The sequence below is a fragment of the Ictidomys tridecemlineatus genome, chromosome 12, assembly GCF_052094955.1.
Source record: "Ictidomys tridecemlineatus isolate mIctTri1 chromosome 12, mIctTri1.hap1, whole genome shotgun sequence".
Taxonomy (NCBI): domain Eukaryota; kingdom Metazoa; phylum Chordata; class Mammalia; order Rodentia; family Sciuridae; genus Ictidomys; species Ictidomys tridecemlineatus.
The window spans coordinates 48,452,190-48,596,368 of record NC_135488.1 but is presented as its reverse complement, the minus strand read 5'-3'; the positions used below and the strand labels follow the sequence as shown (position 1 = coordinate 48,596,368).

At 38.8% G+C, this 144,179-nt stretch overlaps 1 protein-coding gene and 1 long non-coding RNA gene across 3 annotated transcripts; one reads left to right on the top strand and one right to left on the bottom strand.

Annotated features, from left to right (window-relative positions):
• The first annotated feature begins 76,244 nt into the window (after window positions 1-76,244).
• Window positions 76,245-103,281, top strand: LOC144369320 (uncharacterized). The gene is made up of 2 exons (XR_013428839.1): window positions 76,245-76,414; window positions 102,088-103,281. It is a non-coding gene; the product is annotated as an uncharacterized LOC144369320 (long non-coding RNA).
• Window positions 103,282-105,178: 1,897 nt separating this feature from the next.
• On the bottom strand, window positions 105,179-130,339 carry Slc5a7 (solute carrier family 5 member 7). Of its 2 annotated transcripts, XM_078028907.1 has the most exons (10): window positions 129,848-130,339; window positions 129,240-129,284; window positions 128,383-128,608; window positions 125,211-125,324; window positions 124,282-124,437; window positions 118,499-118,647; window positions 114,789-114,932; window positions 113,478-113,631; window positions 110,919-111,136; window positions 105,179-109,242 (listed from the first exon to the last, which is right to left on the bottom strand). In XM_078028907.1, exons 3-10 carry the CDS (start codon window positions 128,558-128,560, stop codon window positions 108,613-108,615), a joined length of 1,743 nt encoding a protein of 580 aa, XP_077885033.1. In that variant the 5' UTR covers window positions 128,561-128,608; window positions 129,240-129,284; window positions 129,848-130,339; the 3' UTR covers window positions 105,179-108,612. The 2 variants fall into 2 exon arrangements, with proteins under 2 accessions (XP_077885033.1, XP_077885034.1); XM_078028908.1 differs by lacking the exon at window positions 129,240-129,284 and having other exon boundaries at window positions 129,848-130,338.
• Between the last annotated feature and the right edge of the window lie 13,840 nt (window positions 130,340-144,179).

Below are 144,179 nucleotides of genomic sequence, written 5' to 3'. Positions count from 1 at the left end.
ATATCATGGTATTTGAAATAAGCCAGATACAAAAGATGTCGTATTGAATCATGTTATTTATATAAAAATATACAAAGGCAGTCTATAAAAATAGAATATAGGTTGGTGGTGGTCAGTGGCCTGAGAAAGGAGGACAATGCCCCCAATTGCTTAACAAGCATGGAGTTTTATTTTAGGGTGATGAAAATATGTTGGCACCAGATAGAGATGATGATCGCACCACTCCGTGAGCACATCAGATGTCCGTGAATGATTCACTTTAACATGGGTAATTTATGTTACATGAATTTCACCTAGATTTTAAAAATAAACTGCTTTCTGAAAAGGAATATAGGCAGATCTTTGAGAAGTTATTTTTTTTTTAAATAGTAAGAACTTTCTTATTTTACATAGTGGACAATAGAAAATATCTATGAGGCTGGTATGTCCATGGTTTTCAGAGTTAGCTGGATATTGTCAGTTTACGGGTCAAGAAGTCTCATTTTCCTAAATAAAGGAAGTTTCTCATTGTAGTCAACTCATTAATCTTAGTATCCTTATCTGAAAAATCATGAGTAACAACCATACTTGCTCTACATACTTCACTGGTTGAGTTTAAAAACTGAATGAGATCCATGCAGTGGAGGAAACTGTTTTGCAAGGTGCTCTGTGAACACAGGGTGGTACCCAGTGCGACCTTGTTACCTGGTTTCAGTGTTTAGCCTACCATTAACGACGCTTGTTTTTGTGTCACCTGTGGATTATTGAGTTGTAAACTATGCCTCACTAGAACGCATGTACAATTTTAGTAGTAGATAAATTTTATTTACTCTATTTTCATTTAGAAAGTGAGGACTCATTTTGGAAAAAAAAATTGTTTTTGGCAAGATAAATGTGAAGATTTTTTCTGGCCAGATTCTTGTTTTCTTCGTAGGGTTTGCTCTAAAGGATTTACAGCTGTTTTAGGGCATATGAAGAGTCTTCTCTTCTGGCTTCTTTTATTTTTCTGGATTCTAATCCTTCTGCCAGTAACAGAATGAGGTAGTTTATGATAGATTTTCCCAGAGTTAGACATTTTGATCTCTTTAACATGCTTTCTTCCTTTCAAGAGTAAATCACAACAAGAGAAACAACAGACTGTCTGGCTCCAGTTGTAAATCTGATCTTGCCAGTGACAAGGTTAAGTATCCTGAGTAGGTTCAAGTTGTTATTTTACTGTGGCCATTTTGAAAAGCATTTTCCCTCTTCTTAACCTCTGGGAGCTATTCTTGTGGAGATGTAGAGTTAGCTGTATTCATTGTAAGACTTTCTTCTTAGATAATCAATAACTACCTGGTCCCACTTGGATATTGTGCCAATGTCCAAAAGTGGGTCATCCTAAGCCTACCAGACTGGAGTTATTTATTGACAGCCAAGCAGCAATGTCTTGGAGCTCAGAACAGCTTTCGGTGGGCAAGATTCATACCAATAAATCTCCAGTCTCAACTCGGGTGATTTGAGATACATTATTTCTTGATGACTGCACACACCGTCTGCTCTTAGGTTGCTTTAAAAATATATTTGCTCTTATTATAGAATTAACACGTTCACTGCAGAAAAAAATCAGAAAACAAACTATATATTTATATCTATCTATCAATATAAAATAATAGGATACCCCTCCAGTAAGAAATAATTAGCGGTTACTTTGGTATACACACCAACTGGAACATACACGCTGCAAGATGACACACCAAAGCTGAGTTGTTTGATAATATACTTATTAATGCAGAGGGTAATATATAAGTCAAAATACATAATTAACATCTTTCCTTTTAAAAGTGTTTCTAGAATATGACTTTTAGTGACCAAGCCACGTTCTATTATAGGTATGGGGTACGTTTACCGAATCAGTCTCTTGTTTTATGTATTTTGCTTATTTTCTCAGGCTTCTTCAGGAAATGCAAACATTTACTTCATTCCTGAAGTGGTTTTAGAATAGAAATGAGCCAGATACAAAAAAAAATGTCATATTTAATCATGTTATTTATATAAAAGTATACAAATATGTTTTTTTTTAAAGGATGGTCACCATTGATGACTTTTGTATACCTCTCCATTAAAAAAAATGATGGCACTTACTTCAAGAGTCTTGAACTTCCTCCTGGGCTTGGGCTGTTTTGAAAGCCTCCTTCTTCTGCAGTGGAAAGTGGGCCCTCCTCCGCTTCACTATCCCAAACACATTTCCACTCTTCATCCTCTCAGATCCATTTTATTTCTACACCCGCCCAAGGGATATGGTGATCACATCTTGTTCCTCACACCCTCTTGAGGAATGTCGCAATGAGTCCACTGGCGAGAAAGAACGTTTAGAAACCATTTAAAGATGTCTGCCAAGTGGGGGCAGTTGAGTATCACCACTCTATTTCCTCAGTTATTTCTGAAAATTCATATGGAAAGTTGCTTTCTTTATGGTTAACAAATGTTGATGAATTCTCCCAAGGCTTATGGAGGGAAAGGGTTTTTTTTTTTTCTTTTTCCTATAAACATGTTAAAACTAATGCCCAGGAAAGGGGATGTATGTTTTTCTATGAGAACTTTTTCTGGAATTAAAATCTTATCTATTCAGAAGTACCTAATCAGGTTTGTCTTTAAATATGGGTAAAGAGAGTTCATAAAAACAATTGGGAAACTATGACTTGGCTTTAGACAAAATAGTAAAATATCTATAACAGGTTGAGTGCTCATATAAGCACATACTTAGAAGGAAGCAAAGACTAGTAGAAGATTTTAGTGGTAGGATTTTATAGGTCACCTAGTGTAACCTATTTATTTTATAATGGGGGAAATCAAGCCCAAGAGATATGAAAAAAAAACCTGATTCAAAGTCACATAAAGTAATTATAACGAATTTTTGCCTAAGTCAGGATCAGGGTCTTATTTCTTTATTTTTCTGATTTTCATTTAATTGCCCACCCTTGCCCGATGAGATCCAATTGTACATGTAATTCATACCCCAGAAAAAGACAATTGCATTTTCTAATTTCCAAAAAGCCAAAGGAAGCTTCAGGAGGAGGTAAAGGATAATGGTCATGTCAGTAATGGACCAAATAGTGAAGAGTGTGGACTCTAGAGCCAGCAAAATGTTCACATCCCTGTTCTGCTGCCAGAGAACTACGTGATCCTGGTCACTGATCAGTCTTTCCATGTCTCCATTTCCTCTGCTTCATAAAATGCAAGTGACAATAATAACTAATAGAAGTGATGTCGACCTCAGGATTGTGAGAGGTGAGTGACTTGAGGCACTTGGAAGATGCTTGAATTGACAAGACAGCTCAGTGCCTGTCAGACTCACTGCTGCTGCTCATTCTTTGCCAAGGTGCAGGGAAACTGCACTCCAAACTGATACAGTCATGGGTTATTAACCCTGCTCCTCAACTGAAGAACTGTGTGACCTAGATTAAGTTACAAATGTCTTTAAGTGCCAAATTTCTTCCGCTGCGAAGTAAACACAATAATAAAGTTCATCATATGAGGGTTAAATGACATAGTCCATGTAAAGTGTTTACTAAAATACCTACCAGATAGCAAACACACACTAAATATAGTAATCAATGTTATCATCATTAATTGTAAACTAACTTTTTGCAAACCAGGATTCTAAACACCTGGGATTATTTTTAAGCCTTAAATTATACAATATGGTTGTTCACAAAATGACATTTGAAGGCCATGTGTCGTTGCCGTAAGAAAACAAGCAGAAAACACCGGCCATATGGTAGGTAAATCACATTGGATTTCTCTACAGATCGCCCTGCCCAGAGCTCTGCACGCACTCAGAGTGTCAAACTGCTTTTTATTGGGATGATGATGGCCTGTGATCCTTCAAGGCCTTGCCAATGGCATCTCTACATTTAAAGAAAACATCACATCGGGTGAGTGGGTACAAGGTTGTTCTAATTTTAACAAATACTGGTCTCAGGTACATTTGCAATGAAACAACTGCAATCTATTTATTGCTAACTAAATGGGACCAAAGCCATCGATCATTTTTAATTTGGCTTAGTTCCTAGGCTCATGGCTTTTAGAATCTAAGGGTCATTTATTTTTCTCAAAAATTGAAGGGTGAAAGATAAGTTGGCGTTTTCCCTGTGCTGCCCATCAGGAACCCACTGGGGAACGCGGAGCTGATTTACCCTTCCTCCAGCTTAATTTGAAACGTTCAAACATCAAAGGGTGGGGGTGACGCTTTAAGCATCTCTGTTCACAGAGACGGTGTCTGCTGGAAGCCCACTGTGGAGACAGTTCCAACCCTAGAATAATTAATGTCTTAGCTGGGAAACTCATTCCATGTTGCTTCTGGCTGTGAATTTTGATTAGATGCTAAGAGAAGAGGATTTCATTAGCAGCTCACCAGAGACGTTGTTATTCAGTTGCTACAAAAACAAATATGGTTCTTTGTGGCTGAACGTGATTGCCCCTGACTTGTTTTCTTTCCCCATTTTTGACCCAGATGGTTGGTTGCTACTGTAATAAAAATGGCAACATTTGAGCTTCTTTAGTAGCAGACTTGATTAGGCCATGAAGGTTATCCGCTTACGTCATCAGATTCTCTTCTGGACGCTGCCTTGACCCTGGAACTGCTGATTACATTACTGGAAGAGACTCTTCCCTTGATTTATCATTGCATAATGGCTCCATTACTCAGTTCCAAAAGAAATCACCCATCACTGCTTGTTTTGTTTTCCTTGAGCAGGTCAAAAGAGGGTCCTAATCAAAGGCTAAACAAGATTCAATTCTTGACCATTCTCCAAATTTTAGCTTATACCATTAAAACACTTTCACTTTTCTTTACTTTTCCATATTAAACGTTTATTCCAGTAATCACCTCAGCAGCACATGCAGAAAATCCATAGGAAGTAAAACGAGTTACTTTACGGGCAGACCACACACGGTTGTACTCTAAAAAAAGGCTGGGGTAAATATCTAACATGGATCTCTCTTCAGACAAAGTTATATAAAGATGAATTTGTAGGCTAGAGGTTCATATTCATGGCCATTTTATTTATACAACATGTTCTTTATTGCCTAATTTTACTTCTGCACATATTTCTTAGATTCTGCTCTTATAATGTAAAAGGGGTTTTAGTTAATTTTTGTTTCTTCAGCAATACAATGTTTCTGATTCACGAGAATCACCTTTTGAGCTTATTTTTCTTTGAAGGAGCTTAGTAGCTAAGAAATGTGACAGAGGATGATGGTTGACTTTTGTTAGGATACTCACCTCCACCTGTAAAGAAAGCAGAACAACTCACTTACTCAGTCATGCTAATCCATCAGCTGCTCTAGCATGGTAAGTTCCAAGTTGGCCCAGAAGTAGCTGAGAAGAGCCTATTTGCTCAAATTCAGGAAGAGCTTTGACTAATCCAGTGAGGAATTCACCAGTTTTAAGAGGGAAAGCTAAAACTGGAAGAAACAGATGGAATTTAACAGTAAAGAAAGCTGTAATTAACTGATGATAATAGGTGAAATTTGTTGCAAGCTTCCTGTGCGCCAGATATCATACTAAGAACTTCACCTGCATTTTATCATCCAACTTAGTAGTACATCCTGATAAAGCCATAATATAGTTATTTTTTACAAATTCTACTTATCACACTGTGGGAATGATTGGCTGACTCCATTCTAGTCAATGAACATGGTATATCTGTCCACTTACTTAGGACTCTAATTGAATCTGTCAGTGATATTCTCCATGTAGCATTCATCAGTACTTCATATAGAGAAGCCCTACATCTTTTGTTAAATTCATTCTTAAAAATTATTTTATGTTTTTTTTGTTATACTCTAAGTGAATTATTATTCTAACTTCAGCTGTCTTATTTCTTGTTTCTGATAGAATTGATTTTTCTATATTAACCTTGTACCTAGTGATCTCACTAAACTGACTAGTAATTTTCATATAAATTTTTGTATGAAGTCATTTTTGGGTAAACAAACATACTATCTGCTGAGTAGATAACAGTTCTACTTCTTACTTTCAGATTGCAATGCATTTTATTTATTTACTTATTATATTATTGCAGTGGTTAACAACTGGGGTGACTTTGTTCCCCCAAGGGAAAATGGGAATATATCATTTTCTTGGTTCACAGTGTAGTTCTTGCTGTTTTTATGTGGTGGGTAGAGATCACAATTGCTGCCTAATATGATACAATGTATCGTCCTCCACAACATGAAATCATGCAACCCCAAATGCAAATAGCACCATTGTTGAGAAACTTCCTTTTTTTTCAATGGCTTTATTGTTGAATAAAAGCAATATGAACATACATTCTTACCTTATTTCTCTTCTTTGGGGAGAAAGTGTTCAAGTACTTTATATTTTACCATTAGGTACAATATATGGTAGGCATTTTGTAGGTATCTTTCATTAAATTTAGGAAGTTTTTTAATTCTAGTTTGGAGAGTTTTAATCATGGTTGTATTTTTATTTTTGTCAAATAGTTTTTTCTATTGAGTTGATAATGATTTTTCTCTCATAATCTCAATTTAGTGAATTAGATAGATGGATTTCTAATTGTTAAGTCATCTTTCTGTATGTGCTACTTGGTCATTTTTAAAAATATTTTTTAGATATTGATGAACCTTTATTTCATTTATTTATTTATACATGGTGCTGAGAATTGAACCCAGGGCCTCACATATGCTAGGCAACTGAGCAACAACTCCAGCCCCAATACTTGGTCATTTTTAAAAGCATATTCTACATTTAATTTTCTTATATTTATTTCAATTCTCTTTGATTCTTCAAAAATAATTTCTTTAATGACTGTATTTGGTCAGAAACATTCTCACACTTTTCACACTTTAATTCTTTAGATATTGATTCCTTTTGCTCTTTGATCATATTTATAATAGTTGATTTAAAATCTTTTATTTTCTTTGTATGCTACTACTGTTTGGGCTTTCTCTAGGAAGGTTTTATTGACTGATTCTCCCCCACCACTCAAGTATGGGTAATGCTTCCTTTTTCTTTGCAAGTCTCATAATTTTCTGTTGAAAACTGACCATTTTGTGTAATATACCTCTGAGTTATATTTTAGTGACTATGAGGGTGATATTTACCCAGGGTTTTTGTTGTAGCTTTTGGTGTTATTTGGGTTATTTGTTGTTGCTGTTAGTTTAATGACCTTCCTTGACTAATTTTATGTCATCTGCATTATTATTTTTTTCCTTTTTTGGTGCTGCAGTCAATGAATTCTCTGCTCAGATATCTTACTAATCTGTTAATGATTAGATGAAGCATTCTGAAATGCCTTACACCAATGTCTCCCTTTGCCTAAGGGCACTGTTTCTTGGGAGCATTTTTCTGATCAGGACAGTTCTGAGGGGTGGGGCTTTCTGTGGAGCTCTGAATCTTTTCTGCCCCCTTTAAAGCATTTGCTAAAATACTGTTTTTTGCCAATTCTATGTTTTCAAAGCTGTTGGTTTTCAAGGATGCTATGGAGTTGGGGAGAGGGTACGTGAGTTGAACGAGTGAAAAATGCCACAAAGCTCAAAATTATTATATTGAAATTCGACCATTTTTTTCTGAATAAATGCTCTTCTGAGTGCTCTAGGCCTTTGGCTAATTTCCAGTTATGAAAAAGCCGATTTCAATAATTTTTCTAGCGTTCTCGTTGTTTTTGTGAAGTAGCAGATATTGGGAGATTTTTCCTTTCTCATTCCTAAAAAAAGGCTCATTGACTATTCTTGAAGGACACTTTTTGCTAATAGATTCTTATGTTGAATTTCCCCCTTTTAAAAAGGACTGTGAAGACAACTTCTTTGTGCTTTGGCCTCCATGATTTCTGATGAGCAATCTTGGGATCATTTTTTCCTGTTTGTGATTTTGTATGCTTTAAATATTTTTCTTTTAATTTCAGTTTCCTAGAAGTTGACTATGCTAGGTCAGGCATGATTCTCTTCAAAAATGACTGGATTATGTTTGGTTGATATTCTTAAGTTGGAAAATTCTGGTTGGTTACCAAATTTGGGGAAATTTTTAGTGCTATTTCTTTTTTTTTAAATATATTTTTTAGTTGTAAGTGGACACAATACCTTTATTTTATTGATTTATTTTTATGTGGTGCTGAGGATCAAACCCAGTGCCTCACACAGGCGAAGCAAGTGCTCTTCCACTGAGCTACAACCCCAGCCCGAGGGATATTTCTTTATATTTTTTTTAAATCTCATTATTTTTCTTTTCTCCCCTAAGACTCCAACTAGCACTTTATTAGGCCTTCTGAATTCACTTCACTGATCCTTAAGATTTTGTTAATTTCAAAGTTAATTTCAAAGTATACTCTCTCTCCTCTTAGGTGAATGGTTTCTATTTATTTGTCTGTTTATGATTATTTATCTGTTTAGTCCGAGCCACTAAATCTTTCTATGATTTTATTTTATTTGGATCACTTTTTTTTCTGATTTCACTTGCAGAGTTAGAATAGCTACTTTGTTCTTTTTTCCTTTCTTTTCCCCCTCTCGGTTATATCCAACATTAGGGACAAATCAGTCTCTGGGGCTCTCAGGATGTCATTTCTTATATTTTTTCCAGAGCTTATTGCTGTTATTTGTAAGGGCCTAGGTTTGTTATCTACTTTTTCTTCCATGGAAGACATGAAACACTGTGGCTCGATTTTTTAATTTCCCTTCTTCAAAGAGTTATGATTAGGCATGTACTTGTGTTTTGCTGTCTCCTTCCTACTTTTAGAATCAGCTGCACCTGTGGTTCAGCCAACCCACTGAAGGATGGGTCTGGAATAGGACTGGGCTCTGGGTGATGTGCATGGGTGCTGTCAGATCCCCATGAGGAGAACCCTTTTGTCTGGGAGTGAGGGAGCGCAGAGAATTTGGGCCAATCAAATACTTTGGGGGGACAGTAACACAAATGCACACACACACACACACACACTTTCCACGTCTATCACCTGTTCTTCAAGAGCAGAATAAAGGCTTTATTTAGTCGGTGTGAGCATTTTTGCCCTGGGTCTCCTCTGATCATTGGAAGTGCAGCAACCCTGGGTTTCTAAGTGAAAGAAACACCGTTGAAGATGGAATGTAAAAAAAAAAAAAAAATGAACAAACAAAAGAGCTCATGACGTTTATGAGAAGTGAAATTCTTCATTCCAAAGACTGAGGAAGTCAGACTGATGTAGAGAATTTCCTCCCTTCCCTTCCTCTAACCCCTTCCATTTGGCTTATTGCCAATACAAGAAGTCTTGCCTGGAATAATTATATAGGCCAGATCAATAATGAAAATGAATGTGCTACTGCTAATGTAATAAAGTTAATAACTGACTTAAATTATGCAGTATTGATTCTCAATTTCCTTTTGTTTGACTATTTCCATATGAATGCTTGTTTCAAGAAAGTTAACGTTTTTCAAAGCCAATTCTGAAGTACTGCTGGATATCCACACACATATTTACGTATGTGTTACTTACACGTACGTATTTGCACGTGTACGCATGTATACATATGTATATGGATATAGGGATATTATACACATGTACACATACATGTACACACAGGCACACATACACACACACACACACACACGTATTCCATACACATATATACTCGTGTATTTCAATTTTCTAGTGAGTCCTCAAAGAAGGATCTGATTATAGAAAAACAATAATCTGCCTCTTCTAATGGAAATTCAGTGAAAAAATGGGCAAAGTGAAAATGCTGCTTGTTCCCATGCTGATATGACTACACAAAGGAAGGTTTTCTCTGGAAAAGAATGCAAGAAGGATAGAATAAAATTTGATATTAGTAAAACAGAGAAATGGAAATAAGGATGAAACATAGTGACCAAAACTACTAGAAACATAATTGTAGTCAAAAGTTCAGTTTGTGAACTTGCAACAGCAAGATAGCACACAAACCATGGGCACTTCAGCAAGAGGAAAGAAGGACAGGTTTATGGTTGGGATTTTGCTGGTGTGAATAATTTGGGTAAATTAGTGGGAAAGCAAGGAATGGTTCTAGATTGGTTGCTGTAGGAAGCAGAAGCAATTTGATGATGACAGTATCTTTCTTTCTTTTTCTATCTTTTTTTTTTTGGTACCAGGGATTGGTACCACTAAGCCACATCCCAGCTTCATTTTATATTCTATTTAGAGACAGGGTCTTGTTGAGCTGCTTAGGGCCTTGCTATGTTTCTGAGGCTGGCTTTGAACTCATGATCCTCCTGCCTCAGACTTCTGCGCTGTTGGGATTAAAGACATGTGTCACTTTGCCTGGCTAAAATATCTTTTCCCTTGGATTTTTAAAGTCATATGGAGATATAATTCACATAATGTAGCATTGACCCATTTCAAGCATACAATTCAATGATATTTAGGATATTCACAGCCAAAGACTGGATACACATATGAATAATGGCCAGATCATAAATACTAATGGAATTCTGACACATTCTGCAACCACAAGTCCAGGAAGCCAAAATATTAAATATCATAACCAGCCCAGGGAGACAATCTGCTTTCTATGTCAGACTTGTAGGAAATCAGACTACCATCTGCAGTAAACAATCTAGGAAACCAAATCTAATCTCTAACCTCTATAAAAATCAGTCCCAGGGCTGGGGTTGTGGCTCAGTGGTAGAACACTTGCCTAGTACTTGTGAGGCACTGGGCTCGATTCTCAGCACCGTATATAAATAAATGAATAACATAAAGGTTCATCAAACATCTAAAAAGAAAAATTTAAAAAACAAAACAGTCCCAAATTTTCAGAATTTGATTAATAACTGCTAGTCTCCCCAATTTTTGCACCTACTTCCAACTCAGTACCAACCAGAAAAAGTCGTGTGTGCAGCCTTCAATAGTCACGTACAATGCTGCAGCTTCCCCACGCCGGGGGGCTCAAGTCTGGCATACCAGGAACCTTGTAATTTTAAATTATGAAGCTTTTCCACCCCTCAGCCTTTCAGTCTCTGCCAAACTAAGTGATGGCGGATGACTCTCTGGCTACTGTAAGCTATAAATAAGTAGAATTTGTTCTCATTTGATTGGTCTGCATTGACTTCCACCATAGATATGTGCAGCTATCGTCACAATCAATTTTAAAACATTTTTATCCATCTCCAGTGACACCCTGGACCCTTTAGTTATCACCCTCATTGCTCCCCAAGAAGAAAGCAATCACTAACCTGTTTTCCGTCTCCATAGATTTCCCCGTTTTGAACTTTCATATGAAGGGAATCATGTGATAAGCAGGTGGCCTCTTTGACCAGCTTGTTTTACTCAGCACAATGTTCTCAAGGTACATCTATGTTGTGGAATGTGTCCATAAACAATTCCAGTCACCCTGAAATGAACATGTGAATTGTTTTTGCTTTGGGGCTATATGGATTAATGCTGCTATAGAGATTAGGGAATTTAACAATTTTTTTTTTATTTAGAAGTCAGAATGAATGAAGTGAAATTAGAATTGTCATTGGTAAAACAGCAATAGTGATTCCTGTGAGCAGGTAAAGAATGGAGTTTGGTTATTGGTGATAGTATTTTACTTGTCTTTGTTTTATATCTGGACATGAATACCGAGCCACGTTGTCTTCGTCTTCATGCAATGACATTGTCTGTTTATTGTTGGGATAGTTGCCAGGTTCAGGACAGAAGCCTAGTGATATACTAGAAAAGATGTCAGTGAACTATGAACACAGAAGCTGCAGTGTGGCATAGGAATGGCTCTATATTGTTTCATATTGAAGGAGATATTTAGCAAGAGGAAGGTGAGACCCCTGGGTGGGCCAGTTTCTGCTCTGCACCTGGCAGTCCTGTTGAATGACTTCACTGTGTGCAGACGGAGTTGGCTGCCAGGAAGCAAGTAAACTTCTCATCTCCAGATGTGTTAAATTAAAGACAACAGTCCACTCTTGGTGATTTTGTTACGGGATTCAGACAAATAGTAGAATCTCACCTCAATATTTCTTCAAAGAGTCTATTACCTCCGCACACTCCAGAGCCACTCCTCCAGAGATGCCCCACACCTTCGCCTTCCGGGGTTTCTCACCTCTATCTCCTTCAAGGACAGGAGCTCTTGCTGCCTTCGGTGCTGTGGATTTATGATCAAAAGGAGTAGAATCATTTATCTTTTCTCTGCATGAATGAACAGTGTTCCTAACAATTTTATTAATATCCGTACATATTAGAAGAGAAACACAATGATAAAGCCCTGGAGAACAGCGCAGCCGATACCAAGCCCCACACGCTGCCTGGGTGATAGCTACTTTTTAAAGCAGATGTCCATTATAACTGCTCAGGATTGTCACTTTGGTTTCTATCAGATCCAATTACATGGTCATTCATGAATCTGGAGACAACGGTGAATCGTGTTTTTTTTTTTTTTTTCAAATGTGTGTGTAAGTGTGTGTGTGAGTGTGTCTGTATCCAGATTAAATAAAGTGAATTCTCTGTTGTCCTCTTTGTTCTTCTGATTGACTGCACCCACCCTTCATGAATGGTGTGTTCCAGATCTTGAAGTTGCTATAAAGATGTACATTCAAGACAAAAAGAAACCATAAGCCTTGACAATTGGACAATTACTTATTAATACAAATTACTGTGTTCTTCCAACCACCACATTTATATATTAAAAAACCCAATAATACTGTCTGGTGGAATTTTTGCCTTCTATATTTAAAAACTCTTTTGGCAATTTCTGTGAGGTAGTAATTTTTAAGGAGACTCACAAAGGGCACCCAGGAAAACTTAGAATGTCTTATTATCATCAGAATAAGATCAAACATTTATCTTTGTTCCAGCATTTTGGGGTTCCCTATAATCTGATCCCAACTTGTATTTTCACACAAATAATGCTGATGACAATGATGGTGTTGATGATGATGATAATAATAGCAACATTTATCAAGTACTTTATGTTCCAAGCACCATGTAAAATTCTTTCACTAGGATTCTTTTATCTGAATTCCACAAAATGATTAAGAATTAGGGAAGCAATAATACAGATGTTCCTTGACATTCCATGAAACCTATGTGTGTGGATATAAAGAGGAAAAGTTAACTTTGTTCACAGTTTTGGAGGTCTCAGTTCATGCCTGATTGGCCCTCATGCCCTTGGGCCTGTAGCAAGGCAGCCCATGAGACAGCAAGCTGCTCACCTGGCGGTGGGTGGGAATGAGAGGAAAGGCTTGCACACCACAGTCTTCTTCCAGAACACATCTTCAGTGGCCCAAAGCCTCCTACTTGGCCTCCATCTTACAGGTTCCACATCTCTCTATGGTGTCACTTCAGAGACCAAGAGCTTAACACATGGGCCTTTGGAGAATGTTCCAGTTCCAAACTATAGCACCATTGAAAGTTGAAATATCAGAAATTGAAGATGCATTGAATGTACTTGACCTATCACACCCCCATCATGGCAGAGCCACACAGCACAATGCAGAGTACTGGTTGCTCTCACGGCTGATTGGGAGCTAGGGTCTGCTGTCCCTGCCCAGCATCATGAGAGGGGATAATCCTGGGGAAAAATCCAAATTCAGAATTTGAAATATGAGCATGTTTCATTTTCATAGCATCAGAAAATAGTCAGACTTCCAGGCTCAGAGAAGTTAAATGATCATTTTCCCAAGTGAATTTATATAAAGATACAGATATGATTTTAAAGATGATTTCTTTAAGGTTCATATTCTATTTTACTTACAACCTCTACTTTCCAGGAAGATTCTCCTCCAGTGCATGCGTTCTGTTTCCCCACATATTATAAATTCTGTGTTCTTTCTGTCTCTGCACAGGTCCTGTTCACTATCTCTTTTTCAGTCCATTAAGGAGCTCACTTTCCAATTATTCCACTAGGAAAGCATTAGGGATAATCTTCTCTCTAGGAAAGGAGTTTCAGCAATTGACTGAACAATCTCTGAAGCATAATCCATGCAAAACCTATGGTCAAGACAATGTGTGCACAAAACTCCAGCCATAGTAATTGGCACAGTGACAACTGAGGAGGAGAGGTTGTCCCAACAACAGGAAAGAACTAATATTGACCAAGTAGGTTGATTTACTCTTTACAGCAGTCCCAGGAGGAAGGAAATTATCTAAGGAAACTCTAAGATGGTCCCCACTTACTGATCTCCACACCTTTGGGTACATCTGTCCCTTGAGATTGGATGGGATCCATGAACATGGCCAAGGTGATGGGCTGGCGCCTCTGTGTTGGGCATGGAGACTGTGGCTTCTGTTTTGTACTCGACTCTGATGCCTTCTTGGCTGACATGCTTCAATCAGTAGGCTGCCATGTTGGAGAGAGCACTGACCAGGAGCTGAGAGTGGACTCTGACCAGGACTCAGCTAGGAACGGGGCTCACAGTCTTCAGGTGAGGATCAAACCCTGGCTGACACCTGGGTTGTGGTTTCCTGGTTTCCTGGCTCAGGGGCAGGCGAGTCTGACTCCAGGCATTCTAGGTTCTCTCCCTCCCTTCCTTCCTTCCTCCCTTCCTCCCTTCCTCCCTCCTTCCTTCCTCCCTTCCTTCCTTCCTTCCTCCCTCCTTCCTTCCTCCCTCCCTTCCTTCCTCCCTCCCTCCTTCCTTTCTTCCTCCCTTCCTCCCTTCCTCCCTCCTTCCTTCCTCCCTTCCTTCCTTCCTCCTTCCTTCCTTCCTCCCTCCTCCCTTCCTCCCTCCTTCCTTCCTTCCTCCCTTCCTTCCTTCCTTCCTTCCTTCCTTCCTTCCTTCCTCCCTTCCTCCCTCCTTCCTTCCTCCCTTCCTTCCTTCCTTCCTCCCTTCCTCCCTCCTTCCTTCCTCCCTTCCTTCCTTCCTCCCTCCTCCCTTCCTCCCTCCTTCTTTCCTCCCTTCCTTCCTTCCTTCCTTCCTTCCTCCCTCCTCCCTTCCTCCCTCCTTCCTTCCTTCATTCCTCCCTTCCTCCCTCCTTCCTTCCTCCCTTCCTCCCTCCTTCCTCCCTCCTTCCTTCCTCCCTTCCTCCCTCCTTCCTTCCTCCCTTCCTCCCTTCCTCCCTCCTTCCTCCCTCCCTTTCTCCCTCCTTCCTTCCTTCCTCCCTTCCTTCCTTCCTCCCTCCTTCCTTCCTTCTTCCCTCCCTCCCTCCCTCCTTCCTTCTTTTTTGTAACTGTATTATAATAGAATCCTCCCAAATTCTTTAATATCTTTAAAGACCTCTTTAGATGTGAACACATGATAACCGCACACTTCTGTTGCTCTGAAGACGAGATGTGGTATAAGGGAAGAAGGGCAGTATTTGCTGCTTAATATTCCCCTCAACATGCTACAATGGACTAGAGGTAAGAAAGACCTGGTCAGGACTATTGTGGAGTTTTCTCTTTAAAATCATCGTCATGATCTCTGTATTCTCAGGTCAACCGATTTATTTCCTCAGGAAGGATTTTGCCAATCACATCAGTACAGATGATTTTTTTTTAAAAAAACTTATAGCTGAAGAAGCATATGAATATTTATGAGGCTGGGATGTTTGAGTGACATTGAGCTCAGCCTTTTGCCCTTTCTGTTTACTGGTGTTCCCTGCTCTTTTTCACTGAGGCTGGACTTGATGGAGCTAAATCAGAAACTATAAACAATTCATTTTAGCACAGAGCCGATTTCCTCTCCACTGCTTCCCACAGGTGTGTTTGTCTTGTTGCAACCTTGAGCACAAGGAAATATTTCCACTGATCAAGTCGAGATGGGATGAAACATGTGATGATTATTTCCTCAAGGGAAGATGTGCAGTCTCTATGTCTTGTAATTTGAAAATATAAGCTTCAAAAATATTTTACTAGCTTGCAATTTCCTGTTTCTGAAACATTGACGGGCTTGTCGCTTCATTACAAAAATGCACTTTTGTATGTGTGTTTAATTGTGATGAGTATAAAATATTTTGATCATAACACTTCATACTGAACTTAAATATCATTAATCTCAGAGGGCGATGAAAAGTGACACTTTCTCTGTAAGCATGACGCTTCCCACAAGTCTAGAATTCTCATTAAATTACTATTGTTTTTCCTTCTTCTAAGGGTTTGTGCATTTATTCTATCGCAGGAACCACTGCAATTGAGGATGACAGGTCTGGAGGCTGATTCACGAAAGAACCTTGGACTCTGCCCCTACAGTGAACATTTTCTTTGAATTAACTGTTGCCCTGGGCATTCCACTTGGGAAAACCTAATCAGGTTGCCTGTTAATGTCTTCTGGGGTATTTCATTAGGACTGGAGAGTGAACTTAGTCTAGTATAGTTGAACCTAAAAGGAAAAATTAAATGCAGGATATTCAGATTTCTATTCCTTTCCAGCTCTTAAAATCATCTTTCAGTTTTTTTTAAATTGAAATACAACAAATAAATTCTGAATACTAGCCAGAAAAATGAAGCTTTGTGCCTTGAAGTATTAAAGTAGATGACAAATGCAACATTTTGAAGATTCCGATTCATTCTTTGCCTGAGACCTTCCACATGTAACATTCCACAGGTCTGTGAATATTGCTTCAGCATAGATTCTGTAAATATAACTTAACCTGAAACATAAGCACATTATGACAGCCACCTACTTTCTACACTCCTCTTAATCTAAGTCCAAGTCCCAGCCTTGCACTGGGGAGGAAACTACAGACCAAACACTGTAATAACCAACTGCAGAATCAGAAGCCAAGTCTCCCAGCATTCGAAGGACAGTGATGGATCACCAGACACTCGTGCCTTTCACACTGGGAAGAACTCATGGCGTGTCTTGTTTTCTAAGGAAATATGAACGTGCCAACCGATTTAAGTGATCTTCCTTTGGAGAGGGAGAATTTATTTGTTTGGTTAATGTTTATAGATTTAAAGGAATTCATTTTTTTTAACAGTTTAGTTCATCCCTGAATATCTGAATTAAAACTTTACATTGTCAGGATAATCCTCAATGCTGCAGGGATCCCCCCTCGCCCGCCCTCTGTTTAACAGACGGCTGCAGCGATGCTGATGGAGAGCCTGTCTCATCTTATTGGTTCTGTTCTCCCTGGCTTCTTCCACGTTAGGACACAGCACAGATGGGAGTCTTCATGTCATTAGAGGCAGTCACTTTAAAACTGACCTCATCAATCTCATCTATACGTTAGAGGCACCTGAAGAATCTCTACCCCAGAGACTCCATCTTTACAGTTTTGTGACTGTGTGTGCACCCAGGTGAGAAGTTTCTGATCTAGAGAGGCAGAAGGAGGGACGGAGATGTGTCATTGTGGGACGGATAGGACAGCTGGGGGCACTTCACTGAGAACCTGAAAGTAGATTAGATTTATAACCTGCTTACGGTTATTTAGACCCACACACGGCTCATGCAGATCGATATTCTTACGAACGCAGCCAGCTTGGTGTTTCTCCTTCTAAAAAAAGGAGGCTGGATTGATGGAGAGCCCATTACTTCCAAATTTAATCACCTCAAGGCAATTAAAGCAATTTTGTGTTTTCTACTTTAGTGTTCCCCTGAAACGACAGCATCTGGAAAACTTTAATTACCGTTTCAATTCAGTGAGAAGCAAAAAAAAAAAAAAAAAAAAAAAAAAAATGGCAAGTTTGGCGAGCAGCAAAGGCTCTTTCCCCTCCTGATTTTCCGATTCCTTGGCCATGGTGCTCTGGTTTACTTTCTGTTAGTGGAGGTGAAGTGACAGTACTCTTGAGGCTTTGGGGGCCCTCAGGGAGTGTGCAGAGGACATCCTGAGGGACGGTCACCAGGAGGAGGCTAGACTGCTGAGCAGTTGGTCTTTGACGTAGACTGTGGTTCCACCAGGAATCTTGACAGCTCGCCTCAGCTGGCTTTTCCAGTGCCCTGCTCTTACTTCATCAGAACGAACGAGCTTGGTATCCAACTAGACCTTGATGGAGAGCCTGTCATTTACCCTTGAGACCCTAAGTCACTGGGTCTGCTCTGTATGGACAGGTACCACCATTCTCAAGTTGGGAGAGCACAGTAGCAATGCGTCACATATTGGAAATGCTATTTTGCAGATCACATCCACATAGGTCCTGGGGCCACAAATAAGTTCCACACACAGGTTGCTCAGACCCTCACATCACAGCTGATGCTACAGAGACCTTGCTCCCTCAGCCCACCCAAGACAGATTAGCTGGGCATGAGTGAATTAAAAAAAAAATTCCAGGCTGAGTTCATGAATAAATGTGTTTATGTGAAAAGAAATGGCTCTCATAGGACATCCTATTAGAGTAGTGCAATACTCGTCTCTTTGTCATTACTATAATGGAATACCTGAGGCAAAATAACTTTATTTTAAACATAGATCTATTTTGGACACAGTTCTGGAAATTCAAGGGCCTGAGACTGGCGTCCACTTGGTTCTGGTAGAGACAGGAGCATGTTTGACATGGAGAGATCACATGGTGAGACAGAAAGCCGGAAAGGAACTCAGAGGTCAGACTTGCTTTTGGGACCCTGAAAAGTCCCCACCTCTTAAAAGTCACACCCTCTTAACACCTCAAAATCGTATCAAGACTATTAAATTCCACCACCTGAACCCGTGGAGGCTATATTAAGCCGTATCCAAACTGTAAATCCGAGAGAACTTGAGCAGGGTATCTAGTAAGAACTGAAACTCTTGACAATAAATTTCTGCTACAAGTTGTGCAAAATATTTTATTTTCAGAAACTGTTACTGACCGCCATACTAATCACCATACAGAAGAAAATGATTCTAACACAGGATCTCAGCATTGCAAGACATGCACGGAAGTGGGTGTCCTGGGTGCTGGGCCCATATTCCCTCAGCATTGACCCTCCCCATTTAAGGTTTCTTGCTGCAAGCACATAGAAATTTCGTCGGGGATGTTTTCTTCAGTGAAGGGAATATGTTTGATTTGTTTTAAGAAAGTACAGAATTAGAAGGGGTTAACAGTCGTTATGTCCCCTTATCTTCTTTGTTTCCTGGGAAATTTCATGTGCATACATGGATGATTGAAAGCAACACTTTCTCTGCATGTATATTCATTGTCAGGTTTCTCCTTTATATGTTCAACTTATCAATTAACATTCTATTATTCAAACGAGCTGAATTTCCAGCATAGATTCTGTGTGTGTATGAATTATAGTTAGGTGAGCTTTTTTTTTTTTTTTTTAGCAGTACTGGGGATTGAACCTAGACCTCAGGCATGCAAGGCAGGCACTCTACCTGAGCTATGTCCCCAGCTCTACTATGTATCATTTTTACCCCATCAAGTACAGTTATAATAGCTGCTTTATAGTACTTATAATAATTACAGTGTCTGATTGATCTTGAGATTGGTATTAATATCTTTTCTTATAAAAGAAATAAATCTTTAATTTTGTAAATTTCATGCCTGACTGTATTGATATAGTAATAGTTCCAGATTGCATATTGATGGTGAGTATTGTGTCGCAGAAATTCTGGTTTTTCTCATTGCTCTGAAGAATGTTAATGCTTTGCTATAGAACTTAATAGTCAAATGAGCTGAGTTCTCATTTCTGCTTTATGACTTAGTTTCACATTATTTCAGTTTTCCCGACACATGCATGGTTTAGAAATCTTGGAGACGTGTGCCGAGCTCAAAACACACTTGGGTTTTATTTTCATTCACTCTCTTTCTCTCTTCTGAGGTTGCCACATAGCTTTCTGGTGGACCTGGTTGACCGGATGCCTTGTCTTTGGAGTCACCACAGTGACTATGTCTGCCCTAGGGAATATCTCCATCAGTCAGGGGGCTCACATTATAACAGTGACTTGCTCCAAATTTAGACTTCTGAAATTTGCCTTTTTCAGATAAATTGTGGGCTTGGGGAAGATAGCTCAGTGGTAGAATGCTTGCCTAGGAGGTATGAGGTCATGAGATTCTGTACAGTACCGAACAGTAATGATAACAAATAACTATGGTATTGGTTCATGTATTTATTACAAATGTTATTTAAATATGTGCTCTTTCTATTTATAAAAAAAAAAAAGTTTACTCTACAATGGTTCGCCAGTTTCACTCAGCTCATGTTTAACATAGTCTGGTTAATTTCCCTTTCCCTTCTTTCCTCCCCTCATCCCCATCCTCCGCTTTACTTGTCTCTCTTCTATTTTCATGAGATTCCCGCCTTTTTGTTTTCTTTCTTCTTTCTAACTTCCACATATATGAAAAAATATGCAATATCTTTAATAATTATAAAAATGTAAATGAATCACACTGAGACTTCATGTCATTCCAGTTATAGGGGCGATCATCAAGAATACAAATATTAATAAATGCAGGAGAGGGCGCAGGGGAAAAGGTACATTTACATGTGTTTGAGGGAATGTCAATTAGTACAGTCACTATGGAAATCGTGGGGGTTCCTCCAAATACTATGAATGGACCCCCCATAAGACTCAGCCGTACCATTTCCTGATATCCATCCAAAAGAACTGAAGTCCAAATCTCCTTTCTCAGAATATATCCTCACTGTTAAGTGGAACATGCCCTTTACATTTCTAGAAAGGATATGTTTAGGTCAAACTATCACTAGATAGTTAATTAAGAATTTCTAAGACTTTATAGGCAAAATCAGGAAAGTGTCAGTATAATAGAGTGGCTCATAAAATTGAACTGCTGCTCCTTTTACATTATCCCCCACAATTTCCCCCTTCCCACTCTGCCATTAGGTTTTCCCTTTCTGAGCTTTCCCCATTCAGGTCTTCTCCTGAGTGCCCTCTCCTCTTGTTTCTGAATCCTACTTTTACTTTTCAATTTACTAACCCATTTATTTTAAAAAAAATTGGGTAGAAAATTCAACATACCCTGAAGAAGAGAAAATATTCTAATTAACTCCATATAGACGAAGTTTCATCTTTCATGTTCCACTATTTCTATTCCTGGTGGGTCTTGGTTATTATATAGCCTCCTTCACTTTCTTCTTCAGACCAATTTATTTAGAGTAAATTCTAATATCATGTCATTAATAAAAAGTCCAGTATTTCTCTAATGATTTCATTTATTTTATTTTATTTTTTTTATTAGTTGCTCATGACAATACAATGATCTTGACATATTATACATTTCAATCAAATGGGGTATTATTTCTCATTTTTCCACGTGTACAGGTTGCAGGATCACATTGGTTATACGGCCACGTTTATACATACAGCCATACTAGTGTCTATTTTATTCTGCTGCCCTTCTTATCCCCCCTTTCCCTCCTCTCCCCTCCCATCACCTCTCTCTACCCAATATGATTTCATTTTTAAAAGTAACAGTATTGTCACATCATAAGAGGCAAATACCCCTTATTCAATATGCAAATTCCCTGTATCTCTCAGGGATATTTAACTGTCATCTTAATCAAGATCTAAATGTCTATGCATTGCAAATAATTTTTTTTTAATTTTTTATTTTTTTTATTGGTTGTTCAAAACATTACAAAGCTCTTGACATATCATATTTCATACATTGGATTCAAGTGGGTTATGAACTCCCATTTTTACCCCAAATACAGATTGCAAATAATTAATGTTTTGATACATTTTTTACTTTTCAAGGAAATTGGTATTTTTGTTTAAATTTTAACCTTTGTATTATCATGACTCTATACGATTGATAATATAATTTGTTGAAACTCATTATCTTGCTTTGTGACTACAGTTTCTGGATTTCATACTCCAATCAGTATTGGGACGACCTAACATCCTTTGCGTTTTCCTCCTTTTCTCCCCTCTCCACTTTCCACGGCCAGTCTCTTCCAGGTCCTTCTGTAGATGGTCTTCTTTCGTGGTCATGCCATTCTATTAAGAGCGTATTCAGGATTTTGTTCAAGTCCTATTAAAACTTACAACTTGTGTGTCCTTCTCTTTCTTGGTCTTGTATTATAATTTTGAAACTTATACCCAGTTAATGCAACAGAGGATGAAGTTCTAAAAACTGTACTTCAACACCTTCAGCAGGTGCTTCTTAAACGGGAGGGTAAACAGGTAGTGCCTGCTATTTGGAGTCATAAGAAAAATACTGTCTTCATAAAGTTTCAGTTTACTTGTGATGAACGGCTTTAGAAATGGCACGTACATATCATATACTTACCGTTACATATTTATGACTGTGTTATAGACTCTCATCTTTAATTCACATTGTTTTAAATTCAATCATGAAAATAAAAAGAAATTTTCTGTTGGCTGTAGACGTGGTTGCCTTCTTTTTTGATATAAATGGTGCTTTTATTGAAAAGTTTGTTCTAGATCCAAAGAGTGACTCTAAAGGTGAGCACTTCTTCCTGGGTAATATTCCAGTGTAAAGAATTGCGGACACACAGAGCTTTATGGTGACCTCGTAGCCGTCAGGGCCACGTGTTCTGCTTATTTTGTATATTGTTTTTTTAAAACAATAGTAAACTACATCCAACTGACACACATGTGTTTGTATGACTATAAATTAAAACCTTCCAATTTCTAACAGCATTTAGCCACAGAATGCAAACTCTCTGCTGATATGTCCTCTTGTAACCATTTTATAACTTTATGAGTACATAAAAATTATTTCCCTTCATTAAAAATCAGTGAGACGCTAGATGGATAGAAGGCACATTATTCTTGGCTCGTTGACATTTAAGGAACTTGGTTTAAATTCAGGAAGCACTTTCACTTCCTCTGAAGCCCAGTCATCTGTCATTCCTTCCACACTGTTCTCTAGTGATACATGACTATCTATCATTAGTTTTTATTTCTATATGACTCTTCTATTCTCTGTCTTGAATTCCGACACACTATTAAGCATATGAGAAAGTTTGATTTTGGAGTCCAAAGTGATATTTTCCATGTGAAATTCCTTAATTTCCTCCAAAAGGAACTAATGCCACTCAGTCTCATGAGGCTTAAATGGAAAAAATATATATACTAGTTAATCTTGTTTTGACTCATAATACATATTTATTCTTATTATTCTTATTACATTGGAATATCATTAATGTTTTATTCCTTCAACATCTTCCCTCAATCATGAATTCTTTGGGAAAAAAGACCATTTCTTATCCAACTTATGATAATTATCTAACACAGAGTTGGCTAATAGATATTCTGTAGATTTTGCCACATTATTTGCCAAATAACTCCATTACTATTAACCACTGTTCTTTTCAACTTGGGTCATCGTGTTATTAAAATAAATTTCTTAGGAGGACTTGTCTTTTGCTTACATGTGGTTGAACTTGGAGGACATTATATTAAGGTAACTAATACATTAAAAATTTGAATACATAAACCCAGTTTTATAAAGGGTGGTTAAAAGGAGTGGGATGGGTTGAGGTAGGATAGGGAAATGTAAATCAGAAGGGAACAAAGTTGCATTTAATAGGACTATAGTAATCTAATAATATGTACTGGAAGTTACTAAAAGAATTGCTTTTAGATGTTCTTCCTACTAAAAAGACAACTAAGTGATTTGATAGATTTGTTAATTTGGTTGATTGTAGTAATCATTTCACTATGTATACACATATCAAAATACATTGTACACTTTAAATGTATATGATGAAAAATTGTTAGAAATGATTTCTGATGTCACAGAATATTGTCTAGGTTTTAAAATTCAAATTTTGTATTTTATATATCCATATATACATATATACCCACATGTGTATAGCCATTAAGTCTTTGATTTTCCTTCCTTTACTTTATTAAGGACCTTTATTCTTGAAGATGATCTTATATTTTAGGATTGCTATGAATCTGGCAAATAATGACATAGATTGATTTTTTAAGTATTTAAATGTACTTTTAAATAAGAAAAAAAGCCTTCATAAGAAATTATAATTGCGATTGTGAAACCAGCAGTGAGACTAGGTTCATTCACCCTGCAGGAGAGGGAATCAGAGGTTGTACAACCATTAAAATGTTGGAGGGAGAAATGCCTTTTGTGTTTTTAAGTGAATAAAGGGAAAATAGACCATTATCCCCCTTCTCCAGCACAGTGGTGGGCAATTCTCAGGAAAAGTACTGGAAGCCAAGGATGCTACTATTGTCTTCCTTCTGGACATCAATGGCTTCTCCTTCACTTCCCCTTTCCCAATATTCTATGTGTAGCTTCTGCTGGTTAATTATCAGGGCCAAGGACATTCTGAAATTCTCTCTGGAAATGCAAGTGCTAACTTAACGGAGTGATCCGTGTTCAACACATTCTTTGGAGCAGGAAAAAATGCACTGACAATCCAAAATATTTGAGCAAAGTGGAAAGTGATAACCTATTTCTGAGGAAAGATTTGGGTTCACGACTGACATAGATATTACTGAAAATACTTGTCCAGTAAACCTCTGTTAGCTAGACATAAACACAGAAGAAAACTGGACATAAGTATCATTGAAGCTTTTGGTTTTCTAAGAACAAGCCTCTTGGCTTCTGTGTAACCTGTCCTTGTTGACCCAGGGTCCTGTGAGGTGTTCACTCCTGGGAGAATATCTGGTCAACACATTCATCACATGTGATGCCACTGGATAAAAATGTTGCCCATTTCCAGCAATTTCCCATATTTGTGTGGGGCAAGGGAGTGTGGTTATGCTTATCAAAGGTGCTTAGTAGTTTTAGAGTAGAGGCTAACTGATCATCACCAATTTCCCTGATTTTTTTATTGGTTCTTTTTAGTGAAATTTCTGTGAATTTTTTCTAAATTTTCTGGAATTTGTTCACTTCTCACTATCACCAACACCACATGCCTAGTGCAAGGAACATCAGGTTTTGCTGCTGTTGAATCCTTTTACACATGTGTCTCCTCTGCATATACACATCTGCTAACGTGAGTCTCCCAATATGAAAATCTTATAACCTCACTTTTATGCTTAAAGTAACCTTTTAAAACACTCTCATTTTCTAAAACACAAAATAAAATAGGTTTTATGAATTATAAAATTAACACAATTTATCAGTAAATCATACACAAAATTATAAAGAAAAAAGTAAAAATACTACTCCAAAATGTTTATTTCTAAAATTGTAGTGCATATATTTTAGATATTTTTCTATGTATATACAAACATACCCACGTATTTCCAAATTAGGTAATAGTTATGTTACGTTACTCTGTAATAAGTTTTAAATCAGTAATAAGTTTTAAATCATGACATTTGCTCAAGGCCCTGCTAATTTGATGAGGCTAACATCAAATTACTCACTGGGAAAGTCAATCTGCTCTTTTAAAGTTAGGAAATTACCATGAACGTGTTTCATCAACAAATTTTATGAATGATGTCATAATGTTTGATGACTGTGCACATGGTATTGTCAGAACTTAGGATCTTCTGCAGTTTTTTGTCACCTTAATACTATGAGTACTGTGTGTAATGCAGAGTGATGAGTGAGCCTAATATGGAGAATTGTTGGAATGTGTGTAACTGTGCTATATGTTTGATGGAAGGTAGGATAAAGTTTCTGTTAGAACTAGAAACATAAGTTGCAACTGAACAGTGAAGAATCTACTGGAAACATGGGCCAATATCAGAAAATCTAAATCTGACGTGTTAATCCTTGGAAGAATTTGTTCCTAATAATGTAAGTGTGCATTTTTTCATGAAATTTATTGTGGAGTCTGTTATACTTTTATTTATGTGAAAATTTTATGGAAATGAAATTCACATAAATAACTTTCACCATTTAAAACTCTCCTTTTTATTAATTTATTTGTTTTACAGTAGAATGTATTTTGACATAGAAGTACACAAATGGAGTACCACTTCTCATTCTTCTGGCTGTACATGGTTCAGAGTCACTCCACTGGTGTGATCATGTATGTAGGGTGATAATGTCTGTCTCTTTTTATCGTCTTCCCTCTCCCCAGAGCCTCAAAACTCTGACTCCCTCTACACAAACCAAAACTCTCTCTTTCTTTGGCATATAACACACTGACAGTGTTGTGTGACCACCACTTACATCAAGTTCTACAGTGTTTTCATGAACCCAAAAGAAAATCCAAACACATCAAGCAACTAGTTTCCATTTTCCCTTACCCTCAACTCCTGCCAACCACCGATTTACTATTTTCCCCCTACTAATGTACTTATTCCAGATGTTTCACATAAATGGAAAAAAATATTTTATGTGACCTTTTGTGTCTGCTTTGTTAGCATAATGTCATCAGGTTTTATTCATATTATAGCATGTGTTGGCTAAATAACATTTCATTGTATGTATATACTACATTTGTTTATTATCAGATAATGGACACTGACATGGTATCTACCACTTGGCTTTTGTGTATAGTGCTGCTATGAACATGCAAATGAAATTATTTGTTTGAGTATCTGTAGTTTTCAATTCTTTGGGGTATAAATCTCTTTTCTGAAATCATTTGTCAAGAAGTAATTAATTTCTGGACTCATTACTTTTCTTTTTGTCATACTAGGGATTGAACACAAGAGTGCTTAACCACTGAGCCACATCCCTAGCCAGTTTATTTATTTATTTGTTTGTTTATTTATGTAGTTAATTATTTGAGACAGGGTCTCACTAAGTTGCTCAGGGCCTTGCTAATTTGATGAGGCTAACATCAATGTTTATAGCAGCACAATTCACAATAGCTAAACTGTGCTACCTACATAGATTCCTTCAGTAGATGAATGGATAAAAAAAATGTGGTATCTATACACAATGGAATATTACTCAGCAATAAAAGAGAATAAAATCATGGCATTTGCAGGAAAATGGATGGTGTTGGAGAAGATAATGCTAAGTGAAGTTAGCCAATCCCCCCCAAAAAAACAAATGCCAAATGTTTTCTCTGATATAAGGTGACTGACTCATAGTGGAGTAGAGGGGGAAGCATGGGAGGAATAGACAAACTCTAGATAGGGCAGAGGGATGGGAAGGGAAGGGAGGCTAGCAAGGATGGTGGAATGTGATGAACATCATTATCCAGAGTACGTGTATGAAGACACGAATTGGCGTCAACATACTTTATAATACAACCAGAGACATGAAAACTTGTGCTGTATATGCATAATAAGAATTGTAATGCATTACACTGTCATTTATTTTTTAAAAATCAATTAAAAAGTGAAGAAAAAATTTGATGAGGCTAACTTTGAACTCACCACCTCCTGCCTAGCCTCCCAGCCACTGGGATTATAGGCATGCCTTATCACGGCTGGACAGACTCCTGATTCTATGCCACTGGTCTTCTTGCTTATCTTCTTTATGTTACTTTGTAATAAGTTTTTAAATCAGTAAGTATAAGGCCTTTTTTTCTTCTTTTTCAATATTATTTTGGTTCTTTTGATTCCTTTACAATTCCTTAGGAATTTGAAGATTGGCTTTCTATTTCTACAAAAAGGTCATTGGTGTTTTAACTGAATCTATATATAGATCACTCAGTGTAGTCTTGCGATTGTTAACAATTGTAAGTCATCTAAAACATGACCACCAGATGTCTTACCATTATTTAGGTCATGTTCAATGTATTTGAACAATATTTTGGAGGTTTCAGTGTACACATTATTCTCCCCTTTTCTTAAATTTATTCCTACGAATTTTATTCTTTCAGATGTTGGTTTAAATGCAATTGATTTTTAAATTTTCTTTTCAGATTATTCCTTCCAAGCACATAGAAGTATAACCAATATTGATCCTGTTTCTAGTAATTTTTCTGAATTCATTTATTATTTCTAAAATGTGTGTGTGTGTGTGTGTGTGTGTATTGTAAAGGTTTTTCTATATATAAGTTCATGATATCTACAGATAGAAATAATTTTACTTTTTTTCCAATTTGGATGTATTTAAGTTGTTTTTCTTTCTCAATGACTCTGGTAAAAGCAATCATCCTTGTCTTGTTCTGGTCTCAGGGGAAAGACTTTCAGGCTCAGATTAGCTACAGATTCTTCATAAATGTTCTTTACCAGGTAGAGAAAGTTCCTTTTTATTCTTAGTTTTTTAAAAATATTTTTTAGTTGTCAACGAACCCTTATGTTGTTTATTTATGTGGGTGCTGAGAATTGAACCCTGTGCTTTGCACATGCTAGGCAGGTGCTGTACCAGGAACCACTACCCCAGCCCCTATTTTGTTTATTTAAGTGCATCTAGTAGAAAAACTTTTGGACTTTATTGATTTTTCCCTTCAGTTGATATTAACATGCACTTTTCTATACTGGTTATTCTGTACTGGTTGCCTTTCATGTGTGCACCACTCTTTTATTCATGGGACAAATCTTGGTTAAGGTGTTAATACTAACAAACCACTGAATTTGCTTTGCTGGTACTCTATAGAGGACTTTCATATCCATACTTTTAACAACTATTCTTCAGTGACTGTCTTGTGCTTGGCAGTGTCTTTGTCTGTCTTTGGTATTAGGATAATGCAGAACTCACAAAAGTGGCCTAGAAAGTGTTCTTTCTTCTTCTGTTTTTTTGTTTTTGTTTTTGTTTTTGTTTTTTTTTTATAATTGGTAGAATCACCTAGCAAATCGTTTGGTCCTGGATCTTCCTTTTTGGGGAGGATTTTGATTTCTGATTCAATCTGTTCACTGGTTACAAGTCTCTTCAGTTGTACATTTTTCCTTCAATTCATTTTTGAAGTTTGAGTTTCCATTTAACCTATTACTTAATGTGTTAGTGTATAATTATTTATAAGACTTTCTTATAATTTTTTATGTATATTTCTACAATGTGGGTAAGGAATGTTTTTACTTTCTGATTTATTAATCTTCTCTTTTTGTTTCCTTAGTCAAATTAGTGAAAGAATCATTACTTTTATTTATCTTTGTGGGAAAACAACTTTTGATTTTCTCTATTTCTTTCCATTATCTAATTCATTTATCTCTGATCTAGCTAAAATTATTTTCTTTTGTATGTTAGCTTTGGGTTTAGGTTGCACCTCTTTTTCTAGGGTCTTAAGGTGTAAAGTTAGGTTTTTCAATTTGAGGATTTTTTCTCTTTTAAAATTTCTGAGCTGTACATTTCTGAATCTTGCTGCACTTCGTACTGGTGCACTGTGTGTTCATTTCCACTTATCTTAAATGGTTTTCCACTTTCCTTCTGTGATTTCTTTTGGGCCATAAGTTGTTGAAAGGAGAATTGTTTTACTAAGTTTCCGCATATTTGTAAAAATTTCAGTTTCACTTCTGCTCTTAATGTTACTTTTCAATGCATTGTGATAGAGGAGATGTTCTGGATAATTTTAGTTTTAAAAATTTGCTAAAATTTATTTAATGGCCTAACCTGTGATCTAACCTGGGGAATGTCCCATGTGTCTCATTATTTTAGCAAAAAAAAAAAAAAAACAAAAAAACATTTTATCATGGCTTACTGCAGTCAAATAACTTGACCCCAACCATATTTTGTCCCTGGCTTCCCTCACTCCCATGGCTTTGTCATACTTCTTCCTTTTAGACCCTTTGATTTGCCCAAATTCTTCCCACCATATGCTACGTGCATGCTGCTCCTTTTTCCTCATGTGATGTTTTGATCCACCCCAGCTATAATTATAACTCTTATTAAGCCACATTTGTCTCTTTCATAAATTATCTCAAAACTGAAGCTTCTCTCCTATTTCTCTGTTATTACTAACTTGCTCTTCCGCTAGATTCTAAACTAGGATACCAAGACCCAAGTCTATTTTGTTCATTCTTTTGTCCCCAGAAGCTAGCATAGTGCTTGGTCTACAATAGGTTCTCCATGTCATTTGTGGAATAAATAAATAAATGAGGAAGGGTGCGATTCTTCAGCCCTCAACCTATGCCAACAACTTCAATTTTATTTAAGTTTGACCACTAAACCAGAACAGTCTTCAAAGGGAAAAGAAGACTAAATGAGTGAATTGGCAGCTGTGATTCAACTCCTCCTTAGAATTAATGTAGAACACACAGTCTGCTCCACTTGGGAGGAATGATTTCTTGATGGTATTATTCATTGAGCTATTTAATACATTACATTTATTCTTGTGGGAAACTTAAATGCCTGGAATGTGTGAAGCATTCAGAACAGCATATCAAAGACAACTTGGTAGTACATTAAGTGCGCAGGGCTTTCCGTTTCCTCTATCAAAACATTTATACACTATTATCAGAAATAATAAAAGGACATTTTTTATTTCCTAAAATCTGAAAGATCAGGAATTTCATCTTGTGATACAGAAGTAAAATATTAAAACTAAGACATATTTTAAATATAACCTAGTATTCCCTCCTTAATTTAGAAATGAGGAAGTTGAGGCTTATATAGATTAAGTGATTAATTCAAATCACTGAGTTGGGAGCTAAATTCCAAACTTGTGAAACCCACATGAAGCTATTTTTAATTACAGAAATTTAAAAAGTTTTTGCCATCATTGCATCTCAACCTTCATTTGATCATCCTTGTAAATACTTGTTTCTATTACATTGAAAATAATGCTGGTCGGAGCCATGATGCACTAGTGGTTTGCGGTACTCCAATCACATGGATGTAGGACCACAAGCCACTAAAGCTTTGTGAGTGTTCATGATGCAGTAACGGGTAGCGGACTTGCCTTGCCTGTAGGAGAAACTATGAAGCAGGTTAAAATGTATGAAGCAACTGTTTATGTACTGGACAAAAGACACCACACAGTTGGGTCCTTGGGAGGAGAGACCCTCATGAAATAATCCATGCATTTCCTTTGGTTTTCTTGCTGGTGGTTCTTTCCACGCCATGCCATAAAGAAATGGAGCTGAGGGACCAGTGATGATGTTGAGGGGGAAAATAAAAGACAAAGTTCAGGGATACTGCGGCAGCTGAAATGTGAGGAGCAGGATATAAAGAACAAGGTGTATAAATAGAGAGGAGGTCAAGAAATCTGTAGAGAAGTACCCTTAAGACTTTGGCCAAAGACTAAACTCTGTCCATACAGGATGAGTCTCCCTGAACAGCCATTAGTTGCTGGGGACCTTTGTGCCATCATGGGAGATGGCAATTTTACCAGCTACAGTGAACACTTAGGGCTTCCAATTACGACCCTCACGGAGCCACAGAAAAAGCCTGCACCCACTCTAGAGTAAGGGATGCTCTAGACTTACCCCCAAAATGCCTGAAAGTGTCACTCATATAATGAAGCTGTTTGGCTACTAAACGAATAAAATAGAGCTCAATCTTCTTCCAAGAAATTAGTAGAAGTCATATTTTCTGCAACAGCATAGGCATAATTTTCAGAAAGTAATGAGAATGACTATAGGAAGAGATACTGGACTTATCAGATAAGGCTCTCAAAACTGGTATTATAAATATATTCAAGGATTTAAGGGAAAGAGAACAAAAAGGATATTGGGGACTCTGTGTAGAAATTAACATTCTAGAAAAAGACCCATTAACCTTCTTGAAAACTCTGCATCTGCAAACCACTACATCTGAATTGAAAATTTTGCCAAATGGGCTTAACAGCAGTTTAGATAAGACAAAAGAGGAAAACGGGCTTTGACGTAGAGTAGTGAAAACAAAGGATAGAGATGAACTAAACGCACCTTTTAAAAACAATGATTATCAGACTGGATGAAAAAGTGAGATCTAACTATGTGTTGTTTAAACATAAATACCTTAAATAAAAAAGCAAAATAAGTGACAAGTAACAGGACAGGAGTGGGCAGATTGTATCTCCCATCAGGTAAGTTAGAACTCAACATAAGAGAATTTCTAGAAGGAACCCAAGGATAAAAGGGCCCTTTAATAAACAGAAGAAACTCTAGATGCTTTTGTACCTGAGTTTATAAAGGCACATAAAGAGAAAACTACAGGGCAAAAATGAGATCTAGACAAACTGAAAATCAGTGAGAGGTTTTCATACTTGATTCTCTGTGATTAATAAAATAAATGGCAATAAATTCAGGGAAAACAGAGATTTGAGCCACACTGTCTACTACTCTGATCTAATTGAAAATTTTAGAACACTACATATTCTTTTCAAGTTCATGTGTCAGGATGCCAAACACCATCAGTTTATATCTGAATTTGAAAGGATTCTAATCATTTCAGAATTTTTTCTTTGATCACAAAAAATTCACATAGAACCAAGGAACAGAAAGACACCTGGAAAATCACCAAATATTTAATTATCATGAAACACATTTGCAAGGCACAGTAGCACACGCCTGTAATCCCAGTGTCTCTGGAGGCTGAGGCAGGCAGATGGCAAATTCAAAGCCAGCCTCAGCAAAAGCGAGGCACTAAGCAAGTCAGTGAGACCCTATCTCTAAATAAAATACAAAATAGGGCTGGGGATGCAGCACTATTTCAAGAACTCAGAGTGCCCCTGAGTTCAATCCTCAGTATCACCCCCCCACACACAAATAAACACATTTCAGTGTGATGCATGCATCAGAGAAGCCGTCAGGGGAGAAATAACAACATATTTTGAACCAAGAAAATTAACAGTCAACATATTAAAATTGTGTGATCTGCTGAAACCATGAACAAATACATGTTTATACTACAAATGCTGAAAAAGAAAAAAAAATATTTAAAATCAATAATCTTACGAATGTAGAACAAGGGGCTGGGGTTGTGGCTCAGTGGTAGAGCGCTTGCCTAACACATGTGAGGCCCTGGGTTCGGTCCTCAGCACCACATAAAAATAAAAAGTAAAATAAATGTTATCAAAAAAAAAAGAATGTAGAACAAGACCAAATTTGCACAAATAAGTAAAAGAGAGAAGAAATAAACACAAGAGGAGATATCCCGAGTGTGGGTCTCTCCTCTGGAGGTTCAGTGTGGCCTCTAGTTGTTCCTGTCCCTGAGGGTTGGCTTCCCTCTGGTCTAAGAGTTGTGCATTCCCAGTATTGGCACGCTGTATTTTCCAGTGCCTCTTATAGCCCCATGATCTCCATGTTCTCTCTGGGTCTTGGGCCGCTTTGCTGAGCTGATGCGATTCCGTAAGTGAAGACCACTACTGAGTATCTCTGGACACAGTTCATCAGCACGGCTCACCCCCTTGCTGAATGTCAATATGGTCGAACCCTCTGTCAACAATCACCTTCTTCATTCTCACCTCCTCCACCATGGACTGTTCTGCCAACAATCACCTCATGTAGCTCAGCGGAGTTTAACGCACCATCCATTCTTTCTACTTCTTCCCTGTCGAATCTTGCTGGGATTTAGCAGGTGAGAGAACTGGAAGGTGCTGGGCAACGTGAGAGCCCACTCAGCAGCTGCACTGTGTTGGAGGACATAATTCAGGATCCTCGGCTTCCATTTCTGTGAGCCCACGGTCATATCACTGGTTTCAATCGTTTCGTGCCCTGGTTGCCAACCACCAGGTTTTGTTGCATGGATTTGAATTTTCCTTCCTAGACCCAAAAGTGAAGTAAGTATCTTGATTTCTATTTGACAAGTGGATGTTTGCTGTTAACTCAGAGGAACCCAGGTGCCTTTTCGGGGGCCTTTAAGGAGTGACATTAAATGTAGAGACTTTAACCAGCAAAAGTAACTGCAGAAGATACTCAGGAGAAGGGCTCGAAGGGCTTCTGCATTCACATTGGTCTGGACATGTTTTATTGACTCACAAAAGCAGTCCCCACCTCCTTAGCCAAAGCGTGTGTGTGTGTTGGGGGGGGGGGTCTTCCGAGCTGAGCCTGATATGATATCATTCTTACTTTCTGCATGGACTCTGGGGGTTCTACAGACAAGGAGGGCAGCATGAATTCCTTAGTGCCCTTTTGTTCACACACGACGGCTCCGTTATGTTCCCCTTCCTCCTCCGGGCCCCGGACACATTTTGTGAGAAGCACAGGCTCTGGGGGCAGCCCCGATTTCTGTGACTACTCATGGAGATCCTATCTGCAGAAAATGTGTCTCGTTTGCCTGAACATTATAAATTAAATGATCCTTAAAATATTACACTGTCCCACAGGGAAATCATGATGGCAGCACTTCAGAAGGAAATGGGAAATACTGCTACATGAAACTAAATACCAAGAAGAGAAAATAGTTTCATTGGAATTACAGAAGCGAAAGCAATAGACGGAGTGTGGATTTTGGTGACTTAACAAATTGCTTTGTCTCTTTGATCCTCACTTAACCTCATTTGCAATACAAATTCATCTAGATAACCTTTAAGGACCCCTCTGGGTCTGTGGGGGTCACGATTCTGTACATTTATTTTTGCCTTGTAAATTAATAATAACTGACATCAAACAGTCCCATTAAGTGACTATGGAAAGTCTGCTGGGTCACAGAGATTTTAATGTCTTTGCTTATAAGTTGCACTTAGCAGTTTACTAGTGACAGTGGTGACGTACATTTTTAGTTACGTGTATGTCCAGACAATGTCTAGATTTTTCTTTTCGCTGCCATTAGCTAGAGATTTAAAAAATGCAGCCCTCCTCCCCTCAATACACACAATTTCAGAAAAAAAAAAAGTGTGTGCAGAGCATATTTTGAAAATCTTAAAACTCTGACTCTTGGCTCTGTGTGGCTCTCTACGGCTTGACATTTTAAATTATTTAATATAAGGGATGTCTCAGGGCATCCCAGTGTGCGCCAACGTGTCTCAATGATTGATTGTACCTTAGACTCGAGGCCAAGCATACCTCCTCAGCTTTGCACAGCCCAAATCCTCATTTTGGCCTCTTCCTGCCTCTGTAATTCCTCTAACACAGAGGCCAGGAATGGTTCCTGTGGGCTTTTGTGCATGTGCACCTGGAGGAGGGTCTAGTTTTGCCCATTTTGTCTACATTTGGCCTTTCTGATGGCCCCCCCTTCTCTTTCTGAATCCTCCCAAGTGGTTCTCCTCTGAAGTCACTTTGGATTCCAGGAACAAGACGTCTGATAGACAGACACTCTGTCATAGGCAAGAGCAACTTTCTTATCAGGACAAGGACCCACCCGACAAATTCTGACCAGGCCACATCTGACCGTGATGACCGCACGACAGCCATATAGTGGCTCTGACTCTGCAGACCCCCAGCCATTGTTCTTGTTACCATTTGGTGTCCAGCGGGGCTCCAGGTCCTTGTTGTCCTGAACAAAGAATCGAGCAGCCTACACATGAGTGACCACTTACACAGGAGAAAACTACTGATTTACTGAAGGTGAAGTAGCACGAAGTGAGGTAGAGCTGAGAGGACTCAGCAAGAGAAAGGCTCAGGGCCGCGGTGTCTGGAACTGGTGTCTTGCATGCTGACTGTGGGGTGTGCTCTTCCCTGTGAGGACCAGACTCAAGACCTGGCCCTGTTGGCTCCCACTGATACCTGACGACACCTGGTTAGAATATTCTCCAATTTTCCTCCCAGTGGTTACTTAAAAAAAAAAAACTTATTAGAATCCTACCCACTGAAGCCCAGTGGTCATTCTGTCACGCCGTGTCTTCCCAGTGTAGCTACACTGACTGAAGTTCCTTTCCTGCTTTTCAACATTATTTTTTTTTCCATTTGCTATGTAGGGACAAATAATTGGACCTGGTTTGCTGGGCTGCCAGAATAAGGCTTCTGGCCTAGGATTCTGGTAATATACCTACAAGGACATCACTGACTTGCTGAATAATGGAGGCCAGAATCTCCTTCCTGGAGAAGTTCACCTGAGACCACATTTCATACAGTCCTGCAGGATGGAGCAGCTCAGCAGGAGCCAGCCCCATGAATGCTCCTTTTGTAAACTTTACTCCTTTCCACTTTTTAGCCTCCTCATTTTATTTATGGTTCCCAAAACTCACTTTTCCAAATAACTTACATGTGTACAAAAGCCTTCCTTTTGGGCTCTCATTTTGTGGAAAACCAGAGCTAAGAAAATCCTCAGTGATATTAAATATCTAAGATACATCAGAAATGCATGCACATTTATCAAAGGATTCAAGCTTCCCACCTAAAATCTGGTGTTACCTTGGCCATAATTATAACAAAAGCAACAACAAAAAGAAGGAAGGAAGGAAGGAAGGAAGGAAGGAAGGAAGGAAGGAAGGAAGGAAGGAAGGAAGGAAGGAAGGAAGGAAGGAAGAGAAAAGAAAGAAAAGAAAAGAGAAACTGTAACTGGAGTTGGAATTCTGGGCTACAGGCTTGACTGAGTGTCTCCATGAATCAGATCCAGCCACTTGCCCAGAAACCAATCAGAGAAAATGATGGTGAGAAACAAGGAAGGAATTTATTTAATATATCTATGTGGGGAAGGCAAAGGGAATCCAAGGGGTGACTGATAAGAGTTTCAGGTTTAAATTGGAAAGTAACAGAAGTGGTATTGGAAGAATTGGGGGAAAGCATGCATAGGCAGTCAGTCTTGTTCAAACTGTGTTCTGGTTGATCATTATCTCTGGATTGGTCAGGAAGGGCCTTGTCTGACAAGAAAGTTGCTGTTAAACTCTCTTCAAATGATGTTTATCCATCAAAACTTTGTAATTGGAATCCAAGGTGAATTTCAGAAAGAATGACTGGAAGCAAAGAATACAGACACACAATGGCAAAAACTTTTATCTTGCTTTTAGTTACCCATGAGGCAAGTGCCCAAGTGAAGAAGAGTCAGTGCTTTTAGCAAAAGCAGCTTCTAAGTTCTTGTTACAAAACCCATATTTAGGATAAAGAAAAGTGGTATATAAGCCCAATGGAGTATGACACAGCCATAAATAAGAATGACTTTATGACATATTGTAGTAAATGGATGGATCTAGAGGTTAACATGCCAAGTGAAATAAGCCAGTCCCCAAAAGTCAAAGGCCAAATGTTTTCACTGTTATGTGGAAGCTAACCCATAGTAAGGGAGGGACCGGGAAGAATAGAAATTCAACAGATTCGATAAAGGGAAATGAAGGGAAGGGAGGAAGAAAAGCAAAAAGGAAAGAGCGCAATGAATCTGATATAATTTTCCTAAGTACGTATGCATACACCACAGGGAATCTCACCATTGTGTACATCCACAGGAATGGGGTCCTAACTGGAGTAAGATATACTCCATGCTTATGTAACTATATCAAAGTGAATTCTATTGTCATGTATAACTAACAGGAACCAATAAAAATCAATACATGTATATAATATGTAATCTATAGATTTCCTCTGGAATAGTAACCAGTCATTGTATTCCTACAGAAGTGAAAGGAATCCTTCCAACTCTTCAATTGAAAGGCTTTATACAGTTACAGAACTAGATTGGAAAAGAGTGGGAGACTCACCTCAAAACAGCAAGGAAAAGAAGTTCATGAGAAGCAGAAACACGTGTTGACCAAGAATATAACCAACCTAGTCAAGAACAACAACACACAATCACATTTGTTTAGGGCTAATTAGGATTTTGATGCAGATTCAAGCCTTTTTGAAAATGTGCTCGGAGGTTTTATAAATGGTGGCAGTATTTACATCTTTAAAATGCACGGTGGTCAGAAACTACGTCACTTTTAGGAATTGCGATGGGTGCTGATGAAGTTAAGATGTCCTGTAGGGAAGAGGTTGGGTGTGATCTCTGAGTAGTTTGAGGGAAGGGGTACACAAGGTCAGCTCCCACAGAGTGGGTGTTTCTGTAACTGTGGTGGAAGGGGAAAAGCTGCAGAAGTGCTTCTTTGGGATTTAATTGACAATGGTTTCCCAGCTCCGATTTAAGCGTCCTGAGCCAGTGCTGCTCCATTTCTATTGCCCCCCCTACCACCACCCTTTGACATAAGAATTGGTGCAGGGCAGAGTTATTCCACATTTACTTTCATAATTCTTTCCACCGGGGCAAACAGTGTGAGTGGTATCTGGAAGACCTTCAGAAAACAAAGTCTTCATGGTACAGAAAAGAACCTCCTCCTCCTCTCCTTTTTTTGTATTGTCTTTATTTCCATTTTTCTTGTACTTGCTAATTTAGCACTTTAACTTTTTCATTATCTTTAATAGACACAATGTTTTTCTTACAAATTCCTATTGCTGAATTTTCTCTCATCAGTTTAATATGATTAGGTAATAGCCACTGTCTGAGTCATAAAATTAAGATCGGAATTTGTTCTTTCTGAAGTCTTTCTATGCTTTTTTTTTTTAGAACATAAAGTTTCAATGTCTCTAAAGCAAACAAATTCTCTACCAAGATTCTCTACCAAAAATAAAGGCAAAATTCCTGTTACTCTAAAGCCAGATTTTAACAAGTATCTCTTTTCTGTCTTTTCCCTCTAGATTTTTAAGTCAAAGTTATAAAATGCTACAATTAAAAGGTTTAAATAATAATTTTCAAAATGGTACAAATACTAGTACATTACACATACGCTTTAAGGACAGAAGTTAAGGGCTTTTGTGGCTCGGGGGTGAAGCACTTGCCTAGCCTGTTTGAGGCCCTGGGTTTGACCCTCAGCACCACATAAAAATAAACAAAACAAAGAATAGAAGTTAAGTTATGGATTATATGGATCTATAAATGCATAGTAAAAGTGATGGTGTTTTGAAATTAGGTAGGTCAAATCTAAAAATGTATATTATTTTTCCAAACCATTCTCCTCAAAATAATGTTTGTAATTTTCTGAAATTATCTAAATTATATTTTATCATTTATGGGACACTGGAATATTTTTTTACTAAATCCTACATTTTTATTAAAGCCTTCATTTTGGTGAAGATTTTGCGATCCTGGATAAAAACTCTCCAGTTACCTAAATAAGACTAATATCAATGTTATAATGTGTATGTGTTGTGTGTGGGTGTGTGTGGGTGTGCATGGGTGTGAGAGAGAGGAGAGAGAAACAGAGGTTAATAAATCCTAGCCAATTTGATTGTTGCCTATTTTATATGGCCCACAAACAAAGAATGATTTTTATAGATATACATTTGCAATGAATGTGATAATAATTATAAGGAACACTAACTCTAAATCAAACATTATTTCCTTTTAAAAATTAGTACACCTGTTTGATATTCTACTCGTTTATTATTATTAGAGGTTTGTATAAATTTGTTTTCTCATTACATAATATTTCTCATATCAAATAATAATGCATGCCTTAATTTTGCTTCTTGGTTTTTGAAGTCTAAAATATTCGCTTCTGGCCTTTTCTTGAAAACGTTTGAAAAAATCCCTAGTATAATAAATCTTTAGGTGAAGCACATTTTCTCTATATTAAAGAAAAAAAATAACTTCATTCTTTGTGGTGTTTCTAGCTAATATGCTTTGCACAGTAAACACTCATTGAAGAGTAACTACATTTCCTTTGTTTTTAGTGTTATTCCAACGTAGAGCATGAGCATGCCGTATTTCTTACCTAAAATTCCAGGGACAAAGCAGTGTGGTACTGTCATTGGAGAAGAGGTATCTCTAGAAAAGGATCTGAGGAGCTCCCAGAGCTGAGAGGGATTTGGGCTCAGAACCTGCAGAGCTCTTGGCATACCTGATGGGAAAGAATTTCAGTTCCAGCCGGCCAACGGCCTAGGAAGAGGTTTAATAGGTACCTCTCCAAGAGAGAACGTGGTCCCTCTCAAACATGAGAAGCCCTCTGTGGGTTGGCCTTCCATATTAAAGAAGGGCAATAGTTAGGGGCTGGAGGTAGAGCCAGATGGAGGCTCACAATTCTGCACCACTTTTCCTTGTATCTGCCCATTTCCCTCATTTCTCCAGGGCACAGGCCAAGGGCATGCTCCTCGAGATTTACAACGTGTTGGCTGCCTTTCAATGGCTCATGGGCATTTCCTTTAAAATTAAATAATTAAATATATTCCTCTCTTTATCCTCAATTCCTATCTCAATGCCATAAAAATTTTAAAAAGAATCCTGAATTCTGTATGGTATTTATGGAAATGAGAAAGTATTTTATTTTTGTTCTTTTATATACTCAACCTAGTACTTTTGAGGATCTAAATGATTCAAACTTATGCACTAACTTATTAACTAATACTTAACATATAATTATCTTCCTTGTGAAACGACATAGTTTCAACAGTGATTTACATCTTGCAAATGCAGTGGTAGTTCTCTCTTCATATGGCCCCGTTTATCTTTATTGAAAGGCATTGAACCTTGGATTCCATGACACCGTGTCTCCTGTATTTCTTCAGCTTCGGTGGCAATACATTCTCAACTTTCTTTCTGGAATTATCTGCCTTCACCATATTTTCAAAAACTGGAGTTCCTCCAGGCTCAGTCCTAGACCCCTTTCTTAATATGCTCTCTCCCTACTTTATCTCAGTAACCGTCTAAACCTTCCATCACAATATGATAACCCCCATTTAGAGGTCTTCTTTCCAGATTCTCCCTCAGGTTCAGACCAGTTAGCAGTAACTGTTTGATAAGCTTCTGCTGCTTAGTAATGTCACCATTTGAAAGACACAGGCCCTTCAGCTTCATGTTCCAAACTAACCTCTATTTTTTTATTGGTGATTTTTTAAAAAATGGTTCTTTTGTTCTATGTGACAGCAGAATCCATTTTGATGTAAGTCTGCAAGCATGGAATACACCTTACTCTAGTTAGTGCCCCATTCTTACGGATGTGCGTGGTGGAGGGATTCACTGGGTTGTTTTCATATACCAACACGGGAAAATCATGTCAGATGCATTCCATGTCTTTTCCTTTGCTTCTCCCTCCTCCTTTACCCCCCTTCCCACTGTCTAATCTACTGCACTTCTCTTCTTCCCATCACCTCCCTTATTGTGGGTTAGCTTTTCATGCAGTATTGGGGATGGAACCCAGAATCTCCATACCATTGAGCTACATCCATAACCCTATTTTTTTTTTTTAATTTTGAGAGAGAGTCTCACTAAGTTGTGCAAGCTGACCTCCAAATTGCCTCAGTCTCCTGAAGCCCTGGGATTACAGGCATGCACCACTGCTCTTATATAACTCCTGTTTTTTCCCTCAAACCTACTTCACCTTCCCTGTTCAAATCCCCTTATTATTCACACACTTGCGTAAGCCTGGGCATCACCCCCCATCGCTAGACAGAGCCTATAGTCTGCCATTTTCCATCCACTGAAATGGTCAGTTTCTCAGAATCATTTTTCATCTAAATCTGTACTACTCTCTTAATTAGCTTCCCAGCCCACCACCCACGCTCAAACCTCAGCCTTATTTAATCTTTTCTGCACCAGCAGTCATGCATTTGGGAAAAAAATTAATAATGTAAAACAAATTTAGTCATGCCATTACTCTCTGCAGTACAGTGACCAACTACATGGTTTGTCCAGAGCTAAGGGGATTCTCAAGACATGAGCCATTTAGCATTAAAATCAGGGATGTTCTAGGAAAATCATCCCCATTTCCTTGAGATGAGAGATTTCTTAGGATTTAGTACCATCATCGATGAAACTTGGAAAAATGTCAAACTGGGGCATGGTGCTCACCTTATGTTTAGGATGCACTGGTTAAAGACCCTGACCATCCTGCCCCTTTTCCTTTGTTCTGAGTCCCAGCCAGACTCTATTATAGCTGTCCCTCTATTAATGCCGTTTCTCTAGCCCTTCCGCCCCTCCGGGGCCCCTGAGATGCCCCTGTGTTGTTCCAGGATGATTCACACCCTGTCCCCCATGGCTTACCATGGAGCAGAGCCCAGCAGGGACCAGCAAGCCACAATGCCCTGCTCCTCAGCAGGCTCTGGGAGCGTCTCTCATTCTTTACGGCCCACATTACTCTTAAGCACCTGACCGTTTCTTTTGGTAACACATAAACCCATTGGTGATCTTAAGGTAAGAATTTTGTTTTGAATTTTAAAAAAATATATTTTCAATTAACACATAGTCATAATCATGAAATACAATATGATAATTTGATACATGCATACCTTGTGAAATGTTCCAGTCAGAGTAGCTGTTAGCATTGGTCATTTCTTTGTGGTAAAAGCATTTTAAATCCTCAGTTCTAGCCCTTATGGAATAGATAGTACATTACTGGTAATGAGAGTCACCCTCCTGTGCAGTAGACCACTAGTGCTCATTCCTTCTACCTAATTTCTATCGGTGACATTGTACCTTTTAACCAATCTTTCCTTGAACCCCCATTCTCTGTTTTCAGGTAACCACTATTTTCCTCTCTCCTTCTAGGGGTTCAACTTTTTCTGATTCTATAGATTCTGCCTATGCAGTGGTAGTTCTCTCTTAATATGGGTGAGATTATATGAGTGAAAAGATATGACATTTTTTCACTGTGTGACTTATTTTACTTAACATAACGTCCTCCAGGTAATAATTAGAAAAATCAACAAGTATGTATTAAGTAAGATAAGTAGATAATTTGGATTCTTATTTTCACCAAAATTGAAAAATGCATGTATGCATGTATGTGTATATATATGTATACATACACACTCATCTATATACACAAATATATATGCATATAGATACATTTTATATATATGCATATGGATACATATTTTATACAAACACACACACACACACACACACACACACACACATATACATATTCAAGGGAAAATGTGCTAAAGCTTTGGGAAATAAGATGACAGTAGCAATTTCTCCCCTGAGGGTCCTTCTCATTTCATGTGCACAAAGTGATTCACCCCCTGCGGCTCAGCTGACCCTTGTCATATCCCTGTGCAATGGAGCAGGCCCAGGAATGTGGTCCTGGGGAATGGACCCAGACTTTCTATTTCCCTGTTTATTTGCAGCTGTGTATCAGAAGCCTCAGCTGGAGAGCACTGGCTGTAGGTTCTCAGGCCCCAGTACAACTAATGGGGCAGAGAGAAGCAGAGGAGCCACTGTGGAAGTAAAGAACTGCAAAAATGAGGGCAGAGCACAATTCAGCTTTAACATCTTCCCGAAATTCCCTGTGCGTAGGGAAACACCCTGAAAATGGTCGGTGGACATGGCAACACCACTGGTTCTTTGGCCACGTTTCTCTTCATTGCTCAAGTGCTGAAACCAGTCGTGGAAGCATCCGGAGACCAAGGCCGCTGGACGTAGAAGGAGGATGATAACTTACCTGGCTCCTCCTCTTTATCCTTCAATGAAGAAACTCGATGCAAAGGAGTTTATGCTCTTTGCAGAAGGTTACTTGATGATCTGTAGACAAGAAAAACAAACCATTCCTTTCCTTTCTGGTTAACTGAGATTCAATTTGCAGGCTACTTGATTGGCTATTCCCCCTAACGTATGTGTATTTGTTGTTTCAAAAAGCTGTAAAATCAATGGTGTCCATTATAAAAAAAGATCAGTGCTAAATGAATTTTAAAATAATGAGTTGGTTAAAAGTACATTGAGTGGAAATAGTTATGTTCTTCACTCTTCAATTAATTATTTTGAACTTTAAAGTGATTTTTTTTAAATCATTTATTTCTTTCCCAGGGGTTTTATGTCTACCCTTAAATAAACATCAGAATTTAATCAGTAGAGTTAGAAGGACAATTTCTCTCTTGAGAATTAGCACAGTATTAAAACTAATCAGGTTTCTCGGTTACAAAATGCAGCCTGTTCCAATGGTCCTCATATTCTTAGACAGTCCTCGAGGTAATTGTTGGTATCTACATGTGAGATCATAACTCAACATATTAAACTCAAATCTGAAATATGGTGACATCCCTCTAAAAGCACAAGGGAGCATATTGATCCCCGGAGACAGCGTATCCCAGACCTCTGATACTCCACACCGCTGCTCTGTGGAAACAATTTCATGCTGAAGAAGCCACAAAGGAGCCTCCTTAGAACCCTGCAAGATGATAAATCAGATTCATTTAGCCTGGGAAAATGGTTCATTACAAAGCATACATTTTTACAGAGCAACAACTCTCCCTTCTTTTAAGACCTCAAGGGCCTGTAACAGCTCTGATTCTTATTGCTATTTGACTTCTTCTGCTCGGGACAGGGCCAAAGGCGCACCATATAGACTATTTGATCAGAGGCATATAACTTAGCTCCTCTAGAATTTACAGAGCTTTTCTTATTCCATATCCATAATAATCCTGAAATGAAATAGAATATGTATTATATATATAGTCATCATTGTGTTATAAATGAAGGTGTAGATGAAGAGAGATTAGGTTTCTATGACAAAGTTTTGGACTCCAATGTAGAAATTCAGGCTTCTCTCAATCATCATCGTGATACCAATCAAAAACAGAAGCAGTAGGGGATTGACTTCACATTAACTGAGTGGGGAAGTAGCAGGGATTGTTCGGTGATTGGCAGAAACAGAGACAAACAGTCCATATTGGTTCAGATTTTCTTTCTCCAAGATCCTTCGAGACACTGATCTCACCAGCAGCAACTGTCTCCTAATGATACTGTCCTCACGATTCCAATAGGTGGGACCTGAAATCCTGTCCTACCTCAAGCTGAACTGCCTGGGTACTGGATTTTATGTTCTAGGGTATGGTGTCAGGGATTTAGGATGGTTTCTACAAACTAGCAATTGGACTTAATGTCTCCAAAGATTTTTTTCCTGCTTAAACATCTATGGTCCTCTCATAATATTTTCAGACCCCAATCCAGCTGCTTTCCACACGACAGGACAATTTAGTCAAGTGACAAGATGTTGAGGCAAGAAAGATGAGGGTATTTGAAAAGCCAGCTGAATAAGGACTCTTGTCTAAATTCCATCATCTTTCCAAGAAGCTGGTTTAGGGGATTATATAGGGAGGTGATGGATTTTCCAAAGCCAGTGGGTGCCTCACCATGCAGAGGTCCAGCTGAACTGGATGTGGTCAGGAGAGCCTGGGGCTGTGGGAATTTAAGCTGCGTGATGCCAGAAGCACCTACCCCTTTCCAGCTGTGACGGGGAGGTGCACGATGCAGGAGATTGTGGCAAAGCCTTTTCCATCGGCTTATTGTTTCTGGAGAAATGACCAGCTCTGGGGGTCTGAGCCCTGAGATCATCCAGGATTCATGGCCTGGAGAACTCAGCTGTATCCAGTTTCTCTGGAACTTTAAAGGAGGCCTGCTGCTGTTTTCTTAGTGATGGGCCTGCAGGAAATCAATCTTGGACAAGCTAACCCTTACCTTTCCCTTGTCCCTTTCTGCTTGAATTTGCATGAGAGATGCCAGCAGACAGGTAGGAAGAAGATGGTATTTCTTCCCACACCCTCTCCCCATTCTGACTCCTACCAGGCTGTCGCCCACACTGCTCCATGTAGCCCTATTCTGCAGCTCAGGCTCCCTCCCCTGACCCCGACTGAGCCTGGGTGTTGTGAGCTCTGCTGCGCTGTACCACCCTTCTCCTGTTGAACTCCCTTCAGCCCATCCCAGGGGGCCATCTGTTTCCTGCTGCATCTTATTGCTCATTTTCTATTTAGGGCCACAGGGGTTCCTCTAAAATGTTGCATTTTCCCAGTATTTTCAAATATGGCTTTTAGCCTAAAGAGAGCTGAGCCCTTAGGAAAATATAAGAAGTGATTAGAACTCACATTAGAAAGTCAAATGATTAAAAATGCTCTCCTTGATTCTTTTCTGTTTTTAATTCCTAAAAGTGATCTTTAAAGTAAAGGTTACAGGAATTCCATAGGTAGCTGTGCAGTCAAGGCAAATGTGGAAATCGGAAAGTTCCACCATTAGAGCGGGTTCTCTCAAATGGTTTCAGTGCAAAGTGGCTCATTTGGTCTTGTCACAGTTCTGTTTTGTGCAATGCTCTAAGCAAGCACGAATAAAAATGGGTGAGAAGGAAGCTTATGTATCAGCTCTGGTAGGAGGGTTTTTCCATGGGAAATTGATTTATTCTTCACAAGTCTATAAATTCAATTTACCTCCATGACTTCCTGTATTGATACAAATGCCATGGATCCAGGGAAGGCTCACACAGACATGCCTGGTAAACACTTGCCATTTTTCTTTCTCAATTAGATGAGCTAAAATTGCATTACAGCCTGCTCTGCTCTGAAAGCCCATCAATATATCTAATGCCCACTGTCTGGAGAAATGTAAAACTGTGCAGGCAGCTGCCCTGTTGACCTGGGCTTATAATTCTCTCACATCTTCCAGTGAAGTCACAGTTTTTCCCCGAAGTCATTGTTAGCTGAGATCTCAAGAGATAAAAACTCTCCAGTTACCTAAATAAGACTAATATCAATGTTATAATGTGTATGTGTTGTGTGTGGGTGTGTGTGGGTGTGCATGGGTGTGAGAGAGAGGAGAGAGAAACAGAGGTTAATAAATCCTAGCCAATTTGATTGTTGCCTATTTTATATGGCCCACAAACAAAGAATGATTTTTATAGATATACATTTGCAATGAATGTGATAATAATTATAAGGAACACTAACTCTAAATCAAATATTATTTCCTTTTAAAAATTAGTACACCTGTTTGATATTCTACTCGTTTATTATTATTAGAGGTTTGTATAAATTTGTTTTCTCACTACATAATATTTCTCATATCAAATAATAATGCATGCCTTAATTTTTCTTATGTTTACTCCTACTTTACTAGTTTGGAGGATGCACATTAATAAAGATTTAACTTGGTTTGGCAACTTGTGGTCACTGGTTCTCAAAGCTGATTTAGGAGCCATCACTCATTCATCATTTGTCATTCATTCATTCCTCCACTGTCAGGTAGTCCCTGTCAACACACTAGTTCCCATTAAGCTGGGCCGTGAAGGAGTTTCAAAAAGACAAAATAAAATACGTAATTCATTGTCAAATATGAAAGAATGTGCAAATACCGTACTTTGTGCTCTGTAAGGAAATATGTTTCTCTCTCTCTCTTACACACACACACACACACACACACACACACACACACACACACACACCCCTGGAGAGTTGTTTCTTCTGCATCCAGGAGTTTGGTGGCCAGCATCAGAGTGAAAGCTTAGAAAAATAATAAAATGTCACTAATTGAAATTTTGACTTGATTTTAGTATTATGAAAAAAAAATACGGAATTTGTTATTTTAAAATCTTATTATATCTTCACTGTTAATTGGGGTAGCTCCCAGACTTGCTAATCTTGCTAATAAACACCCCAGGCCAGCTTTACTCTGAATTTCTATGAATTGAAATTTATATTCATCTTCAAATAGTAATACAGCTTTACCTGGTGCAGCAAAACTCGTTCTCAGTGGAACTGCCAACGGGCCCTTGATGGGTATATTGGGACTCACGATGGTTTACTGGGTACCAGTCCAAGAAGGTCTTTGAAAAGAGACAAGAGAACTTGGTATCCAAAAGCACAGGTTCTAAAATCAAACACCAGATATGTGAAAGCTGCCTCCACCTCATGACAACTGTATGGTTTACAGCAAATTATTTAACTCTCAATTTATTTATATGGCAAATGTGAATGATAATAGGACCTATCCTATAACACGTAAATCTGTTAACCCATTTTGTCTCCTTGTCCCAGTTGTGGAACACCTGTAAAAACTTGAATATAATATGTAGTATAATTATAGGATACATAATGTAATTATATAATATTAAGAACATGAGTATGTTACACTAATTATAATTGAATAATAATATGTAATTTCTAAATTATGTTTTCCAACCTATTTTCATGCATGTGTGTTGAATTTGTTGAAATGTTCATAAATCAAAAACTTGAGTCTCAATGGGTAATATGGCCACAAAAAAATGGTCACTTAATATTATCATCTATCACTGTTATTTATTGCGGGGTAGCCAACACCTCACCAGGGAATTCTTGCCTGCTTGGAAAGATAAGCCTCCTGAGAAATTAGAGTCTAGAATAATTAGCAAAGGACAAAAGACAAAATCAGAATTAGGTTTACAGGATGGAACACCTCATAGATCCAGTCCCCACAGGAGCTGGAGCTAGACAATTAGAAAATGACACCTGTGGATGGTTTATTTACAGAGGTACATCAGAGGCAGGGATAAGGTTTCAGGGGTGGAGTCTTGCAGTCAGCAGTTGACTGGCATCTTGGCAGTTCACACCCATCTCGAGGGGCTGTGCAGATGGCTGTAGCAGGTCACCCCACCTTTGGTGCTGTGTGGGGCCAGGCAGAGCGCAATAGGGATCATAATATGTCTGGGCAGCTTTACACGGGGAAATGTCCGCTGGAAGTTCCCAGACACCAGATTATCCTATTCACTACTCTGTGACGTGTGATATCGTCCACACATAGCCCATGGATGGCTCTCCACAGTTACTATCAGAACTTCCTGAAGCTATAGGATCTCAAAACTAGTTAATGTTTAATCAGGCATCTGGTAAACCTAGTAAGCACTTGACAACGGTGATGCCAAATTCTTTATCAACATAGAAAAAGGTCAAAGCTTTATTAAGCTCAGTGTGTGAATTATCTATACAAAATATTATGATACTTAATTCTATTTAAGGCAAAAATGTATTTATATAAACAAAAAGGAAAATACAGTATAGTGAGTATAGTGAAACCATAGTGTTTGTTCTCCTAATAGTAAGAGGACAGGAAAAATAATTGGATAATGCCAACACAGTTATAAGGCCAACACATTACACCTGTAATCCCAGCAACTAGGAAGGTCAAGGCAGACGAATCACCAGTTGGAGACTATCCTGGGCCTCCAAATAATAAAGGACTGGGAGTGTAGCTCAGTGACAGAGTGTCCGCCGAGTTTAATCTCCAGTACTGAAAAAGGAAAAAGAAGGAAAAAAAGAAAAAGAAAAAAAAATAGATTAAATTGATTGGAGAATGCTGGGCCCTGTAGCACATGCCTGCAATCCCAGCAAGTAGGGAGTCTGAGGCAGGAGAATCACAAGTCAGAGGCCAGCCTCAGCAATTTAGGGAGACCCTGTCTCAAAATAAAATCATGAAGGTGTAGCTCAATGACAGTGTATACCTGAGTTCAACACCCAATACTGAATTGGAGGGATGGAGAGATAATACTGCAAAGGGAGCACCTATAAAGGAAGGCTCATGGGACCCAACACAAAGTATCTCAGGCAGGACACGAAAAAGGCTCATATCTGTACATGATTGGCCATGAAGAAATGACAAATAAAAATTCAGAAAAATTAATACCACTCCCACGCAGTTGCCCCTCAAATATATTACTTTAATAAGTTCTTATTTGATTAAAAATATGAGTACTTGTAACTAGCTAATTTTAATTTAACATAATGTCAGTTTTTATCATTCACTGTCCTAAAAAAGTTAGTCAAACTCTGCACTGGGCACAGTGGATGCAAAAATGTAAAAAGTGATGTCCTCAATGACCTTGAAAGAATTAAAGAGATGTTACCTAAATATGTAGTTAAAACATGGGTCTTCAAAAGGGGGGAAGTTTTAGGGAAGGGAGTATGTAATTCATTCATATAATTTTTTAAAATAAAGCCTACTTAAATAAATCACGTAAAATACTCAAAATACATCTTCATTCTGTCATTCTTATTTGGTGTATGTTGTGTGGTAATTCCCAAGGGAAAGTGGAAGTTCCAAAATGCAGAGGGATATCAGTGAGACACCACACATCCCAGGCAAGTACTATGTGTCCATGCATGGTAGTGTTTGTGCATTTTAACAGGTATATGCTTCATAAGGAACTTTTGTAGATCATACTACCTATTTTGACAGAATTAACCTTCATAAAATGATTAAGAGGCTTCCAAAAGTTTTCTGCAAGAAAAATGAGGATGAGGGTGATGGTAAGTAAACCCACCAGCGGAACATAAGGCAAGAATGAGAAGATGGCAGAGTCCCTTCTATTCCCAGTTGTGCCTTCGTCACCCTCACCGTGGATGACAACGGGACGATCTAGTAAGGTCTGGAAGCATCTGATCACAGAAGTCCTCAATGACTAGAAGACTCTTCGACGTGACGTGTATATTTATATCCAATATTGTGACTTATGAACCTCATCTCAAAAGTACTTAGGTCTAAACATTCTGTTTAATGATGATACAGAGTACAATTTCTAAACTCATAAATCAAAGAACATGTGCTCTAAATTTCTCAACGATTGTTTGTGATCCATAATTTGAAAACCAGGGGATTTGCATGGTAGAATTACAGAGAGCATGAAAGGGAAATGGGTTTAGTGAATGCGATTCAAAATAACGTGATCTCTCCTCTGCACCTCACCCCTCTGCACATTTTCATGGTGGGAGGTTTTCTTTGTAGGAGTCATGGCAGGACTCATGTCCTGTGTGCCTAAAATCCTGTCCGGATGTACAGATACATTTTTCTTTCCTGGAGCTTAGACATTCCTCTCAGATATGAGTATCACTCCTTGCACAGAAGCCATTACTCCTGTCAAGAAGACTAAACAGATGCTGCATTGTCCAGTAGAAGTCCTCATACTTTGTATCCTATTTTTAGAGATCTTAATGGTAACAATGTTTAAATGTTCCGAAGAGATTTGGAAAATGCATCTTGAAATTTCTGAAGCAAACTATCTCTTTAAATATAAATGGTCTAAGAAAACAAGCGTTTTTTTGTGAGCTTGTTTTTATTTTTTTATGTCTGTTGATAGCAAAGTGCCACTTTTGCACCTTGTTTTGATAACTTTTATAATTCTCAAAACACCTGACGCCCACCATTTTTCCTGCCCCTCCTAACGAGGGAGAAGAAGCCATTGGGTGGAGTCGTGGCCTGGATGAAGCTGCCAATCTCTTCTTAACTGGAGGAGTCTTGGTTGATAGGCAGGTCATTTGGTCTCATTTTCCTCCTGTGTCAACAAAGAGTTGTTAGTTCACAGGAGGGTTTTACGCACCAGATTTCCTAATGCCTACAAGTCCCACTGATGAGCAGTCCCTTAAACAGTGCTCTTTCCCCTCATCCATCCCAGCTCTGGGGGCTAGTGTGGTCCAGACAGGGCCTGAGGCCAAGCCAGAGAGGGGATCAAAGGGACCTAGGGTATGAACCAAGGAGAGTGGAGATATCTGTGTAACATATCCACTTTATCTCCCCTCACCCATTTTGAACAGAATATGTACTCATTGAATAAAATGTGAAAATACAGAAAACAGCAAGAAAGGCAAAAAACCAGCCACAACCCAAAGGCATTCACTTATTATTAACATGTTGTGTTTGCTCACATTTCAGGTAGATTATGGCCTACTGCTTTGTTTTAACATCATAACATAAAATATAGTCAATTTCAAAAATCAGCAAGGCATGGTGGTGCACACGCCTGTAATCCCAGGAGCTTGGGAGGCTGAGGCAGGAGGATCATGAGTTCAAAGCCAGCCTCAGCAAAAGTGAGGCACTAAGCAACTCAGGGAGACCCTGTCTCTAAAGAAAATACAAAGTAGGGCTGGGGATGTGGCTCAGTGGTTGAGTGCCCCTTCGTTCAATCTTTGGTACACCCCCACCAACAAAAAAAAATCTTTTTAAATATATTCACTGAATATTTATATTTATCATATGGACTTACCATATTATTTAAGCACTTAATATAATAAGTTTGGATTCAAATCTGTCACTATTTTAAATTCCTCAGGAATGCCGTTCTTGTGTGTGGTGTTTTTTCTTTTGTTTTTCCAAGTTACTGTCTTTCTGACTTTTTTGTTTTATTAGTGTGTTATAGCTATATGTAATAGCTGGGGTCATTTTGATGTCATCATATGTGAATGTAAAGTCATTGTATTTCAGTATTTCGGTCCCTAGTACTTCCTCTCTCCCTCTCCTCCTCACTGCCCCTCTTCCCCTTTGTCTTTGTCAGCATGCTTGCTGCTGTGACTAAAAGATCTGACCAGAACAATTTTAGGGGAGGAAAGGCTTATTTAGGGGCTCACGCTGTCAGGGGTCTTAGTCCATAGACAGCAGGCTCCATTTCTTGGGGCTCAAGGTGTGGCCCAGCCTGGGGGAAGAGTGGGGCAGAGGAAGCAGCTGACCTGGGAATCAGGAAGCAGGGAGTACCACAGCTCCATTTGCCACATAGAAATAGATACCCCAAAGCCAGCCCCCAACGCCCCACCTCCCCCAGCCACACCCCACCTGCCTTCAGTTTCTACATAGAAATGGATGGATGGGGGGAAAGAGCGCCCAGCTAATCCCATCAGGTGATTAATTCACTGATGGGGTTAAAGCGCTCATGACCCAGTCATTTCTCCTCTGGACCTTCCTGTATTTTCACCTGGGAACTTTAGAGGGACAACTCACATCCCAACCATAACACACTTCCTGTACAAAACTGGCCTTCCTTCTATTATTTATTGTTTTTTCTAATTCATGCTTTATAGATATGCATGAAGATATAATTCACTGTGATATATTCATCTAGACACATATCATAATTTGGTCAATTTCATTCCACAGATTCTCCCTTATCCTATTTCTTCTCCCTTCCCCCCCCCATCTATTTCTACGCCATTGGTTTTTCTTCTGTATTCAGGGAATCTCCCCCCCCCACCACCACCATCAACTTTTATTTATTTATTTTTTCCCATTTTTGCTCTAGTTTGTACTTATGACAGAAAACATTCCATCCTTGTCTTTCTGAGTCTGGCTTATTTCACTTACCATTGTGTGCTCCAATTATACACCGTTACCAGCAAATGACATAATTTAATTCTTCTTTATGGCTGAGTTATACTCTACTGTGCATATGTACCAACTTTTCTTTATCCATTACTCTGTCCATAGGCACCTGGACTGGTTCCATAGCTCAATTCTTGTGAATTTCACTGCTATAAACATTGATATGGCTGTTATCAGTATAGTCTGCTGGTTTTAGTTCTTTTGAATAAATACTGAGGAATGGGATAGCTGGGTCATATTGTTGGACTATTTCTAGTCTTTTGAGGAATCTCTATACTGATTTCCAAAGTGGTCGTACTTATTTTCAGTCCTACCAACAATGTATGAGTGTATCTTTTCCCCAACATCCTTCCCAGCATTTATTATTATTTGTGTTCTTTTTGATTGCCATTTTACCTGGACTGACATGAATCAAGTTATTTTTTAAACCAGAAATGGAATTACTGAGGCAAGGGAGGTAGGTATGGCTTGTAGAAAGTCAGATTTACTTACGGAAATTTGGAAATAGTGTCTTTAATTTCAAATACTTGTATTTTAAGGAAGAAATCACTGTATAATTTAGTACTTCAAGTGAATTTACCATGTTCACAGATGATATTAATCCCTTTTTAAAGACAAACATTTCCCTCTATTGTTTTAATCAACTCTTTAAAACAATTAAAACACAATACACAAATAATCAGCATCAGAAAATGAGACAGTCTTACTCTGATAGTCAATAGCTGAAGCATTCTCAGAAGGAGAATGTCAGCTGAAACTTCACGTAACAGTTAACCTTAAGACCTTTATTTCACTGTAGCAAATTTTCTTTACTTATAAGTTTCAGCAAATCATTTGTGAATTGAGTACAAAATAAAGAGGACATTTAAATAGTTTGGTGATCAGAAATAAAAATATTGACAAGTTAAAAAGAAAAGTAAGAGTTTCAATTAAATTAAAATCAGGAAGAAAGGTGGTACAGTTATGATTGTGAATCAGAGTCTGAAACCTAAGACTCCACAAGTACATGTTAATCACTGAGAGGGTACAAATGCTCCTTGATTTACCACAGGGACATGACCTGGTAAACCCACTGAGAACTGAAAATGCTATAAACAGAAAATGCTTTGAGCATGTCAATACTACTGCACAGCCTAGCTCAGCAGCACAGCACACTGTAGAGTGGGCGTGGTTTCCTTCCAGGATCACATCAGAAGGCTGAGGGGGCTGCATTTGCTGTCACTGGACATCATTGCAAGGGAGGACTGTGCTGGGCTAGCCCCAGAAAAGACCCAAATCCACAACTCCAGGTATGCTTTCTAATAAACGGGACCACCTTCACACCACAGTCAAGTTGGACAGCCTGAGTCATGCCATAGCAAATTGAAGATTGTCTGTAGACATTTTTGTTTTTAGATCTAGGTTCTCTCATCTGGTACATAATGAGAACCATGCTTCATGCTGAGAACTTTGATGTGGTAAGCACTACACTGAGGCTTCACATGACTCTTCAATGCTCAAAACAACTTCAAGAAGTAGAGACATTTTTTACTCACCTACAGCTAATAAACCAGAACATAAAATGCAAGATGGGACTGTCATGGGCTATTGCATGGCTGTGGTGAAGACAAGACAGGAAACTAAACAGGAAGCCTCCAAGCGGGGAGGCAAATCTGTTCCCCTTATGCTCTCCATCTCCTAGCAGAAGGGCTGGAATCTACAGTAGTTGAGTAACTCAGACATCAGGAATGACAGGAGAAATACAGACGTGTGCCTTACTGCGTGCAAACAGAACCCTCATTTCCTTCCCTCCAGCCTTTCTGGGGCAGGTGTTTGTTCTAGGCCTATCACATATTTCCATTTGGACCTGTATCCAGAACTGTGCCAGTTTTAGCATTCAAAGGTCCACATTCCAGGAAACCCTTTGGAAGCAGGCACACTGGGAGGGTTGGTCACAACAAAGACACAACAGAATGGTTTCAGTCTCCCTTCTGGGTGCCTCTGGTTAGCCTGGAATTTGTTAATAGGAGAAACCAGGGACTTGTACACGTCAGCACACAGTGTATAAAATTTCATAGGCTAGCTCTCAGTTTATAAGGTCTGGTTTAAGCTGCATCTTAGGAGCCTGCTCCCTATTCTAACAGAAATATCTTACTCTATTTTCACTTCTGAGCCAGGCATTATTTTACAGTCAAAATATACTGTCAAAATAAATTCTGTGTTCTCAACATAAAGAAATGATCAATGACATGATGGATATGCCAATTACCCTCATACCATCATTATACATTGTACAGACATATTGAAATATCACACTGTACACTGTACCCCATAAATATGACACATTTTATCTGTCAACAAAAAATTTAAAAATGGGATAGAATTTTAAGAATGCAACAAATTTTTCTAAAAAGTCATACAACCTGATTTGATCATAACTATGCATGAAAACATCACAGTGCACACCATAAATTTTTACAATTATTATGTCAAATAAAAATAAAATAAAACAAAATATTTTTGACTAGTTATGTAAAACAAAGTAAAGTAGAACTAGGTGCACACATGTTGTAAAATAGATACCAGTCCAATATTCAATTATTGGGCAGTGCAATTTTGTGTGTGTGTGTGTGTGTGTGTGTGTGTGTGTGTGTGTGCAGGTCTAAATACAGTATAGAAGAATTACAGATGGAATTTTGATAAAATACTGAAATATCTGAAGATGACTGCCCAATTAATAACAAGACGACAAGTTATTTCTGTTATCATTATGTAGCTATGTCCCCAAGTTATGTGTGAGTTGGATTCTCAAAGCACAATTGTGTAGAAAGACAACACACACCACATCAGGAGATATACCCTTTCTCCAGCGTGCTGGGAGCACAGCTTTCCACCCCTGATTCACACGGCTCCATAAAGAACTTTCTGCCTTCATCTTCAAGCTACAGCCGTAAATTCTGTGATGCCCTCGTGAGCGTTTGGACTGAGTAGCTCTGTGCTCCTGCACAGGGAAGGGTTGGGAAAACAAACAGAAGCCCCTGGGCAGTGTGCCCCCACTTACCCTCATGCCCCCCCCCAGTGCCATTACCCCAAACTCTGTCCATAGCACAGTGTCCTTCAGCAAGGGTGGGTGAGAGACGGGGGGCCTCAGGGGCCGAGTATGGCTCAGGCTTGGAGTCTCCCTCTTCAATGACCTTCTGTGAGTCTCACGGAGAGCCACACAAATTGTCATGATTTAGGATTCAGAAACTTCAGCCTGAACGTTTTTCTGGGATCTGCTCCAAGTCAGAGGTCCTTTCCAGGTATCAGGAGAATTACGGATGTGGTGCCCTCTCCAATAATAAGGGATAAAGCTAGAAACAGGTTAAACTGCACTGTGCGTGGACTTAGGGAATACACGGAAATGGGATTGGCAAACTCTTACTATTTTTTTTTTTTGTCATCTGTTGCTCCAGAAAAAATATATTTTGGTGACTTGAAATAATTATAAATGTTGGAGGGGATAGATTTGAATGTCACACAATATACAAATGCACCTTATAAATGTGTTATGATTTATCAGTTAAAAATACATTTAAATTAAGAAAATCAAATCTAATCAAAATAGTTGATTAATGCCGTCTTACATTCTGGCTGGCATGGATCCGTGATCTACTTGGGTTCTCCCTCCTCCTTGGAGGCTCACGTTGAATCCAAGGCGGGTCTGAGCAGAAGCTTCCCAGCTGAGCCTCCTTCTGAAGTACTTGCCACTTGCTGTGTCCCAAAGGGCAGGAAACACCAGGAGAGATGCGGCCTGTCTTTTCCTGACTGCCCCACACCCAGAGGTTTCCCGAGAACCTCCCTTTCCAGGACTTGGATGGGCTGAACCTGGCACTCAGTCTCCCCAGGAGGGAACTCAAGCCCAACACACGTTTTTCTGTTCCTGGGGGCACCCACCCCCAGATCTGGGCTGGCCTTAGTGGACTCTTCCCCCACCACAAGGCAGGAGGCTTGGGAGATGTCTGGAAGAGCTGCCCCTTGACCTGTGCTCTGATCTTTTCAAATCTAGAGATCTAGGATTCCCTTCTGCTGGTAACTCCTGTGGACTTACTTCTGGTTGGACTGAGGGTCTGACTGGTTCTCTGTAAAGATCTTCTCTTGGGATCACCCTCTTCTCCTTAATCTACAGCCAGTTCCTTGACATACTTTGATGGGTGTGGGATGGGTACCCTGCTTCTGTGTTGACCAGACTTTTGGCAAAAATGTCTGTATGTGGGACCTAGGGCATTTACTTACTGGACTCAATGCTTTGCCCTTGGAGAATGCTGAAAATATTCATGCTGCTGGTGAATCTTTTAAACCCTGCACCTAAAAGGATGATATCTCTGAGAGCTGCGTATGACCAGTGTGGCTCAGAGGTTCATCTACTCTCTGTTGAGTCCAAAATCATCTACATGTTGCTTTAGGCTTCCCAGAGAAGTTATTTTCTGCATGTCAAATAAAATTATAGGTAGATTTCAAAATCTAGAGGAATTTTGATCATTAAGCATGACATTAAATATAATCAAGTTTTTATGAAGGTGCCCTGATAGTTTGGGGAACTTTTGTTCTATTTCTAATTTGCAGAGAATTTTCATGATGGAAGAATATTCAATGCTGTCAAAACTTTTTCTGTTTCTAGATGATCTGAGATGATCATGTGATTTTTGTTCTTACTCTCCCTTCTGTTTACATAGTGAACTTGGTGATGGTGACTTATTACAATTATATGTTGATGGATTTCATTTGCCAAGATTTTATTGAGGATTTTGCATTAGTTTATGAGGGACATTGATTTATAAATTTTTCATCTTACAATGATCTTATCTGGTACTTATTTCAGGTTGTTGTTACCTCAGAAAATGCATTGAGTAATTACCCCTCTTCCTCTATGTTCTGAAAGAGTTTGTGTAAGATTAATGTCTTTGTTTCCCTAAATACTAGGCTAGTGTTTCATTACAGAAATGTTGTTATTTAGCAGACAGCACTTCTTAAGGTCTTATACTTTTTTTTTCTGTCAATTTTAGTTAATTATATCTTTCAAGGAATTTATAAATTTCATCTAAGTTTTTAAACTTATTGGTATAACACTTTTCATAATATTCCTGTTTTCCTCTTTATTTCAATTAGATATTTGCTATTTTTTCTTTTACTTCTGGTATTAACAAAAGGATTCTCTCTTTCTTTTACTTGATTAGTTTTTCTAAAGATTTATCAATTGTATTGATTTTTAGAAAACCCAAGAAATCAACTTCTGATTTTGTTTACTTTCACTAATGCTTGTCCACATTTTGCTTTATTGATTTCCACTTATATTTGGTATTCTTTTTTGCTTGTTTTGGACTTAATTTCTTTTTTCCTACTTTCTTAAGGTATAATCAAAGATCACTAGTTTTTTCTTCCTACTTACCTACTTAAAGCCATAAATTTATATTTATATATATTATATTTCTTCTGCTGCATCCCAAATCATTAATAAAGTTTGTTGCCACTATCATTCAGTTTGAAACAATTTTCAAGTTTACTACCTGTAGTGAGTTCTCTGTATATGGATTCTTTAACATCTATTGCTTAATTTCAAATATTTGGGGATTTCCTGATATCTCCTTTGAACTTAATTTAACGTAGTCATAGAACAGACTCAATCTCTTGATCCTTTGAAAACGTTTAGTGCTTTCTAAGTAAGCATTGATAGTTCTTAAATATTCTACGAAGTTCTAATTTAAAGTTAGACTTGAGAACTAGAGGAGTGAATGTACTTTGGGGCCCTACCATAATCTGTGATTATGGGTTTTCTTCCTTTATAAAGAGTTTTATTTATCTATTTGCTGTTGCTGTAGTTGTTATTGTTGCTCTGAGCCAGGGATTTGCTATGTTGCCCAGGCTGGTCTCAAACTCCAAGGCTCAAAGTGATCCTCCCACCGCAGCCTCAAAAGTAGCTGGGACTACAGATAGAAACCCACGCCCAGCCAGAAAGGAGTGTTTAATAATGGAATTTCAGACTGAGAGGTAGTCCAGAGACAGCTGACTTGATCAGGAACCAGCTTTTCCCAGCAGCGTCTCACCCTCCGATGCCTGTTTCACTGATGCAGTGTGCTGGCTGCCCCCTGACAAGACTTGCAGTCATTTCTTCCAGGCCTACGAGGCAGGCTCCAGTTATCATGATTCATGTTCCCTTCTGCACTGACTTATTTATAAAATGTGTTCAAACAAGAGCCAGAAACCGGCTCTACTAATAGCTTTTCTACGTCGTGGCAGCACGGTTTGTGCTATTAATAAAGGAGGAGCACTTAATGAGTTTGATTCATTTAGCAGCTTTCCAGGGTGACAGATCATCCACAGAATACACTAATTGGATGTATCGAATAGTCTGGGAATGAACAGCAATGTTATTAATGACCTTGTGTCAAGATGACTTCCACAGCCAAGTCATAAAGCTTCGGCACTGGAGGCGATATTACGTGTGTAGACCGAATCCATCTACGACACTCGTAACATGCTTTTCCTCCTTGCTTGCATTATTTTGGAATTCACTCTGCTGAGGTATTTATTCCAGCAGGAAAGACACTGACAATCTTAACATGGCCAATCTTTATCTCTTCTGGTCAGAGACAAAGGATAAATAAAAATTGAAAGATAAATCTCATCAATTTCTAAATGTGTGTCCTATGACCCCTTGGGACTTATTCTATGGGACACTCTGTGATTCCATGTTATTCTCATAGTGTCTACTTGCTTGTGAAGGATTTTTAATGGCAAGACTTTGTCTTTCTTTGCTATCCAAGTTTTTCAGTTAGATCCTTTCATCCCATGCCTTAAGGGCAGGCCTCATTGCAGAAAATGGAATAATGATAGGTGGCAGATAGGTGTTGATTGAAAAAAAACAAAAACATAGTTTTGAAAATTGTTTCTGGCACAATATTTTTAAAAATATTCTCTCTCATTGGATTTGTACAGAAACTTTGCAAAGTTGGTATTTTATATGCATTTTTACAGATAAGAAAACCACCGAGGCTCAAAAAAGTTAAAACACACAAGGTCACACTGCAAATTAAAATTAAAGCTCAGGTTTATCTAACTGTAATTTTCCCACGTTGCTCTTAAAATAATACATATGGGGCTGGGGATGTGGCTCAAGCGGTAGCACACTCGCCTGGCATGCATGTGGCCTGGGTTGGATCCTCAGCACCACATACCAACAAAGATGTTGTGTCCGCCGAGAACTAAAAAAATAAATATTAAAAAAAATTCTCTCTCTCTCTCCTCTCTCACTCTCTCTTAAAAAAAAAATAAATAAAATAAAATAATACATATGAATCTTGTGAATGCTTTGACCTCAAGATATCTGTTAAGATTCTCTAGTTCCCTATTCAACTTTCTGCCACTCTTAATATTCAAATTCTAGATTCTGGGACAGCTGCCAGGTCAACCAGATGCTTCCAGAGAAAATATTGTCAGAAGTTCTATTCCATCTACATATACAAGGCCTCTTGCTCCAGTAACTCCACTCAGGTTAATATTTTAGTGACTGAAGTTCTCTTAATAGGTTATATTCTCTGGTAATATTTTCAGGTGGACAGAGAGTTTTGGAAACCTCAGACAAGGTAGTTAGTGATGGAAAGGTTTCAGGCTTATGAGGGAGCATATTTGAACAAAGATGAGCTTGGGCATAAGGCACTTTGAATGCTAGCGTCATGGGCAGGCTGAGAAGGAAAGCTGGCCAATTCCACACAGGGCAAGTCTTGGCCAGGTGAACTGAGCTGGCAGCAGCTGCATTGTACAAAGGGCAACCGGGATCCAGACCTAGTTTACATCATAGAAATGTGGTGGTGATGGAGAAGGAGGGATTGCCCGGCTCTGTAAACAGGATGGGGCCATCAAAGCCTTCCCAACAAAAAATAGTTCATGGGCATTGGACAAGGTCATAAAACCTGTTTACAGTCTCCAAGAGACTGGAACTGAGCCTGATAAGTTTCCGGTGATGGTAGAGAGTAGCCAAGAATTGGAATGGGCTTAGGTCTTCAATCATCATGATCGCCCTTTGGTGGAATTGACACAAATCTCCAGGTAGCCTTCTCCCCGGATAGAGACATTGCCTGCTGTTCTAGACTGCTGCTCAGTTGCCTGGTGTGCATTCCAGAACAGAAGGTGAAGAAGAATTGTCATATCTCCCGTAACCCTTGAAATTTATATACAACCACCCAAAATAAATATATCTTTTTTTTCTACAGTAATTATATTTTTTCTTTACTTATTTAGACTGGTGAAAGTAGTGACTGATGTGATATTTTATTGCCTTATAAAATGATTTCTCATCTAATTATCCCAAATACAAAATCTTGTCAAGATTCCCCTTACTTCTCTTATACGTAGCTCATAAATAATTTTTTAACGTGCCCATCCCCCTTCAGGGTGAAACATTAGAAAATACTAAGACATGTCACAGCTAATGGTGTGTGCACATGGCCTCGTGTGATCACTGTATAGCATCTGAAGCAGTTAATGCATGTCTGTAAATGTCACCTTTCCCCAGGGTAGTAGGTAGTCTTCAGACTTTATTGTACCTGGAAAAATTATTAAAAACCCAAATTTCTGGACTTACCTCAGAGTTTCCAGTTTGGTCATTCTGAGCCAAGCCTCAGAATTAGCATTTCTAATTAGTACCCTGGCGATGCTAGAGGCCCGCACTTTGAGAAGCACTGCATTAGGGAATAAACCAAGCAGAGAGATAATAGAAACTTCAGGTTGGAAAGCAAATGGTTCAAAATCTGTCATGGAACCCTCTTGGGCTTCCTCTCTTTAAAAAATCATGTATGGTACCGTTATTGATCCATGTGAAATAGATGACTTGCCCTTTCGCAAAGGATAGGAGTGGGTGATTAATTGTTAACTCAGTCTGAAACACGTAGTGCCATTAATGAAGCCTTCCCCATTCCTTACTAACTTGCACTTATGACAGTTGCTTCTAGTGGTGATCACAAGTAATAGATGACCAGTATTAATTGAAGTTATGTTTGTAATTTAGGACAGGCAGTAGGGCACCCAACCAGAAGCAATTGTCTGGATTAATTCCATTGAGAAGCTTCAGCTGGGGTGGGAAAACTAGCTGCAAATGGCTCCTGGGATTTCCTCCAGCCTCTTTGCCTCTGTGTCACTACAGACCCATCCAAGTGACCTGAGTTATCACCAGCACCAGAGGATGGCACGTTTGAACCACTCAAGGGGGAGGCCCAGTCTGAATTAATATAGAGTTATAGAAATGTGAAGAACTGCAATTTAAACCTGCACTGACTACTGATACATCTAAGATGTACACCCCACATCCCTGAATTCACCTTGTCATGCTAAATACAGGAAATATGTTTTGTTCATCCCAATTATAGTATTCATCTGTTTAGTGACTTCAGACATTTTTGGACATAATTAGCCCTATTTCTGAATCATGGAATCAAAACTAGTATATTATCATACTTTCCCCTGTATTTCTAATTAAATACTCCTGGGATTTTTAATTTGCCCTGACACCATAGATTATAAACACCAAGTAAGACAATACAAAATAGTAGATGACAAAACACTTTGTGTCCTCACAAGTTAGACATTGAGTATTTTTCAGTAAATGGGCAGGTGCCATTCAAAATGTAACTTTGTCTTAGAAGCTCTAGTTAGCTTTATTCTGGTTACTACGATTTACATGCTTTATGACATGCTCTCAAAGAATAAAGCCTTACTGTACATTTCTGGAACTTTTCCAAAAGGATTTTTATCAGGGAATTTAATATGCTGTTGACAAATGCAACTTGAAAAGCTCTTATGTATTAACTCTAGGCACTAGATCAACTATAATTCATTGGACAAAACATTCTTTGAATATAGGGGAGATTTCCAGTAGCTTTATCATTTGTAAATGTAATGTGCCTGTTCTAAATACCATGTAGCCTGTTATTCAGATAATGTAAACAGATATTTAAATCTTTGCTTGGGTGATGTAGTATATCATATTTCTAGCATTGCAATTTTCAGGAAAAAATGTTTGCAGAAATCAGAGAATAAAGGGAAGAAAATCTGTTCATTATTGAAAACTTACTATGTTCCTAATATTTTGGTGAGCTCATGAGCTCTTTCTTGTATTTTTTCTTATTTGTGTGACATAAGGATCATCATGCTAATTATTATGCACAATAAAGTAGAGGTTTACAGATATTAGTAAATGATCCTAAGTGATAGCACAGATTTCAAGTCTAGGTGTTTCCAACTGCAAAGCTGGAGAGTTTTTCACTGCATGCTGGTTCCAGAACCTGGATGCACACTAGAACACCCTGGGAGTTGTAATTAAATGACTAGTGTCCGGGCTCTACCCTTAGCAACTGTGACTTATGTGTTGGTGTGGGGCCTGGACATTAGCATATTGGCAAAATGCTTCATGTCTAGGTGGTTCTGTTGGGTATTCATTGCCATTTATTCTGCTTCTTCTGGAAGATTAGCATTCTCCAGCAGTTTAGGCTGTGAGGAATTCCAACAGGAAATGATTTCTCAGAAATTTGAAAATGGGCTTGAAGCAAAGGATGAGGAGACTTTTTTGCTTACCATCTTGTAGTTCCACACTGGAGCCACTGGTAATCCAATACTATGGAATGGGTTACATAGTAGATGATAGGGCACCGCAGAATCACCCCATCTTAAAACAACCATAAAAGAAGATCACATGAAACGGACATGTGCTCAGAATCTTCAGCATGAAGTGCAAAAATTCAGTGTTTAGTTTTGGAACAAAATGACCTGAAACATACATGGACTATAAAATTTTTCATCCATTTATTCTGAAGATTCTCAAATGGACTGGTTAAAAACATAGCATCCCAAAGAACAAAATAGTACAATATTATTCTGTAGCATCCATTGACTTGTCTCAATCCTCCTATTATTAACTGCTATTATTAAAGAAAGGAATCAAGTGCATAGGGAGGCAACATGTTTGAATTGGTAAAACATAAAACTAGAAAGTACAAGGACATATTTCTCATCTAAACCTTATTACTAAACACCTGTAGTAAATCATCAAAATCTTCCAGAGTCAACTTAAAATGAAGATATGTGTTGAGCTGTTACCTTAAAATAGTGGTTTTTAAATTTTTTTTTTAATTTTTATTTTTTTCTGGTGCTCAGGATTGAAACCAGGGCCAGATGCATGCTGAGCATGTGCTTTACCACTGATCTACATCCCCAGTGCTACCAAAGCATCTTTGAAAGTTAATGATTTATGTCTCAGAAGTAAAAAGATAATTCTTCCAATCAACAAATTATCAATAAGCAATCCAAGTATGCCTGATCTTCAAAGCCGAAGAAAACATTCAAAAAGTAAAAACTGAGAATGAAGGCAAACTAATGATGATTTAAATTAGTCCATAGTTTTCTGTAGTTTTGCAGGCAGTGAATTTAAATACTTTTTGAAATAAGATTTTCAAAAAGCAGCAAGAAGATTCTATACAATGATTTAACAGGATGTGTAGTCTTAAAGGTAGAAATGAACACAGTAAAGTTCAAATCAGGGTTGGAGGAAAATTCATCTTATTTAACGGAGTTTGTGATTTCCATCTTATTCATTGGTAGGTCAGAGTGTTCCCTTTTCCCAATACCAACTGTTCACCCCTCCCATCCTCAATTTATTCAGGCAGGAAAACACTGGGATACAATTAGGGATCTCAGGCTGAATGTGCTGATATCGTAGATTCTGTAAGAAGGGAGAGAAGATTTTATTTCAAAATTAAGGTTTTATAGAATAAAAGGTGATAAAAGGTGATCTTGGTTAATCCTTAATACCTTTTCCTGCTGGAACACTCTTTGAAATTCTCTGAAATATAATTCTGCTCATTACTTCCTACAGAGCAACCGTCCATATGGTTCTCACCTCATGCCTTAAGACTCAAGCCCTTTTATCACCGCAGGCAAACCCATGGAGAGCTTTGCTTCTCTGATGACTGGAATACATCTGAAACCAAACAAAGCAGAATTAAAGAGCTTCCTGTCCTGGCACTTGCCAGAGATGTTGCATTTCAGCGAGGTCTGCACGCAGGGTGTCTGGCTGTTTGTTTACTCTGTCAGCTGGCACCTCCCTGGAGCCAGAAACCCGTTTGGAGAAGGCAGCGGAAAGCACAAAGGAGCACAGCAGCTGGGTGATGAAGGCACAGTGCACTGCTGACACAGAGAGCTCCATTTCAGGGGGCTCCCATCAATACCGTGGAGTTTATTGCAGTCATCATCATCATCACTGATTTAGTTTGAAATGAGCAGGAAGCAAAAGAATCCTTAAGATCAACTTAAGAACCCCAGCGGCTGAGAATGACATTTGCAAGTGTTCTTGGAGTTAACGGGTCAGAAATCAAAGTGACGTGTGTGGTTTTGGGTAGCTCTAGCTATGATCATCTTTCACAGCAGACCTCACAGGGAAACAGGTGAACGCCTGGATCACGTACAGGGAAAGGGAATCACACTACGGTGACAGATATTTTCCTTTTTCCCTTTGGATTGTTTGAGGGAGAGACAATTCTGGTGTTAGCTATGGAGATGAGAAGAATCGGAAACACTTTAGCAACTTCTTAACACAGAGATGGGATACCCGGAAATTTAGAGATTTTATGGAGCTGGTATATAATAACTTGAAGAAAATAGACTAGAAAAAAAAAATAGGTGAGTCAGATTCCTGCATCAGATACTAGATCTTACCCAGGCAGGTGGATGAACCTCAGTTTCATGTCTCTGATTTACTAAACAAGGATAATAATATCTGCTTGATGAGATGGTTTTTAAGATCAGGCAACATGGATACACTGTTTAGTGCAGTGCTAAACTGGTGGAAAGTCAGGATTCACCATCAGGACCACAGAACTGTTTGTGTATCTTTGGGGATGGTGCCTGAGAAGGTTCTGCAGTGCCCAGAGCATGCCTGTTCTCCGGCCTCAGAGCCAAGCCCTGACGGCCCCCTGCACTCTGAGCTCACACACCATTTACTAAATCACTGCTTTTCCTGTCCTCAGTGGGGAAGTTGTTCTCTTGTTAAATTCCCAGTCCATTGTAGACTAATATTTTTTTTAGTAAAATACAATAAATAAGGTGTAATGGAAACACACAAAGATATAAAATAGAAGCCCACGGATCACATCCTTCAGTATCAAGGTAATGTCAAATTACTGTGACTTCTTTCAATTTTTATTTCTTATTTTTGGCCAGGGATTGAACCCAATGGTTCTTAACCACTGAGCCACATCCCCAGCCCTCTTATTTTTCATTTTGAGACAGAGTCTGGCTAAGCTGGTTAGGGATTTGCTAAGTTGCTGAGGCAGGCTCTGAACTTGTTATCCTCCTGCCTCAGCCTCCTGAGCCACTGGATACCAATAAGCCTGGCTAAATTCCCCTAACTGCGTAATAGCTACTATCAATTTTGTATTTATTTTGTTGAGATGACAGTTTTCAAAATGACACCTGAAAACCTGTATCACACTCACTTTGAGGAACCCTAGCCCAAGTTGACCCAGGATTACTCTTCCTCCTTAGGTCTCCATGAGGTGTCCTGTGCCCTGGACAGCCTTCTTCTCTCTCTGCCCAGTGTGGAACCTGCTGCTTCTCCTGTACTTCCCTTGTATAGCGCTTTCCAAAAATTATAGGGACCATGTCTTGTTCACCTTCCTAAAGCCGTTGCTAGCAAGACTCAACACCCAGTTGATGCCCAATGCATACCAAAAGGAAGCGTTTGTTTACAGTGAGATGAGAATTGAGTTGGATGTTACTCAAGTTCAAAATCACCTGAACTTGGGATGGGATCATTTCTGATATTGAATCAGACTCACTGCCCCTTTGAAATAAAACTCCTTCCTTGACAAGAAAATGAAACTAATAACATCAATATATCAGGCCGTGGGGAAGTCTTATTCACAGGACTTACCCATCAAGTGGATTTTATTCACGAGATTCAGAAAAAATGATATTAAAGTTTTAATTTGTTTCTCTTTCTCAGAGGTGGGTTTATAAGTCTTTAGAAACTCTTCCTGTCTGTAAAATAGGTTGCTTTGCAAGATTTGTTTTTGACAAGCCATGATTCTGATGATTCATAGAAGACTTACTGAGAGAATAAATTGACACATAGAACAGTGGGTCCAAACACCAGCCACAGGGGTAATGGAAATAACAGTCACTGCCTCGCCAAGGGGATAGGTAAGACTTTAAGAAGGACTTCTTTTCTTCCCGAAGGACAAAGGAGAAATGTTAAAATATGGTTTCTTTGTAATAAGTGGTGTTTTTATACTTCAGTACTGAATACAGGAAGTGCCAGTTTCTACTTAATAGCAAACATCACTATTTCGATGGCCAAAGGGAGACAAGATACTGCTCATTTGAAAGGTGCCCAAATGTCTTTTCCCCTCGTGGGTAGGAGTCATTCGTTCCCTAGCAACTCGGACCAAATGACGTCTACGTCTCCACACACGAGGACAGGGGACATGGGTGACTGGCTTTGTTTTCGGGGCAGAAGTGACTCTCCTCCTCTTAGGTGGGCACTGTCCTCGGTCCTCGCTCAGAGTCCTCTCCAAGGGTGTGAATTTGTGACTAGCGGGCAGGCGCCCCTCACCAGTCCCCAGACTTCCAATACAGCAGTGAAGTGAGGCAGAGGCCACCATCATGATGCCAAACACGTAGAGACAAGTCAGGAAGTCTCTTACCATCCGTGGAAATTAGTCCACAGTCTCATCATACAAAGGAGTGACCTCCACCTGTGGAACAGTCGCCCCTCAGGGCTGTGGAATTACGGTCAGGCATCCGGATGCCAAATGTAGACTGGGCATGATCTGTGAACTGAGCGCACAGCTTTCCTTGCCCACACGCAGAGCAATTCCCACTTACCTGTAGCTTGTCATGCTTAATTAATTCATCATTTAACAAAAGAATTATTGAATACATTTCATAATCGTCCATCATGATGTTTTTTCTTGACCCACAAATAGTAAAAGTGTCACTTCTGTCATGTGTGAGTCTGTGAAGAACGTGAGATTGAAAAGGACTCCTGAGTCTGCGAGGTGGGAGACCATGGTGTGCACCGCCTTCCTGGCCCTAGCTTCTCACTCTGCACTGCGTGTGCCAGGAGCTCCTGAGGCTGGGTGTTTCTGCACGATGGAGAAGGAGGTTTGAGGAGAGAAGGTTGGTGGAAAACTTCAGGGAACGGGCTTCTCAGTGTATTGTCGTTCAAACTCTGGCGCCAACTTCCTTGATGATGAGCAAAGGGGTCTGCAAAACTCTCAATGCTCTGACATTTCCCACACCCAATCTTGAATGTTCTACCTTCTCATGATGGAAAAAGCCTGCCCTTTGCTGTGGACAATTCTGACTTAAAGAGAACAGGTTGACATCCTCCACTTTGAAGTAACCCTTCTCCTGCTTTCTCTTCCTGAAGAAACACTTTGATTATGAGAAAAGTCCACATGATAGGGCACGAGGTATCTGAGAGTGGGGAGAATCCCAGGAGGAAGGAAGGCTGGATTTTCAGCACTGGGAGCTTAGGTCTGAGACATGGCAGCTCTGCATCAGCCCTGGTGCAGAGGGCAGGAGGCAGGGTTCTGTGTCAGTAGACACGCACTCAGCAGAATAGGACTGCAGGTGGCAAAGGCAGAGAAAAACAAACAAACAAACAAACAAAAAAACAGCAGAGGACCTATAGGTTAATATGCAAAATATTCATGTTGGAGGCAATTGTGGGACCTGGGGTTCCAAGGTGACCCTAATACTAGCACAGAAAAAGAGTCAGGGAAACCAATGGAAGAAGAAGTCCCGAACCCAGATTCTGACAGATGGGAGGTCAAATATAAATATTTGTTGCATTCTGAATAAGCGATATCTTTCTCCTAAATGTTGGCAAGGACTTATAAAGAGTGTTTTAGTTCGCTTTTTTGATGCTGTGATTGAAGGATCTGACAGAATAACCTAGAGGAAGAAAAGTTCATATGGGGCTCACAGATTCATAGGTTTCAGTCTCTAGACAGCTGACTGCATAGCTCCGGTCCCAAGATCAGGTAGAGCACTGAGACAGAAGGGCATGGTGAAGAAAAGCAGCTCAGAACACGGCCACTAGGGAGCAGAGAGAGAGCTTGGCTCAGCAGGAAGGAACTATATACCCCAAAGGCACACCCCCAGCGGTCTACCTTCTTTAGCCACAACCTACCTGCTACAGTTACCACTCAATCCTTATCAGTGAACCAATGCACTGATTAGGTTAAGGCTCTCGCAACCTAATCCTTTCACCTCTAACATTTCTTGCATTGTCTCATAAATGAGCTTTTGGGGGGAACCTCACATCTAGCAAAGAGAAATATATTCATTTTACAGCTTTGCCTCAAAGGTTTCCATTCACCCTTTCCCAACTTCTTCCATTACCAGAATGAGTAGAACCATATTAGATCCAATCAAACAACATCACTTAAGGTCACTGTCTCTGGAAAGATTCCAGATGATGCGATCAGGAAACACTCTCCCCTCTGTATGCAACTGGGTCTGTTTTTACCTTTCCTCCGTGAGACTAGCAGGCGTCAAAACCCATGCTTACTTGTGCCCTTTCTCACAAGGTAGGGCTCTACAACTACCTCCAGGTTACTTTTATTTTATCAGACGGAATAGACACTTCTTATTTGATATCACTGTCTTGTGAGGACTTACTGAAATCCCCGTCTTGCACCTATAAAGATTCTAGGGCGAATGGAATCATGGCTGGCAGCAGTTACAGAGAGTTACTAATGAACTTAGAGGGGACTGTTTCTTCTCTTGCTCTCTTTTTTCACTTATTTTTCTCTGTTTTCTCCTCGTTTTAATGCTATCCTTTTTTATTTTATGTTTTTTTTCTTGGTCTTTTTATCACATTCTATTTTTCTTTCCCTTTAAATTCAGCTCTGCCAGGGAAAACTCCAAGTTTTGCTTCCCACTTCCATCAATACCCATGAAGATGTTGGCAGTTTGTGGGGGAACTCTTGGTACTACCTTTAGATGAAGCCTGTTGAAGAGTTCATCTTTCCATGAAGGAACAGGAATTTTATCTAATGCCCCCATAGAGGTATTTGTCCAGCATCCAGCATTTCTAAAATTAGAAACTCCCTGGGAGTACTTTCTTAAGACTGTGCCTAATAATTGTTGTTATTGAAAAAGTATTTGTGAAATGAATTAATGGATACTGGATGTGTATGTGTGTGTGTATACAAGTAGACATGGCAGGAGGCACAATTTGGAATAGTCTTTCTGCAGTGTGACCACCCAAAAGTGGTGCCCACCCCAGAGTGTGGCAAAGATTCCATTGAATTCTGTGAAAAAAGAAAGCCTACCATCTCGTCCTGCTTCACCCCCGAGGACTTGCTTGGATTTCTCCAAGTCCATCATCTGCACTGTGCCAGGCAAAGACTATTTATCTCTGTGATGAATACTTAATGCAAATGGCAAGCCATCCTGAGGGAGACCCGCATCCGTCCCACTGAGAAGGCCAGCAAGATGTCGACGTCAAAAGCCATTAACACAAATGAAAATTAACATCTTTCATCAAGGTCTAACGGTATGCCACCAGGCAGGCCAATCACTGTGCCACCTGTTTACAGAAACACATTACTAATCAGTCAGTAAAATCCTCTAAATTCCTGTGTTTCCCCAAATTTTCTTTTAAGCCTTTTGAGAGCCTTAAATTAGTTTCAATTAGGAAAGCTAACATGTGCAGAAGTATTGAACTTTTTAATTTAATGAGGAACACCCTACTGGGTGAAAAACATCACTTCTACCCAGAGTCCATTTCTTTTACACAAGCTGTTGGCTACGAGTCTTGAAAGGTTAATCACATGTTCATTACCGTCCAAAACATCGAGGCTGACAATTTTTTGCACTTCTTACAAGTTATTAAAAAGCTTAGAATTTATTTCTTCAGTGATGAGACGATTAGGGAGTTAAGAGTCTAATTTGTGCATTTGAATTTTACCTTTTCTCCTGTTGAAGCAACAACAGGGAAGTAGCTGCAACATGCAGCTACTTTTCTATCATTTGAAGAATTCCCAGGGAAATAAAATAGTAACATTTTACCAAGTTGAAATAACAAAACAGCCACCCTTCCCCAAAACGGCTGTGAACATCCTCAGCCTCCCCAGTCACGGCCACTTAGCTCTGCTCTATTACACCCCCGAGGATCGACTTCCAACACAACACCTCCTTTGATGGAATGCCAGTAGAATTCTATGTACCTGTGATAGAGGCGTCAGATTTATTCTTAATGATAAAAAAAGAGAACTAGTCACAGATAATGAGAAAGTTCATTTTATTTACTGGCTGGTGTTTATGGGTTGAATGTTAGAGGCTTTAGAGTTTCTGCCATAACTAAACCTCATAGCGTTGGTGACCAATAATTTCAAATCATCCCATGGATTAAAAATAGCTGGACACAAAATTTTAAAGGTGGAATATGATGCATAGAAATACATAAAATGGGCATAATCAAAAGAGAATGACTTGCTGGGTGTGGTGGCATATGCCTGAAATCCCCGTGGCTTAGGAGGAATAGACAGGAAGACCACAAGTTCAAAGCCAGCCTTAGCAACTTGGCAAGGTTGTGAGCAACTTAGTGAGACCCTGTCTTAAAATAAAAAATAAAAAGGGCTGAGGATGTAGCTCAGTGGTAAATTGCCCCTGGATTAAATCCCGAGGACTACCCACCTCCACAAAGAATAACTCTAAATAAAAGTTAAATACAATTCCAAATCAAAGTAATATTTATTCTCACTCATCATAGTATAAACCACAATGACTTCTCATGTTTATAAAAAAGCAAAAGGATAGGAAAAAAAACAGCAGGATGCTATAATGTAAGAAGAAAAAGGAAAAGAGGAAGTGGGGTGGGAATGAGAGGCAGGAAAACTGTCCCATAAAATTCCTGATCCTGTTATGAAACGGTGATGTCTGAAAGTCTTGACTATGATTTCTGGTTGGGATTGGAAATGGGGAACAGTAGCAGAAGTCACAGGGAGGTGTACCCCAACAGGAGAACACACTGAGCACTCAGGCAGGCACCATCCTCTGGGGGAAACAGCCGTCCCATGGTGGCTGCTGCTGAACCTGTTAGACCCCAATTCACTGCCTTTTTGATAGTCAGCTTTTGATTGCTGTTTCCAAAATACCTGACCAGAACAACGGAGAGGAGAGAAAATGTGTTTTTCGTCATGATTTCAGAGGTCTCAGATCATGGTTGATCAACTCCATTGCTTTGCTGCTGAGGTGGTGCAGAACTTGAGGCAGAAAGGCAAGGCTGAGGAAGGCTGCTCAGGTCATGAAAACAGAAGGGGGCTGAAGGGGGCGAGGACTAGATAAACCTTTCTAGGGCATACCCCTAGGAACCTATTTCCTCCAACTAAGTGCCACCTCATCTGACTCCATTCATCCATCAGTGGATTAATCCACTTAATGACTGAGGAGTTCGGAGCCCTAATCATTGCCCGAATGGTGCATCTCTAACCTTGCTGTATTGGAGATCATGCTTCCAACACATGAGCTTTGGGAGACATTCTGGATCCAAAGCACAGCAACCGTCATGAAAGGACACATTGTACTTTCCCACTTATATCTATCTCTGTTCTTGGAACCACTATTGCTGGACTTTTATTAATTGACAAGTAATGATGCTTCTGACCAGGAGCTGTGTTTACAGTGTGTCTCACTGGGATACTAACAAGTACAGGATAGAGTTGATTCGTATGGTTGCTTCACATTTAATTAGACTGGTGTGTTTAGATCATTTAGTGATTGACTGATTTGAGTACCAGGTTTTGAACCCAGGGGTGCTTACCCACTGAGCCACATCTCCAGCCCTTTTTTATATTTAATTTAGAGACAGGGTGTCACTGAGTTGCTAAGTGCCTAAACAAGTTGCCAGCGCTGTCTTTGAACTCAGGATCCTCCTGCCTCAGCCTCCCAAACTGCTGGAATTATAGGCACCTGCCACTGCACCTGGTCTATTTATTTATTTTGTTTCAATTCTTTTATTTTTATATCCTGTACTTGTACTTTTATGATGTCTCACATTATTTAATTCCTTTTAAAATTTTCTATTGGCTATTTGTATCTTTTTTACAATATCTGTAACAATTGATCAAGGGATTACAATAAACAACATTCCACACCCAACCTAGAAGTAATATTTACCAGTACAATGCAGAAACATTGTGATCCCATGTGTCCCTTGCCCTCACTTTCTAATTATAATTGCCATATATAATCCATCCACACACATTGAAAATATTATCAGAGAAAGGTATAATTTTGGCTGTCAACCTTGATGTGCATTTTAAATAACACAGAAATAAATCATCTCCTTTTATTATATTTACCCAAATTTTTACCACTTCTTTTGGTCATTCTTCATTCATAAACTATCAGATTCCTCTGGCTGTTGTTTTTTTGTTGTTTGTTTGTTTTTGTTTTGTCTTGCCTGAAGAGTTTCCTTTTCTTCTTTTAGTCTACAGTTCAGCAGCAAGAAATTCTTTGAATTTCTTTCCATTGAGAGTAACTTTATTTTTTACACATTCTTGAAGAATAATATTTTTTTTCTGCACATAGAATTCCACATTGGCAGTTTTTGTCCTTCGGGGCTCTGATATTTTTATATTGTCATTTCCAAGCTCCACTGCTTATTATAAGAAATCTACATTTATTAATTTCATTTATTCCCTCTATGTAATGTCTTACTTATCATTTAGTACTCTTTTTAAATACACCTGGAGTTCCTCAGTAGCTTGATTATAATGTGTTAAGATATGGATTTTGAAATTTTATTTTATTTCTTTTGGAGTTTACTGAGTCCCTTTGAATTTTGGAAAATTTGCAGTTATCATTTGAAGTTGCAGTTATAATGTACAGAAACAGTTTCACCACCAATCTCATTTTTCTCTAACTGGTACTGCGATGAAATGAATGTTAGAGCTTTTAAAAATATTGCACAGGCCCCTGTTCATTTATTTTCAATCTTTTGGTCCGTAATGTTTATATTGGATAATTTTCATGAATAACTGATCTAATTTATTGACTTGTCCCTGGACTAACTCCATTAAGATATAAAACTCACCCAATTAACTTCTTATAAAAAGTTGATTCTCACCACTGTTGTCCTTATTCTGAGGCACCCTCTCCAAATCCTCTGACAAGAGAGAGAATTTATCTTACTCATTCCCGTTGGGCAGTTCTGGCTTCAGGCAGTCCTTAATCTATGCCTAGAGATATGAGAGGAAAATACAAACATTGCATATTGACTTTCCATGAGATTTCATTTCCTTCTCCAATTGAAATGCTATTATTTTTCTCATTCACTTTTTCAGATTCCTCAAACAGTTTATCTATAGTCACACACAGAGATAGGATTGAGCAACCTTACTTCACCTTAACTAGAATTAGAAGCTACACAGGGTGGCCTTTAGAGTTCTTGAGTGCAGCTCTGAAATCTACTTGAGCCCTGATTCATTGAAAATCTAGCATTCGGCTTTGCATATAACAACTATGAGATTGTACTTGGTAGCTTGCTTGAATTATCTTGATATATGTCAAATAGCATTTTAAACACATTCATAGGTACAAATATTAATGCCGTACAGTGTTTTAGTCAGTTTTTTCCACTGCTGTGAATAAAAGATCTGACCAGACCAATTTTAGGAGAAAAAGTTTATTTGAGGGCTCACGGTTTCAGAGGTCTCAACCCATAGACATCTCTTCTTCCTCAAGGCATAAGAGTGTGGCAGAGGGAAGAAGCCCACACATTGATCAGGAAGCAGAGAGAAAGACTCCCCTCTCCAGATACAAATATATACTCCAAAGCCACGCCCCAATGCCCACCTCCTCCAGCCACAGCCTACCACTCAGTTCATCCCTGTCAGAGGATTAAATCACTGATTGGGTTAAGACTACTACAGCACAATCATTTCTGCTCTGAACCTTCTTGCCTTGTCTCTCGTGCGCTTTAGGGGGCACCTCACATCCAAACCACAGCATACAAGTTCCGTTGTTTTTGCTTTTGCGGACTATATCTTTATTTCAGAGAACTGGATTTCTGTTCCACAGATGAAAGGAACACTGTCTCTAGGCAGTGCCCCAGGCCAGAACATGAGTGTTTCAGGGAAGTTGACGTGCGCCCAGTTGTGCTTACAAGCATGACTTAGGAAAAAAAAATCAATGCATTTTCACATTCATAACATGATTTGGAATTCTTATTACTTACATGAAAAGAAATATGATACTAATAAGAACGCTGTTTTTCCTTTTACCTGTAGTCATGTTCAGATATTAGGAATCCAGAAAAGAGCTACTGACAGCTAGAGAAAAGCTTGCAGCTCTGTGGAACTAGAACCTGGAGATATCCTAAGAGGAGGACTGAACGTTAGACTTGAAGAAAGTATATTGAAATGTGGAGAAAAGAGAAAACAATGAATCTTTCATGGAGGCTATGTGTAGATATGATATATTTATTAATATGCTTTTTATTTTTTCTGAGCAGAGAGAGAAATAAAAATTATAAAGATAATTATTCCAATTAATCAGCTGGAAGAAATCCTGTCAGGGCCAGACATTATCCACAATTTTGAGAAACTCAGCATGTGATTTTTTTGTTAAGTTTTATTAGCATTAAGCCTCATCCACCTGGTATTATACTCCATAATTTACCAAGCCTGTATTGAGTTTTCAGTTTGTACAGTTCATGAAATTTTTAAATTAATCATTGATGTTAAATTGCTGTTAAGACCACAAAATGAGAGAAGCTAGAAACAAATAAATATAAAACACCACAAGTGGAATGATTCCATTTGTATGAAATTTGTATGAATGGACAGATCCATTGAGACCGAAAATTGATGTGCGGTTTCCAAAGGCTGAAAAGAAGGGAGGGTGTTATTGATTATGAGCCTCCTTTTGGGTTGAAAACATTCTAGAATTAGATAGTGGTTATGGTTGCTCAGGTTTGTGAATATACAGCAACCACTGATTTAAACAATGTTTAAATAATTTAAATAAAATTAAGTGTGAATTATATCTCAATTACAAAGAAGGCTGAGACAGAAGGTTTTTAGTAAGGTTCAGAAAATAATTCCATTCTTTTATATGGGAGCCCAAAATATTTTTCTGATAATTATTACAATTTCTAAATTATATAATACATAAGATAAACAGTGAGGCAATAGATTATTGAAATATTTATGAATGCAAATAACAGGTATTCAGCGATGCACGCTTCTTCCTGGTCAACTTGTCTTCCTGGAGACTCATGGTATCACACTCCTTTCCACATACAATGCTGCCATCTCAGCATTCGACCTCCTCTTCCTCCCGTTCTCATTTAGTCCCTTCCTCAGTCCTGCCTGAGGGATTTGTGTTGACTGAACTCATCTTTCTGTTCATGACTTAAGTCCATCAACGCTTTCTCAGCTCCCACAGAATGCTTGGCACTGGCTTTCAGTGTTGTTACAAAGTCCAGTCAAATATTCATATAAGTCAGCAAAAAGGAAAAGGAAAAAGGAAGATGGAAGTCACGTTGTTGAGCATTTAAGGTGAAGGACCTTTCCTGCAGGGAGTTGATTAAAGAGATGATAGAAGAGACGAAAATTCAAAGGGAAAAGAGTGCAAAAGCCAGGAGTCACTGCAGTGTACAGACGATTGAAGTTGAAAAAGGAGGAAGCAGTCTATAATGGGAAATCTCTTAGGCCAGGGTCCTGCATGGAACAGCCTGCCCAGGAAAACGATTGCCATGGAGGAGCGTGAAGCGCAAGTGCTACTGGAGAAGCTGCTAAAGGCAGAAAAGTGTGGGGTGGGATACACCTCCCACCTTTAACTCTCCCTCCACTGCTTCCCACGGGATGAGCAGAGTGGAAAGCTGGCTGACAGGAGACCTGGGAAACAGAGCTAAGCAGGCAAGAAGGCAGCAGGAACTAAGGGAAAGAGCCCTGGAAGTTGCACCAACACTGACCTTGTTCATGTGCAACTCAGACCAGTTAAACTATGACTCACACACAAAGAAGATCATATTAAAAATAAATCATGAGTATAAACAAGCAATCTATTCTATCTGGGTTGATGCTTCAGTAAAGTCTAAACTCTGAGTGAGTTTGTAGTCACAGAAAAAGAAGGCAAGCCGACGCTGGAAAAGGGAACAATGGCGCAAAAGCCCAGAGACATGGCGTAGCAGGCTGCTGTGCTTGAGGGTCCACCAACGTTTTACGATTGCTGCCTGGTGAGTCTGAGGAGGTAAAGGCTGAGGAGGGGCACGGTGCCGTGCACTTTCTGGGATATGAGACGGTCTTTGGGGTCCATTCTCTAATCTGGAGCTTTTAGTCAATTTCTCCACTGAGTTTTGGTGAGGGCCTTCTGGTTTTATCATAATATGGTGGCGAGCAGCATGAGAGAAGAGGGATTGAGAAGATGAGCCCGTCTCCCTGTTCACAAACCATTCTCTCGGGAGCTAACACGGTCCCACAGTCCCTGAACGAATTCCTTCCAAGGGTGGCTCCCCCAATAACCTAATTACCTTCCCATGAAGGCCCCATCACTTCCCCAAACTGCCACATTGGAGACCAAGATTCCAGAACATGGATCTCTGGGGGACAAACCACAGTGAAGCCATAGCAGCAGGGCAGACTCTTCACCTTCTTAGTGACCTCTACTCCACATCTGTAGGCTTCCTGGGGCTTTTCCCTCTGTGAACTTGAGGTCATCAGAGAGACCGTTCCTCTGCTGACCAGCCAACACTCACTTCCCTCCAAACCTGCATCTCGCCGTGCCCACCACTGGGCTTTCCAAGATGTTCCTGGCTCCCTGTTCCGGAACACGTTCTTTTTTTCTCATTCCAGAGTTGAGACTGGCCTATTTCAGCCTCTTTATTGAATCCTGTCCTTAGTGGAAATTTTCTGAGCATTAGTTTGGAAGTTAAATGAGTCTCTCTCAAAATCACTTAGTTTTACAGTCAGTTCTGCCATGATGAAATATATGCATTTCAAAAATTGACTGTGTTATGTAAAATGACACAGTAAATTCCACAGGACTCATAGAAAAGTGGAGTTGGAGACAATTTTCCAAATATCATCTACTGCATGAAAAATTAAGAATCTAATAAAAATGGTAAAAACATATGTACATTTCCAGTAGTCAAAAAATACATAGACACCACAATAAATATGGCACCAAATATTGATAAAGCCCCAGTCCCGATTGGAAGTAGACATCACAGAGGTACAGTTTATGCGCTATTATGAAGTGCAGAAATAGCATGATCAGAAAGGAACAAAAAGTAGACCTGAGAAATGAGCAGAGAACAGAGATTGCTAGGGGGGGCCTATAGGCATTGTGCTTATTACAATATCCCCATTCATCATGGTACCATTTCCAGTATTCATCTAGTGTTTCTAGTAGACAAAATCGTATGTGAGAAACACAAAATTTGCATTATGCACAAGTTGCTGCCTAGTACATCCTTCCCATTGGAACAGATTTGTGTTTTCTAAACCTGAGACATGGCAGAACTGAATCTACTTCTTCTCTGACCTATAATACTATCCTACTTACTAAGATTCTGTCTTGTTCTTTGCCCATCCACCTCATACATTTTTTATCTACTCTGTGTACTCTGTGGCTTCCTTGATCATCTACCAGGAGTTAAATTTTTTGTGTGTGTATCTGAGCCTGGGTCCCTCACACTTACTTCTAGAATCTAGGAATCTCATCTGTTATGACTTTGATACAGAGTGTCTCCCCAACATTCCCAGGTAAATGCAGAAATATTGAGGTAAAATGATTGAATTATGAGAGCTACACCCAATCAGTTCAATTCTGGTTGGAATGGACTAACTGATGTTAACTGTAGGCAGGTGGGCACGGCTGAAGGGAAGAGATCCCTAGGGGTGTACCTGGGAAGGTTCATCTTTCTCCTACTTCCTGGCCACCGTGAATAGAGTAGCCACCTCCACCAGCCCTTTCACCATGGTGTTCTACTTCCTCTTGGGCCCAAAGCAGTGGACTCAGCCCGTCATGGACTAAACCTCTGAAACCATGAATCAAGATAAATATTTTGTCCTTTAAGTTCGCCTTATGAAGCATTTTAGTCCCAGAAATACAACATTGACGAATGCACCACCATCCACCTACCTGTCTACTTGAATCTGCAAATATCACAACCCCTACCACGTGCTTTTTCTCACTGGCTCCTTTGTAGAAAGGGTCGTCTGTCTGAGGCATAGTTCTCCAATTGGCCGCACATTAGAACCAACTGGGGAGCTTTGAAAGATCACAGTGCTCACTCCGTGTCCCAGAACAATTAGCTAACTCCATCTCTGGGGATGGAGTTCCAGATTAAGATTTTTTTCAAACAATCTTCCTCATTGATTTTAATGTGTAGCCAAGTTTGAGCACCGCTGGGTTAGAGTGCTACTGCTCAAACTTTTATGTTCATAATGATTGCCTGGGGATCTGCATGAAGTGCAGATTGTGTGTCAGTGGGTCTGGGATGGGGCCCAAGGTTCTCTACTTCTAACCCTCTCCCAGATCTCAGAGTGCTGCTGGAGTATAAGGGTTGCATTTTGAAGAACAAGGGCTTACTAGGCAATCATGCAATACCTACCACCTGATTTATATTCAGGCATGTTTCATGTGCCTTAAAAAGACTTTTCTCCATACCGGCCTCGGCATGTGGGTCTCGTTGGTCACTGGATGCTGCTTCTCCTGAAGTGGCCTCAATTCAAAGACAGATCCTGCCCCTACAGATGCCATTCTTGTTTGCTGATCTTCAGCTCAGATCTCAGGATTTTCTAAGATATAGTATTTGGAAAGCAAGCTTATTCTTGAAAAACTCGTGGGAATAAAATAGGGGCCAAGGTCTCTGGACTCACACAATTCTAATCCCCCCATATTTTCCCTCTAGAAAACTGGTAGCATCCATGTTCCTGGGACCTTTTTGTCACACAGTAAGTGGCACAAGTAGCTTTGAGAACTGGGATTCCAGAGGGCTTCTCTATGTCTGCAGGTGGGAGGTTTCTGCTTAGTAACCCTGGGGAGGTGGGGGAGGTCAAGGCCACAGTAACCTGCTCAAACTCCCAAGGTGCTGATTCATGTTATCAAGTGCTAACTGAGAGCAAGGGAGACTGATTATTGAGAAAAACTTTAGTCACATGGGGATTTATCAGGGTGGTGAGATTTTAACTCATAAAGAGATTTATGTAGGCAGTACCAGTGTCTGTCTGTTAGTAAGATTAAAAGTAGGACCAGGGGGCTGAGGAAGTGTTATGCTTTAATTCGGGACCCCCAAAAGACCACCAGAGACCAAGATCGATGTAAGCAGAAAAGAGGTGTTGATTGTGAGCTAGCTCGGTCCTCCACGCGCGCACACAGCAACTGGTGATGCTGAGAAGCCCTGAGCCCAGGGTGTGCAGCAGTTTTATACATTTTTGGGGGGAACGCAGGGACCCCACATAAATCATAGTATCTCTTAGCAAATCATCACACACCACAGGAAAATCAAACAACAACTCTAAAACATGATTAGCACATTCACTGGCGGGAACAAGTTGGATAGGGGTGATTGGTCAGTACAAGAGGGGGGTTCGTTTGAACTGATTGGTTTAAGCCACGAGGGGTGTACGTGCTGAACTACATGGTTCCCAACATGTTATCAACCTCCATAAACTACTGGGGGTCACCTGGCATCCCAGGTATTTCCCTGTCTCATGCTGATTGGAGGTTGCTAGGGGGTTGCTATGGGTCCCGCCTAGCCTGACTGAGTCAGGGACACCTGGGCTGCAGACCTCTCCTGTTATTTGTAGATAAACAACTCAGCAGGTGGGTGTGTGCTTAGGAGTGCTCTGTGGGTCTTTCCAAGGACAAGGGTCACGCCCCCTTCCTTGGGCAGGCTTTGCTCTGAGGTAGGGGCTGGTTTTCATCTATCCTGGTTTTCTCTCCATTCGGAGCTTTTCCTCTGCATAAGTGAGCTCTTACCCAACACGAAATGCTGCAATTCCATCATGGACCCCAAAATAACTGTGCTGTCGAACAGTCTCAAAGACAAGAGGTTATATAAGTGGTTAGTACACTTCTAAGTGCACTAACACGACCCCAAGTTGTCTTCTCACAGAAGCTGGTTTGTTTTCTTTACATAATTTCTATGAGTAGTGATTATTGTGCACATTCTTCATTGACAGCTACAGGTTCAGATTCTAGTGATGATAAATCAACTTATTCTTATGAAAGTGCAAACTCTCTTTAAGATGGATTTGTAGCATGTCCAGCTTCACTCTGGCCTTGGTCCTCCCCAGGTCTGATTACAGCTGCGTGGGTGACAGCCCACGTTGCCTGGCTGGCAGATGTCATTACATGGACTTCTCATTGAAGTCACTGGGCTTGTTAATATTGAATTCAGTAGTTAGGAAGTGGGTAACAAAGATGGTGTGAGCACTGCTCATCGGTGGCTGCCCCACATATTTTGCAAATTGCCAATATATATAATAATATCTCCCTAAGTAAATCCTTGCCTAATATCATAACTACAAAAGTCCAGTGTTTTCCAGATTTGGGGAGCACACACCTCTTTCCTGGGAGAGCTGGGAGACAGACCTCTCCTCCTACAGATGTGGAATACCACCATGTCTCTCTTCCTGGGGCAAAGGCTCCCAGACATAATCACTTCAACTTGGGTAAAATTCTCAGATCTTAAATCTCATTCTCTGGTACTTCGTAATTCCTTTGCCATATTTTTTCCCCCTACTTTGTGTCTTTTAAAGTTACTTTATTTTCCCTCAGAGTCCATTGTAATCTTTTACAGTTTTGGAAAATGAACCCTGATTCTTCTTTAAAGACCCTACACTCTTTTTCAGGTTCCTAGGTTGGAACCTCCCTATCTCCCTATTAACCTCTCATCTTATGTTATGGGACATAGAGAACACAACTGAGAATTTTTTTTCTTTTTTTTCTTTACTATTCATTGCCAATTTGAAATATTATTGAGTGTTTTGTTTTATTTTTCATTGATGGAATAATTGTGCAAATTTGTGAGATGTAATTTGATGGTTTAATAGACATTAATATTTATTGATAATATACCTTGATTATAATACATTAATATATATTGCATGTGATAAAATCAGAGAGATTAATTTTCTTTCTTTGAAGATCAAAACTCTTCCTCTTATTAACCCCTGTTCTTGTTGCTATAATTGACAAAACTTTCTATACTCCTCTTCATTCAGTAATGTCTTTATCAACAGCCTCTTAAACTTTCCCTAACGTGCCAGTTTAGGCCTTTGTTTTAGCTAACATTTTCAACTCTAAATTCGTATTCCCTTGGCTACCTACCAAATTTATAATGGCCCAGAACTTTAAGCATCTTTTTTAACCTAGGCCTTTACTGAAACAGCACATGACCAATTTGATTTTCTAAATGCCCCCCCCTTCCTTGCCATCTGTCTGGGAAGTGTTACTCTACTTGGAGATTGCAAACATTGTGCAAGCTCTCATGAACTAAAATAACATCCATAAAATGTCATCGATTTCTACATTATATTATAGAGGATGTAAATAATATTTTTTCCCTAAACAAAATAGTCTTATTTTTACAGTTTTATTTCCAGAGAAAACCATTCCTTAGGCCTACAGCTAGCACTTATGTATCATAATTTTGCTTTCTATTTTATATACTGATGATATGGTCTGTGGAGCAGAAAATAAAACAACATCAGCAACAACAACAATCTGTTTCTTCTCATTCTGGCCATTACATCTGGGATAAGCAAATACCAAATATAATTAACATGCATCCTGAAAGACGATCCTCAGCACCAGCAAATTATGAGAGCAACCTGGAGCCGGGAGTATATTTACATAGGCACAGATCTTCATGCCTATCCAAAAAAGTGTGGGGTGTGTGTGTGTGTGTGTGTGTGTGTGTGTGTGTAACCTGTCATAATATAACTGTCATAACATATGTCCTGCAGAAGAAATTACATTTTTAAGAGATCCATTCTCTTTCCTGACCTGAAGGAATGTATTCCAATAAAGAAGGCTGACTGCTTCCCTTGACCAAATTGCTTTCTCTGTCTTAGGTTTCTTTAATATCAGATGCTGCTTTGGGGAAGGCGGACTTAGCTTCATTTAATCCTGCTCTCTCCCCTGCTATACCTCCATCCTGGAGAGCAGTTGCAAAAGGATTTGGGGCCCTGTCCTAGGGGGTTACACAGGAAGAGGGCTGTGCCCATAATAGTTCTACCTATAAATGTCTCTGCCACTTGTCTGTTCCTAGGCTTGTGTTCAGCCTCTGTAAGTGATGAGTTGATGAAGGATTTGCTCTTCCAAAGCCGCCCAAGGAACATGTTTTCTGTCTCTGCCATTCTCTGCTAAATATGTGAATTAAGCAGCTCCTATTTAGCCAAGCTCCTAGTCTTGTTTAGCCTTGTCTGATTTTTGTAATCTCCACACCAAGTTTGGTGCATGTGTCCTTTAATAAGTAGATGCAGAGGTGTAGGATATGCGCCCTGTGTGCACAATCCAGAGAGGTCTGAATCCACAAAGCACTCTAGTTCAGGAAATAAATACTTGAAGATAGACAATTTACTCTACTGTCTCAAAAAAGGGTTTGGAGATATTATTGGAATTTAATTTGGGGTTAGTGTTCCCTGCCTGCTCCAAGTGTCGGGGCTGCACACTACAGAAGAGTAGGATCTGAAGCAGGCACATCTGTATTAGAACCCCAGAAAACCATGCAATCCAAGTTTCAGCAGAAAATTTACTTCACTTTTTCTGAAATGTGCTCAGTGTCAAAAAAATACATACAAAATTAACATCACGGCACAATGGGCCACAGAAGCAGCTATAGCCCTAATATTTCCTCCCTTAGATGAATGTTTCAATTTTTTAGTAAATTACTTTTGTGAAAAAAATATTGTCAGAACCTTCATTTTGATTTATAGTCAATCAGAGTCTATATATGTATATGTATATTTACATAATTATAGGTATGTATCTGTAGCTTTATCTTTTCACATTACTGAGAAAATAAGCAAGGGTAACAACTTCATACACATGTATATTGAAATGTTAATATATTTAAACTCATAAAAAATTTGTTTCTATGGTTTGTGGTTGCAATTCTACCAGGAAGGGCTTTTGTGTGCAATTTTTATAGCAAATATTACCTGCCAAAAGAGTGAGATTTTAATACAGTAGAAAATTGATAGAGGGCTGAAAATTTACAATCGGAAATGTTGATAGATTTACAAAAAAACTCAAAATTTATGTGTGTCAAACAATGATTACTTACACAACTTTTTCCACTCTGTAAATGAGACAAACATGTTCTGAGAAGAAACAGATATCTAAGTTAAGGTTTTTTTAAGACCAAAGTGCTGGTGTCTGTTAGGATTCTAATTCAGTATTGCATGTGATTTAATTTAAAGAGCTGGCCAGCAGAAAACTGTAATATTTCCGGAATATTTAAAGAGTCAAACTTTTATTTTTCAACCAAAGTGTGTGCTGCAGGCCCATCTAGCACTGAGTGTAGGTCACCAAATCCTGACAAGCTTATTTGGGAACTTTGATAAGCTGTTGGCAATGGAAACAGATGCTAGAGGCTGGGGAAGGGAAGACAAGGGGGCAGGCTTACATTCTGACTCAAAAATGATATCTATCTGTAGTTACTTAAAAATATGTGCTTACATATTTCAAATAAGTATTAGCTAAATTAAATTATATGCAGATGTTGGACATCCCTAATTTGAATATCCCAAATATATGTTCCAAAATTCAAAACTGCTGACAAGAGAGTCGAGTACAAAATTCCACACCTGGCTTCATGTGAAAGATTGATCAAACTGCAGGTGCACTAAAAATATTGTATGAAATTACCCTCTCTGTGTATAAGATGTATATGAAACATAAATGAATTCCCTGTTTAAACTTGGGTCCCATTGCCAAGAGATTTTATTATCTATATGCAAATATTCCAAAATCTCAAAAAAAAAATCCAATATCTGAAATACTTGTTTTCCCTAGCATTTAAATAAGGAAAACTTAACCTATATTTATTTTTTTAAGTAAGGTTTATTTCAATAATTTCAAACTAAGTCTATTTTGTTTTTAAAAATGCTTTTGGTGATGCATTACAGTTACTCATAATGGTGGGGTTCATTTTGGCAAAATCATAGAAATGGGAATTTAATTTGCTCCATTTCAGTTCCCAGTGCTTCCTCTCTCCCTCCCACCCCCCTCTCCCCATTCCCGTTCTCTACTGGTCTTCCTTCTACTTATTTATTGTTTTTTTAATTGTTCCGTTTACTTTTTCTATATACCTTTATTTTATTTATTTTTATGTGGTTCTGAGGATCCAATCCAGTGCCTCACAGGTGCCAGGCAAGTGTTCTACCACTGAGCTACAGATGCAGCCTCTCATTCACTTTTAATAGTGAATTTGAGAGTTTTATGCTAAAAAGGGCAGGCATGTTCAAAGCAGTGTCCTGCTGGACCAAACTTAGGTGGCAATAGCTGTGAACCTTCCCTAGCATCACTCCAAAACCACAGCTCATCCTTTGCAGGAATCCTGGAGTCCACTGTGTAGTCATTGACTTGATAATGAAGCTGATCTCTACTGACTCCAGGGAAGGCAGCCTCTGGCCCCAGCTAGGATAGAATTGGAGACGTCTCAAAGGCAGCAGAATCACCTTTTTTTTTTTCTTTAGTTGTACTTGGACACAATACCTTTATTTTATTTATATTTTATTTAATTTTATGTGGTGCTGAGGATCGAACCCAGGGCCTCACACTTGCTAGGTGAGTGCTCTACCGCTGAGCCCCAACCCCAGCCCTACAGCAGAATCATCTTGAACATTCATCATTTCTTTGTACTGGGAAAATCTGAAATCCTGCCTAGTGACTATTTTGAAATATACTATTGTTTCCGGCCCTAGTTGTCCTACTCGGCTAGAGAACACTTGAAGAACACTGGACTTCTTTTTGCATTCTTATCACACATACCAATTGCGCCCCATGCACATTACCCCCTTTCTTGCTTCCCCTCCCCCACTCCCTTCCCGGCTGCAGGTAAGGACTCTGATCCTGATGTTCTCCACAGGCAGGAGACGGACATTAGCTTCCACCCTGATCTGATCACTACACCTTGTGTTCAGACACTGAAGTCCACGGCCATACCACCCTGAATGTGCCCATGTTATGCTCGAATTCGGGACCCCCAAACACCACCAGAGACCCAGATCGATGCAAAAAGGTGTTTATTGCGAGCTAGCTCGGTCCTCAGCATGCACCCAGCAACTGGTGACGCTGAGAGGCCCGAGCCCAGGGTTTGCAGCAGTTTTATACACTCTTTGGGGAAGGCAGGGACCCCCACATACATCATAGCATCTCTTAGCAAATCATCTCACACCGCAGGAAAATCAAACAACAACTCTAAAACATGATTAGCTTATCAAGTGGTAGGAAAGAATCTGGAAAGAATTATTGGTTAGTTCAAGGGGTTGATGCACTTGAAATTGATTGGTTTAAATCTTGAGGATGTCGCAAGCGGGGTACAGGGCTTCTGGTTTAGATACTGGTCACCACACCTAGGTGGGGGCCATCTGGAATTTCAGATATTTTGATATCTTGGCCTATCTTATGGGATCACCATCTTCGGCTTTTCCCAGAACTGTTTCCACAGAGCTTTTAGGATGCAGTAGGTCAGAGGTCACGTTTCAGAGCAAAATGAGGTCCCAAGTAGAATGAGATTGCTTAGGTCTTTCACCCAGTCTTGCTAGACACTGAAATATCTCACTGTACCCCATCAAGATGCATAATTATATATCGATTAAAAAGTAATTTTAAATGCTAATTTTAAAAACATAGCATATGACAATGCAGAAGCTTTGATAGATCTACATTTGACAATGCAGAAACAACAAGCTTAAATTTCTGCTCCTTTTCTTCCTTTTTTTTTTTTTCGGTACTAGGAATTGAACCCACTCTACCATTCTATTCCTGATCTGAATTTTCAGTCCTTTTATTTTACTTTTGATTTTGAGATGGGATCTCACTAAGTTGCCGAGGCTAGCCTCAAACTTGCGATCCTCTTGCCTCAGCCTCCTGAGACACTGAGATTACAGGCATATGTCACTGTGCAAAAGAAAAAATTCTGAACTCAAGAAACCTCACTAAGTCTGCCTCAAACTAATGTAGTTATATTCTCTGTTGATGTTTATACTGTACATACAATCCAATCACAGGTATACCAGAAGCATCACCTTAACAATGAAATGAGTACAGATCTCATTGTGTTTTACCAACCTTTCCTATAACCACAGACTAGGATAACAATCAGAGTTAATAGTGTTACAGGTCATGGGCGGTCCACAAAATTGAGGCAGCATGAAGGTACCGCTTTAAATCTCAATTCTTGTAATCATGCCAGAAAGATTTTAGACTTGTCAATCAGAATAACAGGCATGAGTTTATTAGGAGGGAAAGAGTAGGTTCTCTAAGAGAGGAAAGCAATAGAGTTCCCCTCCTGCCCCCTAGTTTTACCTCAGGTCCCAGGGGAGTTTCCAGTCTAGCTCTTGCCTTTTGACTAACAGCAGGATGACACCAGATTTTCCAGTCCCCACGTGCACGGCATCTCCAGGTCTCATGGCTCATGCCAACTGGTTCTAACTGAAACCCGTTCTTACAGATTTTATGATTAGTGGGATCTGGTCTGTGTAAGCATCACAAAAGTACCCCTTCTTCTCACTCCTTGATTTATACCCAAAGGACTTAAAATCAGCATACTATAGTGATGCAGCCACATCGATGTTTATAGCAGCTCAATTCACAATAGCTAGACTAAGGAACCAACCTGGGTGTCCCTCAAGAGATGAATGGATAAAGAAAATGTGGGATATGTATTCAATGGAATATTACTCAGTTTTAAAGAAGACTGAAATTATGGCATCTGCCAGTAAAGGGTTAGAGTTGGAATGTAAATATAAAATTTCCAAGCTGATTCTGAAAGGGTAAAGTTTCTAAGCTGGAAAGCTTGAATTAAAATGTAAAAGATCAGGTATTATTGAGTTCCTCTGTTACACCCAGAACCTGAAATTCCTGAGATAGTTAAGACAATGCCCTACTGGCCATTTAGCCTAGGGCCCTGTGCAGTTTGTCACAGGGCCCGAACCAATCAGTTTGAATGTGTAACCTGCTTAGGAATGACCAATCATCCCCACCGCCCAACCTGTTCCCGCCAATGAATGTGCTAATCACGTCTCAGAGTTGTTGTTCAATTTCCCCGCGCCTCATGATGATTTGTTCTGATGTATGCAAAGCCCCCACCCTCCCCAAAAAGTGTACTTAAGCTCTGCTTGAACCTCTGCTCAGGGCTCTGGGCTGCTCTCCCTTCCTGAGTGAGCCTTGAGCCTCAGGACGCTGAATTAGGATCCTCTTCAATAAACTCCCTCCTGCCCATTGCTTGAAGCTGGTCTCTTGTGGTCTCTTCCTCCAACGATTCGCCGGACCCTTACAATTCTAAGCTGCAAGAGTCTGAATTAAAGTATAAAAGACTGCGCATTGTAAAGTTTCTAAATTGAAAGGCTTGGGCTAAAAAAAAATAATAATAGGCCATGTATTGTTAAAATTCCTCTGCAACCCCCAGAACCTGTAATCTCTGTAGCTGTTAGGACAACACCTGAACTGCCCAGTAAATATTTCCATTGATTCTCTGGTTGTTTATTAGCTAAAGGCTCCAAATAGCTCAGTACGTAAGCATCCAGGCCACAAAACCAATCAGTTTAAATGTGTACCCTGCTCAGGGGTGACCAATCACCCCTGCCCAGACTGTTCCTGCCAATTAATATACTAATCCTGTCTCAGAGTTGCTGTTTAATTTTCCCGTGCCTCATGATGATTTGTTCTGATGTATGCAAAGCCCCCCACCCTCTCCAAAAAGTGTACTTAAGCTCTGCTTGACCTCTGCTCTGGGCTCTGGGCTGCTCTCCCTTCCTGAGTGGGCCTTGAGCCCCAGCATGCTGGTTCAATAAATCCCCTTTTGCCAATTGCATGAAGCCGGTCTCTTGTGTGGTCTCTCCCTCAGACGCTCCGCCGGACCCTTACAGGAGAATATGACGCTAAGCAAAATAAGCCAGTCCCATAAAACCAAAGGCCTGGTGTTTTCTCTAATATGCTGATGCTAATTTACAATAAGGTGGGGGGGCACTAGGGAAGAATAGTGTTACCCTAGATTAAGAAGAAGGACGTGATGGGATGGGAGGGGGAGGGGATGAGGGGATAGGAAAATAGTAGAATGAAGCAGACATTATTACTGTTTGTGTATAAGTGACTGCATGACCAATATGATTCTGCAACATGTGCACTCAGAAAAATGAGAAATTATATCCCATCTATGTATGATATATCAAAGTGCATAAAAACAACCTATTGTCATGTATAAATAATTAAAACAAATTTTAAAATTAAAAAAATAATATTAAAAAGATAAAAAAAAAAGGTACACCTTTCGGGGAAACTCATGTTCTTATTATTGGCATTTGGGGCCTGTTTTTCTCCCACAGATGACAGGAAGTTTGCTGAGAAATGTAACACATCCTGTTGACTTGAACTAGTAGGTCTCCAGATAAGTTGATTTTTAGAAAAGAAAGCATGTGGAAGCCAGCACAGTTGGCCCAGTTTGTGGAATTAATTCTTAACCTCATGTCCGGACCACCCATATCTCTCTCCCCTACCAACAGAATCCACCTCTATTGAGCAGACACCAACCCCACAGAAAACAGCATTTTCTTTGTTTTACTTTCCCATTCCAAGGACATCTCTTTGCATATATATAAAGACGTAATGAAAATTAAAGAATAGATCAAGTAGAGCCTGCAATGCGCCAGGCAGTATTCCAAGGACTTCTGAAAGCTCATTTGATACAGGTGGAAATGAAGCTCAAAGCAGGGAAGTAACTGGAAACGCTGAGCAAGTCCTCACATCAGGATTTGAGTGGTAGAACCACTCCAGCGTTCATCACCCAGACCATTCCACTCTGTGCACAAAAAAGGAAGAAAAAAACAAACTGCTTTTAAAATTCAAAACATATAAATTAAGCTTTAAAATAGATGTATAAGTCTATTATAGCTGATTTTCCAAGATCCACAATTTTGCAAGGTTTATAAAACTTCTTTAGTTTCATCTTTATCCAACATAAAAAAAAATTATAATAAAAAGTAAAGCAAAAAACAATGAAAAATAAAAGATGAAATTCAAAGTATTCATAATGAAAGGGTAAAGTTTCTAAGCTGGAAAGCTTGAATGTAAAAGACTAGGTATTATTAAGTTCCTCTGTTACACCCAGAACCTGAAATTCCTGAGAGAGTTAAGACAACGCCCTACTGGCCATTTAGCCTAGGGCCCTGTGCAGTTTGTCACAGGGCCTGAACCAATCAGTTTGAATGTGTACCCCGCTTAGGAATGACCAATCACCCCCGTCCGACCTGTTCCCACCAATGAATGTGCCAATCACGTCTCAGAGTTGTTCAATTTCCCCGCACCTCATGATGATTTGTTCTGATGTATGCAAAGCCCCCCACCCTCCCCAAAAAGTGTACTTAAGCTCTGCTTGAACTCTGCTCTGGGCTCTGGGCTGCTCTCCCTTCTTGAGTGAGCACAGAGTCCCAGCGCGCTGGAATGGATCCCCAATAAATATCCCCTTTTGCCAATTGCATGGAGTCAGTCTCTTGGGTGGTCTCTCCCTCCGACGGTTTCGCCAGACCTTTACACTCACCAAGTTGGAAGTTGTTTTTATTTTTTAGTTGTTTATTTTTAGTATATTTGTTTTTAACTGGGGATCAAACTCATGGACATTTCACCACTGAGCCACATTCCCAGAACTTTTTAATTTATATTTTGAGATAGAGTTGCTTGGGGCCTCACTAAATTGCTGAGGCTGACTTTGAACACGTGATCCTCCTTTCTCATCCTCAGGAGCCACTGGAATTAACAGGTGTGCTCCTAATTGAAGTTTGTAAGAAAATCGAATCTCCTTCAATTTTCCTGCTCCATTAATCAGTTTCAATGCCGCTGAAGAAATTTTTCATTTTAGGTTGCCAGAGCATCTGGTTGTGACATAGTTTGGGTTGTAGGAGAGGGCCCTGACAATTTGGTTATTAGCAATGATGACACATGGTGTGAAAACAGCAATTTCCCTTGAGGGGTTAGAATTATTTATAACTGGGAGGGGGGGGCTTTGACATACCATACCCCACTTTTCTAAAGCTCCTCTGCTTCAATTAGAGCTCCCCATGATTTTAAATTATAATTCTCTCAAGGGGTTTTAATTGTCTACGGCTTTGGGAAGATTGGTCATTCTAAGTTTCCCTCCCCAAATGTTTTCTGGTTGCAGTTTTATGTATAACTCCTGAATTTTTCCTTATGCATATGCCTAATCTCTTTCCTTCATAGTCTTCCATCATTGCCCCCCCCCCACATCTGTTCATGGCTAACTAACCTACCTAACATCTGGAATCCTAAATAAATCCTGCATCCTGATGGCCTCCCAAGCGTATTTTGAAAAACTCTTCAAATGCTGCATTCATTGTAACTTTTTTTTTTTAATTTCCATACCAACATGATAAACAGGAAAGCACTGTTAGAAAGAGAGTGTTTGGTGTGAGATGTGTCAGTTCCCTGTGTGTGGTGTGTTAGTGCCAGTGACCTGGCCTTCAATTTGGAGATTGATGGCCATGTGCTGGGTTTCACTCCTTTTCACACTGCTCTCACCCAACAGGAGGGGCTTGTAAAATATTCCACAAGAGTTTGTGTATTACAAGAGCAAACTGTCACTCAGAATGCACCCGGAGCCGCTCTCTGTCACTCCCGTAGCTTGAAGAAGAGAAAGTGTATCTACACTATGATTTAAATAAATTTAAATAATTCACTCTTCATTGATGATGGTTTCTCCCACATAAAAGAAAGTCTTCAAATTCTCCAAGACTCAGTGGGCCGGTTACGGGGTAAGTTATAATTTATTTTACAGGTTTCACAAAGGTAGTTGCCTATGTGAGTGAACATATCTGAGACCAATAAATCCTGAAGCCTGGGCAACAGTAGGAGGCACTTATTTATGAACTCTGCAGAGTGAACTGGGCCTCTGGGTTTTTACATTAGAATTTTTTAGGAAATATTTTACATTAGAATTTTTACATTAGATTTTAGGTTTTTACATTAGAATTAGGTTTTTACTTTAGAATTTCCTGAGAAACCATTGTATGAAATGCTTCAGATTAAGTAAGGAGAATATTCCTCTATAAAACTAGCATCCCAGACATGAGACAGGACATATATGTGTACTATGCGCGCGCGCGCACACACACACACACACACACACACACACACACACACACTATACATTTATATATTTGTACATAAATAGAGAGCATACACACATATATATAGATATATGTATATATATGTAAAGACACACACACACACACACATACGTATATACTTTCTTTTTTATAAATGATAATGCATTGAATATTGTGTGGGCTCGCTCTCATCCACAGAGGAGGTCCACGGAACAGGGTAGAGGAGAGTGTGGCTGCGGAGTTGCTATTCAAGACCTCTGGAGGCCACGCAGGAAGCAGGCCTGATTTTATTGGACAGTTATCATGTATATGTACTCAGGCAGCCACCAATGCAATTTCTGCTAACTGTCCTTGCAGCGACCAATCCAGGAGCGATCCATTGAGCAAGGCCGCTCAGACGCGCTTAGCGTATGCCATGCATGCAGTACTCCGTGCACTTGTCCCCACAGAATATTGCAATTAGAATGACTTTTTTTCCAGTCCATAAAATTGCCTCATAAACAGGACTGGGTATCATCTTTCAAACACTCCTAGTAACCAGAATCGCCAGAAATAATTGTTAAATATTCACATTCCTAGACCTCAGGAGCAAGACTAGAATATTTTTATACAGTGAGCATAGGACTAATGTTGAAGAACATGGTCACCTACCTGTTCCCCGGCCCCACCCTAAGCTTCTCTCCTTACAGGGCCCTGCCATGGCCAAGGGGCCAGACAAAATCAACCAGCTCCTCCCAGGACCCGGCTCTGCTAAGGCCATATAAGAGCCAGACCCACATGTGGCCCCGCTGCCATTCTCCCCCCAAAGATGTGCCTCTCAGGTGCTGAATAAAGCATCGCTTTTCCATGAGGTCTCCCTCCATTTTCTTTTTCTTTTTTGTCCTCTTTCGTGTGTTTTCAAATGTGTGTTCATGAGATTCACGAGTGAAAAGAAAAGTTATTAATCTAGAATATAATGTTGTCAGATTCAGAACTCAATTAGACAAAATGCTTCCTGTATCTCATCATTCAAATGCTGTGCTTCGTAGGGCAAACCTTGCATGGGTCTTTTTAGTCCCCTGAGTTATTGTTCTTGTAAAACAGAAAGATACTCTTCTCCTATCAGCTCCTGGTTTTTGATTTGCTCTTAATCAGTTTATTACAACTTCCCAGTTTGGAGTACATTTTTCATAAAGGAAAAAAAATGGAGAAGTAATAAAAGAGCTTTTTATTATGTGCTTATTTATTGTTTACAAAACCCCTTAATTCTGATATTTTAATTGATCTTTACAATACCACATTTTATAAAAAGCAAAATAAATAAGCTGTGGATTATTTTGCACCAGTGCATTTCAGTACAAACAGGTATAATTAAGGAAAATTTTGAAAAACTTTTTTAATTCACCAAAAATTCATTAAAGATTCCAAACTTCAACTTATAAGAGAACATGCATTCTTTTTGTTTGTATTGATGTTTTTACTTTAAATCTCATATGTATTTATTTACTATAAATTATTTCACATATAAAAGCACAATATACATCAACCATAAATAATGATATCTTAGCACTCACATAAGAAATAAAGAACTGTACAATTTCATTTTTATGAAAGTGTGCAGGTAGGCAAAGTTACCTCAGAAAGTAGATTGATGGTTTTCTGCTGCTGGAGTTTGTAATGAAGGCCACTTGAAGCTGGTTGATTTTTAGGTTGATAGAAATGTTCTAAAATTATATTGTGATGATGAACAATTCTGTAAATATACTTAAAAAACTATTGAGTTATACACTTACACTGGGTGAAGGAGATCACTGAATAATTACAGTAAGGAAAACAATTTCAAAATGCAAACTTGAGTTCTCAGGATAAGTAACAGACTGATTAACAAAACGTTTTTAAGGAAGGATACTTATAAACCTTCAGATCCTTATCTCCTTGAATGGTGTGACATGCTAAATTTATGAATAGGATAATTGTGTAAAGTCCCCTGACCTACCAATAGATTGGAAGTGTAAGAGTCCCCATAACTAGTATAGAATTCACAATATCTTCTAACAAGTTTTAGCCTTTATACCTCACAAAATATTTAAAGAAAGGAAACTAATTTGCTATCTTAAGACATTATTTGAATGATGATATTTTTTTCAATTTGATGGCTTTTCTTTCTTTCAATAATACAAATTTGTTGCTAAAATTATACTTATTGTTTGTGAATGAATATTTTTAAGCAAACATAGATGTGTATATAAAAAATCACCTATGGTTCTGGGCTGGGGATGTGGCTCAAGCATGCGTGCGGCCCAGGTTCCATCCTCAGCACCACATACAAACAAAGATGTTGTGTCCACCGAAAACTGAAAAATAAATGTTAAAATTCTCTCTCTCTCTTAAAAAAAATCACCTATGGTTCTAAAATCATAATTGAATATATGCAAAATCTTTGAAGCAATTCAATGAATAAATTCAAGCAATTCAGTGAATAAAAATTGAAAATTTTTATAATGTGCTTTTTTAAAAGAAATCCTCCACTTTACAATAAATATAATTGGAACTGTTACTATTGCTTGATCTTTCATTTTTATGACTACCCAATAAATATGTTGCCCAAACTCATAAAATCAAATGACATTGCTCTCTTACCAATTTAGAAGCATGCCTACTAGCCTCAGGGCCTTTTCCCTTGGCCAATGACACATGGCATCTACTGGTTGGATGGTACATGGAACTATGATTCCATCCCATGAAATTACTAATATCCCATTAAGGAAAGAAATCTGAGGTCCACAAGTCGCTAGGCATTTTAAAGTTTTCTCACAACTAAATTAACGTGAGCAAAACAATGTTCTTAGGGTGTATGGGTTGGCTTCTGTTTATAATTGAGACTCAGAATGGCAGATTATTTAGTTTTGCTGCTAATTACCACAGATTAGCAGAAATATCTGTAATAAGCAATTAAAAAGGCAAAGGCAGGGAATCCTATATTTACTTCCACCTTTCTATTCAACTCAACTTCTGACATAAATATAAGATTCATGGATTATGACACTTCTTCTGAATTATTTTAAGTCCTTAGTAAAATGTGTCTGAAACAGTGTGAAACCAATGGGATTTTCCACAGGCAAGAGACCAGACCAGGAATGTCCACATGAATCATGGATGAGCTCATGAGTTGACCAGGAAGGATTAATACAGAGATATGGAGTCCTTTACCATGCAGATGATGTCAGTGGTTTGCCGTGGATGAATCACCCTGTTGCCTGGAAAATTAAAAGCATGTCCACTTTTTGTTAACTTTTGTATTTGGCAGTCACACCTATGGTATTGGGATATTACACTTGGAGAATAATTGAAATATATTTAGCTTCTCCCTTTCATAAACTCTAAAAGGACTTTTTTGTAAGTTTGCCAGCTTTGCTTTGTTCACCCAATATACAGGGTAAAGACGCAGGATTGAGGAAAACAGAGGTGACCAATGTTTTTTTTTCTACATCAGGAAGAATAGGCAAGCTGATCAGAAATTTTGAGAGGAAATTTTGGGGAGTCTTAATAAAATGCAGCTTGGCATTTTGTTCAATAGGATTCTCACTGTATGCACTGACGGAAATATTCCTTCTGTGGAACTCAGAGCTACAGGAATGAGGAACACAAATTGTCATTGAGCCAGTAGGAGAGACGGCTGAAAGGGCCAACCCCTTGGTTCCCAGGCTCCACTTATTTTTCCCACTGGAAGCATAGTGCCATAGAGAGTTATTGTCTAAGCTGCACACCTCTACTCTGCAGGATGGGACCCTCTCATTGTAAGGTGGTACCTCGGAAGCCATGCATCTGTTATCCCTCTGGAAGCCAATTTCTAATACAACAGGCAGTCAGTGTCTGGGTGCAACACGATAGACCAAAGAGTCCTATGGTCACAGGCCCACTCCCGTATCGTTTTTGCTGTACAGTGAGTGTCCTGGTGGTTTGATGTAAACTTATAAGGGATCATGCCTTGGTACCTCGATGCTCTGTGAGGCCTTGCATAGTGATGCTATTAAGAAAGTCAAAACGTAACCAGGGTATGAATCTATACTTGTCAGAATGGATTTCTTGCTCTTCCAGAATGGAAGGAGCCCATGGAATTGACTTGCCACAGGGTGGCTTGTTGCTTTCCTCCAGGAGGGTGCTGTGTCAGGACTCAGGATTATTCTCTGTTCGTGGCAGATCAGATGCTTGGGCAGTGGTGTGTAGATGAGCCATTCTAATAGGGATCCCCTGTTACTGGTCTGTCAATAGCCTCCATCTCTACAAAGTGGCCACTTCAGTCACTTGCTACTGGGTCAGCACGGAGTGGCTGAGGGCAGGGGATGGTGGGGACATCTTGTTTATTTGGTCTTCATGCCTCCTTGAGGCCATGCCCTGAGATCTGGGACTTCACATTTTGACATTAGAATCATTCCTATAAATATAGAAATGTTTTGGCTTAGCTCAATGGAGTTGAAATGTCAAAATCGTCATCTTAGATAGTAAGGGAGGAAGTTAAAAAATTGGGGGAATAGGCTTTCTGGAGTGAATATGTTAAAATATTCCTAGAAAAGCCCAAAATCCCTAGAAAAGCTTCATCATAATAACAATGTTTCATGAGAAGGTCCAGAGGATCTACTCTTGACCAGAACGATAAAGAATGTGCTAGTAAGAGGGTCTGCAGAATCACTAAGGAATTCAAGTGATGCTTTCCCCCATGGGTAAGGCAGTTATTGGAAGGGGCTGACAATCAGTTAAGAGGCATAGACCCCAGAACAATAGTGTCCCTGGAGATGCTCAACTATCAGATGATGAGGGACACCATTACTGTAATAAGCCAGAAGATCAAATGGCGATCAAGGGAATTTGGCTTACATCAAGGCATGGAGATGCTGTACAGACACAGGATTCCTGGGCATTGCACATCCCATAGATGAGCAAAAATAATTTTTCTTTTTTTTTTAATAACAGGGAAGGAGTCAGCTATCTTTGGCAACATCTGAGTCTCCTTGGAATGGTAATTAATGTGGGAACTAATTTTAACCCTTTTGGTATTTAAATAAAATCCAAAATTCAGATAGCCCTGTGTGTCTTGGCTTTCAAGACTTGGAGATGTGTTGGAGTCCTGTGGCTTCAATACTTCTGAAATAAAAAAAGAAGAAGAAGAAGAAAGATGACGTTCTTTTATGTTGCTGACACCCTTGAACATAATGAGAACCCTAGGACTGGCTGTAGTCATTTGGCATCCTCAGGGACATCAGAGGAGTTTTATTATACTTCTGAATCAAATCAAATAACTAAAAAAAAAAAGGCCACAGAGTAGGGTACGGTGTGTAGTGTCAGAAAGCGAGGAGCACTCTCCAGGTTATATTCTCCAAGGAAATTTCATTTCCCGGTAGTTCTGTGCAGCTGTATCGAGTGTGTTTGTTTGTATAACCTTCACCACAATTAAAGTACAGGACAGATCTGCCACCCCAGTTTCTTTTGTGCCATGAGTAAAGGCACACCTGTGGGCGCTTTCACTCTCTTCTTCATCTAGATTGAGTCTCTGCCCTCTTTGAGTCTCTGCCCTCCTGTGGATCACTTGAACGTTTTTTAGAGTTCTTTTTTTATTTACTTAGCGTGTCTTTGATCATATGACTTTCCATAGTGTTTTAAGTGGCATTGTAGGTCTTGCAGTACATGTATGAATGCTGGCATCACAGTATGCTGGTATCGGCGTTTTACCTCTTAGAGTGAACAGGTGTAGAAAGTCTGCTTCTATTTGGGTCCCTTCGTCCTCTCCATTTAAAAGATGTAATCACCCCATGTATTTCCCTTACACAGTGGGCACTACCCCAAATGGTGTTGTGATTATTGCTTTGATCATCAAAGGAACGGTCCTTTATCTGAGAATGCTTTTGTTTCCCCTTCATTCTCCCTGGGCATGCTTAAGGGCTGTTTGGAGTCTTCTGTTTTCAGAAGTTTCAAAATGATGTGTCTTGGCATCAGCTTCCTTGAGTTTATTTGCTTAGCTTCTTGAGTGATTTGCTTAACTTCTTAATCTATTTAGGAAATTTTTGATTGTTATTTCTTTGAGTACTTTTTATTATCATATTCTCTCCTCCCCTTCTAGGCTCTACTGATCTGAGTGCTAGATCTATGGATCATTGTCCCTCGGGTTTCATACTCTGTTTCTTTATTTTTCTATCCATTTTTTTCTGTTTCATAGTTCTGTCCACTTCTAATGTTCTATCTTTAAGTTCACTGATTCTTTTTCCTGCATTATTCATTCTGCTATCGGGTCCATCTAGTCTTTTCATTTTTGTTGTAATTTTAGCTCTATAATGGCTGTTAGGTTCTTTTCAATATCTTCTATGTCTTTGGACATATTTTCCAAATTTTTTTCCCCCAGAATATTCTGTCTTTGCACATGGAAGCCTTTTAGGATGGCGGCGTTAAATTCCTTGTCAGGTAATTCCCACATCTCATTCATCAGAGTGTTGGCCTATCTTCTCATTCCAGTTGTTATTCTCCTGGCTCTTGGCATGACAGATGGGTTTTCCAGGGATCCTGGACAGTTTGAACATTGTGCTTTCAGTCTCTGTGTCCCATTTTGATCTATTTTAGCAGGTAGACACCTTGTCTGGGTTTGGAGCTTAGGTCATGTCCTGCCTCGCTGGCTGTGATTTAATTGCTGCAGCACCGCTCTGGGCTGCTTTATTTGGTGGGTACAGCTGGGGCTCCTACCTGGTCTCTATCAGTAGGTACCACATGTGTGCCTAGAGTAAGCGCTTCTGCAGCTGGTGCAGCTAACTCCTGCAAGAGTGGAGACGCTAGGCTGGAGTGGGCAGAGACCTCTTCCCCTAGCTGCCCTGTGTGTGCTGCCTGGAGGACAGAGGACATCCTAACTGGCTGCCTGGTGCTTCCTAGGTGGAGGGCGGGAGACACTCCACAGGGCACATCTCACTCACTGGCTCTACTGTCTGTTGACAAAATCTCAGCAGTTTGGCCTCTAGTATGAAAAGTCCCAGGCTCCTCTTGACAACTCTTGCCACAGAGTGGAAGCAGCCATTTCCCCTAGAGTCCTGATTTACTTTAGTTGGATTTGGTGATTACTGGGTGGTCTGAAGACAGTTAACTATTGCTTATTGTATGCATGGAATTTTATCACTTGAATGTGGTAAGCAATAAGGGTAACTACCCTTTCCTGACCTCACAGACTGGATTTGTTTCCCTTTTTATTCATTTCCACATGTGCCCATTCTCCTTTTTATAGCACTTCTCCCTCTAAGATCATTTATTCAATGTCTATTTTCCTTGCTAGGTGAAATTATATTGGAATCTATAATTCTGTAGGTCAAATATAGAAAGAATCAGCTACGGCTGCTGTCACCAGGACCCGCAGTAACCAGCGTAGACTTGCCCACCTGCCAGAAGAATATGAAAAAGCAGAGCAACTGGGTTAAAAGAAAGTGCCAAGATGACGGGCCATTGGGTGTTACCCTGAAGCAGGGGGATTCAGAGATCATGCAACATTAGCGGAAAAAGACGAATGAGAAGGAGGAGGAACCAAGTAGCTTTGCCTGTGGCCTGGGGGCCAGTCCCACCATGCTTGTGTTTGCTCCTGTAGTGCCCACAGGTCCCTGCACCAATGGCATCCCCTGTGCCCCGAGTGCCTTTTGTGCTTCCTTACCCTCAGGTAGCCTCTCTCCCCGAGCCACTCCTGAGTGCGAGGGGGATTAGCCATTCCGTGATTTTTATTCCTGTGGGGCAGACCCCGAAGTATTAAAAGCAGCTTTGCAATTCCTTAAAAAAAATCAGCTACACTTTAATTTCCAGGTTTTGATAGCCTGTTCTTCCTTATATTCCATCAATTTCCAGTTATTCTTAATCTTAGTTACATATTAGAATGATGCGAAGAACGTTTTGAAAAACAGTGATGCTAAGCACTGCTTCCAGAGATTCTGAATCAATTATTCCAATGTATTGCAAAATCTTCCTGGCTGTCTCTAGTGTACATCCAGGATTAAGAACCAGTATTCTTGGTAAAGGACTCATTCATTCCATAAGCATAGAATCTAAACTTTTAATCTTTATTAAATTATTTATTTATAATTTTTGTCTTTAATAAATTATTTATTCATTCTAATTTGTTACACATGATGGCAGGATGCAATTCATTTCATATTAAACATATAGAGCACAATTTTTCATGACACTGGTTGTAGATAAAGTATGTTCACACCATTGGTGTCTTCATGCATGTACTTAGGGTAATGATGTCTAATCATTCCTATCCCTTGCCCTCTCCCTTTCCCTCCCTCCCTTTTGCCCTATTTGAGTTCCTCCATTCCTCCCATGCTCCCTCTGCCTATCACCATTATGCCATTATGAGTCAGCAACCTCATTTCAAAGAGTCCATTCAGCCTTTGGTTTGGGGGGGATTGGCTGACTTCACTTAGCATATTCTCCAACTCCATCCACTTATCTGCAAATGCCATGATTCTATTCTCTTTTAATGCCGAGTAATGTTCCATTGTGTATATATACCAAAGTTTCCCTATCTATTCATCTATTGAAGGGCATCTGGGTTGGTTCCACAATTTAGCTATTGTGAACTGTGCTGCTATAAACATTGATATAGCCTGTGTCCCTGTAATGTTCTGTTTTTAAGTCCTTTGTGTATATTCCATTACGCAGAATTTGTATAAACAGCTGAAATTGAATACAGTTAGCTCTCCTATCTGCCAGTTCCACAACCATGAATTCAACCAACTATGCAGAAAAAATTGTGTCTGTGCTAAACATGTACAGAATTTTTCTTGTCATTATTCCATAAACAACACAGTACAACAACTATTTCCACAGCAATTACATTGCAACTAAGCAGGAAATGATTTAAATCATAAGGGAGGATGTGTGTATGTGTAGTATGCTATATGCAAATACCATGCCATTATGTATAAAGGACTGGAGCATCATGGGTCTTGGTATGCACAGGACATAGGGTAGTGGGGGAGGGGATGCTGGAACCAATCCCTGCGTGGATACTGAGGCAAAACTGTATATAGGAAAGTAATTAATCACTCTCCCATACAAGCTCCTCCTGGCTTTCTCTTGCACATTATTGCGCTCACACCCTAATAGGTTTACATCTTTGGAGTTTGCCTGCTGAAGCTTCTAGAGAATCTGCTGCTTCTCTCTCCAATTCATTCTATCCTGTACATGCTGATGGCCACTGCCCTAGTTCAGTCCTTGTTCTGTCTTTTAGTCTCTTTTTATAGTTGTTTCCCAATCAGTATCCTGCTGTCATTTTCTTGCTCTTTACTCAGTTCTGTATTTCCATACATTCAATTTCATGCACTTTCTCAACTTTCTCCACCTGGTGTTTGAAGCAGCGAAGACTGAGATGTCAGTATGACAGAAGGAAAGGGAGGATAAAGGAAGTCTTGGGAGGATACTGTATGTTGATTATAATCAGAGGTTCAATTTAGAAAGATTGGGATAAGGTGTGGTGACTCACACTACAGTAAGAAGCTTGTCAGAATATGCATGTATTCAGAATCCAGGGATGGGCCCCCAGAGGGCAGCACACTGGTAAAAGGGAACAATAGTTTGGAATGACTTTCCATTTTCTCTCCAAGGGATGGTCCTCTTCCTGTTCTCCCACCTGATCCATCCTTCTCTACACTTGCAGACTGTCTCTGTTCATTCAAATTTCATTTTAAGCCAGTGCTTTCTGGAGGCCTACGCTGCTTGCCTACCCTCCTCCATCTCTCCAGCCATTGCACCCTATTTGTTCTCTTCATTTGTTAGTTACCTTGTTACTCTTTCTCCCCTTAGCACTCATTCCCGCTCCTAAGTGTAGTGCAAACTGCTTAAACAAAAGGCCCTTGACATTTTTACTTCTATGTGTATCTTCAAGTTCTAAAACAGCATATGGCAGGAGTACGATAAAAATGTGTTGAATAATAAACAAACGGAGGAAACACATAGAAAATAACACAGTATTTCAAGGGTTTCTGGACTTTAGACAACTCAACATAGGCTGAGAGGCAGATGTTCTAGAGTGGGCTAAGGTAGGTCAAAAGTTTCAAGGGGGCACTGTTGGGGACTTTGGATTTGTTCCATGCCTGATATTTTTGCCAAGTAGCTAGATAAGGTGAGAAGTTTATTTATAGCAAGCCTGAACTGTATATTGTCATCATCACGAGATAGTCTGAACACACAAATACAGGTAGATTATTCATCTCAGATGATAAGAAAGTGGGATGTGGAGGGGGTGGATGACTGTTATTTTTCTAATTATGAAAATGCACCCCGCTTTATCTCTTAGGAGGAGAAAGTGGATAGTCACCTAAGGGAGATGGTATCAGTAGTCACCTGGGAATGCCAATGGTGTCAGTGTGGGAATACTTCAAGTTGCAATGAACACTAAATTTGAGACCTTGAAATAATCCAATTTGTTCTGGTAGGAGTAACGAAATGTGTCGGGAGTGACCTGCGGGGCAGATGTGAGCAATGCAGGTGTTAAGTTTCAAACCAGAGAGCTGCCTTCAAGATCATTTACAGAAGTTTGTATAATTTACAGAGAATGATTTGAGACCAAGAAGCATTCATGAACTCACTCAAGATGGAACAAGAGAGAGCAACCAGGACTGAATGCAGCATCTCCCAAAACCTAAGGAGTAAGCCAGAGGACTCTCCACAGTTCACCCGGAAGGGACAGCAGTGTGAATGCTCAAAACTTACTTCTACCTAAGATTTCATTTTGTAAAAATTTTTAAATTTTGTTTATTTTCAGTGTTGTTTTTCTATTTTTAGCCATACTTCTAAGAAACTAACATCAGAATGTTTATATATATATATATAAGAGGTCTAAAAAATTAGGAGGTGGAAAAGTGGTTTTATTTATGTTACATTTTTATATCTTAATTTCAAAAACCTACTTTCTAGGTCTTTGTGGTTTTCTCTGAAAAAAAATGAAATATGGAAAGTATTTGCTAAATATATTTTTATTTAATGGAAATTTTACTGTCTAAAATGAAATGAAAAGGGAATTGGTATAAAATAGAAGCCTATGTAGGTTAGATTATTTTTTTTTAAGGGCTAAATTTGGACTTGCTGTTGACTCACAAAAAGCAGATCATGCAATGTCCATTGTGTGTGTTTGAGCTCTGTGAACACGAACAAATGTGTTTGGTAATGCAACGGCTTTTCATGGGTTCAGCCCACATTGTTCCCTGCACTTAAGTCATAGCTTACATTCTATGCCAATGGCCATCAACGCCTGGGACATTTTAACCTATATAGAGTGATAATGTTTGCAATACTTCTTGACCTTCGTGTTTTTAAATTTCATATAAATCTTGATTGGCTCAGTACTGATTTCCCACCCGACCCAGAACACACAGGTTTATGAACTTTAAAGGATCATTTGGCCAGTTCTCCAATTTAGAAAATTACTCTTATAATCTCTTGTTATTTTTACACCTTTTAAAATTTTTTTAAATTATTTTATGTTTTTTAAGGAAAAGATCAGAAATACACATGACAACTAAAGAAATTTTCACTGGCTTTTCTAAGCTTGCAAATCTTCAATGGATTTCCTCTATTTCTCACTCTTATCCCAAAGAACTCTTAGAAGGTGGTATTGCTCTAAAATCCAGTGTAAATTAAGATGTGAACTTTGCCTAAGTTACAATGGAGCACAAATTGGGTGCACACATAGCATGAGAATTCTGTTAAATAATTTCCTCAAAAAAAATAAAATAAAATAAAGGGCTAGGATTGTGGCTCAGTGGTATAGTGCTTGCCTAGCATATGTGAGGCACTGGGTTCGATCCTCAGCACCACATACCAAGAAATAAAATAAAAAAAAATAATTCATTAACAACTAATAAAATGTTTTTAAAAACAAGTAAAACAAATATGATCTATCCATTAATGTGCTTTAAAAAGTGACTCCATTTTCTTCCTGTTTAATGTAAATCTAGGCTGATAAATAGTTGGATAAAAGACAAGTTTCAAACTCAAAATGATTTCCCAAATAGCTGCATATGTTTTTTCCACAATTTTCCCAGTTGGAGAACTGTATTTATTGTTCCACATCTCTACACATTTTAAGCGTTTTCTACCACACTACTTTGAATGCCTCATATAACTTAACTAATGACAGGTACTTGCCATTCCCATATGGGAAATTAAGGCCCACAGAGGTGATGTGACTTAGCTAAGAGCATACAACTATGGAGGCCATATGTGTCTTTCTTTATAGCTCTGTTCTTGACCACTGTTATAAAATTGTGCTGAAACTCTTTGAATGGCTTCTAAATAAGAAGATAATCAAAATCTGAAAATATGAGAGACTTTGACAGTTTAATCAGAAGCCTTAAAGATAAAAGTGATATCCTGAGTATTTCAATTATTCTCCCAGGAACCTCGCTCCATGTTAAGGCTCAGAAGTGATTCCTCGGTCATCTTTTGGTGTTTGCCTGCTCCAGATGCCTTCACAGGGCAGTTGGGGGCTGTTCACCATGATCCCTTTCAAGACCACCGACTGTTCTACCATTGGATTTAAATCCTACCTGGCTTGTGTGTGTGTTTCCTTTAACTGCTTCTAAATCATAAATTGATAAGTCAACACCGTTTTGCTTCCAAAAATACATCTTGAGTACCTCTTCTAAATAGGTATCTATAATTTACCAACCAAAATTCAAAACAGAATTACCTTATACTCCTTAATTTTAGATAATTTAAATAATCCAACATGACTATTTTCACTGTTTGGGGGTTTTTCCTCAGATAGTTGTATTTTAAGTGCTATAAATCATCATTGTTTTTCATCATCATTTAAATGGAAAAATCACCATCATTTTTCTGGGGCTCTCTGGGTCTCTTTCAAGAATATCTATCTTAGGAAAGTGCTAATGATCAAATTCAGACTCTCTCCCATGATGTTTAACATACACTATCTCCAGTGTTGATCCTGATTCTTTCTCTTCCCTGGGTCCTAATAATTCCCCCTATAGCATAGATTTGTGATAAAGCAAAAATGCATGCTCACTCTGGACACGTGGAAGAATGTCCACAATGACAGACAAGTGAGTGTGATGTTTCCCTCCTGTAACTACTTATTCTTTCCTTTGTTCCTCCTGAAGCTCATTCTGGTCCTTCCACCCAAAGACACTAATGGTTTTGATAAAGGCATAAGACTTCGAAGTTCTCTTGAGAGTATATATGACTTCATTTTTAAAGACCTCCTTGAAGAGTTATATAAGAGATATGCAATGCATATTTATAGCATAATTAGGAACAGTTCATCACTTAGTGACTGGCTTTATGTACTACATCCACAACTATCAGACAGCTATTTGGTTTTTAAGATTTACATCTTCTTTTTGTTAATACAATAGATATTTTGTGTGCCAATTCCTTTGATTCAAAGAAAGTTGTGCATAGTGGTAGAACAGCTTTTGAAAGAAAGAAAATTTACATCTTGTTAGGAGATATGATACTGTATATTGGCCTAAGATCTATGCAAGGTGTGCTATTTCCATTTAGCATTTGCTTATCCTCAGAAATTAGATGGTTCATTTCAATTCCATTACATGACTATCTTCAAGCACCATTTATATTTATTTTAAGAGAGGTCCCCAAAAAGTCAAACCTGGACAATGATATATCCTGAATTGCACCAGCACAATTTAATACAACACGTTTACATTTAAAACATTTACATGTATAATTGCAAATCTTATTTTAAGCATAACTTTATATAATATTTGACAGACAAAAATATATGATTTAGGACCATTATATGCATCTGTCTGTTCAGTAGCAAACTTATAATAAATTATACATTATAGCAAACATAATAAATTATATATTATATCAGAGTAAATTTTTTTGAAAGCTAAAAAGGAAAAAATGATAATTCATGTTTAAAATATATTGCTAATTCATTATTTTCAAATAAAAAAAAGCCAATAGCCATTACATCAAATTTAATTGTTTCAAGCTTACATTCATTTGATATTCACATAAAATTCATTACTTGTAAGTGTAGCAATGAAGTTTAATTTTTGACACTGAGTATTTGAAAGCTTGTTTTTTATATATCAGTCCAGCAACAAGCTTGATGTTTTGAATGTGGGTTGGGGAAAAAGCATTAAAATTACCCAAGAAACATGTTACAATCAGTGCAAAATATGAAAATGTGTTTTATTCTAATGCTTTAGCTACAGGTATTGCCTCCAAAGATTAATATAGTCGGTGTCTAAAATGTTCTGGGTAATTTATTTTCATTGAGGATGAAGTCTGAAGGTACACTGAATGAGGCTGGAAAATTTCAACACCATCTACATTACCCATGATGACAAAACAGAGCCGGTCTCCTCCATCTGCCTTGGAAATTGAAGGAGAGTTTATGCCTGAATGTGCAGATAAATAAAGATCTTGAGATTGTTTCATTCCTTTTGACATTTTGGCACTTTAAAAATCACTTGCTAATATTTAGTGCATTTATAAATCTGAAAATAGTTTTTCATATACCTAGTTTGAGAACAGATGGGAAATAATGGATTAAATGAAAGTCCATTATCTTTTAACTTAAATTATTTAACTAGTTTTAATAGTCGGACAGGTTAAACCTTGTATTTCCCTGTATCTTTCTATTTTTACAAAATGAATTGAATGGGAAGAAATTTTCCTATTAATATTAATTATTTTTTCACAGAATTTAAATATGGTTGTTAGAACAATTGTTACTCAAGAAAATTGTTGAAAGCAATGTCTGTGGAGAGTATGCCCCACTGTTGAAGGCTACAGTGTAGATGCTAATAGTGTATACCTGTATCCTGATGCTAATAGTGTATACCTGTGCCCCAATGAGCTGAGACGAATGTTTCAGTGATGGAATGGACAGAGTTGCTATTTGGGTGCATGGTACATGTGGAATACCAGTTTCCCAGGATCTGTAGTTCCCATTAGTCAATATTTTTACATGTCATATGTTTTTATCTGTTTTTTCTCTAATCAATTTCCTCTCCCTGGCTCTCTTCTCAATCATGGCTCAGTATCTTGGATTCCTGTACTCAGTTTCCAAAAGTATACCCCTCACAAGTACTCCACAGTACTGAGTACATCCTCAAAAAATATATGAATAAAAAATTATCTTCATTTAGGTATATATGGTTTTCAATAAAATTTTTCTTAACACATTGTCATATTTATCATCATGTTTCAATAAAGCACTGTAAATATATAGGATATGACAATATGTAAAATGATTTCATTTCACACTTAACAAACTACCTTGGGAATTTAACTTGTTTTTATAATTAAGAAAATATTTGTTTTGAGATAATTCTAATTGAAACCTAAAAAAAAAAAAATCTAGGGTCAGGAACACATTGTATAGACTTAATGCCAGACATGGAGTTAATAGCATTTTGCTTATGAATCACAAAAATGTATGTTTTTTGAAAATCTTTTCAAAATTCAGACTAGCTTTCTTTATTGAATAAAATTCCCAGAATATTTTTCAGCTCATAAATTTACTCTGATTTTGTCAATATAGCTCCAGATATTTCAATAATGTATGATTGGTGGTCAAAGAATTTATAATTCTATAATGGATAAAAACCATTATATATATATATATATAGATATATATGTATTTTAACTCCAGAAAAGGAGTAAAATAATAATGGCTGACCTCATGAAAACTATGTACACATCAAGTGTTAAAATTGATGGCTTCTTCCTTTTAGAACTTATTTTTACTTTCCACTTTGGGTCACATTTTAAAATTCAATATAAAATTTCCATCCAATATCTAAACCTGGCTTATGCAAAAAAGTGCCACAGAGCAGATCCCATAATACTAGGTCACCCCATGAATGAATATAAAACAATAAGTGTGATTTGTTTTTCCAATTTTACTATGAGGAGGTGCTTTGGGAACTTCTGTTAACACATGTTAATCTAGTAGTCTGTCTCTCATGGACCATAATGGTATTGCGTAGCTACTGCTCCTTACCCATGGCCCATTTTCACTTCCAATCCTGGTTTGAATAGTTACCCAAAATACTACTTCTTTTATCATGCAACAAAACTGTATATACTTCAGTTGAAGATAAAAATGTCTCTTTTATCTCTTCATATCACTTTTTGTTTAATGTCCTTCTTGATTTATTGCTGTAAATTCGCCTAATAATTTTGCTATGCTCCAGGTATTATTATCTACACACATGTTAGTTATGGACGTACTCAAAGGATCCCAGTGTTCTTTTTCCAAAATTACCTCTCTTTTCTATCATCTTGCACATAAAAAAAAGGTGCCACTATGAAATAATTTTTGTGTTTTGCTTCGCCTGTGCTCAGAAAAATACATGCCATTACTCAAAGAATGACAGATTACAGGGCTGAGTGTGTAGCTTAGCAGCAGAGAACTTGCCTAGATGCTTAAGACATTGGGTTGGATCCCCTGCGCTACAGGGGGGGGAGTGGAGATTGCATATTCAGCAAATGTTTCAGTTCAGACCACGAAAGAAGGGGTTAACCATTATATCAAGAAAAATCAACTGGTTAACTCATTACATCATTCATCAGAGTAGCTGTGAGTTATTCTCAGAGCCTCAGTCTGACAATCTGACTCACCAGTGCATTAACACTGGTCATTAAAAAGTGCATTGACAAAGTTTGGGTCAAAATCATCCAATTTCCTTTCTTAGGCTCTTTCATCGGGACACTGTTTTTCCATAAAAAATGATAAATAATTGGGCCATCTTTTCTTTGGGGCATTTTCATTTTTATATTCCTAACAAAACTATCTAGTGTCAAAATAGAAACTACTATGGATGAGAAATAAAATGAAATCAAAAAATAAAATTCATAGCTGCTTCCTTCTAGCTTAGTCTGTATTTGTGCAATGGCACATGACTTTTCCTGAATCCCTCCTTTAGTACATATTCATATTTTTTTTGGCAAGGATTTTGTTCTCTTGAACGTTGTTTATAATTTTAATATGTATTATATGTGCCATGAACCATCTTTCCAGGACTGTCCTACTAGAGTGCTCTGTTTGCAAAAGCAGTATTTCATTTAGATGGTGTCATTGTAGATTATCTTCAGTCCCAGAGCCTTCTGGACTGGAGTCCATGTCAAGAAGGGCCTCTTTGTTGGTGAACGTGGAGCTGAGAGTTACGCTCTGTCGAGGCTTCACAGGCGCAAGTTCATTCAGTTTAATATTCTCATTTTTGACCAGAATTGTCTTATCCATGTTTTCTTCACTGTGCCTTGCAACAACAGCATCAAATACATCTAATTTGGGCGGCAAGGTTCCCCTTTCAAATAGGTATTTGGTTAGATAAGAGACACCGATGTTAGCCAGGAATGAGGTGAGCATGGCAAGAGTCTTAAACGGGAATCTCTGGTTATAGATTCCGTTCTTATCAGAGTAATAACCAGGGTAGAAGATCAAGGGCTGCAGGTACAGGTACGGCTCCCCTCCAGTGATTCTCAGGAAGAGCCCAGAAACGTAACCTGCTGCGGCCCCGTACGTGTTGGTGCCCTTGACGAAGAGCACACAGAGCAGCTGTGGGAAGATGATGATGTAGACAAGGTCGGAGCTCAGGTACCAGAGCCCGTACACGGTCTTGGTCAGCAGGGCCATGGCTGTCGCAGATGCTCCAAACACAAACACCGTGATCCGCATGACCCAGACAATTTCCCTGTCCGATGCCTGTAAGAAATCGACGAGGGTCAGCATGGCACCCACATGTGGACTCACGTGGGTGAAGATCAGGATGCGTCTTTATTTACCCTTTACAACTTGTCTAAAGAATCCCCCAGGGCAAACGATTTTCTCTGTGGGCAAACCCAACCTGACCTACGACACCTGAAGCTCACAGTCTTGCTGACCTCGCAGGTGGCTGGTGGAGTGGGGCTGCTGGGTACCACAGGCATGAAGCTACATCACCACATCCTGTGCCGGATGGTGCAGGGGAAGGAGATGAGCGAATGTGACATCACCCAGGGACAAGGGGGCAAGGGAGAATTTTGCTCGTATGTATTCGTGAATAGTCTTCATGTGGCACTGAGAGAGCTGCGACTGTCCTTACTTCCTCTCTTTGTAGGAGTACTACCGTATGTAAGACTGACCGCCTTCTGGTGCCACACAAAAGGGCTTTTCCATGACATTTTCTTGTTAAAACCACTGGGACTACCTTGTAAGGAGGACCTAAAAACACAGAGACCCAGCTCCGTGGGGAAGAAAGGCTCTCCAGAGGTGTTCTTGGCCCCCCGGGGACTACAAAAGCCTTCTGTTCTACAACCATTCAGTAAAGAAGATTAAATCGAGGGGATATTTTATGACTAAGGTAGACTTGGGCGTCTAAATGAAGAGCAGTTCAGAGTTTACACAAATATGCATAAAATAACTTAGAGTGTGTCCTGCTTCTACCAGTGTTTTTCCGTCTCCTACTGTGCTTAATCAGACTAAATGGTTTGCTAAGATATTTTAAGATGCAGTCATCTTTTGTCAGAAGACAAGAAATTTAATTATGGCAACATGATGAAATATCTTGGAAAATAGTTATATTGATTTGTTCCTTTAAGTATAACTTGAATGATAGGGCTGGGGTTGTGGCTCAGCTGTAGAGCACTCGCCTAGCACATGTGAAGCCCTGGGTTCGATCCTCAGCACCACATAAAAATAAATAAACAAAATAAAGGTGTTTTGTACAACTAAAAAATGAATATTTAAAAAAAAACATGAATAATAAAATGTATTGTTAACATGCATTTTCAGCACATGTAAGCTCAGTGTCATTTAAACTAGTATGCCTAATCAAAGTTTACAGAATATAGAATTACAGAAAATGGAATTAATATAGGATATGAACACATATCTACAGATTAAACATTCCTTATCTAAAATGCCTAGTATTAGCAATGGATTTCATATATTTTTGGATTTTGGAATATCCACTTATATAATGAAAGATTTTTGGGATAGGGCTCAGGTTTAAAAAAGAAATTAATTTAGGTTTCATATACACCTTATGTACATAGACTGACATGCAGAATTTTTAATAATTTTGAGTATAAAAGTTTCATAGTGTGAATTTTCTTGCTTGTAACAACATATCAGTTATCAAAAAGTTTCGGATTCTGGAGCATTTAGGATTTCACATTTTGGATTAGGGATGCTGAATCTGAACTTGATAGGGTAAAATAACTTGAAGTTCAAGTTTATCTTAGAATATGTAGCTTTTTTACTGCTTAGTTACAGCACAGGTTGAATATAAGGAATCTATAAGCATACATATTCTACAAAAACATTAAGTACAATGACAGCAGAAATAGCAACAATAATCATAAATTACAAATTTAAAAAAAAAAAAAAAGCGTTCTTACATTTTGTCTGAAGGAAAGCTGGTAGATGTTCCGAGCAAACATTGAACTTGCTGACAAGATGGAAGAATCAGCTGAAGACATAACAGCAGCAGACACAGCACCAAGGCCGAAGAAAGAAATGTACACAGGGCAGAGATACTGCAAAACAATCGGTAAAATCATGTCTGCTTCTTCATTCGTCTTGGGATCTGGAAGCCCGTATGCAGTTTGGTTCCAGTCTGTTGAGTAGAAACCACAAGCGTAACAACCAAGAGGCATATCTTCTCTACCCATCTGGGTCATGCTGTTTACTAGGTAGTTCTGAAACCAACTGAGCATCACATACGTTAGCCTGCTTAAGTGGCAAGTCCAGGTGATGGCCATGTGGAAATGTCTTACATGTTCTGACCTCTAAAGGTATTGATGACCGTCAGTCTCATTCATAACATCTGCTTAGAATATGATGATGACATCCATACTCCTTTTCTGCAATGTGGCATTATATTACATAGAATCATAGAAAACAAATGCTCTTAGACTGAACCACAGAATTTTCTCTGGGCCACATCCTTAGGCCTAGTTATCTGTGTGCAAGAGACTACAGCATGGCTGTTGTTACCTCTCATTTTTCCTGTATATGAGCTTGATTTAGGAGCTGTCTTGGCACAATTTTTCTAATTTCATTTAATCTTGTGTAGAATTTTACTTACAAGAAGCAGGAGACTTGCTAGATTAAGAACTGAACCATCTTTACTGAATAAAAATTATACTCATAAAACTGATATTTTTCAGAAGGATTTTGAACTAAGGTTTTTGAATTAAGGTAAGAGGACTGAAGCATATGTGTATCTTAGAATATGTAGCTTCTTTATTGCTTACTGTGTTGAAGAACACAGGGAACCTGTAAACACATATTAATTATAATTCCTTTCTTATTTGCTGAACTTCCGTAATGTCAGAATGATAGGGTGGTTTCCTTTGGATCCTGCTACTTTTCCTCTCCCCATTTTCCATCATGATCAACACCAAAGCCATGCTGAAATGACGATGCCAACTCTAAAGACTTAACAGAGATGACATGACGCCAGAAACAACTAAGTTAAACTCAATCCAAAAGAAAAGCCTTTATGCTGTTTTAATCAGTCTGTTTTCCTACCACCCTCCAAATAATCTCCAGATCTGTCTTCTGCTTGTGAAATAAATCCTGTTTTTTTTTTAAATTTTCCACCCCCCCAAAAGCCAGACACTGAACATCTTTTTTATCTTTTTGAATGTTCATTTATATCATGAACCAACAACTGGAATGAAGAGAGTATCCTATGAACCATGACAGCTCTTTCAAAAACTGAACAATCCAATAAATAGCTCTTGAATTAAAAGTCAGAGTCACCATGGGAGCATCACCCTGGGTCATCTTTAAAAAAATACAATGAGATAAGAGAAAAATTGTTTTCTAACTGTTTTATTTTTCTCTACTTAGGTTACTCTTTTGAATTTCGTTAATGTGATGAGTTTTAAATGCTCTTAAGAGTTGTATGGCAATCACATTTAGAATAGTCGGAAGTCTGACTCTAAAATATGGAACACACTGAACATGCCAAAACTTTCCATGGCTATCATGACGTTAGTCAAGGTCTGAAGTTTATGCCCTCCTGGTTTATTTCATTTCTGATCCCCAAGAGTTGAAATTAGGTATGACAGGACCTGGACGGAAGAGTGGGGCATGAAGGCAGAGCCTTCCTGCATGTGATCAATATGCTCATGAAAGAGGCCCAAAGGAGCTTGGTTTTCTTTTCCGCCATGTAAGGAACATAAGGATGAGGAGCGATTAAGTCTAAATTAAAGGTGAGAATTTAAAAGTGTTTCACATAAGGGCTAACAGGGGAAAAAAAAACCCATTTCTTATTGTGTTCTGTCTCTCTCTCTCCCTTTCTCTTTTACCATTTACTTTCTTAGCTTATCTTCATCCATTCACATACTCACTTATTTCTCCAAGGTGTGGGGGGGAACCTTGAACAAACTATTGAAATCATAGAGGTAGACTCTGAAGTTCAGAGTGGTCTGTGGGTAGTCATGAAGACAGGTGAATTTTTCTTAAGCTGGTGCCTCTCAACGTTGGCTTAGCTTTGACTCAGCAGCGGGGGCTATTAAACACACACACACACACACACATACACACACACACACACACTAGTGTTTGGCTCTATCTTTGATTATTAAACACCCTGTGGAGTAGGCCAGGGGTAGATGTGTTGTAGAAAGCCCCTGTCCACTCCTCAGGTGAGGTCACTGTGCACCATGGTTGAGAACCACTGGGGACAGAAGTGGATACAGTTGATAATAGAGCAAAACGGGGAGGAGGTGTACTGAGGAATGCTTGTCAATGGAGTGAGCAATCCAAAAACGTGGAGACCGCTGAACCGTGATGCAGTGTGCCGAAGGCTCTGCAAGGCACAGAAGGAACCATGAACGCAGAGGCATTCACTATGTGGGGGTAAGAGAGAAGTAAAACAGGGAAGGCAACCGGTGGTCGAACTGGCCGACTGAGTGACGACGATGGTGAGGCGCCCAGAGATTTACCTGTCGATGCGCCAATGGCCCCAATGAGGACGGCTGGCAGAGCCATCACCAGGCACCCGAAAGCCGCCAAGAAGGACAGCACCTGAGCGTAGGTGGCTGAGGACGAGGAGAGGACTCTCTGGAAGTACGCCTGCCACGGGATTCCACCCAGAATCTGCACGAGAACCCCAAAGACTCAGAGTGAATTGAAGGGATTCCACATTTACCAATATCTTTAGACAAGACGTTTGTAACAATTGCATTTAGAGTGGTCAGAAGTGGGGCCAGGAATCTCCGCTGCTGTGATTATGTCGGTTGTCATATGAAGTTTGTTATTGTCCATGTGCCTATTGAAATCCTAATCTCCAAGGTGAGGAAATTAGGTCCGAGACAGGGATTTGGTCATAGGTAAAGCCCTGGGAACTGAACGGGTCATAGGTAAAGCCCTCATGAATTCCTCCTACTCTGTGGGAACACAGCAGCAAGTTTTCCGAAAGTACAGTCTCCATCAGACACTGCATTGGCCAGCCCTTTGAGCTTGCAATTGCCAGCCTCCAAAACGGTGAGAAACACATCTCTGTTGTTTCTAAGTCACTCACTTTGTGATAATGGATTCTAGCAGCCCAAGAGAACTAAGACAACATTAGCGCATATTTTTGATTGTGGAAAATTCCTTTAATTTGTCTTCCTTAGTAATCAGACAGGACAATCCTTGTTTTTCCTAAATTTACTGATTTAAGTTGCCTTAAAACTATCCACAAGACCTCAGTTGGTTCTCATCACAAATTTGAACCATAAAAAAATTTCATCAAAAAATGATTAAGATTCTGAAAGTAGGAAATGAAATCTGAATCAATACAACCCAATAAATATGTATAGACTCTCACCCTGCACCAGACGTGTAGTGGTCGTATGACACAAACTTGAGAAGGGCACGGTTCCTGCTCCGTAATTTCCATTGTACTGCAAGAGTCAATGCATTACACTGTTCTGCAAAGTGCCCAAGAGCATAGAGGACAGGGCGGGACGCCAGGGAGAATGTCAGAGTTCTGTTTATACTCGTTTTTACCTGACAGCTAAATGTGATATTTGGCTTTAATTAAATGACGTAACACATCCTTGCTTACGGTGGGTATGAGCGATCTGTGACTGCACTTTGGAGATGAGCTCAGAAATGGCCATGATGGAGCTTTAGTGGTAAAATCAGTATGTGGTACTTACACAGAGAAGGCCATGCGCCAGCAGGTAAATATTTAAGGATAAATACGAAAATCTTGAAAATGCCTTTGACTGACAATTATTCGACCTTCCTCAGGTCAGAGCATCACTTACCAACAACAGGAAACTATCAAGCCACGTGTAGATTTCATAGGACTCAATGGTCCCCAGCCAGGGCTCCTGGTATTTGGTGTGTACAGCAGTAAATCCAATGTCAGAGACGGCAGGATGTGACAGGGCAAAGGGGACACTGATCCACTGGAACAAAGAGCAACATTGGAGTCTTAGTCTGTGATTTTAAACTTGATTAATATATTGCAAAATTGATACACCTAGCTTATTTTTCTTGTATATGGCGTGGCTCAGTAGTTCCCCTATTCAAAGAAGAACATGAAACTATGTTCTTGGTGGGACATCATGGAATACAGACTTAGTAAACCTAAAATAACACATTATCTACTTCTGCTTGATCATGTCATATCATATAAACTATAGGAGCAGTCACCTGAAAACTTTGAGAAGAAAATACTACATTTAAGACATAACAGACACACACACACACACACACACACACACACACACTTTTATGTTTTATGAGAATTAGGGAAAGATATCCACCCATTAAGGTGACACGGAAAGGTTTAAGTGAGAAATTTGTTGGTAAAACAAGTGTTGAAGAATGGGCCCAATACTTATGGGTAAAAGAAAAAGAAATCAAAGGAGGAGACCATCTGGAGGAAGCAAAGCAAAGAGTGGAAGAAAACGTACACTTCTGGACTTACACGGGGTCACACAACAACAAACACATCATAAGTTGAAAAAATTGCAAAGCTGCATTGAATCCACCCAACCTACCAAGCACCATAGCTTAGCCACATTGTGCACTGGGGAGTGTCAGTTGTTTCCCCATATGATCATGTGACTGACCAGGAGCAATGGCTACTGCCACTAGGGAAAAGACTGCACTCGCTGTGCCTAGGTAGCGCAGGAAAAGATCCAAAATCAAAATTAAAATTGTGGTTTTCACTGAACATGCTTCAGTTTTACACCCTAATAAAGTAAAACAAAAACAAAACAAAAAAACAAGTTTCCAAGTTGAGCCATTGAAAGTAGAAGACTAACAGCATAAGTTTTATGTTTTGTGTTTGTGTGCATATACCCACATCTGTTGGGTGACAAAGTTTGCTGGCATGGGAGTAGCTTAGGGAAATGGGAGCAATAAAGATAGACAAGGAGAGAAACTTGAATTGCAAGCCAAAATATTTATATTTTGCTTTGTATGCAAGTGGAAACTCAAGGAATTTGCATGCATTTTATGTGGTACCAAGAATTTGACCCAGGGGCCCAACATGGTGTCTGCATGGCTGTATTACCAGAGGCTCAGGAGGCTGAGGCAAGAAGATTGCTAGTTCAAAGCCAGGCTAAGCAACTTAGCAAGCCACTAAGCAACACAGTGAGATTGTCTCTAGATAAAATACCTTTTAAAAAGGTTGGGTATGTGGCTCAGTGGTTGAGTACTCACCCGTAGGTTCACCCTGGCACCCACCCCTCAAAAAAGTTAATCTCAGGGTGCTCTACCTCTGAACTACATCTCCAACCCTGTTTTCTTTTCTTTTCTTTTAAATTTTATTTTGAGACAGAGAGCCACACTAAGTTGCTGAGAATGGCCTCAAATGTGCAATGGTCCCGCCTCACCCCTGGTCACTGGGATCATAGACATGCCACAGTGCCTGGCTAGAAGAATTTCTTTGGAGTTTTTCTTTAAAAAGTCAATGAAATTTCCTCTAAATTTTAACACCATAAATATTAAAAATAGATTTAGAAGAATGTAGTCGTATGGAAAGGCCATGGATGGTTTCAGTGGCCCCTGGATAAAGCAGTGACATCAGGAATGGAAAGATGCTGGCACTGAACAGGAAAAGGAAGAGGTCAACAGAGAAAGGTCAGAGGAATCTGAAAAAGAAATCTGAAATTTATGACTTTGGAGCTGCCAGGGTGATGATAAAGTCCAAAGAATTAGAGAAACTGGGAAGAAAAGATGGTTTGAGTTATAAGTTGATTAATTAATTACATATCATGAACAGCAATTAAAGCTTACTGAGTCTTATTCAGTTAATTCAATAATGATTTCTTAACAATTCTTATCTTCAGTTTCTTATCAATTTAGTTACATTTTGTAGTCAAAACAACATTCTGACATATATCCCTGCATATATTTGACCTACCATCTCTACACCTGCTTCCTTGATTTATGTACCTGTGTATTTTAAGTTCTGATCTCATGCAATGCAATGAGAAACCACATACATCACTCATGAATAGACTTATCCCCTGGGGCTGTGTCTCTTGGAATAACAAGTGCATCAGTTATGAGAGCTGCCATTGCCAAAGGATCCTCGCTTCCTACACAGTGAGAGAAGATTTACTTCTGTTTTCTCTGTTTCATAAAGTTTATGATGATGTTAAGTACAAATCAGAATTTCTGCACTGTCAACTTGATTTTGGCAATTTAAAAGTAAAAAAGTGGAAGTTATTGAGTAAATTAAATACTCTCAAATTCAATTAAAATATGACTGAATTACATTCCACGAAATGCAAATAAAATGTCTAGGAGAAAAAGAGGAAATATAATCTTTGCTAGGGTATATAAATTTAGGGTTAAACTGTAAATCTAATTTTGGTTAATTCTTTTAAGTTTTCTTCTAGAATATTATTACAAATGCTAGAAAACTGAAAAAATAGGAATGGGATTCATTCTGCATCTCTAAGTGACTAGAATAAAAAGTAAAATAGAGCGAAAAGCTTTTTATCATAAGAAAAATAAAGAAAGCTGACGAGAATGAAGAGTGCTTTGACTCTCAGAAAATGATTCATCTTCAGCATTGGCTGGCTCTGTCTGTGGCCTCTGACCAGGGCTCTGTCCCGGCAGGGTCTGTAGCTGACATAATGTATGTGTTGGATGAGATCATGTATGTGAACCCACAGTGACACCTTGAAGAGTGGCCACACCATTTCCTTTATTTTTCTTTTGACATGTCCTAGGTGATGGATATTATTATATGCATAATTATAATCTCCCTGTTTTAGGATGTAATTGCAAAGAATCAACATTGACTAGAATGCATCTAAGATGTGCAGAGACGCTTTTAATATAAGACAAATAGTATTTGTATTTCATAATTATATAGTACTCTTTCTTAATGCAACAAACCTATATGACCTAATTTAATCCATGACTTAAGGACAATAAATAATACAGATAATTCCTTATATAACTAAGCCCTTTCTTTGACCTCAGATATTAACCATTATAATTTGAAATCTACAGTTTTTCCAATGGGATATTTTTCTAACAAAAAAGGTTTTCAATAGAATTTCCATGTCCTATGAAGAGTCTAATTGAAAAACAGTCTCATAGATAAATGAACACAAGGACAGGAAAGAAACTTGTGTGGGTGACTATCAAAGTTTTACTTTTCTTAACTGTGGAGAAAGTGTGATGTCACCAGTTCTCAAAGGGTGTCACACATAAGTTTCCATCAGAGCTAGCCATGAAGAAAACAAAGACCTAGATCTTTCTGAGAATCAGTCATAGCACACATTTTTCTGTCCACCTCTAACGAAATAGCTACAGTTTCCATCTAATCAATTCATAGAAAAGTACAAAATTTCAAATAGTGTACCACTTACGATGTGTCACTCATGATGGAAAACATTAATTCCTTTGCTGAGGTGGTTTAAAACACCACATTATCTTTTGTTAAGAAAGAGAAAGAGGAGGAGGAGGAAGACCAGGAGGCAAATCTGAGGAAGGCTCCACTTACCAGTCCGACAAAAATGCAAAAGAGCTGAACGACGTCTGTGTAGGCCACAGAGTAGAGACCACCCACCAGGGTGTACAGAGTGGCAATGAGGGCCGACACAATGACCGAAGCATGCACATCCACGTCAATGATCACGCTGATGGTGGCCCCTGTGGGGACAAGAAAAGGAAGTGGGAGCGCTGCTCATGGTCTGGGGTGATTCTGCTTTCTGGCAAGGCCACCCTGTGGGTTCTGTGACAGCCGCTATGCTTCCCTGTGTCCTACGCAGTGTACCGGACGACCTTGGCTAAAGTGACTTTTTATACTGAGACCTCTGTATGTTATCAAACTGACTATGTATCTCTTTTTATATACGTTCAGATACATGAGAGACTCCCAGAACTTACTATCACTGAACACCCTGAACAAGACATTGAGACGTTCAATTCCATTCCATGAATTCACAGTTTCACCCTCTGAAATTCTGACTTAATTATATGCAATGTATTTACTCATATCCATAAGGAAAATAAGCCTTTCTGAGCAATTTGATCAGTCATTTCCAGTTTTACAATGATTATTATTCATTGGCTCTTTTGCATTTAGTTTGCCCTCCACTTTCCTGTTATAGCTGGCAAACGCTCCGAGGTGCCAACAATTAAGACAAATTTGTAGAAGAAAATTATACATTTGTTAAAACTTATCTTTCAACTTTTTCTCCCTCAAAGTCATGAAGGATCATTTTATTTTATTTTGCTGGTGGGACATACAAGTTCTACTCCTAAGATATCCACATAATGAAGAACACTAATGATGAATATCATATTTTTAGGTCATTTCCTTCATCAAATTTTTATATTCTTAGAATTCAAGTTCATGTTTCTTTTACTTTGCAAGCTGTTTATCGTGTGTGTCGATGCCTGTGTTTCCAGTGACAATTTAATGGTGTGGAAGGTTGGCCCATTTCTTGGACTAATGGCTTCTTAACTCACTTGCTGCTTCATAACTCATTAATTGCTTTTCCATTTTTTTCAAAACTATATAGTTTATATTTTATCTATTATAAATGGCAATTACAGGTATGCTAGGAGACATGAAAGAGATCTGTGATTTTTTTTACACCATCAATTGTAGCCAGATGCCTCACAATCTCCTTCTTCTCCTCCTCCTCCTTAATTGGCATAACAACATTTACAATCTACATGGATGAAAATCCATCATCCTAAAGAATAATTCAAAGTATTTTGACCCAAGATATCAATACAAAATATTTTTGTGTGTATTTTGGCCATGATAATAATATAACATTATCCTCCTGGATAAAAAATCAATTAAAAGAAACATCTACTAAGGAGTTGCAGGATAAAAGACAGAGGAGAGCGATTAATTATTTACAAGTGACTTCAGGTAATTATCTGAGTTATGACTGTATAGATATTTAAGAGGTTATTTCCCCCTGAAATCCTATTCTTGATAGTTGCCACTCTTTGCCATTCCTCTTTGGGTGTGGCTCTCCACTTTAATAACATGTATGTTATCACCCCATAATATGAGAGGTTCAATTATAGAATAAAAATCACTGGAGTGAGATTTGCAGTCCTGTAGATGTCATCATTTGGTTGTAAGTTAGCGATCTGAGAGAAGTTACCTTCCTGTTTATTACTGTTAAGATTGGGTTAAGTTTTTTATCTAAAATATTTTCTGAAAAATTATATCAATGGTAGTGAATAAAACAAAGTTATTCTAATAGATCTACTGAGAAATATAGTCTACTTATGTAGATATGAAAATAAATATACTGTGAATAAAGTTATTAAAAAAATCTCTTAATTTGAGCCATCTGCAGTAGAAGTATACATTTAAAAGGTGTAAGGTGTTGCCCATTCATACCAAACATAGTTGGTGTAACTTTGCTCTCAGGCCAAGATGGCAAGCATGCCTGTCCTAACAGCATTAGGCCAGTAGCTGCATAGTCATCAAACCTGGCATGAGATTTGTGCAGGATTCATGAAGCCAATTCAATAAACTTCAGGATTTATCAATGTGGGATGGTATATCAGGATGAAGAGGTCTTAGGAAGCCACAAGAAGGCTTCCGGAGAACCTTTAGGATGACAGGGTGTTTCAGGTTAAGAGGGCAGTGAACTTGGCCAGGAGACCTTGAACTTGGCCAGGAGACCTTGAATCTTGCCTCAGGAGCAAGGGACAAAATACAAGAAGGATAAATTCAACCTTGAACCAAATCCAAAAGAGGTTATTCTGGGGGAAGAAGAAAAAGAGAGACAGGGAAGAACAGGTAAAGACAGAATCACACAGTTGACATCTGTGAATGTAGTTGTCTTCAAAGTATTTTCATGAAATTGGTTATACTTGAAACAAACAGTTTAAAAATTATTTGGTCTGCAGAAGCCTAACTTTACATAATTGTTCATTGTAATCATTAAAAAAAGATTCTCCTATATTTCTGCAGTAAACCATGCATATGCACAGTGAGGTGATAATGAATCTTACACTTGTCTATTCTTAAGTATCCAAAGTTGTTTCTTACAAACACTAGCTCTGACTTACTCAAGCTATTATTTTTGAAAAAAAATATGGGTGATAATTTTAAAGTACATATTCTGCCACAACACAGATTTCAAGCAAAAGCGATGCGATAATATATATTATTTCATATATGCATGTGTTAACATGAAAAAGAAGCATGCTTTATTGAATATACTGAAATACATACACAGACACATATATCCAATAGAAACTAATTGTAATAAAGTTCTGAGTTTTGCCACTATGCTTTCTATTTCTAAATACTTTGGAAATATTAGCTCATTAATTCTTTTCCTCTTTCAGGACTGTTATATAAATTGATCTTTATTCAGTTAGAGTGAACATGTTGTATTCTGTTAGATATTTAGCCCACTCCTTTTTAAATACCCAGCAGGTAGTTTGTTCTTAAAACCAAATTTTTCTAGTATTGAAACCAATGACAAATAAACTCCCATTGCTTCTCAGCTAATGAGAGCAAGGTGGGAAGAGAGGTGTATTTTTACACATAATTTCATTAGGGTATAAGCTTAGCAATGATTGGGGAGTGTTATTATCTTGCACCAGGGCAGTATGACATTTTCCCATGAGTTATTACTGTATATTATAACCATCAAATTATCTTCTTTCCACATCAAGTAACTTTGTTTCTACAGAGACCAAGAAAATAATGTTAATGGCAGTTTGGGAGAAAGGGAGAAAAAGAAGGCCATATGGAATCATAATAATAAAAACTAAAAAAAAGATGGATTTATATTCTAGAACATACAAAACAGGAGGAAATTTATCTTACTTTTGTTCTAACCCCTTAATGTTTGGTAGTATTTCCATTTGTAAGAAAAGACGAGAAATTACATCTCCACGAATGTATGCCCAGAAGGCAAACACTGACACAGTCCATGGAAGAAAGCGGAGGCCCTTCCCACTCTGCTGATGGTCAGAAGGACCTCAGCACTCAGTGGACGGCACACATTTGCTCTTGATCCAATGAGCCTGAAGACCCCCCGTGGTTCCTCTGAATTTTTTTGTTTTCTAAATCTCGCCAGGAAACTGAAAATCCAAAGGCCAAGTACAAGTTCTTAGCTTGAGTTGATCTTGGGTCATAAGTTAGACTCTACTGAGTCTAAATTCAGCATCTATCCCCCTAAATGTGTACACAACCCAATAATTTAAGACATAATGGAATTATATGGGGGAGGGGGAAAAAAGCAATATTCATCTTCTTTTGTCAAAAAAAGTAGAGCTCAAAACTCTTTATCAATTGCTTTGTGATAGGATTATAGTTATTCACGGGACACGATTCCTGCCCTAAAGAAATTGATTATCCATTGTGTACAGTAAAAAGCTGGGCATGAAGTGAACAGGCAAATTATCATACCGAGGGAGATGATCAGCCCAATGAGGAAAAATTGCAGGTGCCTACGAAAGCCCACAGGGAAGGCTCCCAGCAGGTCTGGAGCACTGCTCCCTGTCAGTGCCAGGGTGCTTGGTAATCAGGGAGGCAAATGGTGAGAGCGGAAAAAAAGAGGAGAAAGGAATCCAAAGCAGGACCCCTGTGCTTGCACAGTGTCAGTAAGAAGCAAGAGAAAACCACAATTCAGACAGAAGACAGAGGGCAAGTGGGGTGCAGGGGATAATCAGAGGAGAGAAGACCCAGGCCATAGTTAAGGGCCCTGTTCAAAAGTTTGGTTTTAAGCAAGAAAGGGGACACGAAGAGATTAGAATCTGAGGTTAGAATTTAGAAGGATGAGTCTGGCTGCCATGTGGCGCCCACAGTAGGGCAGAGCTGCAAACATGGAGTTGGCTGCATTAATACAGGTAAGGGAGGCCGGGAGTGGCCTGGCTTATGGCGGGGAAGAGGCAAAGGTGGATGGAGGTAGGGGTGGAGTGGGGGTTGGTTGGTGGAGGAACCAGGGAGGAGTGCAAGCAATTCAGGATGAGTCTTAGAGCTGAGATTATAGCCTGCAGGATGAAGGTAGGTCTGCAGCCGGTGAGGTTTGTGTACCTTAATGTGGGCAGCCTCAGTGTCTCATCATGGTCAGTTGGCCAGTTAGTGCCCCTGTAGGTCTTTGAAGGTGAAGAGGAAGTCAGGGGTGGGGAAACTTTTCATTATTCATGAAGAAGACATGTAACCTGGCAGGGAAGGCCAAGCTACATTGGACCACACTTACATTTTTCCACTAATAAACCATAGCATTGTGCTTTTTACAAATATCATTTTATTGAAATATCTCAAGTTAGGCGATGGTGCTCACATTACTTGTCAACATGAGAAGGCGGGCAATATTTCTTTGGGAGTATTATTTACAGTGGAGACTCACACTGGTTTTATATTTGTTTTTGATTAGGTATATTTTATGCAAAAAGTCAATATCTCTAGAGAATATTAATGCTTTAAAAATGATGTGGTACTATTCTTTGAGGAATTTAGATAGTCTTGCCTATGCTTTATTTCAATTAACAAGGCAGTTATCAGAAGAAAAAAAAAACAGGAAAGATTAAAAAGTTCTCAGTTCACATAAATGAGACTTCTAGAAAAAAATGAAAATGGAACTCACTGATTTAAATGTATTCATCAAAAGTATTCTCCCTAAACCTGGCTCATGAACAGTAGTTTTTTTTTTTTTCTTTTTCTTTCTTTTGTACCACTTAACCACTGAGACCTATTCCTAGTGCCCCCTGCCCTTATTTTAAAACTTTTTATTTTGCGACAGGATCTCACTAACTTACATAGGGCCTTGATAAATTGCTGAAGCTGGCTTTTAACTTGCGCTCCTCCTGCCTCATCCTCCCAAGCCACTGAGAGTATAGGCAGGCACCACTGCACCCAGTAAATATTTGTTTTGTTCCTGGTGGTGCTAGGGCTTGAACTCAGGGCTTCACACATGCTGTGCAAGCACTCTACCACTGGGCTACACCCTCAACCCTAAATAGCACTCTTAGTTTTGCTTAATTAATGATGTTTTGTTCAAAATCATATGCAACTTACAAAAGCAACCCTGAATCCCTATAAAGTAACTCATAGATATTGCTCTAATTATGTCATTCAAGTTTAACACAAATGCACTTGAGATTGGACTTAATCTCTACAACAATACTGCAAGTAAATGTAGAACTTCAGTTAAGTTTTTGTAAATATAAATATGACTTAGGATATGATTTTAATAACTTCTAAGACACCAAGACTGAAGAAAGTAAGTTGTTGGTCTGATGTTCAGGAAACTAGAAATGAAGGTAGAACAATGTTCCCTTGGTGCTTACCTAGTGCAGAGAAAATTGCAGCAGCCCAGAACATTTCTCCCATTAGCGCAGGGATGAATAGGAGCCCACCCATGCGCTTTCCATAGATCTGCTGAAATGGGTCTAGCATGGTCACATATCCCTTGGAACGCATGGGTTTTGCAAAGAACAGACCACCTAAAAAAATTACATGAGTGTTTATGAGAACATTAAAAATTCATAATATAATAGTCTTTGCCAGCTTTTTACTATGCTATAATTTCTTAAGGGAAATGAATTTTTTAAAACACTGTATATATTGAGGAACTAGTCTGAAATATACTGTGAGTGCATTACCAAGAAGCATTCAGCAACCTAATATAAATTCCTTAGTGCATTTAATAGATGTATCCAATGGACAACAAGATGTTATTATTGAGGCATATGAAATTTAAATATATGGAGTAGGATAGTGTTCACTGAGATGGCTTGGTGCATTTGTATCACTCAGTACATTTTGACATTTGAAAAAACACAAGGTCCAAAAGAACAAATTGAAGGAAAAAAAATAAGAAAGAAAAGAGGAATCATTTTATATAATATTCTTGGCCTTTTATAAGTTTAATTTACAAAAAAAGTGTCAGGTACAATAAAGTTGATTCATTTTTAATGACATGTCCATAATATTTTTGAAAGAATAAAATATGATTATGCTAAGAAATTCACTGTTTTAAAAGTTATAAGATCAAAGGTTTTTTTTTTTGTTATTTACATGTTCCACAATAAAGAGATTACCTAAACATTATTATTCTGTTGCATATCAATTTCTTGTAACACCTACTTAGAACTCTCTGGTGACATTTTTCCACAATAGTTATTCCCACTGTTTGATCTGCTAACCCACCTGTTATTTAGACTTTTATTCTTTAGGCTTTACTGAATGAGTCAAGGAGATTTAACCTTCCACTTACCTAAAACCAGACTAAGTGAATATCCAATGGGTGCCTGAGCCCAAGCTAGGCCATAATCTGGTACATAAACTGCTTCAGCTGTCCCATTGATATACCCTCCTCCAACCCACGTGGCTGAAATAGAAGGAAAAGAGAGGTCAGGACATAGGACTTTGTCTTACATGTCATACTCTAGGTCTGATTGTCCAACACCAGGCGACGAGTCCCATGGGGTCATTTAATATGGCTTCTACAGACTGAGGAATTCTGTGACCTATGTTTTCTTCAGATACATGAAATTTCTATAGAATAATAGCTGAAAGAGGGAGGTCAAGGAACCAAAGAAAGCAAGTTTTTGTTAAAATGAGTTTGGGCCATTCATGATCTATAAACTACTGCTTTCTTTAAAAAAGATAATGAAGAATTTGATCCTTGTTGAAAAGCTGAGGTTAAAGGGACACTACATTTCTGCAGCTTATATTCTTCAAAAATACAGTCAAAATATTCAAAATGCTATTTATGTAAAATGTATATAAATTTTCTGAGTGTCAAAGGCTGTAAAAAAAAGCTTATCAGATATGACACTGAATTTTAGGCTGAATCATCACATAGAGAATAAAATTTGACTTTAAGGAATTTTCTAAACTCTCATAGAGTATAAGTAAAATAATTATGTGTATACTTGACAGATAAGTGCTTCTGTTGCTTTCATGCTAGAATTTATCTAGCTTTTAATCTAACACAAAGCAAAGAAGAGATTGTGTCTTGGGGTTTAATTGCTTTTCAAAAGATTAATATGAAAAGACTTTCCTGCAGAGTAATTTTAAGTACATTTAATGGAAAGTTTATATACAAAATCTTGATGTGGACAAGATTTGTATTTAGCAAACACTCCCATCTTCATAGCAGCTTTTACATCTGGTGTTAATAAGTAACAAACACCATCATTTGCTTTTCTCAATCTAAATCCTGCTGAAATTGTAGAAAGAGTCCCACTTGATACACACACACTGAGTATGGAAAAGGGACAGAAGAAAGAATTCTCACAGACACAGAACCTGAGACTTGGTCTTCCTGCTAGGTACCTGGAGCTGCTAGCACGCCAGCACTATTTTGCTTCATAAAATTAATAATCAGATGGTCTTACAAGCACAAAGCTAATTCATGGTTATTTTTTATTGTGTAGCTCTCCTGTCCTTTGTCCAAAAAAAAAATGGTGTTGAACAATTGTCCCTATTATAATATAGAAGTGAAGACTCCATTACTTACTATGATTAAGCTAATTCTCTTCATTTTTTTTATCAATCTTGTCCTTTCTATGCTATAATTTATTGTCCATGGCTGTATATTTTATATTAAATTCATGAGTGAGGATTTGAATATTTTAAAACTGTCTGTATTTTTAAAGAATCAACATTTTTTGAAATATATAAGTAAATGAAATATATATAAGTAAATGAATCTGATAAGGTTTAGATAACATGGTTCGGATTTTAAGTGAATGATAATATTAATTAAGGATCTTCTGACACACACACACACACACACAGAGAGAGAGAGAGAGAGAGAGAGAGAGAGAGAGAGAGAGAGAGAGAGAACTTCACAAACCAAGCTAGACCATGACACTTCATAAGAAAGAGTGTTATTTGAATATATTCTGTAAAGTTTCATAAAGTATTACAGTGAAAAAAATCATTCAATATGGTAAAGGAACAAATCCTGAAATTTCTTTATGACCATATTAAATAGAATATTAAACTAGAGCAATAGGACAGTATTATTATTATTGCAAATAACAATTTGCAATGAGTAAAACACTTTGATATACAGCAGTTCATGTATTACTTTAGTGGCATTTGCAAAATAGGTAGCTTTATAAAGAAATAGAGTGAGGCCAGCTCAGAGCTCATGTGGTATAGGACTAAGGGCCTGGGGCGTGGCCATCAGAAGACCTGGGCTTGGGCCTGGCCCTGGTTAACAAGGTAACCTGGATCTTCACTTAGCCTCACAGCCCTTTCACAAGGCTCTTACAAAGAACAAATGAATCCATCTATAGTTGGTGAAGAGTTAAACAAAGAGGCTGTTAATGCCTGGAAGGTGAAATCGAGTGTGTATATAGAGCATTGTAGATTACAAAGTCAGACTTCCAGAACGTGGATGCTGTCTTTACAGTGCTTTGGTAAACTATTTGATATACAGGGTGAATCATTTTTAAATTGCACTTCAGGATTGAAACTGGACATCATTCAGATATGATTTCCAATGGGCTATTTTTCTAATGAGAACTCAGAGTTCCTGTTAATATAGATTATATTGCTAATGTTTAAATGTTTACTAAGACTCACATAAGATGTGTTATCAGTGAAAGTGTAATTTTAAGTTGTTGTTTTTCAGAATTATTTTCAATGAATAAGATGACTATAAAAAAAGAAAGAAATTGCCCCACATACAAAACCACCTCTGGGCAAAGCAAAGACAGACAGAATACCAGCCCCTCCTAATACAAAGAAGGCTTGAAAGAGAGAGAGCTACAGATAGTGGCTAGGGGATTCCAGAAAGGACACACCCTGGCTTTTCCCCTTTTTATCAAGTTTCCTGGAAATTCCTTTTTCATTGTTGTAGAGTCATAATATTGTCTTCCTGTAAGGAAATTAATTACTAAATAGGAAAATTAGGTTTCCAAGCAAGGGATCAATCAGTTTGCTATTGTATTGCCTCCAAATGGATTTATTTAGGCTAAAAACCATCACTAGTTAGTATTCACTGACATTTGTCATTTAAGATAACTCAAAGTCACAACTTCCTGCATGCATTACTGGACACACTGAAACACTATCATATTAATTTACAAATGCATGACTTGTAAGACTAGGGCATGTTTTCATTCCTCCACTTCTTTGTCTTTACTCTTTCCACCCACTAAACAGAACAGAAAGCCCAGACTTTTTTCTTTGGTATTAGATTCATTGATTTATTATAAAATCATTTTATGCAAGAACTACTGAGTTGAAACCATTTTGTTTTCAAGCAGATATTCATTATTTTCAAAATATATAACCAGCAAACCTAAAGAATCCCCAAAGGACAAAGAGCAATGTTTGCAATGACACTCTGAGACCACATACTGTATATTCAGAGAAGCCAAGCAAGGGTGAACTGCACCAAGCAAGCAGGAACTGGAACTGGAACCTACCTGTCATGGTAAATCCACCAACTAACAAGCCAATGTCTCGCCCACCAACTATTATGGCTTCGCTGCGTTCTTCTGCGCTGCCACTGTTTTTGGTCCTCCACGCAGCCCATATTCCAACCAGCAAAATGAGAAGGTAGAATATGATGATAGCTATCAGTCCTTCCACGTGGAAAGCCATTTTTAACTAAGGGTCCAGATTCTTCCGCAGTTGGCTACTTCATTAAGGCTTGTGGAGAAAATACAGTAATGCATTAAGAAATAGCAGCCTAGCACTGTGCCTACACGGGCAGCCAGGAGAAGCCAGCTGGCTCCTGAGCCAGCCTGTGCCACTTAAAGTACGAGTACACTGAGGTCACGTGTGAAATTGGCCATGGCCAACAAGTGTCCACTATATTATCCTACCTCTATTTAACAGTTTAATGATGTCCTGACTTTTCAAGAAACAAAAATAGATAAAAAGATAAGGAAATATTGCTTAACAAATAGAACCATAAACACTTTGTGTTTCATAATTTTTTTTTTCAATTTAACATTGACCTTGAATCTTAACTCAGCAATTCTGTCAAGAAATCATTTCCAAAAATTGTGATTGCATTTGCCTTTTAAAACTAAGTTACTATACTAGAATGATTAGTATCATTAGTGTATCATCAAGCAATATACCAAGAATTTTTAAAAATTCGTTCATTCTTCTACCAGTTCTTTGAAAAGATTTCAGGAAATGCCTCCAAAAGTAATCTGACATGGGGAGGGGCGGGGGCCAAACTTTCAGAAAATCTATTTAACAAGTTCCTAGGGGTCAATTTATTGTGTCCACTAAATATGTACTTGTTGTTTAAAGGGTTCCGCCTCTTTACCTTCCATTGTTCTTCCTTCATTTCACACATCCCCATTAGTGGTATCTATAAGAAAATGATTTAAAAATGTGTTGCCTAAAATCAGAGCAGAGGGCCGAGGGTATTCAAACGCAAAACTCTTAAAAGACAGATGTCAAGTGCTAAGTCCTTAGCGGCCTGGCACTCTTGTTCGCTTTTATTCTGTTGGTCTCACAGCCAGGGCTATTACCTGCGCCCCGATTCGCACACAGAAGTTCCTGGTGGAAACTCGGATATCTGTGCACACAAGCGGCAGGTGGGTGATGAGACACGGGGCAAAACTAGGAACCTCCCTGCCGTCCCAAGGAGGCAAAAGGAGCGCGGCGGGCCGGGTGGGCTGCGCCTTGGTGAGCCACCCAGCGGGCAAGTTCTTTCTCCCCCGGCCCCTGCTCCCCTCTCTGGACCCCTCGGCCGGTGCCTTGCACCCAGACAGCAGCCCGCACCCGGAGAGCCACAAGTGCCCGGGAGCGGAGCTGCCCGGCTTCTCCACCCAGAGGCCAAAGAGCCCCCTCCCTCCGCCCTAAAACTGCGGGCGCCGAGCCCCGAGGGAGCGCCCCGGCTGCGGGGCGGGAGGCTGGCCGCGCTCCTACCTGGAGTCTCCGCGGCGCCGCTCTCCAGCCGCCGCCCCGAGCTGCGCGGGAGGCGTGTGCGGGGGCAGCGCGGACGGGCGGGGACCGGTCGGGTGCCTGCGGCGGGGCAGGGCCGGGCACCGGGGTCGGCGGGGGAGGCTGTTCCTCGCCTCGCGTCTCGGGACCCTGGAGGCGCGCGGAGTCGGCAGGTGCGGGAGCGCGGAGGGCGAGCCGCGCAGCGAGTGGCGGTGGCCAAGGGTCGGGAAGCGTCCCCGGGATCCGGGCGCAGGCGGGGCGGCTCGGGTCTCAGAGGCGGACGTCAGAGGAAAGGGGCGCTGGGCGAGCGCCGGGCACGGTGCCCTCGCGCTCGACGGGGTGCCGAGGGGACTGGGGCCCAGGGGCGGGGACCAAGGCTGGATTCCGGGCCACCAGGGTTGGCTGTGGTCTCCCTCCCTCCCAGGCAGGTCACTGCCACTGCCCGAGAAAAGGGAGTGTGATTCCCCAAGATCCTCCCTGATCTCACGTCCCCAGAGGTGACCTGGAGCTCAGCACTGAGACACGGAAAGAGGATCCAGAGGAGGCTCACCTTCTGGGCTTCCCAGACCCCCAGCAGCCAGGAGCTATTCCCCGAGGCTTCTCCATGAAGACCACCCCCCTCACTGCGCTCTACACCTCCCCACATCCCGCACACACACACTCAGCCCTGTTCTGGTGGGCCTCTGTGGAGGCTGAGCACAGCCTTCCCCTGATGGAGTCCCCAAGTAGACACTTCGGAAAGACTGGGAAGTGGTCCTTGTTTTGTTTTTTTTTTTTAAACATTCATACCCCTTCTCTTAAAAATAAGTTACAATGAAAAACTCTAGGAGTTATTGATAAATAGGAAATCATCCCACAAGCTGGACAGGATATCTCTCCTTACAGAGCCTGCTATGTGCTTGCCTGCTAAAACATCCTGTTTACTGTATTACTTTACAATATATCTCTCTATATACCCGCTTCTGTGTTTTTTACCTAGATTAGTTACATATTCATCAATATAAATGCATACCTATAGATGTATTTATATGTCTAGGTAGGTAGGTATGTATGTATATACATATATTCTTATATATGTGTATATGTGTGTGTAAAATATATATTTTACATATGAGTATATGAGTGTAAAATATATATATTTTATGTATGTGTACATGTGTGTGTAAAATATATATATTTTATATATGCGTGTATGTGTGTAAATATATATATATATATATATATATATATATATATACATATATATATATTTTTTTTTTTTTAAAGAAAAAGGGTATGGAAGAGAGAGTAATATAAAAGAGCCACAAGCCACAAAGTTACAGTCTGTGGGGCCAATTTCTCACTTCTTTCCATATTCCACTATGACAGTTTATTAAAGAGTGAAATGTGCACATTAAATAACTGATAGAATGAGTAAGAATACATCTTGGCTATTGTCCACCTCCCTCTAGGCTAAATTTCAGACTGATCTTCCATGGTTTTACACTGGATTTAGAAATGATCTTTCAAATTTATGTAATTATCTTTTTCCTTTGTTCTCCGTATAAAGGATCACTGCATCTTACAGCCTTCTTTGAGTTCAGCAAGTTTAAAACAGGGCAGAAGGCCTGCGTGGACAGTGATATCAACTGGATTTTGTGATTAGCTAAATGCTTTTCTGGAAGACTTTCAAGATAATCCCATTTGTATACAGGAAGGGCAAAAAAATTTAAGATATTTTAAAGATCTAACAAAGGGAAGACAGAGATGGAATATCATATAATTACTCACCTATTTTAAAATAGACTGATCTATTCATTCATTGTTTTGTTTTTAACAGTTATAATCAATTTCTGATTCTGGACTTTGGCCATGTGTTTGTTTATATTGTTCCTTCCGGAATGTACTGAAAGATGGTGATGACACAAAGCTTACGGTTATAGCAGGACAGGCTTGGGCGACTGGACAGCTTGAAATAGGCATGGAGCTAAGGTAGGGAGTATGACTCAGGTGCAAAGAGGGACTGAAGAGGTGCCTGTCCTCAGAGAACGTCATCAGGCATTTAGGTACGAGAATCCAGAGTGCAGCCCGTGCTCACGCCCTAGGGAAGGGAGGGAAGGGGGGACCTAATCCACTTTGAGAAGCTGGGCCTGCCAGACTCCAGACTCAGTGCCAGATCTGAATGGGGACAGTGACCTTGAACATGGCCAAAAAAAATCTGGCCTGCAGAGCCGCTGTCCTTCCTGATGAAAAACACCAATTGAAAATGACAACTTCTGATGTATTGAGGCTAGTTCTGGGGAGACATTTCCTCATCTGCCCAGTCCTGTGAGCTCCCGTGTCTGACACACAGATGATCCTGCATGTGCACCTATGTCCCGGGGTGGCCCCTCCCAGGCACCACTTTTCTTGTCTTGAACATGCACCTCTTCTACTCTCCTGAGGATATGTCATCATGACAGTAGTTAGGGAAACAGAAGTCAGTAGGAGATCAATTCCAGTCTTAGGGGATAAATAGCAGGTTTTTGCATTTACAAGTCATTTGTTTACGCTCATTTCCTAAGTGCCTTTTATGTTCCAAGCACTGATCTAAGTGCTGAGAATACATGGAGAGGGTGATATATAGCCTTTGCCCTTAGCAACTTATCATCCTTGAAAAGAAAGAAGAAACAAGCCAAAGCTTTGTTTCAATACACTATTATAAATGCTGTTTTAGGGGAAGCAGAGACAACAGGTCTTAATTAAACTGAACTGTTCTTCCTGGAGGTGGGAAATATTCAACAAACATATGGGAGGACTGACTGTGTATCAAGAATCATAATAGGAACTGGGTATATATACACATAAGATTCCTGTCCTTAGTGAGCTTAAAGTCTGTGATCTTGCTACACCACAGCAAATCCGTTGCAGCATCAGCAACAATTTTCTTCCCAAACATTGGTCATAACCTGAAGATGGTCATAACTTAGTGTATACATTTTGAAAATAACTTCAATATAAATCAAAATACATACAGTTTTGAGGACCCACTTTTCCTTAAGTCATTTACCCTTCATAGTGTCCAAGTTTCCCTATACAATTTTAACTTGAACCTTTTATAATTTTGAATCAGTTATGTTCTATTTCAGTGATAATTGGTTGGTCATTTTTCAAACTGGGGAGATCATTGGTATTATACCATGCTTTCAAAATTGCAGATCTTGAGGCCCTACAGAATTTAACAGAATTCTGATTAATCTCAAGCAAACATTTGGGAATCTGTTTTTCCTTCAAAATTTCCCAGTGACCCTGATGATAGCTGGTTTGGGGGGATTCTACTGCATTTCAGAGTAGAAAGGACTTTGAAGTCAAAACAGAGTAATTTTAGCTCATAGTGATTAGTTATGGAATCTTCACCCAAATATTCTGTCTTCTTTTTGTTTTTAAATTTTTTAATTGTAGATGGACACAATATCTTTATTTATTTATTTATTTATTCTTATGTGTTGCTAAGGATCAAACGCAGTGCGAGTAAAACTTAATGTGCAAGGCAAGCGCTCTATCATTGAGCTACAACCCCAGCCCCAATATTCTGTCTTCTTTAAGCTATAATTTTCTTATCTGTAAAGTAGAAATAAAAAATGTACAAGGTGATTGTTGATCTCATAGCAATGTGAGGATTCACTGAAGTTTATATACATAGGCCCAGATTGGCAATGCTTTGACTTACGATTTGTAAAACTTTATAAGGGTATGAAAGTGATAATTTCATCCACTTTGAAAAGTGGTAGAGTACCCTCTCTTGGTCCTGGGCAGTGCCAGGGAGACACAGCTCTTTGATCAGTTCACCTGACCATGAGGCTAAACAACCTGTGTTCTACTCTGTTCTGTATAGTACTCAATAAATTACATGAGATACTCAACACTTCATCATAAAATAGGCTTCATGTTAAATGATTTTGCCCAAGTGTTGGCTGCTGTGTTTTGAGATATTTAAGTTAGTTTAGGCTAAGCTATGATGTTCAGCACACAGAGTGTGCTAAATGCATTCTTAACATTTTTTTATTGGTTGTTCAAAACATTACAAAGATTGCAGAATCAGTTACACATCCACATTTTTACATAATGCCATATCAGTAACTGTTGTATTCTGCTACCTTTCCTATCCTCTACTATCCCCCCTCCCCTCCCCTCCCATCTTCTCTCTCTTAACATTTTTAATATGTTGTTTTCAACTCACAATGGATTTATTAGGACATAACCCCGTTATAAGTCAAGAAGTATCTGTACATCATTTTAAAACACCAAATGCAATGGATGTTTTCCTCGTGGTGCTCAGTAGTACATGGTTAGCAGTTGTTGCTCCTGTCTCCTCCCTCTATGTATTGTTGCTTGGATTCATTGTTGAAGCCGCTGAGGTTCCAGCCTGTGATGGTAGCTTATTACACAGCTGGTGTGCTGGACAAATGTCCCTGCTCACAAAGAAAGACTTTGCTAAAAATAACACAGAGTGTTTGGGGGTTCATACATTCTGTATACCACATCACAGACTAAGGTCTTTTTAACTAATCACAAACTAAATTCAGTGGGTGCCCTTGTAGGTAGGGCTGGCAGATGGATGTGGCAGTGATAGTGCGTAAGATACATGTGGAAGAGACTGGGAGCTGCTTATTTCTCAGCCTCTCCTCTCCTCCTGCCTCTGCTTGACAGTCTGTCCTTGCCAACTCTTCCCTGTTCCCTTGGAGGAACACCTTTTTTTTTCTGTGCCTCATGTGAAGTTAACCTTCTTTCATGTTTTTATAATCCTCACAGATATGCATTGGAGAGAACCTTCAAAGATCCTGGTCGATGCACTGACAGGGTAATGTGTTCCTCTCTGGGGCTGCTGTGAGGTATCAGTGTTCTGTAGATTGCTTGTCTGTTTCTCTGTTACCCCGGGAACTCTGAAAACAAGGAAGTCATGTTCCATTCACCCTTATATACTCAACACTTAGCACCAGTCCTGGAACATAACTAATCAGAAACTTAGTGCATCCAACTGCTTTATTTTCCCAAAGGTGGGAGAGAGAAAAAGAGAGAGGAAGAGAAAAGAGAGAGAAGGAGAGAAGAGAGAGATTCAAAATATAAAAATAGGGCTGGGTTGTAGCTCAGTGGTAGAACGCTCACCCAGCACATGTGAGGCCTGGGTTCGATCCTCAGCACCACATATAAATAAATAAAACTATGTGTCCACCTACAACTAAAAATTTTTAAAAAATATGTAAAGATATGATAAATCATTCAATCAAAAGCTGTGGTAAAAAACAGAAGACGCAGAAGTGGCCATTTTAGTGGTGATGTACATATTCGTTATTGGGGGTTTAATTTGCATTAATTTTTATAGGTCACACAATCCTTTGGTGACAGATCTCTTGCAACCCAAATAAATGACTTTTAAAAATTGTGTAATCTAAGCTTCAGCACTGTTTTTTCTTTTCTTTTTTTTTAAATTTTTTTTGGTAGTAGAGATTGAACCTAGTGGTGCTTTACCACTGAACTTCATCCCTAGCTCTTTATTTTTGTTTTGTTTTGAGATGGGCATCTAAGTTGCTAAGTTGTTATGGTTCAGCTATGTGTTGTTCCCCACAAGCTCATGTGTGAAACAATGCAAGAAAGTTTAGGGGTAAAATGATTGGATTGTGAGAGCCTTAATCTAGTCAATGTGTTAATCCCTTGTTAGGGACTAGCCGAGTGGTGGTGACGATAGGTAGTAGGATGTAGATGGAGGAGGTAGGTGATGGGGCAGGGAATATTTGGAGTTTCTATTTTGTTGGGATGTTGAGAGTTCTCTCTCTCTGCTTCCCCAATCTGATGTCCTGACCTGCTTTCCTACACTACACTCTTCCACTGTGATGTTCTACCCTCACGTTAGGCCTACAACAATGGAGCCAGCCATCTGTGAACTATGATCTCTGAAATCATGAGCCTTCAAATAAATTTTTCTTCCTCTAAAGTTCTTGTCAGGTTTTCTGGTTAGAGCAGCACAAAACAGCCCTCACTAAGTTGCTGAGGCTGGCCTCCAACTTGCAATCCTCCTGCCTCAGCCTCCCAAATTACTGGGATTACAGGTGTGCGCCACTCTGCCTGGCCCTACGCTCAGTTTGTTATTTCTCTATTCCTAAATTGTACATAGTTTTTATTTAAAATCTTTATATTTTATATTAATTTTGCAATAATTATCATAAAAAGTTGAAGTAAAAAAAGCAAAGTTGTAAATGAAAAGAAAATTGGTAAGGAAGATGGAGAAAAAATAGTTTAGGAATTAGAATTTGTGGGGGAGAAACTGTTTTGTTGTTGTTTTGGAAAAGAATCTGTTACTCAGATCTTAATGTACTATACTAGACCTCATGTTCTGACAATAACATTAGAATTATTCACTAGAATACAAATCATTTTGATTTAAATGCAATTGCCCAGCATATACTATTTTTTTCCTTCTATCTTTATGATGAATGGCATATGATGACTAAATCTTCAAACTTTTAAAACAAGCAGTTATATAGCAACTGTTCAGCTGTATACCCCCATTGAGATCTACAAAATTGTAACAGTGAAAAATAATGTATTTTAAGTTCAATGATTTCTCTCCAGTGGTGGTATCATTACTATTGTTCTTGATAATTGTATAAATTATTTTTCCTTTTGGACATTTTTCTAACATTTTTTATGCAAATATTCAAACAAATATCAAGGTTGAACTGTATCAAAGCTCACACCTGTATACACACTACCTAGACTCAATCTTTCACATATTTTTTTAAATCCCATAACTATCTGCCCATATTTCATTCCATTTATTAATTAATATCATTTACTCAATGCATTTTAGAGTAAATGGCATAAATGCAATTCCCCTTAAATACTTCAGCAAGTATATAATTAGCTAAAGTTCTTATATATGCATGGTATTTTTCTGTTAAATCAGAATTTATATTAAAAAAATCAGGAATCTTAAGATGAAGATATTACATGAATTGATAATTGCAAACATCAGAGTAACTCAAACCCTGACCAAAATATAAAGCATTACTCTCGCCCCAGAACTTTCCTTATATTCTGAGTCAATCCTCACCTTTATTCCCTCAGGAAGAAAAAAATGGTGTTTGGATTTTTATTTCATTAATTTTACTTGTGCTCAAACTCCATGAAATGGAATGATACAATACATATTTGCACTTAGCATAATAATTTTGAGAATTTTCCAGATTGTTAAGTGGGTAGATAATGGTTCCTTTTTGCTGTCATATTTCATTGTGTGAATATACCATGATTGGTTATTTTAGCTCCAACTAATGGGCTCTTGAGTCTTTTCAGATTTAAATGATTATGCATAAAGCTTCTGTGAACAAGTATTCTTTGTGGACACAAGTTATGACTTTTACATGTTTCTTCCAGCTCTTGTTTTTAAAATTATACACACACACACACACACACACACACACACACATATATATTCACATATGTATTGTATATATATATATATATATACATATGTATGCTATTCTGGTGTTTAGAATAGAATATATATGCTATTCTCATTATATCACAATATATCATTGAGAATTCAATTTGGATTTTCTTGAGTCCTTTTTCCATGTTCTTGATGATTTTTGAGTTTATGTTTACGTTTTCAATCTTTTATATTTATGGTTTTTTGACTGGACAATTTTTACTGATCTATCTTTAAATTCACTCTTTTTTTCTGTCTTCACTATTTTTGCCACTACCCCATTCGATACAAATTTTGTATTTTGTATTTATGTTTTGTGGAATTTGTATCTTTTCCTTACAAAATGTTCTCTCTGCTAAATTTTCCATTCTTTCATCCAGCCTGACATTTTTTTCTCACGGAATCAAGAATATTTAATGCTTTAATATCCTTGTCTACCTATAATGCCGACTGTGTCAAGTTCCTTGTTATTATATTCTCAATTGGGAATTGGTCACACTTTTCTGTGGGTTCATTATTGAGTCATTTGTCTTGGACCATGGGAACGCTTGGTGTCAGATCCTGTGATATTCTTCCAAAGACTTATTTCATTTATCTACTCTTTTATATTTGAATAATGCCTTTGTTGCTCTAAAACTAATTTCATGGGGTAAAAAATCACATAACATAAAATTAACCACTCTAAAGTGAGCCATCGGTGGTATTTAGTGCATCTACAGTGTTGTGTAGCAACCAATTGTATTTATGTCCAAAATACTCTGGAGTGAGCCTCCTCCAAAGTAGGCAGCTCTCTCCACCCCTCATTCCTCTCCGCCCTTAGCAACCACCACTCAGAGGAGCAATATTTTTTTTTAATCTAATCTAACAATCTCTGCCCTTTTTGTTTGGATACTTTAATCAATTTACCTTTAAAGTAATCACTAAGAGAAAAGGATTTGCTTCTGACATTTTGACCCTTGTTTTCTATATTCTTGTCATTTCCCCCCTTCATTTCCTCCGTTACTGCCCTGAATTCTCTAGTGGACTTTTCCTGTGGTAAAGGGTTTCCTACAGCCCCCACCCTGCCAAACCTCCAACACCTGATCTTGGGTTTCCAGCCTTCAGACCTGAGGAAAATTGGTGTTTATTGTCTAAGTCACCTAGTCTACGGTTCTTTGATTGTAGCACAGTCTGAATAATACAGATTTCTGGACTAGCAGGTGAGTTTCTGCTGTAACAGTGAGCTGAAAGTGTTGAAGTAGTGTTGGAAGCATAAAATAGGTAAACTCAGGAAGGATTTAGAGATGTATCTCCAAATATTATATAGTGCCTCAGTGAGTTTTGGTAGAAAGATGGACGTTAAAACTAATTCTGGAAAAGCTTTGTAATGTTGTGAACAACCAATAAAAAAAAAAAAGCAGTAGAAAAGGATTCTTTTAGTTTTGAGAATGCATCTGTCATCAAATAATAAAATGTTGACAGACATATGAAAATTAAAAGTGCTTCTAAGCCAGGCACATGCCTGTCATCTCAGCGGCTCAGGAGGCTGAGGCAGGAGTTCAAAGCCAGCCTTAGCACTAAGCAACTCAGTGAGACCCTGTCTCTAAAAAAATACAAAATAGGGCTGGGGATGTGGCTCAGTGGTCAAGCGCTCCTGAGTTCAATCCCTGGTAGCCCCAAAATAAATAAGTAAATAAATATAATAAAAGTGCTTCCAGTGAAGCACCTCTGGCCATGGGAGCCAATGTGGCCACTCCTGAAGGGCTCAGCATCAAATCTAGAGGATTATCTGTAACCCTGAGAGCTAGTGAAATCGACCTTGCTAGATTGTGAGTTTGCTTGGGACCCATTACCTTGTCCGCATTCCAATTTCTTCTTTTTGAAATGGAAATGCCTTCCCTCTGTTTGTCCTACCATTGTATTTTAAAACACATACATTGTTTGTTTTCACAGTTCTGCAACTGGAAAGGAATTTTTGAGATGCATCATACTCCACGTCCTGCTCACACCTGATCACATCATTACTAATAAGACTTTGGATTTAAAATTAAGGTTGGCAAGCACAGAGTCTTTGGGAGTATTGGACGGGGGAGAAGGTGAGAAAGGCCTGCATTTGCCTGGGTTGGGGCAGAGAATGGAATGTCATGGATGGAATGGTGCCCATCTTCAGATGCAGCCCCAACAACCCATGGAACTGTACTTCGAAACAGAGCTTTTATGGTGGGAATTAAAATTAAATAAAGTCACACAGTGGGATCCTGTTATGTCAGGTCCACTGTTCTTATGAAGAAAAGTAGGAGGAACCAGAACTCTCCGTTCCTCTGCATACACACAGAGAAAAAGACGGGAGAGCAAGGTAAGAAAGCAAATCTGCAATACAGAGAGAGAGAGAGACTCAGCAGAAGTCAAAACGACTGGCACCTTGGCATTAGGATTTCAATATCCAGAACTGTGAAAAGAAATATGACTCTGCTGTTTAAGCCAGCCAGTCTATGCTATGTCTTCCTGAGCAGACTAATAGATGTTATTCACTTTGTGATTATCTTGGGAATAACACAATATCCTTATGTCCTAATTATCTAATTTTAATTGGTGACAACTTCAGTTGGTACCAATGAGCTTTTCTTTCTCATTTACGTTACGATATCGCAAATTAAACGATTACACATTGTGTGCCCAATAACAAAGATCTGTAATTGTTTATATATATATATATTTGTCCTTTAAATACTGTAGAACACAAATAGGGGAGCTATAAAACAAAATCACAATAATGTACCTATTTACCGATGTGGTTGTTATTGACAGAGATCTTTATATCTTTGAATTCTAGCCTGCATTGTTTCTTCAGGATGTTTGCGGGCATCTCTTTGTAGTGGATTTCTTTGGCTTTGGTTTACCTAGGAATATTTTAATTTTTCTATCATTGCTCAAGATGATTTGCAGGATATAGAGTGATCGGTTTTTCTCTCAGCCCTTTAAACATATCATTGAAATGCTTGTTAGTCTCCACATTTTCAGCTGAGAAATCAATAAATAAACTAAATGTAGTTCCCTTGTGCCTGATAAGCTGTTGCTTCTTGTTGCTTTCAGGACTTTGTCTTTGGTTTTCAACAGAGTTGTTTATAGCATGTCTTGGTGTTGGTCTCTCTGAGTTTAAACTATTCCGTGTCCATTGAGCCTCTTTAATGAGTATCTTTTTGTTTAATCATCAAATTTGAGATGTTTGGGGCAGTATTTATTCCAATGGTTTTTCTGGTTCTTTGCCTCTCTCTTCCTCTTCTGGGATTCACACAGTGCATATGTTAGTGCACTTGATGGTGTCAGACAGGTTCCTTAAGCTCTGTTTACTTTTATTAATCATTTTTATATGTATTTTTTCAGACTTTGTAATTTAATTTTTCATCTTCAAATTCATTGATTCTTCTATTCTAATCTGCTATTGAACCTCTCTAGTGTTTTTTTTATTTTAATTATAATACTTTTTACCTTCATATTTTAGTTTAGTTCCTTTTATAATTTCTGTACCTGATGGTATTTTCATTTTTCCTGAGTATAATTTTTCCAGTTTCCTTTCATTCTTTGTCTATGTTTTCCTTTGACTCTGAGAGAATTTAAGACAGCTTTTAAAAGTCCTTCTCTAGTAGTGCAGATATCACAAATTCTTCAAGGGTATCTTTTTGTCAGTTTGTATTTTTTCTTCAAATAAACCACAATTTCCTGTTTCATTGTATGCATGTGACCTTTTGTCAAAAATAATGGTAGTTGAAATTGGGAATGGAACCACCATTTGACCCCGGGTCTGAGCCCCAAAGACTTAAAAACAGCATCCTACAGGGACACAGCCACATCAGTGTTTAGAGCAGCACAATTCACAACAGCTAAACTGTGGAGCCAACCTGGATGCCCTTCAGTAGATGAATGGATTAAAAAATGTGGCCTATACACACAATGGAATATTACTCAGCAATAAAAGAGAATGATATCATGGCATTTGCAGGTAAATGGATGGAGTTAGAGAAGATAATGCTTAAGTGAATTTAGCCAATCCCAAACAACCAAATGCTGAATGTTTTCTCTGATATAAGGAGCTGACTCTTAGTGGGGTAGGGAGCAGGAGCCTGGGAGGAATAGACAAACTAGATAGGGCAGAGGGGTGGGAGGTGACGGAAGGGGGCGTGGGGTTATAAATGATGGTGGAATGTGATGGACATTATTATCCAACGTACAGGTATGAAGACAGGAATTGGTGTGAATATACTGTGTGTACAACCAGAGATAAGGAAAATTGTGCTCTATATGTGTAATAAGAATTGTACTGCATTCCATTGTCATATATAAATTAAAAATTTTTAAAAATTGGGCAGTTGATGATGATTAGAATATGACAAACCTGGAAATCAGATTTTCTCTCTTCCAACCTATTTTTCAATACTATGATTCATTATGGATGTTTCTGTAATTTTAAATTATTTTCATCTAATGTTTTGTCAGAGATTTATTTGAATGTTAAAAGCTGAAGCAAGCAATCAAACGAAAATTAACAAAGGTATAGGAGAGAGAGAGAGAGAGAGAGAGAGAGAGAGAGAGAGAGAGAGAGAGAGAGAGAGAAAGAGAGATTTGCTCTTGAGAACAGCGTGTGTTCTTCTGTTGTTGGGTGGAAGTTCTACATAGTCTCTTTTTGGTCAAATTTGTAGATGGTGGTGTTTAAGTTCTCTTTATTAATCTTACTATTATACTCATTATTGAGAAAGGGCTATTGAAGTCTACATTGTTTTATTTCTCCCTTCTGTTGCATTGATGTTCTCTGTTTATAATTCGAAATGCTCTTTTTTTGGCCTGTATGTGCTTGTTACCCTTCTGTTTTCTGTCCTTGTTTTTCTTGGTAGTGGAATTTGAAGCCATGGGTGTTTAACAACTGAGGGACATCTCTAGAACTTTTTATTATTATTATTACTTATTTTGAGACAGGGCCTTGCTAAGCTTCTTAGGTCCTCCTTAAGTTGCTGAGGCTGGCCTTGAACTTCTGATCCTCCTGCCTCAGCCTCTGGAGTCACTGGGATGGCAGACGTGCACCACTGTGCCCAGGTACATGCTAATAACTTTTATATTTTCTTGGCAATTGACAATATTTTAAATCCTTTGGACCCTTATACTAGTTTTTGACTTAAGGTCTATTTTGTGTGACAGTGCACCCATCCCCCATCTCTCCTTTATTTCCACATGCCTGGTTACAGCAACTTCTTCCATCCTTTGTTTGTTTGTTTATTTGTTGTGGTGGTGGTTTTAAGGCATTTTTAGTTGTAGATGGGCACAATTTTTTTATGCTATTTATTTATGTGGTGCCTCACAGACGGGAGACAAATGCTCTACCATGAGCCACAACTTCAGCCCTTCTTCCATCCTTTATCTTTCAAATTACTTATGACTTTGGATCTCAATGGTGTCTGCTATAGATAACACATTATTGGATTATGCTTTCAAAAAGTCCACTCTGCTAATCTCTGTATTTTAATTAAGTTGAATCTATTTATGTGCTAAATAGAAGGGATGAGGAAGACTTACCTTTGCCCTTTTGTAAAAGAGTAAAGGTTCCTTATCTGAAAAGTTTGGGAGTAGAGGTGGTTTGAATTTTGATTTTTTTATTTTGGATTTTGGAATATTTTCATATACATAATGAGACATCTTGGGAATGGAACCTAAGTCTAAACATAAAATTATTTATATATAATCTACACTTTCCCCCCACATAGCCTGAAGGTAATTGTATATGGTATTTCAATAATTTCATTTGTAAAACAAAATTTTGTGGTGTGGAATTTTCCACTTGGGCATTATGTTGGCACTCAAAAAGTTTTAGTTTTTGGACCACTTTGAACTTTGGACTTTTGGATTACTGATGCCCAATCTGTACTTATGTTTCACTTAAGTCTTGTCTCATCCTCAGTTTCTCCATACCTGCTTTCTCTTTTCTTTATTTTTTCTAGGTTAGCATTTTGCCTCCTCTTTCTGTATATATATTTTAGTTATTTTCTTGGTGTTTTTCTGGGAATAACAATTAACATCCTAAATTTGTAACAATCTAGCTTGAAATAATATAACTTGTCTTCAATAACATGTAAAAGTTGTGCTACTATATAACGAATAATAAAAAAGTGGATATTACAAAAAAATCAAAAATTGCAAATATTTCTCTATACAGCATGTACTTAGTTATTATTAGCTTTTGTTTTCTAGAGTTCTGATAATTTTTTTCTGATAATTTCTTCTTGTTTTTGAAATAGTATGTGCCATGACAGGAATTTGAAATTACCTATTTCATTATTTTGCCAACATCTTTTCTTTTCCTATATTTTTTATGTTTTCTGTAGTAGACAATTAAAATGTCTCATAGAAAACTGAAAAATCTCTGGAAATTTTTATTATGCATATAAGAAAATCTCCAAGATACAAAACTAAACAAATAGTTCTTAGATTTGACATCAAAACATGGACCACAGTAAGTAAGTTGGGCTTCACCAAATGAGAACAAACAATTTTTTTTTTCCCAGGGAAGACTGTGTTATAGGGTGAGAAGTCAACCTACAGACTGGGAAAGAATATGCAGCAAATCATATCCATCTAACGACCAGTTTGTAGAATGTATTAAAAACAAAGCTCAATACTAAAAATACACAGAATATAACTGGAAAGAAGCCAAAAGCATAAAGGACATTTCATTGAAAGGATGTGTGCCTGCAAGTAAGCACATGAAAAGATGTTCTGCATCACTTGCCATTAGGGAAATGCAAATTCAAACCACACAGCCAATAGAATGTCTAAAAAATACTATTACAACAAATCCTGCAAGGCTGTGGAAACATTAGACCTCACACACTATCATAAAATGGC

Excerpts from the sequence above, each read along its gene's own strand:
- Slc5a7 (XM_078028907.1), bottom strand. The coding sequence starts at position 128,560 with ATGGCTTTCCACGTGGAAGGACTGATAGCTATCATCATATTCTACCTT. Across the intron at positions 124,438-125,210 it reads TTCACTTAGTCTGGTTTTAG|GTGGTCTGTTCTTTGCAAAA; the intron begins GTAAGTGGAAGG and ends TAATTTTTTTAG. Across the intron at positions 109,243-110,918 it reads AGCTTTCCTTCAGACAAAAT|GCATCGGACAGGGAAATTGT; the intron begins GTAAGAACGCTT and ends GATTTCTTACAG.